The sequence below is a fragment of the Molossus molossus genome, unplaced genomic scaffold, assembly GCF_014108415.1.
Source record: "Molossus molossus isolate mMolMol1 unplaced genomic scaffold, mMolMol1.p scaffold_m16_p_3, whole genome shotgun sequence".
NCBI classification, from domain to species: Eukaryota; Metazoa; Chordata; class Mammalia; order Chiroptera; family Molossidae; genus Molossus; species Molossus molossus.
In genome coordinates this window covers 8,108,308-8,223,902 of record NW_023425366.1, presented here as the reverse complement: position 1 = coordinate 8,223,902, position 115,595 = coordinate 8,108,308, and the positions used below count along the sequence as shown (strand labels likewise).

At 43.3% G+C, this 115,595-nt stretch overlaps 2 protein-coding genes across 2 annotated transcripts; one reads left to right on the top strand and one right to left on the bottom strand.

Moving 5' to 3' along the window:
* The first annotated feature begins 19,747 nt into the window (after window positions 1-19,747).
* On the top strand, window positions 19,748-53,228 carry CCDC152 (coiled-coil domain containing 152). Its single transcript, XM_036280113.1, has 8 exons — window positions 19,748-20,344; window positions 22,357-22,462; window positions 24,767-24,835; window positions 37,290-37,354; window positions 40,069-40,171; window positions 42,871-42,998; window positions 44,811-44,894; window positions 53,102-53,228. Exons 1-8 carry the CDS (start codon window positions 20,186-20,188, stop codon window positions 53,222-53,224), a joined length of 837 nt encoding a protein of 278 aa, XP_036136006.1. The 5' UTR covers window positions 19,748-20,185; the 3' UTR covers window positions 53,225-53,228.
* Window positions 53,229-53,340: 112 nt separating this feature from the next.
* LOC118642688 (selenoprotein P) lies at window positions 53,341-63,776 on the bottom strand. Its single transcript, XM_036280593.1, has 5 exons — window positions 63,585-63,776; window positions 60,457-60,672; window positions 59,258-59,470; window positions 57,749-57,866; window positions 53,341-54,849 (listed from the first exon to the last, which is right to left on the bottom strand). The coding sequence occupies exons 2-5, from the start codon at window positions 60,657-60,659 to the stop codon at window positions 54,193-54,195; spliced, it is 1,191 nt and encodes a 396-aa protein (XP_036136486.1). The 5' UTR covers window positions 60,660-60,672; window positions 63,585-63,776; the 3' UTR covers window positions 53,341-54,192.
* Window positions 63,777-115,595: the final 51,819 nt, after the last annotated feature.

Below are 115,595 nucleotides of genomic sequence, written 5' to 3'. Positions count from 1 at the left end.
GACATTTTCTACGAACTTGGAGGTCATACAGCACTCTTCGTCTTCTCTACGACGGTGACTCTCTCTCTTTGCTGAGACAGATTTTGAATGTCCCCCTTCTTGGGTTGGAAGACTGGAGGAGAATGATTAACACACAGGATTTAACCAACAGTGGACACGCTCAGTCTCAATCAGTGCACCATGTGTTTTCTAACATCGGAGGCTACGACACTGAGAAATGCTTACTCACTCTTCATGATGAGGAGGAGATTTTTCTGGGAAGCTACAGAATATGTATCTGTTTCACCTGAATAAAAATAATTCCCTCCTTACTGCTGTCTGCTGAGTTTAAAAAAAAAAATCACCCAGACAGATCTTCAAACATAATAGATTTTTGCACAGTACTCCCAGGAAGGAGTCTTTGGAGGGATATATAGAAAAACAATTTTCTATTGATTTAAAGAAAAATAATCTCTACGTGATTGCTCTGTGAGCAGTAAGAGATGCTACCAGCATTTTCTGTAAGTATAACATAATTTATCAGGAAATTGTATGCACTTTGACTTTCCCAATAGTACCACAGTCAAAAATCCAAAGTGAAAAGATTTTTATTGTTAGCTTTCCATTAGGTGGTACCATATGGTAAAAATAATTTGCATAGGATTTTGATTTTATAAAGCACTTTTGTGTGTATTTTTTAAACATAACAAATCTGTGTTATAAGCAAGACAGACATTACTTTTAACATTTTGCAGGAGAGAAAATCATGGCTCAGAAAACCTAAGAGATTTTCCCAGAGTTCATTAACTAGTGAATGATGAGTCCAGTAGTCTAAGACCAATGTAAACTCTAGCATTACTTGATGAAAGGGAAGCTTCTGATCCTAGTCACAGTGTGGAGAAAATGGAGAATTGATTGTTTTATAATACCATGGAACCAAAGATTCACCTGCTAAAGATAAAAGGTCCTCTTTCTGTAAAACATAACCAGTGGTGTCCTAGTGAATGCTTAACAACCAATAGTCCAAGAGGGGTTTGTGTCCAGATTTGTAACATTTGCCAATTCCCATGGTGTAAATACTCCCAAAGGGGCTGATTTTAAGCTATCAGTGTTTCATCACTGAAAACAAAGTTCAAAATGATTGTGCATCAGCTCCCATAGGACTATATAAATGGCTCCAGCATACCACTGAGTCTATACAACCTTATAATGCCATCAATGGATGACATTTTTATAATGGCTAAATAGCATTTCCACCTAACATTTATTAAGCGCTTACCATGTGTCAGACACTATTCTCAGGACTTTGTATACATGGACTTATTTTATCTGTGCCTCTCCCCTTTGCTGCAAGTTTGCGGCTGGCCACTAGACAGAACTGGACCATAGACCTCCTTGAACCAGTGATGCAGTGAATTGGGGTAGGTCAAACTTCTTGGTACTCTCTGCTCCCCTTATTCACCAAAACATCTCCAAACCAGGATATGCAGAGAGGTGGTGACTCATGGTTTCATTCCAGCCTCTCAGTGTAGGAACTGTAAGAGAAGAGGCAGACCTGAGTATTCCCTCTGTGCCAGTGAACACAGTGCTTGCAGCTGACCTCACTCAGAAGATGATCATGGGCCAGTAAAATAAGTAGGTAAAATGAAAGGCTGTGTAGACCTCAAGCCTGATCTGTGTGTGGGCAACATCTCCCTTAGTAGCCTGGGGATGGAACTGTGCTGGAGGTCACTCCTCGGGCAGTGGGGGACCTAGGCTACTTTACACAGTTAGGTGATGTGGGATAAAGCCAACAGCCTGCATTCCCAGGAGCCAGCCAGTGCCTGTCACTGGGCTTCAGTTTCCCCATTTCTTAAATGAGGGTTCTAGGCAGATAATCTAGAAGCAAGCTGTTCAGTATAGTAGCCACTAACCACATGTGTCTTGTAGGTATAGCATAAACAACAGATTTCTAAGACTTAGTACAAAAACAAGAATGTACAATATTTCATTAATACATTTTTGTTTTGATTATACGTTGAGATGATAATATTTTGGATATATACTGGGTTAAGTACTACATTGTATTGAAATTCTTTTATTACTTTTTTATTAATTTTTATTTTGTTGTTACAGATGTTTCTCCTTTTTTACCCCATTGACACCCTCCTCCCCATCTCCCCCCTGCCCCGTCCCCGGCTTTGTTGTCCATGTCCATTGGTTATGCATACATGCATATAAGTTCTGTGGTTTATCTCTTCTAACCCCCCCAACCCCTCTTCTGAGGGATGTCAGTCTGTGCTCTACTTTCATGTTTCTGGGTCTACCATGTTCCTCAGACTGTTATGTTCATTATATTCCGTATATAAGTGAGATCATGTGGTATTTGTCCTTTTCTGCTTGGCTTATTTCACTTAGGATAATACTTTCCAGGTCCCTCCATGTGATCTCAAAGGATAAGAGATCTTTCTTTCTTACAGCTGCATAGTACTCCATTGTGTATATGTACTACAGCTTTTTTTATCCATTCGTCTACTGATGGACACTTGGGCTGTTTCCAGATCTTAGCTATTGTAAATAGTGCTGCTATGAACATGGGGGTACATATATTCTTTCTGATTGGGGTTTCAGGCTTCTTAGGGTATATTCCTAGAAGTGGGATCACTGGGTCAAATGGAAGTTCAATTTTTAATTTTTTGAAGTAACATCATATTGTTTTCCATAGTGGCTGCACCAGTCTGCATTCCCACCAGCAGTGTACTAGAGTCCCCTTTTCTCCACACCCTCGCCAACACTTGTTGTTTGATGATTTGTTGATGGCGGCCATTCTGACAGGTGTGAGGTGATATCTCATTGTTGTTTTAATTTGCATCTCTCTGATGATTAGTGATGTTGAGCATTTCTTCATATGTCTCTTAGACATTTGTGTGTCCTTTTTGGAGAGGTGTCTATTTAGATCCTCTGCCCATTTTTTAATTGGGTTCTTTGTCTTCCTTTTGTTGAGTTGTATGAGCACTCTATATATATTGGAAATTACCCCTTTTCTGATATATCATTGGCAATGATGTTCTCCCATACAGTGGGTTGCCTTTCCATTTTGATGATTGTTTCTTTTGCTGTGCAGAAGCTTTTTAGTTTGATGTAGTCCCATGTGTTCATTTTTTCCTTTGTTTCTGTTGCCTTAGGTGATGTATCAGTGAAAATTCTGCTGCGTATGATGTCCGAAATTTTGATGCCTACATTTTCTTCTAGAGTTTTTATGAATTCACGGGTCACATTTAAGTCTTTTATCCATTTTGAGTTTATTCTTGTGTATGGTGTAAGTTGATGGTCTAGTTTCATTTTTTTGCATGTAGCTGTCCAATTTTCCCAACACCATTTATTAAAGAGACTGTCTTTACTCCACTGTATGCTCTTGCCACCTTTGTCAAATATTAATTGAGCATATTGTCTTGGGTCCATTTCTGGGTTGGCAGTTCTGTTCCACTGGTCTATCTGCCTGTTCTTGTGCCAGTACCAGGCTGTTTTGATTACAGTCGCTTTGTAGTATAACCTGATATCTGGTATTGTGATCCCACCTACTTTGTCCTTCTTTTTCAACATTGCTGTGGCTATTTGAGGTCTTTATTGGTTCCGTATGAACTTTTGAAGTATTTGTTCTAGTTCTGTGAAGTATGGCCTTGGTATTTTGATGGGGATTGCATTGAATCTATAGATTGCTTTGGGTAGTATGGAAATTTTAATGATGGTAATTCTTCTAATCCATGAACAAGGTATGTGCTTCCACTTTTTTATATCTTTCTCCATTTCTTTTTTCAATGTCCTGTAGTTTTCTGCAAATAGGTCCTTTACTTCCTTGGTTAAGTTTATTTCTAGGTATCTTAATTTTATTGCCGCGATGGTAAATGGGATTGTTTTTTCAGTTTCTCTTTCTGTGAGTTCATCATTGGTGTATACGAATGCCGTCGATTTCTTGACGTTAATTTTGTGTCCTACTACTTTGCCAAATTCATTTATTAAGTCTACTAGATTTTTTATGGAGTCTTTAGGGTTTTCTATGTATAATATCCTGTCATCTGCAAATAATGACAGTTTTACTTCCTCCTTTCCAATTTGGATCCCTTTTATTTTTTCTTTATGTCTGATGGCTGTGGCTAAGACTTCCAGTACTATGTTAAATAAGAGTGGCAAAAGTGGACATCCCTGTCTTGTTCCTGTCCTTAATGGAAATGTTTTCAGTTTCTTCCCATTGAGTATGATGTTGCCTGTAGGTCTTTCATATATGGCCTTTATTATGTTGAGATATGATCCCTCTATTCCCACATTGCTGAGCGTTTTTATCAGAAATGGATGCTGGATTTTGTCGAAAGCTTTTTCAGCATCTATTGATATGATCATGTGGTTTTTAGTCTTTATTTTGTTTATGTGGTGTATCACATTTATTGATTTGCAAATATTGTACCAGTCTTGCATTCCTGGAATGAATCCCACTTGATCATGGTGAATAATTTTTTTGGTGTATTGCTTGATCTGATTTGCTAGTATTTTGTTCAGGATTTTGCATCTATGTTCATCAGGGATATTGGCCTGTTGTTTTCTTTCTTTGTAGTGTCTTTTTCTGGTTTTGGAATTAGAATTATGCTGGCCTCATAGAATGAGTTTGGAAGTCTTCCTTCTTCTTGGATTTTTTGAAATAGTTTGAAGAGAATGGGTGTTAGTTTTTTGTTGTTGTTTGTTTTTTTAATGTTCGGTAAAACTCCCCCGTGAAGCCATCCGGGCCTGGGCTTTTGTTTGCTGGGAGAATCTTGATTACCTCTTCAATTTTCTTAGTTGTTATTGGTCTGTTCAAGTTTTCTTTCTCTTCTCGGTCCAGTTTTGGGAGACTGTGTGTTTCTAGAAATTTGTCCATTTCACTTAGATTGTCAAATTTGTTGCCATATAATTGTTCATAGTAGTTGTTAACAATCTTTTGTATTTCTGTGGTGTCAGTTGTTACTTCTCCTCTTTCATTTCTGATTTTGTGTATTTGGGTTCTCTCTCTCTGTTTCTCAGTGAGTCTAGCTAAAGGTCCATCAATCTTGTTTACATTTTCAAAAAACCAGCTCTTTGTTTCATTGATCCTTTGAATTGTTTTTTTTTTTTTTTTTTTTTTATCTCTATGTCATTTATTTCTGCTCTGATCTTTACTATTTCCTTCCTTCTACTTGCTCTGGGGTTTTCTTTTTGTTTGCTTTCTAATTCTTTAAGTTGTGTGCTATGAACTTCCCTCTCAGAACTGCTTTTGCTTCATCCCATAGATTTTGTGTTGTTGTGTGTTCATATTCATTGGTTTCCAGGAAGCTTTTAATTTCTTCCTTGATTTTCCCGGTAACCCATTCATTGTTTAATAACATGCTATTTAGCCTCCATGTGTTCAAATGTCTTTGCATATTCTTGTTACAATTGATTTCTGGTTTCATGCCATTGTGTCTGAGAAGATGCTTGATATGATTTCAATCTTCTTGAATTTGTAGAGATTTAGTTTGTGTCCTATCATGTGGTCTATCTTTGAGAATGTCCCATGTGCACTTGAGAAGAATGTGAATTCTGTGGTTTGGGGGTGTAATTCTCTGTAGATATCTATTAAATCCATTTGGTGTAGTGCTTCATTTAGAGGCTCTGTTTCCTTGCTAATTTTTTGTCTAGAGGATCTATCCAGTGCTATCAATGGGGTGTTGAAGTCCCCTGCTATGATTGTATTGCTGTTAATTTCTCCTTTGAAGTCCTCCAAAAGAGTTTTAATATATTTTGGTGCTTCTGTATTGGGTGCATATATGTTTATCAAGGTTATATCTTCTTGTTGGATAGATCCTTTCAATATTATGTAGTGGCCTTTTTTTGTCTCTAGTTATGGCCTTCATTTTGAAATCTATTTTATCAGATATGAGTAGTGCTACCCCAGCTTTTTTTTCTTTTCCGTTTGCTTGGAAAATTTTTTTCCATCCCTTCACTTTCAACCTATGTGACTCTTTTGTTGTGAGGTGGGTCTCTTGTAAACAACATATAGAAGAGTCATGCTTTCTTATCCAATCAGCAACTCTGTGTCTTTTTTTTTTTTTTTTTTATCCTCACCTGAGGACATTTTTCCATTGTTTGTTCAGGTAGAGTTGGAGGGGGAGAGAGGAAGAGAGAGAGAAACATCGATGTGAAAGGGACACATCGAGTGGCTGCCACCCGCACGACCGACCAGGGCCGGGGACAAACTGCAACCGAGGTACATGCCCTTAGCGGGAACCGAACCCGGGTCTCTCGGGACCGCAGGCCGACGCTCTAACCGCTGAGCCAAACCGGCCAGGGCATCCAATCAGCTACTCTGTGTCTTTTTATTGGAGCATTCAGCCCATTTACATTTAAGATGATTATTGATATGTACTTGTTTATTGCCATTTTTGTTTAGTGTGGTTATATTTTTCTTCCTTTTTCTTCTACTAATTACAGTAGTTCTTTTAACATTTCTTGCAGTGCTGGTTTGGTGCTAATGTATTCCCTTAGCCTTTTTTTTTGTCTGGGAAGCTCTTTATTTGACCTTCTATTTTGAATGATAGCCTTGCTAGGTAGATTCGTCTTGGATTCAGATCCTTGTTTTTCATGACCTTGATTACTTCATGCTATTCCCTTATGGCCTGTAGTGTTTCTTGTGAGAAGTCAGCTAAGAGCCTCATGGGTTTTCCTTTGGAGGTAACCTGTTGCTTATCTCTTGCTGCTTTTAGGATTCTCTCTTTGTCTTTCATTTTTGGCATTTTAATTACTATGTGTCTTGGTGTGGGCCTGTTTGGGTTCTTCTTACTTGAGGCTCTCTGTGCTTCTTGAACTTGAATGCCTTCTTCTTTCACCAAATTAGGGAAGTTTTCTGTGACTATTTCTTTGAACATATTCTCTAACCCTTGCTCATTTTCTTCTTCTTCGGGGACTCCTATGATGCGAATATTATTATGTTTCCAGTTGTCCCACAGTTCTCTTACGCTGTCTTCCTGTTTTTTCATTGTTTTTTCCTTTTGGTTTTCTGATTGATTGATTGATTGTTTGATTTTTTTCTACCCTGTCTTCTAATTCACTGATCCAGTCCTCAGCTTCCTCTACTCTGTTTTTTAGACCTTCCAATGTGTTTTTCATTTCTGATATGTCATTTTTTATCTCTTCTTGGTGGTTTTTAATTTCCATCTGGTTTATTTTCAGCATCTCTATGTCCTTACCCATGCTGTTGAGCTTCCTCAAGATCATGGCTCTGAATTCTAGCTCTGTTAACTTGCCTAATTGCTCCACATTGATCTCATCTTCGGTGGAGGTTTCTCGTTCTTTCATTTGGCTTCTGTTTCTGTGTTTCACCATTTTGGCTATCACAGTGGGCTTTGGAGCCTATCAAGTTTTCCCTGTGGGTGTTGGTGTTCTGCTATTTGTGGCTCTCTCTCCTGGGTTTAGATGAGCAAGGGAGGACCCACGTTAAACACAACTGACAAGTCTTACTTTCCTGTTTAAAGTTGCTAACCCAGGAAAGGTACTGTTATCCTCTAGCTTTTTGCCTGGAGGCTAGCAGTCGTGGTTACTTGAAGAGTTTTGGGTTGTAAGTTGATTGAAAAACTCCCTCAGGTGCTCAGCATAAGGGGATTTCCCGAGGGTGGGGCAGATGCTGGTTGTTAATGAGCCTCAATTAGCACTTCAATGGCCCACAGGGTGGGGTTGGATCTCTGAGGGAGGGGGTCACTGCCTCTCCCCAGAGCCCTGGGAAGGAGCAATATGGCCACAGTTCTGCGTGGCCACAACTCAGCAAAAGCTCTGAGCGCCCTCCAGATCCCGAGTGTCCCCACACAGTTCCAGTCGAGTCTGCCCTCCCTCCGCTGGAGCCCAAGGTGAGTGGCTGTGGCTGTTTCAGCCTCTGTCCGGGCTGCGCTGTGGAGCCGCCTGGGAGTGTGACCCAAGGGCGCTGCTCCCAGCTGAGGCCGCTGCCGAGCTGCCGACCGCGGGCTCCCAGTCCCCGTCTCGCGCCTTCGCAAGCCTACCGGGATGGAGTCAGTGTCCCTCGTTGTATGGTCCTCCAGGCTGCTTTTCTGTTGCTTTTTCCCGTCGATTTGTCTGTGTTATAGTTGTAATTCCAGTTTGGTTCTGGGAGACGGTCTGTGTAGCTCCGATCACTTTGCCGTCGTTTTGGATCTCCCTGAAATTCTTTTAAGATTATGATTAACTAGAGAGAATTACAACACTATCGGGGAAATATTTTTTTATCTGTAGAAGCTTGTGAACACACATGAAAAGCGTAAACTCTCTTTTAAAAAAAATATTATTTTAAATTATCTTTATTGTTGAGAGTATTACAGATTTCCCCTTTTTCTCCCCCACCCAGGCCTTCAGTGCACTGTTGTCTGTGTACATTGTTTGTGCATATATGCATATAACTTCTTTGGTTAATCTCTTCCTGTCCCCCACCCCTTTCCTTTATTGATTTTAGAGAGAGGAAGGGAGTGTGTGGGGGGGTGTGTGTGCGTGAGAGAGAGAAACATCAATGGGCTGCCTCCTGCACACACCCCGATTGTGTATGTATATGTGTTATACAAGAGATTTATGGTATATACATCAAAATGTTAATAATGGTTACCTCTGGCAGGTAAGAATATGGGTGTTTAATTGTCTTATTTCTTGTTTGATTTAATTTCCTGCATTTTTCTATAATCAAGGTTCATTATTTTAGGGTTATAAAATAATATGTAACATATGTTTAGATTTCTATTGAAATATATTCCTATCATATATCTCTTCTTCACAAAAGTCAAAATGCAGGGAAATGAACTTGAGAGTTCTGGTTGGTGAGGTTTCTTTTCCTCAGTCCAGGGTTTCATATTTTCTTGTTCCTATGATTTTGTTGAACTTTCTTTGAAATTGTGGATATGCAAACATATTTGAATTGTTGTCTTCAGTAGGATGAGTCGTGCTTTGAGGGGTTAAACCCAGGGAATTGCAGAATTTAGGATTTTGCCAGCAGCTTCAAGTCTTGGGATTATTCTGGACAGTCCTTGGCACACAAATCTGTGATTATTCATGATAGAGGGAAACTTTGTCCAATGAAAATGCCATCAGTAGCCCTGCTCAGACTTGTGACTTGGAAGTTTCTGAAAAACCCATGAGCCCATCCTCTTGTTAACATCCCCACTTCCACCCTCCAGTCCAGGTCCTGATTATTTCATGCCTCAGTCTCCTAAACTGCCCATCTGTTTGCTTCAGATGTGGAAAGCTATCTTTTACGTCATTTGAGAGTATTATTTCTAAAAGATGGCAATGCATTTTTTTTACGTCAATCTTCTTTTCCATGGCAGTGTATTGTGCTCTATCATGTTTCAAATAACAGCAATTACTCAGCCTTTGCTGCCTAAAATACTACTCCAAAAGTTAGTGGCTTAAAACAACCATCACTTATTAGCTCACAGGTTGGTGGGTTGACTATTGGATAAGACCCAGCTGGGCAGTTTTTCTGCCTGTCTCAGCTCGGCTCACTCACTCATCTGTAGACTGTCAGCTGGTGGCTTGGCTGGCACTGGTTGACCTAGAATGGACATGCTTACCTATCGGGCATTTGGCAGGCTGTTGGCCTCTGCAGTAGAGCAACTCGGGCTTGTTCACATGGTGGGAGTGAACAAAGATGTCAGTGAAATGTGCAAAGCCTCCTGAAGCTGAGGCTGGAAAACCTCGTGACACCCCTTCTTCTGCAATGTAACAAGGGCAATGTAACAAGGAATGGAGAAAGAGACCCACCTCCTGAGGACAGGAGCTCCAGTGAATTTTTTTGGCCATTTTTTAATCTACTACATTATGTGATGGGTCTTAATACAGACATTAAAAAGTAAGGAAGTGTCCAATGACAAAACTGAAACAAATTGGTAGCGAGTTTAATGTTTTTTATTCAAGGGAAAACAATCCATGGGTTGGAGATATACAGTGCCTCCCAAGCAGTGGGGCGCTCTGCCAGAGGGATTTGGGGCAAGAGTGAGTTTTACAGAGTGTTAGAGGGGCAGAATTGGCTAGGGGGTCAGGGATTTCCTTACAAGGCCAGCAGGTCCTAATTTCTAGGGTCAGGTGAGCTCGCTGGTACTGCGTTGGAGGATGATTAGTGGTCTCTGTTAGCTTTCCTTTTGGGTGTTTCCTTTAAGTACAGGCTGACTTAGGTTTAGATTTATGACCTGTATCGAGCCACTGGGGTGACATCCATTTAGTTGTTCCCAATATGCAAATTACCTTTATCAGAAGCAAAGGAAGTTCCTTTAGTAGTTTCACAGCCAGGCTCTAAGTGTGACTCCGCAGTAACTAACTCCTAGTGATCCTCAGAGACATTCATCTGGTGATTCTTGCCTCTAGTCATCCTGCCTTGCGCCTGTGGCTCTGACTCTTTTGCAACATCCCCCTTTTACCTCCTGACTCCACCTAAGAGAGAGGCTCTGATTGGGTTGGTAGTCTCAATCCATGGAGCGGTCCCTGTCAGGCAGCTGTCACACTGACCCCTCCCAGAAGGCTGGCCTGTATGAAGACTTCTGCTTCTCAAGAGGAGAGCAGTGTCAGCAAGACCTCCCTGCAAAGCAGCAAGCCAGAGTCACCTGCTGACATTACCTCTCCACTTACTCAGCTTGAACAACTCTCACCCATGTTTGTAGAATAGGCTCGAACCTACAGGAATTACCTCTGCTGTAAAAGCTTCCCCAGCATCCATAGGCAGAACTAGCAGCTTGCTCCTCTGTGGTATTGTGTTTTCTCCATTTCCGGACTAGTTACATTTTGTAGTAGTATAGTGAATGAACACTGGGAACAGGGGCAAGGGTATAGAAATATTTCTGCTGGGCAAAATGGGCTCAGGCTAAAGTGTCCTAGAAGGTGCCTCTTGTATTTACCTCTAAAGGCTTTGATGTAGTCATTCACCAAGCCTCTTAGTCTCGGAATGCTGGCAAAAGTCCTCTTACACTGTTACATTAATTAAACAAGGAAGCCATTAGACTAAGGCGGCTCTCATGCTATGTGCTACCCTGTGTAATCAAACCAAAACCTAAGTCTGTAAATGCCTCAAGGTTAAGAAAGCAAACTCTAAGGATAACCAATCACAGTCAACTAGGCTTTGAGGTCAATGATCTCCTTGCTCTGCCTTTGCCTTTTCTCTGTAAAAGTCTCTCCCCAGTTCCCACTGGTAGAGCCCTCCTAACACTTCTGGTTTGGCACTGCCCATGGAATTGATTTTTGCTCAAATTAACTCTTAATTTTTTTAATACGCTTCCATTTATCTTTCAACACCAAAGTAGCCTAAAAATTTAATTGATTGCCTAAAATCACTTGTATCCCAGTAAGATATATTTCTGAGTGGTTCTGAAATGGGTTCAACTGTAAGATGACATTCAGTAATCCTCAGTTCCATTGTGCTACTGTTCTCTGACTAACATTCCTACTGCATCTAAATAATGGGCTATTTCCTTTTAGATCAGTATCGGCAAAATAATTCATCAACTTGCAGATGAATCATTATAATGAATTTTAGTATTTATAGATAAGGTACCTTTGCTAGAGTCAGAAAATCAGTTTTTAGGCCATGAATATTGTAGAAGAGGAACATTTTTTTCTCCTACTCCTCTAGGTTCTGCAGCTTGTCTAAGAATTAAGTTGACATAAAACAAATTGACAGAGACTAAAGCGATTTTAATTATGATTTTAGGAACCCCTCTTAAGGAGGCCAGAAGGTTTAGGCTTATATACCATCCTGGGCTAAGGAAGGGGATAGGGCTCTAGGGTAACAAAGGGGAGGAAGGCGAGGTTAGGAAAGTTACAAAGAGAAAATGGAATGTTTGGTGAACAAATGTTGCCTGACCAGGTAGTAACCTGGGCCCCGAGGCTAAGGCGACCAAATGACTCCATTTTTATCAATGGACCTTCCTCGATATTTTTCCAATAATAGATTAATTACCCCTGGAAGTAAAGAAATTTTGCCTAAGATTATAGTTGCCCACGTGTTGGGAGGCATTTGCAGTTTTGAGTATCAGTAACTGCAGGCATTTGCAGGTACTCATGAGTCCGGTGAATAATGCTAATTCTGACTTCTGTAATCACTGTCACACCCACTATTGTACCGGTCCTTGGGAGGGGGGGTAGCAAAAGGAGGATGGGGCTTCTGTCTTTAAAATCTGATGAGCAAGAAGAATCGTGGCTGCTGATCTGAGAGGAGACTATGTCCCCTGCAGCCCGCAGGCGAGAATAAAGCACTCCTTTACAACTTGGCTGTGTGTCTCTGGTAACTCGCTGACACATTACAACAGCAGGTAAGTCTGCCAGGTGAAATTATCTCTGATATAGCTCTCTTCCTGGTCTAGGACCCCTTTCTAATGAAAATGACCCTTACAAAAAGGTAACTTGTACTATTTCCAGAGCTTTTTACTGTGTCTGCAGATTCTCAAAATAATCAGTTCAAAATAATCCTTATGCCAAAGAGGTGAATTTTGGAGTGGCATATTCTGCTACTCTTGAGTGTTTTACTTCCTTTGATAAAGCTGCAGGGAAGAAGTAACTAATTTTTTAAAATAGAGAAAGAGGAACGAAATGAAGAACAGCATGTATTTTCCTAAAAACAACCATTTCAATAGTGCAACAAAGTTAGGTGATCTTCTCGTGGGCATGCTGTATCCATTTATTGAGATCAAACATTCCAATAATTTAACCATCTAATTGTATTAAGTTATGTGTGTTTTAAAATTTGGTTGAAAAGCAGCATGGAGTCTCAGGTTGAGTTCCCTTGGAAGCAGCATTCAGCATGCAGAATATTTATTAGGGTGTGCCCTTGGGACAGCATCTGTGCCAAGAAGAAGGAAGCAGAAGTGGGCAGAGCAAATGTCAAGATGCAAGGCAGGCCCAAGAAAGCCTTGGCTGACCCCACAGAGAATTATGGATTTGGAATGGCCCTTCAGCATGGTCCTGAATCATCCCACGATGTCCAGGCCTTCATTACCCGCCTCAATGAGGTGGGAGTAAAAACTGCTACAGCCCTTCTAGAGAGCAATTTAGCATCATCTAGTGGAACTGAGTAAGAACATACCCTATGACTTGCCAGCATTACTTGTTTGTGTGTGCTTCCGAGAAACTCTTGCAAAGGTTTATAAGGAGAAATGGTGTGGTAGGGAATGGGAGTCTGTGTGTTGTCGATTATCAAGGGACTGCATAAACAGAAAGGGTGAATTCATATGACTGTCCTGTTCAGTGGTCAGAAACAATGGACTAGATGATGATGATAACAAAATACCAACATTCAATGAACTACTAGGTAGTGATAACAACACTAGCAAACAGTTACTGAACACTTACTATTAGCCAGGCCCTATATTTACCGGCATCATCTTTATTCAGCCCTCTGTTATCTCCATTATAGTTTCCCTAAATGTGGAAACTGGGGTATGGGAGTGAAATAATTTGCTCAAAAGTAGCAAAACCAGAACTAAAAGGCAGGAATTCTAGCTTTGGAGGTCATGCTTTCACTGCCCCACGCATAGATCTTTGACATGGAATGTTGAGTGGGAAAGAACAAAGTAATTAGTGATCTTAACCCTGCCTTGTGTCCTGACTTCTCCTGGCTCCATCAAATCTGACCATAAGAAAGAGCCAAGCCTCCCCCATGACCCTAACATTGACCTGTACACTTTTGACTAGTCCATTGACACATTATTCTCTAGACTCTTTTTTAAAGAATTGTTTACACCAGTTCACAAACTGACTACTGGTGACCAAGTACAAGAAGGGTTCTAACTGATGCCCACATTCCTCCCAGGAGGTGTGCAATGCTTGGTGCCGTCAACACGGGGTGCTACACCTCCCTTCACCTCTGCATCTCAAGCATTCCCATCACACATTAAAGCCCCTAAACTGCCCTGGCCAGTTTGGCTCAGTGGTTAGAGCGTTGGCCTGCAGTCTCAAGAGACCTGGGTTCGGTTCCCGCTAAGGGCACATACCTCGGTTGCAGTTTGTCCCTGGCCTGGTTGGTCGTGCAGGTGGCAACCACTCGACGTGTCCCTTTCACGTCAATGTTTCTCTCTCTCTCTCCCCCTTCCACTCTGTCTGAACAATAAAATGGAAAAATGTCCTCAGGTGAGGATAAAAAAAAAAAAAGCCCCTAAACTTCAAGCCACACAAATGAACAACAGGGGAGCAAGAGGAGGATAAAGAACGGTGGGGTGGGGATGCAGGGTCAGACTGGGCCAGCTTCATGGGTGTGGGGCCCGTGTAGTAACACAGAGCCCTGCACATAGAATGGCCCACACTTGGTTTAATGTTCTGCTGTTCTGTCCTGAAATTCTTATATTTTTTCACAGGAGTCCCACATTTCATGTTGTACATAAACTCCTCAGTCAGTTCTGCTCAGGTTTGGAGCCTGGCACTGCCAGACACATTTAGCCTTCCCTGAGGACAGATTTGATGTTGGGTTTTCTTTATCAACTATCTTCACTGTCCAGGTCCAACCATAACATCTGTCTATCAAACCCCCTCTAAGATTACTTAGAAGATATTTTGCCAGTATTCAACTAGGCTTTACGCTACAGCCAATCAAATACTTCTTTTGTGTCCAAATTCCACTCTCCATATGGGGAAGGATGGGAGTGAGTTCAACCAACATAGTTCCATAGAGTTACAGACCCGGGGTCGGGGGCGACTTTTACCTAATGACTGCAAGGGACGCTGAGAGCCAGGCAGCCGCAGAAGTGGGACCTGAAGTTGCAGGTGAAGCCAAGACAACATGGCTCAGAAGCAGATACTAAGTATGGGAATCAGATCGACAGAAATTAATTGGAGCAGGGAGAAGTATGTCAAGAGAGCAAGCAGGTGAAAAGGGCAACCTGGCAATTGTCCACTGCCCACAGCTAACTTTATTACGTACCTTTCAGGTCTCACTTGCAGCTTACTTGCTCAGGGATAAGATAAGATGACCACTATATCTAGAGCAACTTCCATTCACTTTTAAAATCAATAGCATAGATTTCTTTCTTTCTTTGCACTTAGTACAATTTTTACTTATCTGTCATTTACTTGTTTATTAATTATTTTCCTCTGTCAATTGTAAGTCCTCTGGGGTCAGGAGCCATGTCTATTTGTTTATTCCCAGAGTTCTCACAGATCACAGAATAGTTGGTGGTCAAGAAGTATTTCTTGAAAAAGCAGATGGGTAGGTGCTGATGGTCTTTAAAAGGCAATCTTATGAGACTGTCACTCCAAAGCAGGAGATCTTATTTGTCTTGCTCTCCTTAGTGTCTAGATGCTTAGTAGCTGGAACCTTGCAAGAATTTAATAAGTACTTTAGATTCACCTTAAAATCCTTGCATACATAAACCAGGAGCTTCTGATTTTTTTCCATTTTGTAGGTGCATATGCGTTTATTTTCCAAATCAAGGTACATTTTAATGGATTCTAAGATTATTTTCTTTATACTCCCTTTGTTAGTATAGCATAATAATGTAAGTTATTTCTCTCTTATGACTTTCCAGGCAGTTTCTGAGCAAATATTCAATGAATCCTTTGTTTCTCAATCAGATGGTATTTGGTGAATAAAACTGTGAGTACCACTGTGAGAGGCATTCCCTTTTTAAAGATGAAATTATGGGGAGTTCACATAGTTTCTCATTGACAGACATATTTTAAACTCACCAGGATTCTTAAAAAAATAAAAGCTAACATTTGTAAACTGGAAAAGAAGCCTGTGATTCATTTCAAACTAGAAAAATCAAATTAAATTTTCCTGGTTTTGTTCCTGGTGTGTTGGTTCATTTCTGGGTATTCTGACTATATTATATTATTCTCCATAATATACATATAGATAAGTGTGTGTGTGTGTGTGTATTAGAGTTTTCTCTTCCCGCAAGAAGCTGATAATATAGCAGGAGAGAGATCAATCAAACAGCCCTAACAAATACCACAAGAGGCCAGCATGTAAGTGAAATAAGCCAGTCAGAGAAAGACAAATAATCTCAATTATTTGTGGAATATAATGAACAAAATAAACTGATGAACAAAACAGATCCAGGGACACTGAAGAAGGGAACAGACCTCAGAGGAGGGGGGTGGGGATTAGGGGATGGAAGAGATAAACCAAAGAACTTATATGAATATATGCATAACCAATGGACACAGACAACAGTGAGGGGAAGGTGGGAACAGGGAGGAGGGTGTCAATAGGGAATAAAAAGAAGGGCCATCTGTAATACTTTCAACAATAAAGAAAAAAATGGTAACAATAAATAAATAAAATAGGGGAAAAAGAGGCCAGCATGGTCCAAAATGTGATAGAAACAGAGAACAAGGAAAGGTTGATCACTGCTCATTGATATGATTAGTGAATGCCTCATGGAGAAGGTAGCATTTTAGGTGGGTCTTAAAATGGGTTTGTTTCAGTAGCTATTATGATATGAATGATATGGAACATTTTATATATATGCTGATTGGACAGAACCAGAAATTCAAAAAGCCATTTTCAATATCCCTATGTGTTGTTACTAATGTCAAGGAAAGCTTACTTGGGAAGTCAGAAGTTTCAAGTTTCAGTTCTTAAAAGATCAATATAGAGATGGAGATGGAGATAAGTCTTAAAAGATCTTTAAAAATTAAAATGTATTTGTGAATTTTGTGTAATTAATGAGGTACTAATGTCAAGGAACGCTTAGTTGGGAAGTCAGAAGTTTCAAGTTTCAGTTCTTAAAAGATCGATATATATAGATGATATAGATATAAATATAGATATAGATAGGTCTTAAAAGATCTTTAAATATTAAAATGTGTTTGTAAATTTTGCGTAAAGAATTTGACAAAACAGCATTTTCAAAACATTTTGATAAGCATTGTTTTCACTTATTTTAAAAGTGAAAAAAGGTTAATCAACCATCCCAATTTTCTAACTGGTAGGCAGCAGAGAGGGGACTCCACCCCACATTTCCCACTTTGGTCTCGTTTTCTTGCCACCATACATATAAAATAGTATGGATTATCCTATTACAGTTTACATATTTCTGCTTGCCAAACTTTGAATTTCATTTAAAAAAAATTAATAAAAATAAATCTCCCATCTCCCACTCCAAAAAAAAAAAAAAAAGATGGGGCAAAGTTCGCAGTGGGTACACTTTCAAACTGTTATTGAGAAAAAATTTTAATGATAACAATTCATATTTTTGAACACTTACTTTACACCAGGAACTTTTAAAAGGGGTCATTTCATTTAATCGGCCCTATGAGGCAGGCATTATTAGTAATGTGTCTTTTACAAATAAAGAAGCTGAGGCGAGTTTCATTAAAAACTCGGTCACAATCACCCAGCTGGTGCAGTGGGGCCTGGAATCAACAGAGCTCGCGTCCTCGCCCACTGAGCCAGGACCACACTGCAGACGAAGACCACGTCCACCAAGCGCGGGCTGCGCGGGCTCCATCCCACCGTATCCGTGCTTAGTCTCCATCCCGCCACTGCCACCGCCCAGGCCTCTGGGAGCCTACTTACAAGTTACTTGAATACATAAGGGTTATTGCTCGTTCAGTGGTGCTCACTGCTCAAAACTAGAACCACTGTGACGTGTTCTCCGGTGGGGGTGGTTATCGACCTGGCAGAGGGACACTGGGTGGAAACCAGATGGAAATCCCGAAGGCGCAGTCGATGCCAGGAGAGCCGGGGTCAAGGGGGCAGGGGGCAGGGGGGCCCGGGGCCAGAGGAGGGCGGACCCTTCGTCGGGGGCCCTGCTTCCGGGCGGACAGCAATCGCGGTGGGACCGGCCCCCGCGGAGGAGACCCCCGCCGGCAGGAACCGGAGCCGCTGCAGCGACACTGGGGGCCCCTGTGCTGCGAACTCGAGTTCCCGCTCTCCCCGCGGGCAGTCCCGTTCCCCCGCCTCACAGCCTCCGCGGTCGCAGGCGGGTTTGGCCCGGGCGCTTCTGTCCGGCCTGCGGTGCTCGGTGCGCCTTCGAGTTGGCTCCTGAGGGCGCGGGTGGAGGGGCCGGGCGCCCGGTTCAGGGCCGAGCGCGGCGGCGGGGGGCGCCGTGGGGGGAAAGAGGCGCCGCTGGCCCGACTGTCCTCCAGGCCGAGGGCCTGGCTGAGGACGGACGGAAGCAGCAGGCAGGTGGAGGCCCAGGAGGGGAGTGGGACGGCCGCCGCCCGTGGGAGGGCTGACGACGGTCTTGTGGGGCACGGGCCCTCTCTGCGCCTCGCCAGGGGGCGCACGAGCACCAAGCAGTCACCTCGCGGCTGGAGAGGCCGGCGTCCTCGCGAGGGCGGGGCGGGGCGGGGCGGGGCGGGGCGGGGCCGGCCGGGGGCGGGGCGGACGCTCCAGGGTCCCGTCTGGGGAAAGCAACCGGAAGAAGACAGTTAGGCTCCAGTGAAAGTGAGTTTAGTTCAGGAGCCACGGTCCGAGACAAAACCCTTGTAGACATCATTATTGTTCTAATTGTTAGGAGCCAACAAGAAAAAAAAAAAAAAAGGAGGGAGGATTTTGCATAAACTATTTCAGATGATCATATAGTTCTATTAATAACAGCATATCAAATAGTGATGATTTTTACATTTTATACCAAGAGGAATTTTACTGTATTTATCTTGGGATGATGATCCGATCATTGTCCTCCCTTAAGGGTCAAGTTTTAACTATTTAGGGGTTTTATATGGAGTTTTACTTGTATATGTGATACACAGAATAATAATGCAATAAACTAAATATCCAGCTGAAATTCTCTCAGATTTAAAAACTACTAACAGTTGTTCATGGAATATAGTATTTAAAAGAGGAAAGAAATGGGGTATTTTGATGAAGAAAATTATCAAGCACTGTTTTGAGTTTTGGCGTGCCTCATTTTAAACAATAATGTGCTCCTAAAATTACATTGATTAATTACTTAAGAGATTTTACTCACCTTTGACTTGGGCCTAGTTGCCACTGCCGTGTTCAGACGTCATGCCGTGGCACAGGCTCTTGTCTCAATCCAGAACGCCTACGGTTCAAACTTGCATTTTTTCCTTCCTCTTTGCTAGCGAGAAGTCTAAACACAAGTGTCTAATACAATACTTTTAGATTGTATTATTCTTGATTTTTCTAGACACTCTGCCACCCCCAAATGTAAGTGCTGGCTGGTTTGCAAAAGTCAATTTCTCCATCCTTACTGGATTTCTTATGATTGGTTTCATAGGACTAAAACTGAAACTTATTCTTCGCTGCAGCAGTCGGCTGGCTATACCCAAATGTTATTTTTACACAAAATAACAGGAGAGTAGAAATGCTGAGTGATTGCTTTGAATGTATTAATTTCCATATGTCTTGTTTACCAAGCAGGTTACCAAACAAAATATGAAGAGTATTTATCTACTCTATAGTACTATAACAAAATGCTACACACTGTGGCTTAAACAACAGAAGTTTATTTTTTCATGGTTCTAAAGGCTGGGAAGTCCAAAATTAAGGTGAAGACCAAAATTAAGGTGCCAGCAGGATTGGTATGTGGTGAGGGCTCTCTCCTTGAGGTGCAGATGGCCACCTTATCACCATGACCTTTCCTCTGTGTGAGCACATGGAGAACTTTCTCTCTTACTCTTTCTATGATCTTTTTTCTCTTCCTCTTCTTCTTTTTAATGGATGATAAAGACAGGGCTGCAGAGCTAGTCCTTAGTGTGTTAAGCAATGCCTCGTCTTCTTCTCATAAGGCCACAGTCCTATCAGATAAGGGCCCCACCCATATGACCTCATTTAACTTTAATTATTTACCAAAAACCTAATCTCCAAATACAGTCACTTTAATATTTCAACATATGAATTTGGGGGTGGCTCATAATTCGGTCCATAGCAATAAGCACAGTACCAAGAAATACAGCAAAACATATCTGTGGCCTGCTAGTTAAACAAATATTTTAGATACGTTAAATTGAAAATACTTATATTTAAAGGTCATTCATCAGATTTAGTAATGCATCAGATTTAAAGTCCAGCCATACTGGTGAGAAGGAGATGAGTGTTGAGCAGTGGCATAATTAATTTATATATGGCAGAGACACATAATTTTTACATATGTATATATCAGTGCACTAATGTTAGATTTATTTAGAGAAAACTCAGCTAGGGTTGAGCTGGAAAGGAGTGGAGAAGCCTTAATGCCTTGACTGTTGTTAATGGGTATAACAAAAATTCTCTGAGTGGGGTGGAGTGCTCTGTGAGTGGGGTACAGAGACATTAATGTGCGAGTCATTATTTTGTAGTGCTTTAGACTTTGTTGTTTGTTTTAACACTATTTGCATTAGTTTGGACATGAGTCAAAGCAGCAATGGATGTGTGAAGAAGGTTAGCAGTGTGAATCTCGACAAACTTATAAATGACTTCTCACAGATAGAAAAGGTAGGTAGCCCGGCTCATGTGGCTCACTGGTTGAGCATCAACCCCTGCACCAAGAGGTTGCCGGTTCGATTCCTGGTCAGGGCACATGCCCAAGTTGTGGGCCTGATCCCCAGTGGGGGACATGCAGGAGGTGGCCAATAGATGTTCCCTCTCATCGATATTTCTCTCTATCTCTCCCTCTCCCTTCTTCTCTCTCTAAAATCAGTAAAGAAAAAAAAGTATGTAAAAATACCAAACAGTTTGTCTAGGGAAACATGGAACAGATTTTGCCACTGGAAGGAGGTGGGAAGAAAGAAAAATGGACAGCCCCAAAATGAGCAGGGGAAAGACCCTGGAAATGTACTTCGCTAAATACTCTCATTTTAAAAACCATATTTAAATACATGGTTTTGGCTCATTTGTACTAATGCATCAAAATATTTCTGGGGCAAGGGAGTAAGTAATTGATATACTTTTGTTAAAGGGCAAATGCATACTTAAATGCTCAAGATATCCATAAATTTAGGAATGATTTAGTAAAAGTCCCTCACTCTCTTACCGTTATGACTAATTCTAAAAAAATTTTTTTTAGTCTTTCCTATTCTATCTGTTCTTTTTCCTTCTCTTTTGCCTAACCGCAGACCTAGCGGAAGTCCTCCCTCCCCAGCTCTGGACAAGTTATGTGGTAGACCAAACCCACAAGCTATGTTAGGGTTTTCTCCCTCCTCTGCCTGGGTGAGGAGCAGGAAGAGCTGGGAGAAATGTAGATATAAATTAAAGATTTGAAGGGTGGGTTTGTGAAGCAGAAAGAGGAGGGGAAACAGTACCTCTATTTTCTCTCCTTATCAGTCTTCTCTATTCTTTCTTTTCATCTGCACAGTGTGGTAATAAAAGAAATTTCATTATGATGGGTATTTTGAGGTACCATTGTGAAATTTTTAAAACAATGAGCATGGGTTTTCTTAACCAAGTGATCCTTACCAAAATAAGAGAGAGAGATTTAGCACTGTATGAGAATGGACTTGGTGCACAGTTTTTGGAGCTCATTCTATAAATATCATATTCTTAAACATCTAAAATAAGAAGTTCATTTTTTATGTGATCATGGTATTGTGACTGTGTTTTTAAGAGTATTATCTCTTAGAGATGTATGTAGATGGTAATTTTTATGGATGAAATAATATAATATCAGGGAGTTGCTTTGAGATAAAGTCAAAAGTGATGACAATAGAGAAGTGGGTATAGATGATATGAGCCTGGTCATGAATTGATAATTTCTGAAGGTGTTCAGTGGGTGCATGACAGCTATTATACTATTCACAAAGATACCAAAGACACATTCAAGAATGTTTATTTATTGTCTGCCTAGAGCAAAAAGGTAGAAACAATGCAAATTTTTCTTAATAGGGAACTAATTAAATACACTGCAGAATATGTGTAAACAAAACTCAGTGCAGCTATTAAAAAAGTGGGGTAGACCTATGTGTGCTCATATGACATCATCTCCAAGACAGTAGTACTAAGTACCACATCCAAAATACAGAACAGTTTAATATGATCCTTCCCGCCTGGCTGGTGTGGCTCACTGTTTGAGCATCGACCCATGCACCAAGAGGTCGCCAGTTTGATTCTCAGTCAGGGCACGTGCCCAGGTTGTGGGCCTGATCCTCAGTGGGGGGCATGCAGGAGGTGGCCAATTGATGTTCTCTCTCATCGATGTTTCTATCTCTCTCTCTCTCTCCCTCTCCCTTCCTCTCTCTAAAATCAATAAAGAAAAATATTTTTTTAAAAATATGATCCTTCCCAACAGTTGTATAATCATAAAATATTGTGGAAAAACATATAAGGATTTGTAACCAAAGGACTGAGGGTTGAATAGTTGGAAAGAAGGGGTTCAGGTTATATAAGAGTTAATTATTAGATATTCAGATAGTAAGTGGTTTTGTATTTTCATTAGTCTTTATATGCTTAGGTAAGAAAATCAAACTAACATTGATTTGGTAATGATTATATATATATTGTTTCTTCTACAGAAAATGATGGAAACCATTGGAAAGAACAATATACTGGATATGCAGTTAGAGAAAACGAACTGTTTATTAAAGGGAATGCAAACAAAGGAAGTCTCACTTAGAGAAGGTCAGTCCGTGGCTGCCTGAAGAAATACTAATTTGAATGAGAGTGCCTTTTTTGGGTACAATAGTGATTAATGTTGCCCCTTACATTTGTAAAATACATTAAATTCACATAGCACTTCTTAGACTATTTTATCCTTGCTATATCCCTGAAAGACAGCTAGGACTGATTATTACTCTACCTCAGTAATGAAGAAAAATAAAAGTAGTTAAATAATTTGTCTGAGGCCACTCAGCTAAGAAATAGCAAATCCAAGCATCAACTCAGGCCTTCAAAGCCATGCAAAAAATACAGTTGAATTTCTGCCTCACAATAACTCCAAAAGAAATTTCAGATGGGTCAAAATTTTTAGTGTTAAAAACGGACTGTCGCAGTCTGACGCTTTCCCTGTCTTCTGAAACCCCCACCTGCCACCTGTCGCTCCCCCATGGCCGCCCTCTTAGCTGCACCCGCACTCATTCTGTGCCTGGTGGGTGCCTGGTGGGCGCCTGGGCTCCCGGGGGAAGGCTGGGCACTGAGGATGTGGTGAAACTTTAGTTTGGGGGCAAGATTGCAAAGATAGTCACTTTTCATTATACTTGTGTTTCATGTGTATTTTATATTTGAAAAAAATAAATACTTTCAAAACATTTAATTCTGCCTCCTTTAAATCTAATGACCTTTTTGCTGGATAATACACAGCAGAAGTAAATGAACAAATAAGAATGACAATTTATAGAGTCAAGTGTGTGCTAATGCACCTAGAGAAGAACAAACTATACATATATATAATACTACTATTGAGAACCAAGTACTGTAAAAGTTATTTTCATGCAGAATTGTATTTAACATTTTCCAACTGCTTTATGAAATAGGTGTTAATATGGAAATTGCTAGTTAATGGTAGAACCTAAATTTGAGCTCAAAATAGTCATTGATTTACTTAATTATATGGTATAAGAAGTAGCTTAATAGTCTGAACTCTAGTTTTTTAAAATTGAATAGAACAGTAGTATTGTTCAAATTACATTATAAAGTTCAATGGAAATGATAATTGGATGCATGTTTACAAAGAGACGTAAAAGCCATTATGCTAAAATAATGAGCGGTGTTGTACCTTAGGAACAGTTCCTTATTGAGCCAGTTTCTTTTTAAGAAAAAGTGTGTGTGTGTGTGTGTGTGTGTGTGTCTGTGTGTGTGTGTGTGTGTGTGTGTGTGTGTGTGTTGGGAGAGCCACCTTGTGTTCAAATTGTGAAATGCACATTATCTAAATGTATACTTTCAGCTTCAGGGCTGTTTTCAATTTGCTGATGACTGAGGTGCCATATTTCATGAATTAATGTACAATGTGCCTCTAAAAGACACAAAGACAAGTGATAGCTGAGCCTGTGCCTCCTTAACTTTTTAATTATAGCAGCTAACATGCTAACATACATGAAGTAGGTATTGTCAAATGTAATTGAACAATCTACTACTGGGAAATAGCAAGAGAGAAAAAAATGGAGGATGGTGGGAACTTGGGATAGATGGTGGTAATGATGGAGGGGGTGGGGAGAAGTGTAAAACCACAAGAGTAGAATTTTTTAACTGCATAAAGTTTTTAACTTCTGCAAAAGTTACGTGGAGACTGAATGCAGGACCTCTCACTGAAAGTGAAGTTTTGATTCTTTCATTGAGTCAGTAAGTAAAAAACTATTGAACGCCTGTGAAGTAGTCACCATGTTAGATAGAAGGAATATAAAAATAAGAATGTCATCTTTACCTGAAAGAGTTTACTATCTGGTGGGAGAAACCACAAATACCTAATATGTATTGTGATGAATGAAGAAAATAGATATATACAAATTGTTCTGGGATATAAAGGGAAGAAATGATACCAACAGCAATAACAATGTTAAATATTTGTGAATGAATTTAGAAAGTATATTTTCTCATTTGGTTGTCAGAACAGTCATACATGAGAATAGCCTTTTGTATGAGGTAGGATGGGTGTTACCTAAACTTTTATTTTGCAGATGAAGAATATAAGCTTAAGTAGGGTAAGTAGCTACCCAGGATGTTATAGCTTGAAAGTGCAGAAGGGGAGACTAACCCAGTTCCTCTGACTCCGTGTTTCATGGTTGCATCAGCATGTCCTGCAGTTCCTGAGGAAGTATTAGATAAACAGATTAAGAGCACAGATTTGAAATGAGAAAAACTGGTGTTCATGTTTATACCTTCCATTTACTGACTGTGGAATCTTTTTACTTTATGTATTTCAACTTTGAGAGAATAATTCCACAATGAAAGCAAATAATCTTCAAATAAATTTATCTCTTTATGTTTTAGAATGTGCTACTCTTCATAATATGATAAAGGGGCTACAACAGACCATCGAATATCAACATAATTTGAAAGGTAAATTAGACAAAAGATAAATCTAAAACAAGACGATGTATTTGAGCACATTTAGAGATAGAGAGTTTTTACATTGTTGACAATAAGTTCTTTTTAATTTGGTCTTATTAAATGTATCAGCTAAGGGAAGGACTCCTTACTACTGAATAATATCTTCCTCAATTATTATGAAACAAATGTCATGCTGAACAGAACAATCCAGTCAAAATCTGACACAAACATCAGGGTTTTATAGTCTGTAATAATTCTCTTTATTACTTTCAGAAGTTTCAAAGCTTATTTCTTTTCAGCAGTACTCTTGGTCTTCCATAACCCATGTTCAGTTTCGAATGGGTAGATGTTTACCAGTAGTTACACAATGAACACTCTACTCAAACTGCAGTGATGTTTCCTGTTCAATTTCTCATCGTAGTCTAAGGCTGTGTGTGTAGATGAAGCTGTCATGTTCAGCTTGCCTTAATTCTGCTGGGCATGCTCCCCAGTAGGCCTGCCACTGGCCAAACGGACAGACACCAAGGGTGTTGTCATGTTCCCATGTAGCTACAGAGCAGTGTTTGTGGGTTTCCTCCACAAGACTGGAGATCAAACTAAACTGTCTTCAGGGTCCCTTCCAACATAAAACCTACACCAAACAAGAATTTCTCATCTTTGTCTTCTGCTTTTATCACAAAATACTTTACATATGTAGGTAAGATATAATAGTGATCTTATATGCTATTTATCTGATTTGGCATGTTACTCCTTATTATCTTTACACTGTTCTAATTGAGATTTATCTTTTTTTAAGAATTAATATTAATTCTTACTTTTCATTGCTTCCCCTTAAAATATTTCCTCAAGTGTTAATGAAACAAATATAGAAATTGTATTAGAAGACTTTGCACTGACATTGTCAAAAAGCAACTGCAGTATAGAAGGGTTTACTTCCATGTCAATATACCCCTGAAAGCTGTTCTGGAGACTGAGAAGGGTAATAGATCGGGAACCGTCGCTAATGCTTTTTCTGTGGACTAGTTTCTGCAGGCTTCTGGTCCCCATATATCCCGTAGATTTTCACTTTACTTGGCACTAGCATTCTGCTCATTTTTCCCAGCGTTTTTTTTTTTTTTTTTTTGGTACATGCCCTGAGTGGGAACCGAACCCAGGACTCTCTGGCCCACAGGCCGACGCTCCAACCGCTGAGCCAAACCGGCCAGGGCTTTCCCAGTGTTTTATTCCCACCCCACATTTGGTTTGGCTTTCATTTTCCAATCTCAGTGCTGATGGCTCAGAACAAACCTTCCCTTCTCTGTGACTATATACAATACTTAGCTGCATTTTAAGAGTATGTGAATGTTCATAATTATTTATAGGCTTCTTATTTTAGGATTTAGAATGGTATTTAACTATTTTCAGGATTTTGTTTAAATAAAACATCTAGCAGAAATTAAAGTCAATGTTTTGAATTTCCAGAGAGTCAGTTATAATTTAATAATGAATATATTATTTCTTTGTAAAAAGATATCAGATACTGACCAGTAGTCAAGGAGACCATCTTTGTACAGATATGGTAGTATACATTTTTAAGTAGCTCTTTCTGAAGATGGATATTCCATGGTACCTCTTTGGAAGAAATGGTGATCCACTGATTTCATGTTTCCAATGTTCTACAGGCCTTGCTGTGGGCAAAGTGATAGATGTGAACTACCTGTCTTTCCCTTCTTTCATTTCATCCATTTGACTGTCAAGATTGTAAGATTAATTTGCTTGTTTGGGCTGTGGAGTGCTTACAAATGATTACCTCCCCAGAAATAATTTCCTCTTTTTCTTCATAGAAGCCTGATTTTTCCCTGATATTCATTCTTCAATCACATAATCAGGGGAAGCTGATAACACCCCAGCTTTAAGCAAAAGCTTCTGAAATAAATCTCTCTCTCTCCCAAAAGATGGACTCAAGATGGACTATATTTTTCTGGTTGTTGACAGGCCTGCATATAATGCCCGAAATTGTTGCAGACTTCTAGCTTCCAGCCTGAGAAGTATGACAGCGTGGAGGGTAGCAGAAGAAGAGACTGAAAGGGCGTGGATTTTTAACATTATTGAGCTAGTGAATCAGTTACCCCTAGGCTTAAGTTCTTTCAGCTGCTGTGAGAGACCTGCACCTCCCTTTACTCTCATCCTTCAGTCTTTCCAGCAGGAGCTTATGGGTTGTGTAAACGATGATTCATTGAGACACAAAAAGAAAGCATGGGAATGTCTAGTAACATTTATTTTCATCTAAAAATCAAAGCAAATAATCTGATGACAGTTTAATAATAGAATATTGTCCCTCACTCTCTTTGAATGCCAGTTATACATCATTCAGGATACACAGATCTCTCCCAAGGAGAGGGGCAGTTCTAACACTGAACAGTTGCACCTTTAGTTTTCCTCTAGTCTCAGTGGATTGACATTGGTACAGCTTACAGGTGCCTGGTTTAGAGGGTTCACGGTGAACAAGCAGCTTTAAGAACTAGAACACAGACTAACAATAATGCGAGCACAAGTCAGCAAGAAGCAGGGCTGTCCCTCCACCCCTTCTTTTTTTTTTAATCCTCACCAGAGGACATTTTTTTGTTAAGATAGAGTGGGAGGGAGAGAGAGAAACATCGATGTGAAAGGGACACATCGAGTGGCTGCCACCCACACGACCCAACCAGGGCCCGGGACAAACTGCAATCGAGGTACGTGCCCTTAGCGGGAACCGAACGCAGGTCTCTCTGGACTGCAGGCCAACGCTCTAACCGCTGAGCCAGACCCGCCAGGGCCCTCCACCCCTTTTTTATTAGACATGCTAAAATGTTAAGAGTAATGAAAATCTATCACACCTGAGGGAATGTCAGCCAGTAGAGACCAAGTAAATGCTTCTGGGAGAAAACGAATCCATAGCAAAATTATTTTCAAATGGATATGTAGAAATGGTTCAATCATTATTGATTTGGAAGCTTAAAACACATCAACTTAAGTATTCTCACCTGCACGTTAAACTGGGCAACAAAATACTACAATCAAAACAGATTCTTCAGTGATCAAACAATGATTCTCAGTGATTTTGAACCTGTTTGTTAAATGTTTGCTTTAAAAAAAAAAACACAAAACATTTTGAGACTCTTAGAAGAACAAGTAAGATCAGGAAGATGGATATTTGACTTAATTTAAAAAACAATCACCTCTTCATAATTGGTGTTTGAGACTGAAAAATGAGTATCATGCTTTAGTAAGTGCAGCCAAGGATGCATTTGTGCCATTAAAACCATCTGAATGTTGAAACCAGCCCTCAAATTTCTGTATCAAAGAGTTAGGTCAACATTGTAAAAATTGTTGATGCATTTCAGTTCTATTGTCTCACTAACATTATTAGTAATAATTCAACATTTTTAGTTTTATAACAATACTTTAAATAATATTAAAATAATCTAACATTTTTCTCCTTAGTTAATCTTTTTAATGTCTACTTTTATCTGTTTTAAGAATAATATACAATATTATATATAATTTATATAATATATAAGGAGATATATTTAATGTATATATAACTTATAGATAAATAGGCATGAATTGGGGAGTACATGCTCATTATTTTTATTAAGAGGGTATGCAGTTATAAAAGTTTGGAGACTGTATTAGGTTAGAACACCACATCTGTGTGTCACAACTTTTTAGGTATTGTTACTTATGTTGGCCAGTCTATCCCCTCCTACCTTCCTACTAGTTACATATGAAAAAGTGGTTGGTCCCTCTTGCCAAGGTATTAAACAGTTTGGGGCAACAGCATTGGGGTTTCATACCTTAAGGGAAAACAAGACTTTCTCATTCTAATCAGTGATTGGATGACCAAGTTAAGTATAGTTTCCGAGATGTTGTCATTGCCAAGGACCAAAGAAGCTCTTTCTACCATTACTGCTAACCTGACACTCAAGCAATATTAATAAATAGCATCTGATATGCTGTTTATCAGGCTGGAGAGATGCAAGGGACCAGCATGCAGCTTATATAAAAGTGTTTGGTAGCCACCTGGCTGGTGTGGTTTAGTGGACTCAGCATTGGCCCCTGGACTGAGAGGTCCTGGTTCAATTCCCAGTCAGGGCACATGCCTGGGTTGTGGGCTCAATCCCCAGAAGGGGGTGTGCAGTAGCAGCCAATTGATGTTTCCCTCTCACATTGATGTTTCTCTCTCTCCCTCTTTCTCTAAAAAAAATTAAAAATATATTTTTTAAAAAGCGTTTGGTAGCCTTTGATAATATGGGCTTTTTCTTCTTGTTGCTTGATTGTCTTATTCTTTTCTCTCCTATCCTTCCCCTAAATTTGGACCTTATAACTCAAGGAATGGATCCATCCTATCTTTGAAAGAATGTGTTGAGAGTTTAGGATATGGACATGCGTCCTTAAAAATAGAGTGTGATTCATCACAATATATCAAATGATAGAAATTTTTCCTGTATTATGCCATTATATATTATTCTATATGCTAATTTAAGAGAACCCCAGTAATTCACTGTATGAAAGATAGTGATGTCATACCCTCTAACTTATGACCAGTGATTAGTACCAGGGCAAAGAAAACACGATTCAGAGGTTTTTCTTCATTAGAGAAGAATTATCACGATATAACCAGTCCCTGATTAAATGAATTTCAGGAATTTAATTTAGGAATTTAAACACACATGCAATCATGTGGAGAAAAAAGAGACCCATGAAATCAGCTAAAAATACAGAGCACTTCCAAAATCAATAGCATTTATACTTACTTTTGGCAAACTTACTTTTGACTCTAGATTATTTATTGCAAATTAATATTGCTTTTTTCCTGTCTAAACTGAATCTGAATAACTTGAATTTATCTAGGCCCTTATATTCTAATAGGGTAGGTTTTAAGGAAGACATTGTTATGTATATAGTACAACTCTACTGTACAAAATTGTACTAAGCCAAAAGATTTCATCAAAATTGATCATTGGTCAGATGTTTAAGGAAGGGCAATGGCATGCAGTTCACTGCTATTCTGTAGGAATAATCTGAGACTAGGCTAAGCCATGATCAGTTACTTAGGAAGAAGGTATTACTTAAATTAAAAGTAGTTGGAAATTGTTTAAATACTTCTTTAAACATAATTGTAAAAAAGATTTCCTTATAATAATTTGACATTTAGCTTCCAGTATATCCTTGAAACAATGCTAAGTTTATATAATCATTTTTTTGTATGGGGAAGTTATCTGGTATATATTTCAGAATTTTCATTATTTTATAATTGCCTTCTTTCAAAAGAGATTTGTGAAAAGAAATTAAAATTGATAAGAAACTTAGAGGACTTGATTGGAGCAGAAGAAAAACAGTAGTTTCCAGGCTCTAGGTCTTGAATACTTGTAGCAAGTCTCATTAGAGTACTGACGATGGAAAACAGTGAACTTCAACTTTTTAAGTCTTTGTTCTATAAGAGTTGTTTTGAGTGGGCTAATTAGCTGAGCTCAATAAGCTAATACTTCGAGGAGGCTCTTTGCTTAGTTTTCCTTCAAGCCTGCAGGGCATGGAGATGATTCTTTAAAACAAAACTGGGTTCTGTTCCAGTGCAAGAAGGGGTGCCGGTTGCTAGGAATGAACAATGTCCCGCAAGAAAGGAAAATTACTGTAAACATTTAAACAGTAAAGTGGCGTAATCACATTTGGGGGAAAAAAGGAAATTAAAGAACAAAATCTGTGAACAAGACCAGCTACATGATTTATAGGGCCAGTGCAAAATAAAATTGTGGGGCCCTGTGTTCAAAGAGCAGGAAAAAAGTATCATTAAAGGTTCTAAAATATAAAGCTTTTTCTGTCTTCCGTGGTCTCGCTCAACTTGTCAGGGTTTTTATTTGTTATTTAATGTTGCTCTAAGTAAAAAAATAAACATTCTAATTATGAGCATGAATTTTAACATTCATCTTTATACTGTATTGTGCAAATCAAGTTTAAATATAAGAATAAGAGCATTTCACTCTTATGTGGAATCACAAAGGTACACAATTAATACTTGATAGGTTGCACATGCATGTTTATTTCATTCTTACCAGAAAAGTGGAAATGTTACACAAAGCTACCTCAACCAATTTTTATTTGTTTTACTTCTTGATATGTGCCCAAACCAGCATTCTCCCTGCAGCCCACTAGTCAGTAAACAGGACCGAAAGGAAAGGGAACCGTGGATTTCCCTCTTTCCCTTCCCTTTTATGTCGTTTTCAGTGTAATTGGTTGGCTACTTGAGGGAAGAACAGAAGTTTAAAAAGGATGTGATAGAGTTGCTTGGTCATTTATGTTTCTTAGACTGTGTTTGCTTTCATTTTGCATTTGAATTAGGTTCTAGCGCACAAGAAAAGTGTGGCCTCCCAGACCTGTCAGTCCCTTGCTTAGTGGTAGACGAACATGCTTACCTTGTACTTGTACTTGTATCTTTGAGCTGGGCTCCCAAGTACCATGAGTCTACCAGAACGCTGTGCTCATGAGCCTTGCAGATGCAGTGCATGAATGTGTGGCGGAGAAGATTGTGTAAATTAATGAGTGTTGCTCACACAGCCTCTACTCACGTGCATGATCCATTGACCCACTGGAATTTACTTACAGACATAAGTTCAAAGACAGAAGTATTAAGAATTTCAAGAAGTTAATGGCAGAGTATTAAACCAAGCATGGCGCCCTCTGAGGGCAGGGCCCTGTGCATCTGCCCCAGTTGCACACCCATAAAGCTGGCCCTGCTGGTAAATGGGTAGGGAGGGAGTTGGGTAGACACTTTGATCAGAAGCCTAAAGTAAGGGATAGTTGCTTCAATATTGCACAAAAATTAACTTAAATTTTCTAGAAAACAAGGCAAAACAAAATAAGACCAGAAAATTGGTCAGTTATCTAACTATCAATATCTGATTTTTTAAAAATAAAATAAAAACTCTCAGTTTACTACAAGACAAAAACTTTTACAGGATCTGAGTAAATTGTGGATGATCTCAGTTGAAATCAACACAGCCTTTATTCAGGTAATCTTTAATGTAAAAATATTTAGATTGTGGAATGAACTTTTTACAAAGCTAAGCAGTTTTAGTTATCAATGATACCATAGAAAGCCAACTCACTATGAGAATGTAATGAATTTAAAAACAATGCTTACTTAAGAATTTTCCTCCCAGTCTGATACCAAAGGAGAATAACCAATTTTAGAAAAATATATTGCAAAATTATTAGAATCCAAGAGATCAAAGTGGATTTTGCCTTGGTCAGAGAAAATGTAGTTGTCAAATATCAGGATCAGGTGAATTCTACAGTGATACAAAATGCTATTTGAATTTATAACCACCCTAGCTAGAGTAGCAAAAACCTTACACTTTAAGGAAGTAGCTATATGTGTTTGAAAACAGTCTGGCCTGGCCAGTGTGGCTCAGTGGTTAAGCATCGACCCATGCACCAAGAGGTCACCAGTTCGATTCCCAGTTGAGGCACATGCCCGGGTTGTGGGCCCAATCCCCAGTGGGGCACATGCAGGAGGTGGCCAATCGATGTTTCTTTCTCTCCCTCTCCCTTCCTCTCTCTCTAAAATCAATAAAGAAAAAATTTTTTAAAAGAAAACAGTCTGGTAGGATTATGGAAAAAAAACCATTGCTAACAATAATTATGTCGATTGTACTACAGGTGAAAGCCAACACAGAGCCAACCGAAGTATAATATAGAGTATTAGGAGGTTCTCTGTTTCTTCAGCAGATGGCTTTAGTTCACAGATAAATCATGTGGTTCTGCTTAGCCTACTTATAGACATGCCAGAGCCAGATGATATGCAAGTACTAAAACATTTAGATGGGTTGATCAACCCTCCTTGCAGAGGGATGACAATATTATTAAAATGTCTGTTTTCCTGAAGTTAATAAACTCATTTAATGGAATTTTAATGAAAATACTAAATTTGGGGTGGGGGAGAAGATTGTGTAAAATAAAGTCCATTTGACAAAAGAAACAAGAAAATCTAGTGTAAACAAGAAAACTATGAAAAATAAGAATATGGGGAAGGGAGACTTCCATGACCAGACAACAACATGCTCTGAAGCTGTTAGAGTGAAATTAATATGGTCTCGGCATAGAAATTGAAAAATACATCCACGGAAAGAAGAGAACTAGATTCTAGAAAAGGTCCCAATATTTGTTAATGTAATATATGGCACAAGGAATATTTCACTTTATTGGAAAAAAGAATGGCATTTTAACATGGTACTGGCACAACTAGCTTTCCATCTGGAAGCAAAGGAAGTTGGACTGTTTCCCACCACATCAAAAATAAATTCCAGATGGATAAAAGAATTTAGTGTAAAAAAGAATACAAACTTCAAAGGAAATCTAGGATGCACATGTACAGCCTAGCACAGAAAGATACCTTCTTAACCAACCTGGGAGCCTCAGGTGCTGTGTAAGAGAAACATACTAGTGGGCTTTCCTGTGCAACAGAGCACCAACAATGACAGCAGTGAAAAAGAACTTGTCATTTTGTCACGCAAAAGGCAAACAACAAATAATTTATATGAAAACGTGTTTTCAAATACCAACGTAGTTTAATATCTACAACATACAAAGAGCTCTACAAATTGACCAGCGAAGAAAAAATGAAAAATGTTAATGGGCCAAAGATATGACTAAAACTATGAGAATGTCTCTGTGTGTCTGCATGTGTATGGTCCAGAGGTCAAGAGTACAGAGAAAACAGAAACACACAGGTATACCAGGGGTGTGGAGGCAGAGGGCGGAGGAGGAGAGAGAGGAGGGGGAGGGAAAAACAGGAGAGGAGGAAGGCTCCTAGAATTATCAGCACATATGCTATGATCCTATTTATGTAAAATTATAAAAATGTATGCATAGAAAAATGACAGACTTGAAGGAATGTTCATTTTTAAGAAATAAGTTCTTTGCAAAGTAATATGTATAGCAGAATTTTTATTGGTAAAAACAAATAAAACCAGTAGAAATGTGTGATGTTTACATACAATTGTATAAGCTGGGGGGAAAGTAGGGAAGGAATACAGAGCAGGCTGTAAACATCGATGACTTCAGTGAGGAGAGTGGGTGGAGAAGAAATGATTACTTCCCTTTACAGATTCTTGTCTTAATCGAACAAGCAAGTAGCCCTGGCCGGCTCCGCGGTTAGAGCGTCGGCCTGCATATACAGAGACCCGGGTTTGGTTCCCACTAAGGGCACGTACCTCGGTTGCAGTTTGTCCCCGGCCCTGGTTGGGTTATGCAGGAGGCAGCCACTCTATGTGTCCCTTTCACATCAAAGTTTCTCTCTCTGTCTCTCTCCTTCCCACTCTGTCTGAACAAAAAAAATGGAAAAATGTCCTCGGGTAAGTATAAAAAAAAAAAAAAAAAAACAAGCCAAGTATACATTTATAAATTGGAAAACATCTTTTCTTTCATCTTTTAATGATGGATGCTTTAGCATTTGCAATAGACATAAAGAGGTATTTGTTACCTTCTTAGGACAGTCCCCCAGCCCTTAATTACTGTGACTAAAAAAAAAAAAAAAAAAAAAAAACTTAGAATTTAAAGCTGAATGATAAAAGAAAGTAAAGCTAATTTATTATTAGAGAGATGAAAATCATCTAGAATCTCCAGTTTCCTAATTCTAGAATACACACATTCCACTAACAAGACACATTTCCTCTTGAATACTCGGAGGTTACATGACTATTAATGTATTGTGCCCCCAAGGCTTGAAAATCCTGTTAGAATGGGGGCAGAAAACATATCTTTTGTCCTAAAGGGAGTCAGCTATTTTATAGACAGTGTTCCTGGTTGAAAATAGTTCAAATTTTTGGAGCTTTCCATTCAAGGAAACATCAAATTTTCCAACAAAATTTTTGTGAAACTGAAGCCACCATCAGGACTGAACTCTGCATTTTAAAATACAACCCCTTTAAAATATAACACTTTCCTATCTGTTTGATTATAATCTTTGAAAACAAATTGATTTTATACTTTTGCTTTCATTTTAATGCTGTATTATTTATTTATTTATTTTAATGTCGTATTTTTTAAATTTATTTTTTATTGTTGACTGGATATTTGTGTTACTTATCATCTTCCCCTGTAGATATAGTACTGGCTTTTCTCTTTCTGCCTCAAATACCTTTATTCTCCTGATTACTGGGACTCCAAACTTTACAGTAACAATTTACTCTTCCTCCCCAACATTATCAATTTTTTTTCTCCACAAGACTCATAATCATTACTTCTTAGCCATGCTTCTGCAATAGTTTCACAAGTGGACTCCCATTTCCAAGGTCTCCTCTCAACATTACTGTACTGTAAGATAAACCTGAAAACATTGTTCAGATAATGTCAAAAATCTTTACTGATTTGTTGTTGTTACTAGTTCATGGTTATGTTCTGTTCTGTTCTGTTCTGTTATGTTATGTTATGTTATGTTATGTTGTGTTTGCTATGTTATGTTTTATGTTACGGTTGTTGGAGAAGGGGGTGAAATAGGCTGCTAAGTAGGACTTTTCCTATTAAACTTAAACTGGTAAATAAGGCCCAAGATTTTTATTTTAATTTTTAAATGAAATAGTCTCACGTTCTAAAGCAAACTGCTAACATATTACCAAAACTTGGGAGTGGATTCAGACTCCTGATTATGTTAACCCACAGAAGCAATTCACAACCATCAGAAAGTACTAGAACCCCAGAAGTTATCTAGAGACCCTCTCCTCATTCCCTATCCCCAACCCCGAAGGGCTAGACAGAGAAAGACAATTAGAGAGAAAGCTAATTCTCCTTCCCCACGTCCATTGAGTCCTGTAAGCCACAGATCTGGACAGTGAGACGGGTTATGAAAACTTTCACATTTGAAATAGAAAATTAGACTTTTAAACTGACCTGGATGTTTCGTAATGGGGATCATTGCAGACTTTTTTAATTTTCCCAAAATATCATTAAGGCAGTGGCAATGCAGAGATGAAGGGAAATTCACCCCAGTACTGTTGATCACACTGATGAGACAGGGGTATGGAGGGAAGCTTTTCATTTTATATCACCTGATAAAAAACAGTTTAAATTTAAATGTAGACTGTATAAGTGCAGAGTAAAAGCCCTCAGGATAAATAAATGCTAATCTATCATATAACAATTCAATAATGCACAGACTAAAAAAACCCTGCCCTATTTGTGGTCAGCCCCCTCAGCCCCCACACCAAAGATAAAACAGAATGACTGACCTAGTGTATTGTGCCCTTTTTCTGTGAATTACAAAGTCCTGAAATTACTAGCTTTAACAATCTGGTGGAATTTTTGGAAATGATTTTTAAAATGAAGAGCAATTAACATACTGTGAACTGCACAGATCTCAAGTGTACAGTACATTCAGTGAATTTTGACCATGTCAAATACTTCTCTCTTCTGGGACACTGCATCTTCAATTACTCCTCCTTTTCTCTGTCTTTCATCTCCCTCTTTCTACTGACCATTTCTTTCAGCATTTAAACAACTCAGATCTCTTTCAAATTTTAAACAAACGACAACAAAGTGCCATTGACTTTGGGTTTATTGCCTTCAATTGCCCTCACTCTTTTCTTTTCCAATCAAACCTCAAGGGAATAGTAGCCTGCACTCAATACCTTCATTCCTTCACCTTCACTTAGTCTTTAACTTAGAACAGTTGGGCATCTCCCAAAATTTCATTCAAAGTTCTTTCACTTGACCTTATTTATTGCATTTATTACCAGTGATTATAACCTGTTTAACCACTTTTCTTAGGACACTGCCTCCTGCATCTCTGGACACTTCTCAATCTTCTTATAGGATGCTCTTCTTTGGCCTCTCCTGAATGTTTCTCAGCCCACCAGAAACATTCTCCTGGAGAGCTCAAACATTTCAAATTCAGCATGGTGAAGATTCAGATTCATTATTTCACTCCTAAAATTCCCCTTTTAATTTTTCTCAAACTGTTGGATGTTTTTCACATTCCCAAACCAGAAACCTAAAAGGCAGAGGTTCCCCTTTCCCTTTGCCTCTGCTATGCAATCACTAAGGCTCCTGGTAATTCTATCGTGTAAATAGTTATCTGCCCCTGATGCAACTAAAATAACCTCCTTCCACGTGGGTAAGCCCAGTCTCGGCTCAGAGGGCTCCTTCTCTGTGTACCCTTTCCTGACCAAGCTGACTCCGGCTTTTCTTGCACAGGTCCCCATAGTGTTTCAGACACACTGCCATTACAGAACAGTCATGACCACTTACACATCTGTCTCACCCCTAGGCTGCACATTCTGTGAAGAACAGTGACCTTTTGTTTCAGCATCCAGGCTCAGCCCTCCGTGCTCCTGCACTGGATGCTGTCGCATGTTGCGTGCATTCACGAATGGAGACTTAAAGGTTAACGTATTCCCACAGTAGCTGAGAGGTGCTGTATATCAGGGTGCTCTTTGATGATTTTACACAGGTGAAAATGAACAACTAAAAAGAAATGCTGATCTTATGAAAGAAAAGTTAAAATCTCATGAACAGGTGAGTTTATGTATCTTTATATCAGTCAAATCCTTGTAGAGCATTTGTCTTCTTGAATTAGAAAAAAAAAGTCATTGTTCTGATTAATAAAAACAGCAAAATTTATAGAGTAAATATCTATGTGTGTGCCAGAATTTTTAATAAAAATTTTTTAAGAAATAGAAATTTTGAGGACCCCAGTCTTCTTGCAGACTGTAATGCACTAACATATCACTTGTACTTTTTCTTTCTACCAAAAAGAAAGGCATTTGTTTTGCTACATATTTTTAAATTATGTTAATAAAGTTTTTGCTCTGGAGTATACTCTATTAGCACTTTTAAACTTTTTTACCATAAAGTAAATGAGTCTTTAATCTTTATAATTTGAGTAATATATTACAATTTTATTGTGCCATGTAAATGAAGGGAGCAATGAATCACCAATTAATTATCTCCCAGGGGCCACCATACCCTCTGTTACTTTTTCTTTTTTCCTATAAAAACAGCATAGTGATAGCAGCTACAGAACCCACAGCACAGTGACTAGAACATGAAAGGTGCTCAGTAAATGCCAGTTCCCACACCTCTGCCCTTCGGGAGGTTTGTCACACTAACTATTCTCATCTCCCAAGAGCCAGAATGTCAAACTCTGACCTAAGATTTCCAAAATTCTAGTTGGATCTGTATCAAACTTAGAACTTCAGTTTGAAGGACCATCTCTAAATTCAGTCTGGGTCCTCACTTGAGCGCCTCTGAAGAAATACAGTCCAGTTGTAAGAGCCTGCAGGGCTCCTGGGCATCGCTCAGGTGTAAGGACCAGCATCTGCTGTGCTCCTAGAAGATGCAGCCTTTCCCCACCAGTTCTGAGACAACTTAAGTATCTTCGAAATGTATCCCACCATTTTTTCCCTTTCCTTATCCTTTTCCTGTATACTTTCCTGTCCTGTCCATATCTTGCCTTTAAAACTCAACCATAGATGGTGAAGTCAAAGTGCAACTGGGGCAGAGAGAAGGGCCAGAAGTATTTGCCTCTTTCCTCTTCTAAAATGTCAATCCATAGAATACTATAGGGATTTTCAGAGGGGTGCAAATTAATGAGAAAACACCACAACTCAAGATTCTGAACTTCTAAATTAGCTACTGTCCAAAGCAAACTAAAGATTACCTCAATCCAAGGAGAATTTTCTAGTACAAAACCTCCAGGCATGTCCAAAACATGAAATATTACTACCCAGAAACAAACTCTGGAGGTACTTGGTTGCCATTTTATGGGACTGGGAGAGGTTTTATAAATTGTAGACAGAGAATCTTTAAGTATATATACATATATACATACATATGTATGTGTGTGTGTATATAGAGATGATAGATAGATAGATAGATAGATAGATAGATAGATAGATAGATAGATGATAGATAGATAGATAGATAGATGATAGATAGATAGATCTCCATAGGCTATTCCTTGGCATTTAAGGTTCCCACAGGGCAACCAAGAATAACTTGTTGGGACTTGGTCCCCTTAGAGAATGGAAGGGCTGGCCCAGCTAAAGTGGGGGAGAAGAATCCAGTGCGATGCAGTCCCAGCCTAGACATTCGGATAGTCTCCATGCCTGGAGGTTAGGGTGAAAATACTGGGTCTCAGGAATTAACTGAAGCATTCCACTTTAGCAGTGGCATCTTTAAGCGGCAAAGTCAATGGGGAATGAACAGATACATAGATTCATCTCTTGTCTCTCAGAGCAGTAATCGCTTAGTGCCACTCAGTTGTTACCCATCTAGGAATCTAGATGCATGCATATGAAGAATGGCAGTTTATGAGAGTAACCCCAAATTCACCTGCAAAGCTTTAATCAAAGTCAATGGTCGGATAGGTTTGACCATTCCTGCAAGCTGTCTGGCAGGTAAGTATCACAGCATAAATCTAGACTATATCCCTTTGAACTCATGTAACTGGACAAGTGTACCGCTATGTTTAATTATAGCCATCTTAACCAGGATATCTGGACTTTTTTACCTCTAATAGCACTGAATATCTATTAAAGTTGTGTACCCTCTCTGAGAAAAGTGTTCAACAGCACATACACACACATGTATGTGTATGATTTTACATACAATTTCAGGGAGTTAATGGATCCTCGAAAGCCCATTTACTGGATCTAAGCTCAGAACCCTTCCACGGCCTTCTCATTGCCCCCTCTCCATATCAGCATATAAGTCACCTCTCTACTTCAACAACCTAAGAAGCAAATCTCAGGCCCATCCTTTTCTAGCCTCCCTCATAAGGCTAATCCTTACGATGGCAATGCTTAACCTCCTTCTGGGAATTAGGGGTGTTTGCATGATTTTCAGAAACAGAAGTTTAGCTCGGATTCAAATGGATTCATCCTACTTTAGGGTAAGCTGGCTGGCTTTTGAACAGCTTTGGCTTTTGATGAACATATTTTAATGCTGTCATGGCATTTATTTATACAATTGAACAAAATGTAAGCATCTATAATAGGCTAAACATTAGTCATGAGTATTCAGAAAACAAAAATAAAAAGACATTGTCTCTAGATGGTCTTTATCTCCTTGGACCAGATATTGGTCCTTCTCAAAGCTGATCATTCAAACAATGAACAATATGATTACATATAAAAAATTAATATAACATTTTAAAATTTCACCTTTTCAATTAATCAAAAGTAGTGCACACTTATTTAAATTGAATGAATGTATATTTTAATCATTAGGAATATAAGAATAATATTGCCAAAATTATGAATGAAATGAAAATCAAAGAAGAAGGACATAAGATAGAAATAAGAAAACTTTGTCAGGATATGCAGAATAAAAGTAAGTTCTTATTTTTTTACCTACTGAATTCTAAGATTTCATAAAACAGTTCAAATACATATATAAACTTTTTCAGTAACAGCCAGTATTCTTGAATGAACATTGCCTTGATGTATTTTAATTTAGGTTTTGTGCCTAAATCATGTGATATAAATTACAACATGTCTAAATTGGATTCTTGATGTTTGCACTTAATATTATTCATTATGAAACAATGTCTTTGTAAAATGTATAATTCATAGCTTTCATATTTATATACTTAGCATATTGAATATAATTTCACTGATGAAATTTTCTTCCCTCAGTAAAGGAGATCTCATTAACTTATGTTGAGAGTTAACTAGTTTCATAAGGGTATTTAAAATCTTTCTTTATGAGACCATATTTGTGCACATCATATGCAAAAATCAACATGCAATGAATGACTGGTCTAAACGTTAACCTCCGTCTATAAAACTGAACAGGGTGCATACAAGATAATCTTTGCGACTCTGAGTTAGGCACAACTTATTGGAAAGAAACAAAAAGCACAAATAATAAAGAAAAATCAGTCCAGCTGGTGTGGCTCAAGGGTTGAGCGCCGATCCATGTACCAAGAGGTCACCAGTTCAATCCCCGGTCAAGGCACATGCCCAGGTTATGGGCCCAATCCCCAGTGAGGGGCATGCCAATCGATGTTCTCTCATCAAAATTTCCATCTCCCTCTCCCTTCCTCTCTCGCTCAAACCAATAAAAAAAAAAACAAAAGTGTTGATGAGGATGTGGAGCGACTGGAACTCTGACACCTTACTGGTGGGACTCTAACATTACACAGCCACTTTAGAAAAAGTTTTGCCTGGCCAGTGTGGCTCACTGGTTGAATGTTAACCCATGCACCCAAGAGGTCACTGGTTCAATTCCTAGTCAGGGCACATGCCCAGGTTGTGGACCCAATTCCCAGTGGGGAGCATGCAGGAGGTGGCCAATTGATGTTCTCTTTCATCTATGTTTCTATCTCTCTCTCTCTTCTCCCTTACTCTCTCTCTAAAATCAATAAAGGAAAAATATTTTTTAAAAAGAAATCATTTTGCTATTTCTTCTGTTCTCCAAGAAACAGATCATTAGAAGATCCCTATATGTTTGTAAATTTTTTCTGAATAACCTGTGGATCAAAGTTGAAATCCTAAAGGATTTTTAACTGAAACAGAAAATTTGAGTTGTTCTATCTCTATTAAAGAAATTAAATCCAGCCCTGGCCAGTTTGGCTCAGCAGTTGAAGTGTCAGCCTGCGGACCAGAGTGTCCCGGGTTCAGTTTTTGATAGGGGCACATACCAAAAAAAAAAAAGAAAGAAATTAAATCTATAATAAATATGTTCTCCCCAGAGAAAACTCCAGGCTCAGATGGCTTTCCCAGTGAATTACTACCAAACATTCCAGGAAAACTAGTGCCAGTCTTAACATGAACTCTCTCAGAAGATTAACAAACAAAAGAGGAAAATTTTTCCAGTTGATTTCATAAGGCCAACATAATCTTGATGACAAAAGCTCTCGGGGGAATTATGATAAAGGAGGTCACACAGCTCTAACATAGTGTCTGTAGATGGACCCGTTTCATGTTTTAATCACGACTTCTTCAACAGTGCTGCCTCCAGGCACATAATGGGTACAGACTGGGGCCAGATGAAGTCCATTTCTCCAAGTTTTAGGTAGCTAAATATATTCTTCTGGATTTGCCTCAGCCCAGGCTAAGATGAGGCCTTAGTACTGGGCCCTGCTCCTAAACCTGAGTATGGGTTAGTTTGATTGGTGAAGACAGGGAAAAGGGCCTCAAGACAACAAGAAAATAAAAGCTTATACACAGAGAGGGGGAGACATGGGACATACTAGGGAACAGTAGTCCATTTCCTACCTTTTCTTGGCACTACACAGAAAGGTTCAGCAAGAAAAAGGCCGAAAACTGTGAGTAGTCTGGATTCTTTGACCTCTTGAGTTGTCCAGCTGAGGAAGTGGGAAGTGACTGAAGGTTTCTGAGAGTGATGGCCATGCTTTAGGAGGAGTAGCCTCGCAGCCGCGCTTAGGGGGCAGACTGGTGGCAGAGGGTCTAGACACAGGGTCCAACTGGGGAAAAGAAGGCCTGAAACTAAATAGGTAGTAGATTAGCTGTGGATGGAGCTTACAGGGGGCCTTGCAAACTAATTGACTCTCCTTTCTTCCTAAAACCAATCCTTGAGGCTCCGATCTTGCCTAGACGTGTTATTTATAGAAATATGAAAATTGAGAGAAGAGAAAATTTAATGAAGCATAAAAACATGGAGTGAACATCAGAGAGGCCCAGTTATATGGAAGGGAAGACGGCAGGTGCTTGATGTTACTCTAGTGTCACCCAGGAATCTGGGGACCTCTGACGCTAGGAACCCAGGCTCTGTATCCCTCTTTAACCACTAGATGGCCTACTTATTCTCTAGGCCACTGATATTGAAGAGTGAACATTAGTTTATTTGTTTAAAAGCATTCAATTGGTGACTTTTGTATTTCAAGCATTTTTTAAGGGTTTGTCAAAAAAATCTGAAAGGTATGATGCACATAAGCAGTTTCTAAAATACTGTATGTTTTTATTAATAAAATCTTTCTTGTGAATCAGATAAAATATTAAAGAACTATAAGCTTATAAGATTTTTGAAATGTTAAGGTGAATTAATTTTGTTTTTGTTTTATTCAGTTGAATTAAATGAAGAAAAGAAAAAAGAGCTGATAGAGAAAATGGAGGTGGAAATTTCAGAGTTAAATACAAAATTACGAATTCAAGAGAAGGAAAAACAAAATGAAATAATCAAACTACAGCTAGAAGTAAATATTTAAGACTGCTAAGTTTGAGGATGAGTCTTAGTGTAGATCATACTCTGGGTATTTTTCATCACAGTGAGATAAATTCAGGAGTAGAAACACCTCTGTGTGAGGGCTTTGCACACTTATTCTCCATATGTGTAGTGCTCACACCCCTACAACCAATGCTCAGACCCCCACAACCAATGCTTAGATCCCCCCACAACCAATGGTTAGACCCCCACAGCCAATGCCCAAACCCCCACCACGGTCAGCTACACTGCCATTCAGCACTTGGCCTGAAGGTGGCGATCTTCAGTCATTCAAAAGGTCCTGGTTTCCAGAGAAAGAATTGTTTCCTCTGAGGGGAGTCCGGTAACTCAGGGACTACTTGTGTTTTACAGCTGAGCCCACGCAGGCTTCGTATGGCCACCATCCAGCAGTGGGGAGAGTGTTTCTATCCCTTAACGTTACTCTCTCCTCAGCAGAATTGTGGGACCCTGGTGAGCCAACTAGAAATACCTTTCTCTTTCCTTGGGATAAAGAGACAAATGTCCCCTAATAAATGTGTAGAATATCATAGGGGCAGACAAATCACATTTTTTTAAATTAAAGGGACTTCAAATAGGCCATCTCAAAGGCAGAGGTTCCAGTTCTTGACTGGAAAGCCTTTTCAGTAGGTTGTTTAGCCACATGTCAAAAAAAGAGATTGGTATTTGACAATATATTCATTCCTTAATTTTTTTCTAGAGTTTACCAATCAACCTTCCCGTCATATTGTATCACATTCTTCCAGCCTGACTCCCGCTTGCCCTTATGTCGTCATAATTCACCATAGTTAAGATAACTTACTTTTCATGTTCCAGCTAGCTTGGTATTTCTGGGGTTCTTGGTGAGCTACAGTGTTGAAAAGTGTATAATCATTGAGCAAAGGGGGCTATGTTGAGTTTAGAGGCTCTCCGTGGCTGCCACTGCCTTCAGGCCAAACACACGCACCCTCCACAGAAAGGGCTGGGTGGGCAGCTGCAGTGCAGAGACCATGTTTCAGGACCTACCAACGTCCAGTCCCTTGTTGGGACGTGCGTTTCATTTGCTGTCCAGGCCGTTAGCTCAAGTCTGCCGTGGGGCTGACATACAGAACTTTCTGCTATTTATTTTCATTGTCACAATCCACTGCTCTCCCGAAACAAGAACACAGTTCAGGGAGTTTATTCTCAGTCCCAGGGAGGCTACCCTGAACTCAACCTGAAGGGAAGAATTTTAATGGAAGGTTTTGCCAAAAATATGACCTGTAAGAATGGCCTTACGAGAATTTTTGTAAACCTGATTCAGTTTAACGTCAAGCTAGCAAGAGTTCAAACTGAATCAACAAAAGCATATCCAAATTCCAGTATTTAGACTCCAAGTCTGTGCAGAAGGGTATATAAGTTTTTCTCTCATGACTGTTAATTACACTACATTTTCTTTACAAAAGCACACTCAGAGCAATATGAAAATATCTCTTTTTAAGTTAACTAGATTCTTAACCCTGCATGATAGAAACACCTGATGTCCTGGGAAAAAGATGATGCTAACCCACCCAGAATCTCTAAGATAGTGTCAGTGCTGGGTACTTTCATGACGCTCCCCAGGTAATCTTACCATGCAGCCAGGGCTAATCTTCTCCGGGTGTTCTTTGCTCTTAACGAACGACTTTTCCATCTTCTGTTGTACAGAGAATATGCTTAATTACAGATTAAATGTCAAAAGATATCATGAACTATATATTTATGGAGACAATTGTTTCTAATTGTTTAATTACTGTTCTCAATAACTTTCTTTTTAAACTTGATTCAGTTTGATGCCAAACTAGCAAGAGTTCAAACTAAATCAAAATCGTATCCGGATTCTACTGTTTTACCACAGAGTATCTACAGAAGGGTATGTAAGTTTTTCTTCCATGTTGGTTGCTTAAGAAAATAAAAATTTTAGTGTGTTTTCTTCCATAAAAATTATCTAATATTTACTAGCAATAAACTTAATAATTTTTCTTAAAATATATCACACAACCAGAAAGATACTAGATTTTATATAATCTTTAAAGGTTACTTTAAGTTTAAACCAGTAAATCTTAGTAGTTAATTAAAATACTAGAAAAGTCATTTGACTCTTTGGATCACCTAAGGAATTCCATAATGTATTTTTGGTTTTTTTATCCTCACCCAAGGACAATTTTCCATTTTTTGTTCAAATAGAGTAGGAGGAGAGAGAAGAAGAGAGAGAGAGAGAGAAATATCGACATGAAAGGGACACATTGAGTGGCTGCCTCTCACATGGCCCTCCTGCACTGCCTGACCCAACCAGGGCCGGGGACAAACTGCAACCGAGGTACATGCCCTTAGCGGGAACTAAACCCAGGTCTCTCTGGACAGCAGGCAGATACTCTACAGCTGAGCCAAGCCGTCCAGGGCCCATAACGTATTTTGAATTAACGTTGACTTCCTCCTGCAGCTGTTTAGGCACATGGTAGATTTTCTTTTGTTCAACTCTTTTTTTAATTTATGCTTTACCCTTCAAGCTCTATAGGGAGAAAGGGACAAACTAAAACAAATAGTGCTAATGAGTGTTTTTGCATCCTTATACCAGTTTTACCCCAATAAGTCCCACACAAATAAAATTCTACTTTATATTTTTTAAAATATTTATTTATTTATTTTAATTAATTTATTAATTTTTGTTACAGATGTTTCTCCCACTGACTTCCCCCTTCCTCACCCTCCCTGCCCTGTCCCCAGCTTTGTTGTCCATGTCCATCGTTCATGCATACCTGCATATAAGTTCTGCTTATCTCTCCCCCACCACCCCCTCTCCTGGGGATTGTCAGTCTGTACCCCACTTCCACGTCTCTGGGACTACCCCATTACTCAGACTATTATGTTCATTATATTCCACAAATAAGTGAGATCATATGATACTTGTCTTTCTCTGTTTGGCTTGTTTCGCTTAGGATAATACTTTCCAGTCCCCTCCATGTCATCTCAAAGGATAAGAGATCTTTCTTTCTTACAGCTGCATAGTACTCCATTGTGTATATGTACCACAGCTTTTTTTAATCTATTCGTCTACTGATGGACGTTTGGGCTGTTTCCAGATCTTAGCTATTGTAAATAGTGCTGCTACAAACATGGGGGTACATATATTCTTTCTGATTGGTGTTTCAGGCTTCTTAGACTATATTCCTAGAAGTGGGATCACTGGGTCAAATGGCAGTTGAATTTGTAAATTTTTGAAGTAACACCACATTGTTTTCTACAGTGGCTGCACCAGTCTGCATTCCTACCAGCAGTATACTAGAGTCCCCTTTTCTCCACACCCTCACCAACACTTGTTTGATGATTTGTTGATGGCGGCCAATCTGACAGGTGTGAGGTTATACTTCATTGTTGTTTTAATTTGCATCTCTCTGATGATTAGTGATGTTGAGCATTTCTTCATATGTCTCTTGGCCATTTGTATGTCCTGTTTGGAGAGGTGTCTATTCAGTTCCTCTGCCCATTTTTTAATTGGGTTCTTTGTCTTCCTTTTGTTGAGTTGTATGAGCATTCTGTATATTTTGGAAATTAACCCCTTATCTGATGCATCAGTAGCAATTATGGTCTTCCATACAGTGGGTTCCCTTTCCATTTTGATGGTTGTTTCTTTTGCTGTGCAGAAGCTTTTGAGGTTGATGTTGTCCCATGTGTTCATTTTCTCCTTTGTTTCTGTTGCCTTAGGTGATGTATCAGTGAAAATTCTGTTGCATATGATGTCTGAAATTTTGTTGCCTACAGTTTCTTCTAGGATTTTTATGGATTTATGAGTCACATATAAGTCTTTTATCCATTTTGAGTTTATTCTTGTGTATGGTGTAAGTTGATGGTCTAGTTTCATTTTTTTTGCATGTTGCTGTCCAATTTTCCCAACACCACTTATTAAAGAGGCTGTCTTTACTCCACTGTATGCTCTTGCCACCTTTGTCAAATATTAATAGAGCATATTGTCTTGGGTCCATTTCTGGGTTCTCAGTTCTGTTCCACTGGTCTATCTGCCTGTTCTTGTGCCAGTACCAGGCTGTTTTGATTATAATGACTTTGTAGTATAACCTGAAATCTGGAATTGTGATCCCACCTACTTTGTCCTTCTTTTTCAAGATTGCTGTAGCTATTCGAGGTCTTTTTTGGTTCCATATGAACTTTTGAAGTATTTGTTCTAGTTCTGTGAAGTATGTCGTTGGTATTTTGATGGAGATTGCATTGAACCTATAGATTGCTTTGGGTAGTATGAACATTTTAATGATGGTAATTCTTTCCATCCATGAACAAGGTATGTGCTTCCACTTTTTTATATCTTCCTCTATTTCTTTTTTCAATGACCTGTAGTTTTCTGCAAATAGGTCCTTTACTTCCTTGGTTAAGTTTATTCCTAGGTATTTTAATTTTTTTTGCCATGATGGTAAATGGGATTGTTTTTTCAGTTTCTCTTTCTGTGAGTTCATCATTGGTGTATAGGAATGCCATCGATTTCTTGACGTTAATTTTGTATCCTGCTACTTTGCCAAATGCATTTATTAAGTCTACTAAATTTTTGATGGAGTCTTTGGGGTTTTCTACATATAGTATCATGTCATCTGCAAATAATGAAAGTTTCACTTCCTCCTTTCCCGTTTGGATCCCTTTTATTTTTTTCTTCCTGTCTGATTGCTGTGGCTAAGACTTCCAGTACTATGTTAAATAAGAGTGGTGAAAGTGGGCATCTTTGTCTTGTTCCTGTTCTTAAGGGAAATGCTTTTAGTTTTTGCCCATATGAGTATGATGTTGGCTGTAGGTCTTTCATATACAATCTTTATTATGTTGAGATATGATCCCTCTATTCCCAGATTGCTGAGCATTTTTATCAGAAATGGATGCTGGATTTTGTCGAATGCTTTTTCAGCGTCTATTGATATGATCATATGATTTGTATCTTTCATTTTGTTTATGTGGTGTAGCACATTTATTGATTTGTGAATATTGTGCCTTGCATCCCTGGGATGAATCCCACTTGGTCATGGTGAATAATTTTTTTGATGTATTGCTGGATTTGAATTGCTAGTATTTTGTTCAGGATTTTGGCATCTTTGTTCATCAGGGATATTGGCCTGTAGTTTTCTTTCTGTGTAGTGTCTTTATCTGGTTTTGGAATTAGAATTATGCTGGCCTCATAAAACAAGTTTGGAAGTCTTCCTTCTTGAATTTTTTGAAATAGTTTGAGAAGAATGGGTATTAGTTCTTCTTTGAATGTTCGGTAAAATCCCCCCATGAAGCCGTCCGGGCCTGGGCTTTTGTTTGCTGGGAGAGTCTTGATTACATCTTCAATTTTTTTTGTTGTTATTGGTCTGTTCAAGTTTTCTGTCTCTTCCCAGTTCAGATTTAGGAAACTATGTATTTCTAGAAATTTGTCCATTTCACTTAGATTGTCGAATTTGTTGCCATATAATTGTTCATAATATTCGTTAACAATTCTTTGTATTTCTGTGGTGTCAGCTATTATTTCTCCTCTTTCATTTCTGATTTTGTGTACTTGGGTTCTCTCTCTTTATTTCTTGGTGAGTCTAGCTAAGGGTCCATCAATCTTGTGTGTCTTTTCAAAGAACCAGCTCTTTGTTTCATTGATCATTTGGATTGTTATTTTGGTCTTCATGTCATTTATTTCTGCTCTGATCTTTACTATTTCCTTCCTTCTACTTGCTCTGGGGTTTTCTTTCTGTTTGCTTTCTAGTTCTTTAAGTTGTGAGATTAGATAGTGTATTAGAAATTTTTCTTGCTTCTTGAGGTAGGCCTATAGTGCTATGAACTTCCCTCTCAGAACTGCTTTTGCTGCATCACATAGATTTTGTGCTGATGTGTGTTCATTTTCTTTGTTTTCCAGGAACATGTTTGGTTTTTGTTTTTTTTTATCCTCACCCGAGGACATTTTTCCATTTTTGTACAGACAGAGTGGGAGGGAGAGAGAGGAACAGAGAGAGAGGGAAACATCGATGTGAAAGGGACACATCGAGTGGCTGCCACCCGCACGACCAGCCAGGGCCGGGGACAAACTGCAACCGAGGTACGTGCCCTTAGCGGGAACCGAACCCGGGTCTCTCCGGACCGCAGGCGGACGCTCTAACCGCTGAGCCAAACAGGCCAGGGCTGTTTTCCAGGAACTTTTTAATTTCTTCCTTGTTCTCCATGGTAACCCATTCATTGTTCAATAACATGCTATTTAGCCTCCATGTTTTTAAATGTCTTTGCATGTTCTTGTTGCAATTGATTTCTAGTTTCATGCCATTGTGATCTGAGAAGATGCTTGATATGATTTTAGTCTTCTTGAACTTTTAGAGACTTAGTTTGTATCCTAACATGTGGTCTATCTTTGAGAATGTCCCATGTGCACTTGAGAAGAATGTGAATTCTGCAGTTTTGGGATGTAATTCTCTGTAGATATCTATTAAATCCGTTTGGTCTACCACTTCATTTAGAGTCTGTGTTTCCTTGTTAATTTTTTGTCTAGAAGATCTATCCAGTGATGTCCGCGGGGTGTTGAAGTCCCCTGCTATGATTGTATTGCTGTTAATTTCTCTTTTGAAGTCCTCCAGAAGATTTTCAATATATGTCAGTGCTCCTATATTGGGTGCATGTATGTTTACCAAAGTTATATCTTCCTTTTGGATAGGTCCTTTCTATATTATGTAGTGGCCTTCTTTGTCTCTAGTTATGGCCTTCATTTTGAAATCTACTTTGTCAGATAGGAATATTGCTACCCCAGCTTTTTTTGCTTTCCGTTTCCTTGAAAGATTTTTTTCCATCCCTTTATTTTCAACCTATGTGACTCTTTTGTTGTGAAGTGGGTCTCTTGTAAACAACATATATGTGAGTCATGCTTTCTTATCCAGTCAACTACTCTGTGTCTTTTTATCACAGCATTCAAACCATTCACATTTGAGGTGATAATTGATATGTACTTATTTATTGCCATTTTTGTTTAGTGTGGTTATATTTCTCTTTCACTAATTACAGCAGTCCTTTTAGCATATCTTTCCAGTGCTGGTTTGGTGTTAATATATTCCCTTAGTCTTTTTTTGTCTGGAAAGCTCTTTATTTGACCTTCTATTTTGAATGATAGCCTTGCTGGGTAGAGTAGTCTTGGATTCAGATCCTTGTTTTTCATGACCTTGAGTACTTCATGCCATTCCCTTCTGGCCTGTAGTGTTTCTGTTGAGAAGTCAGCTGAGAGCCCTATGGGGTTTCCTTTGTAGGTAACCTGTTGCTTCTCTCTTGCTGACTTTAGGATTCTCTCTTTGTCTTTAATTTTTGGCATTTTAATTACTATGTGTCTTTGTGTGGGCCTGTTTGGGTTCTTCTTACTTGGGGCTCTCTGTGCTTCTTGAACTTGAATGCCGCCTTCCTTCACCAAGTTAGGAAAGTTTTCTTCAAATACATTCTCTAACTCTTGCCCATTTTCTTCCTCTTCGGGGACTCCTATGATGCGAATGTTATTACATTTCCAGTTGTCTCACAGTCCTCTTGAGCTATCTTCCTGTTTTTTAATTGTTTTTTTCCTTTTGGTTTTCTGATTGGTTGATTTTTTCTACCGTGTCTTCTAATTCACTGATCTGGTTCTCAGCTTCCTCTACTCTGCTGGTTAGTCCTTTTTTTTATCCTCACCCGAGGACATTTTTCCATTTTTTGTTCAGATAGAGTGGGAGGGAGAGAGAGGAACAGAGAGAGAGAGAGAGAGAAACATCGACGTGAAAGGGACACATTGAGTGGCCGCCACCCACACGACCAACCAGGGCCGGGGACAAACTGCAACCGAGGCACATGCCCTCAGCGGGAACCGAACCCGGGTCCCTCTGGACCGCAGGCCACGCTCTCACCGCTGAGCCAAACCGGCCAGGGCTGGTTAGTCCTTTCAATGTGTGTTTTTTCTTTATCCTCACCTGAGGACATTTTCCCATTTTTTGTTAAGATAGAGCAGGATTGGGGGAGAGAGAGAGAGAGAGAGAGAGAGAGGTAAAAGGGACACATCAAGTGGCCACCACCCGCATGACCCAACCAGGGCCAGGGACAAACTGCAACCGAGGTACATGCCCTTAGCGGGAACCACACCTGGTTCTCCCTGGACTATAGGCCAATGCTCCAGCTGCTGAGCCAAACCAGCCAGGGCCCAATGTGTTCTTAATTTCTGCTATGTCATTTTTCATTTCCACTTGGTTGGTTTTCAATGTTTCTATATCTTTACTCATGGTGCTGATGTCCTTACTCATGCTGTTGAGCTTTCTCAAGATCATGGCTCTGAACTCTACCTCTGATAATTTGCTTAACTGCATTTAATTTATCTCATCTTCCATAGAGTTCTCTTGTTCTTTCATTTGGGATTTGTTGCTCTGTTTCACCATTTTAGCTATCTCAGTGGGTTTTGGAGCCTGCCAAATTTTCCCTGTGGGTGTTGGTGTTCTGCTGTTTGTGGTTCCCTCTACTGGGTTTGGAGGAGCCTGGGTGGACCCACATTAAACACCACTGTCAAGTCTTACTTTCCTGGGTAGATTTGCAAGCTCGGGAAAGGTCCAGTTATTCTCTAGCTTTTTCCTGGAGGCTAGTAGTCTCAGCTACTCAGTGCCTTGCAATGTAGCCCTGGTGTTCTGCATAAGAGGATTTCCAGAGGGTGGGATAGATGCTGGTTGTTAATGAGCCTCAATTTGCATTTCTTTGCCTCACCTGGGAAAGGCTGAATCTCCAAGGGGGGGGAGGGGCTGCTGCTTTTTCCCACAGCTCTGGGAAGGAGCACACTGGCCACTGTCCTTTGTGGCCGCAACTCAGCAAAAACTCTGAGTGCCCTCCAAATCCCGGGTGTCCCCACAGAGTTCCACCCCAGTCTGCCCTCCCTCTGTGGTAGCCCCCAGGTGAGTGGCTGTGGCTGTTTTAGTGCTCTGTCCTGGCTCTCTGCACTGTGGAATGGGCTTGGTCTTTATTCTCCAAGGGCTGAGCTCCCAGCCCGCCATGCTCTCATACCTCTGCAGATCCTACCAGTGTCCCTGGTTATATGATCCTATCCTGCTGCTTTTCTGTTGCTTTTTTTCCGAGAATTTGCCTTTATTTTAGTTGTAATTCCCATTTGGTCCTGGGAAATCGTCTGTGTAGCTTCCATTCACTCCGCCTCCATTTTCACATCCTCTACACCTATCTTATGCACGACTGGGTGGCACAGGCCTCTCTGGTGCCCCCTGTACCCTGCAGGTCCCGCGAGCTGGCAGCTGGATCACACCAGCCCCTCTCGGGCTCTGGCTTCCCACTGCTCTTGTGAGCTGCTGGACCACACAGGCTTCTGTGGAGCCCCAGGTCCCGCCGCTGGGGGCTGGGGAGTGCTGCTGCCCCGTGGGGCTCAACTCCTGCTCAGCTTTTGCTGTAGATTTTGGGGATGGGTCTCTGCTGCTGGTCTGTGCTCCTGTTGCCTGGGGATGGATGTCTGCTCCCCAGCCTCTGTTGCTGGGGGTATGTCTTCACTCTGATCAGGCTGCTACTCTGGGGGATGGTGCTGGGCTCTGGGCTGTCCCCAGCTTCCGCGACCGGCACCTTGGGAGCTCCGCTACTGTGCACTGGTCTGTGTTGACACAGAGTGTCCACTGGTCCAATGGTGCCAGGTGTGCTGGTGGGCTCAGGTTGCTGGGCCCCAGCCGCTCCCACTGCCTCCTCCCAGGGAAGACCTGGGGTCTTCCAAAATGGCGAGACCTCCCCGTAGTGTAGGACAAAGTGCCCTGAAGGGCTGCTCACCACGGTAGCCGGCTGCTCCGTCCACAGCACAGGGACCTTCTGCTCTGCGGCTCTGCACTGCTCGGGTTTGGTCGTCCACCTTCACGTCCACTCACACTCTCTCACACACTCGCACACTCTCTCACACACTCACCCTCCCTCCGATCCTGCCTGCTGCCATATTCTAAAATAACCCCCAAATTCTACTTTTTAAAATAAAGTTTTTTAAATACCTACTTCTACTTAAACTAGAAGTTTTGTTTTTGTTGTTGTTTTGTTGTACCCTTTGCTTAATTTTATTTCTGGATTGCAATAACAAAACTTTTCTGCTTCATTTAGAAACTTCAACATCTTCAAGAAGAAAAAAACAAGGAGATTGCAATTCTTCGTGACACCATTCGCGATTTAGAGCAACGCCTCTCTGTTGGCAAAGATCCTCATCTAAAACGAAGACGTTTTTAAGCATAGCAGTAAATTCATTTGTGGCTATTTAATTTCTTTAAAAGCAGTCGAAAAATTCACTTCTGTTCTCAATACAACATACTGCCTAAATAATAACAATGAAAGAGACAGCTTTGAACTTTTAAAATTGAGTTTATTGAAATAAATCCATCCTTTGGCCAACTGTGTATTGAATTCTTGCTTAATAGTATTAACCATAAAGGAGTTCAGGTTTATAGGACTTAGTTTACCTATTGAACCATCATTGACTATGGAAATACGTTCTAAGCAATCAAGAGATAGACAGCTTTTTTTAAATGTTCCCCTTTTATCTTTCTAGACAGGCATTCTCGAGTTTTAAAGAGTTTGATACAACAACAGGTAAAGAAAACAATAGATAAAAGGTTCTTTCACAGGCAATCGTAAAGTCAAGCTTTGAGTCTTAGATATAAACAAGTATAAATGAATATTTTAAATGTAGTCATAGCAAAATACTCAGATGTTAAGTATTTCTGGATCTTAAAAGACAGAATTCACATCTTCCTTTAAGGGTTTAATCAGTTAGTAAGTTAAAAAAGACAAAGATAATATTGTTTTGAGAATTAAGAAAAATGGAAAATATGTCTTTGTTGTTCTTCCTCCATTCTAAATTGCTGACTATCCAACAGAAACCCCTAGGTCATAGTTTACGTTCCTGTTCTCATTAACGCAAGTAGAACACTGGAGGAAGGAGAAGAAAGACAGATGAACCAAGTGCTGCAATCACCTTTCAGTTGCCCTTTAATAAAAAATAAAAAAATATTTTTTGAATGGTTTGGGTCAAAATTTTCTTTGGGATAAATCTTAAAATTTGGAAACCAATATAGATTATTTTTATGTTTGCACAAATCCAATTCCTAATTTGTAATCATCCTGAATTAGGTGGCTTGTGAAAATGCTAAGTGAAATTGCATCTCTACTGACTTGGGAGTATATCCTATTTTAAATATTTAGTTTGAAGGTCATTTTCACCTTTCTGCCTTATTTTTTCAGCTTCAGTTGGTGCTGGCTTCCGTGGGCTTGGGCTGTGGACCTTCCTGTCAGGCAGCTGGAAGCAAACGTCACTGTCAAGACTCGGTGACATTCTCCTCTGCCCAAAGTCCCTGTCAGCTACATAGAGAGGGGAGGGTTTCTTGGCACTGTCAGGTGATTGCAGACCCTGTTTTTGCAAATATCAGATGTCGACAATGTCAGCATCAGCTATTAGGAGCTACCTCTGGATCTGTGGGCAACTTTCAGAGTAACTGATTTATGCACCTCTTTCCTCAGAGTTTCTTTTGTGAAGAAGAGAGTGGTAGAGTTTCACTTCCTGGCACATCTCAGTGCACTGGGTGACCCTGTCTCTGGGGGCCCGCGAGCTTATGATGGGTGTGAAGGGTTGGAGGCGGGGCGAGCTCAGACGAGGTTGGTGCTGCCGGTTGCTGGTTCTCTGAAAGCCGGCTGTTCCCGGGGTGCTGATGCCCATGTGTGTGGTGATGGTGACGGTGACGGTGATGGTGATGGTGATGGTGATGGTAATGGTGATGATGCAGTGACTCGGGAGCCTCTGTTTCTTTTCTCATGGTAGCCAAAGACACATTTCTACAGAAGTCTTCATCTTTCAGAGTCTGAAACAAATTTATCAGTCACTTATCTACACATTTATAGAACATTTATAGCGGGAACACATGAAGAATAATCTGTAAAGCTAACATATATGAAATTCCAACTAGTTCATTAGGATGGAACCGGCTTTGTGGTTCTAGCATCATACTAATGAGAAAGGAATCTAATGTTAATCTTAACACCCAGACTTCATTAAAGTTTGGTTCCCACCTATATCTAATTATAAAGTGCCGTTTGTGCAAAGTTTGCAAGTAAAGAATCCTCAAGTATCTTACAAATGAATTAACATTAACGTTTTGAAAATAGATAAAATAGAGAGTAATAAAATTAAAGTTCAGCAGTTCACGTCAGCTTTATACTCGTTAAATCAACAACAGAATTAAAATTGTTCTTTTCTTATCAAGAGCATTTTCTAAGTTTTCAAGAACTTTGAAGAAGAATGTGAGAGATACACAAGGCTTAAGAAGAAAGTCTAACCACTGTATTCGTGTCGGCAGAAGCAAAACTAAGTAAACTGGTTGAAAGAAGTTAAATCGAAGGCAGTCAAGTCCACCAAATATCAAATCCTTCCATCAGTTGCCCTACATGGAACTTTTACACCCGTGTCAATGGTGCCTCAAATCTAATATTCTATTCTAAGGCAAACCAGTTTCTACCCGATCATTCAAAAATGCCAAGAACTACTCAAGATCAGTAGCTTTTTTACCTCAGCTCACACCAGGAAACGTTTTGAACTTCACCAAAGCTTTGCTCCTGTGCCCTCACCATGGGGCTGGCAGCTGAGGAGGGCGAATCGGTGCCCACTTCCCACTGAGCACAACAGTTCACTCTGCGTTATCTAGCTCTTCGATTCGCTGGAAGTCTGTATCGTTTGTGTGCCCACAGCCATAGGCTCGAAGCTCATAGACATCACAGTGAAATATGGGACCTCAACCTAAGTTACAAAATCAACTGAGAGACTGAAGGCCTACTGAGTGGTCTGGTCTGATGTTTTAAAGGTTTTGAACAGTTATAAATTCCACTGGATTTTAGCACGTGACTACTAAGTGGTACGGTTTTTTTGTTGTTGTTGGTTTTTCTGAATTACTGTTGAGAAGTTAATAGTATTTACTTAAAAACTTAAACACAATTTGATAAATGTTTAAAATATATTGTGTAATGTTCTGAATGTTCACATGAGTAAACAAATACAAACAACTATAGTAGTACTCTAATTAGGCTCCAGAAGCCAATCACCATATTTCATGGATTCTATAATGTATTTTTTTACATTTTAATATCTTTCGAACCAGACTGTATCCTGGTGTGTATCCTGTGTCCTACCTGAACTGGCAGCATTTTTTAATAGTACATAAAATTACATGTCATAAAATTGACCCTCCCATCTTAGATATGATGAAGTAGAAAAACTCCAATTTGATTTGGTATATCAGATTCATATGCTGTGTTATTCCTTTTTACAGATGATTTGTAAAGTTTGAGCATGTTGTAAGTGTTTCTGCCTTGCCCTGGCTGGTTTGGCTCAGCGGTGTGTCAGCCCGTGGACCTAAGGGTTGTGGGTTTGATTCCTTGTCAAGGGCATGTACCTGGGTTGCAGATTCAATCTCTGGCCCCAATCACGGTCGTGAGGGAGGCAACCAATCAATATGTCTTTCTCACATCAATGTTCCTCTTTCTATCTCTCTTTCTCTCCCTCCCCCCCTCCCTTTCACTCTACCTAAGAATCAGTAGAAAAATATCCTCTGGTGAGGATTAACAAAAAAACATTTTTTTTAAAGAATGCTTCTGCCTTTGTTTCAATATAACTAGGTAAAATTATAACCCTCAGTATTTTCAAACATGCCAAATGATGAAATAATCCCAGAATATGAGGAATCAATATAGCTAGCATTTAAGCAGTTCGTATACATTAGACATTGGGTTAATCATTTATTTGCATTATATCAGTCTTCCCATCTTTAAAAGCAGAAAATAAGCCTTATTAGATTATTATGAAGATTAACATGTGACAAATGATGTAAACTAGAGTAATTAACCTGTTGTGCCCCTTAGCAACTAAATTAATTAAATGGTGCATTTAAATCTGAGATGACTTTTTAGAGCTGGGGAAAATCTGAAGGAAGTACAGCTTACAAATAAAATTCAGAATTGTTTTTAAACCTGAGTTTAAAGTTTGCCAATTTGCCCTATCAAGCACAAACATTGTTTGGAGTTATTTCCCTTCCAATACGAGAATGGGGTTGGAGATGGGAGTCTAATTGATACAAATTAAAATCCCTTCAGTATCTTTTTTATAAACAATATTTAACAACAATACTTCTTATTACAAGGAAGAAATATCCTCATGCTTGTTAGGAAAGAAATCTCAGTAACAAGTAGAACACGTATCCCGTTTCGATGTAAACGTGGTCATCCAGCTGCAGGTGGGGTAGACCGCGTGAGGGCTTCTGGGAAGAGCTGCCCGCCCTGTGTCCTTGATACACTGGGTGGTTCTCTGGCCCAGGCTCCAGTTGAGCTGATGCTATGGTCAGCTCTGCTATGACTGTGCTCTTGTGTGAACCGTGCTGAGCATATTACACTAGTGTGACTTTATGTGGGCTTTCTGTGAGCACTTTGCTCTCGCAACATCCCTTGGCAGTAGCTGAAATATGTGATCCATGTTGTTTTTTTATTTTCTAAAACACTTCCAGATAAAAGCAGCTACATGGATCTTGAAAAGATGTTTTGAAGTATATGTTACATGACAGGAAGTGTGTGTAATTATAAAAATTACTGTTGTGGTTTATTTTTAGTACATCAACAGAAACACTGATTAGTTCATTGGTCATGAAACATTAACTTCTTTAGATAACTCTTAAAAGATTTCCTCTTTTCTCCCAGTAAAAATAATTGAGCAAATACCGTGAGAGAGCAGTTTCCACATTTCTCTTCACAGTAAGCGATCTTAATGGCCTCCTCCACATACGAGAAGCTCAGGATGGAGAAAGGCATGCCGAGGTGATGTACAAGGCGGCCACATCTGCAAAGAAGGACAGAGACGACGTCACTTCAGTGTTCTCTGGGCACGGCTGGGAGAGCGCGGGCAGGGGCAGTGGTCTCAGAACCAAGTCACAGCCATGCTCGGGAATGAGCTCCCTGCCACTGCAGGCCAGGTCTCGGCAAGACTACAGCGCGTCTACTGCCAGCCTCTGGAAAAGTCAGAGATACATCGCTGTAAAGAACATCCACGCCGCGGTACAGTCACTGTGACTTGGTCAAATACAATTTCCTAATTGCCCTGAAAATTCCACCAATGCCCAAACCACTGACGTCATAAATTAAGCAAATCACATGAGATGTTCATGACCACCGAGGCAGCACAAAGTCCACACAACAGGTCACCACATGACAAAAATCCCAGAGTCTTGGTCGTAGCCCATTTACAAATAAATCTGGTACGACAGACATTTCAGCACATGGAGGTAACAGAGTGACAGCGCTGGGCACTCCCAGAGTGGTAGGGTTCAAATGTCCTTCTTGCCCACATTTACCCAGCATATACGACTTTATGTGAATGTCAAAGGTTTAGACTTTGCAGTTGACTAAATTAGAACTTTGCGGTCCTAAAAGAATGCCATGTAATATTAAAAATATTTACAGTAAGACCAATAAGGTCTTAGGCCTAGGCTGAGCCTGGCTCACCATCTCTGAAGAACCGAAAGAAAACAGAGCACCCACTAGGAATGTTAATAATATCAAATAATATATGCATTTAGGTTTCCTGAAAATACAAGTGTTTTATTTGTTCATGGACTCACAAGCAAATTCATGCTGGTGATCCCGACATAATTAACCCAGTTTATAGTTCAGAAATTCAGGTATGTAGCTTTAAAATGATTAATTAGATTAGAGAGAAGCAAGTGGTCTGCAAAGTGTGGTTATTTTTTATTTTTGGTGTTTTCTTTATTTTTGTTGTTGACACTATTACAGATCCCCATTCCCTACCCCTTTGCCCACCTCCAGCCAGCCCCTGCCCCCCTTCCCGCGGGCCATGACTACACGGTGGTCTGTGTCTAAATGTTCTTCAGCTAATCCCTTTACCTTCTTTCATCCAGTACCCCCAAAGTGTGGCTATTCACCTGCAAAATTCTCAGTTTAAAATCGTATGTGATGTAAAAGTCAACCCTTGTTTGTGTTTAACCAGAACACCAATTTACAGGGGGAAAACATATAGTCAGTCCTACTGGAATGCTGAATTCTTTATGTAAAACTCATTTCAAAAATATTAAAACCAAACATTTTAATGGGCTGACTTTGAAACTAAGATCTGGTAATACAGTACAAGCAGGTGTCTTATCTTAAATCACTCTCTATTAAGTGCAAAGCAGGTATTTGTCAACTTCTGGCGTGGGCGTGCATGTGTGTACACACCTGTCATATATGAGGAAGTCATCTTTGTTCCCATTTAAGAGAGTCCAGACGTCTGTTTGGTTTTCTTCTTGTTGATAAACAGGAATATGCTCTGAAACCTCATTTTTAAGATACATATAGTTTAATCGAGAAGCGAGCCCTTGATGATTAACAACAACATAGGAGATGTTAGAAAAACCTTCTTTCTCCAGTTTTACTCGCAGGTCTTCCAATCTAAAATATTTGGAAAAAATACCAAAAAAAGAAAGCATAATCTCATTGAATTGTATTAGTAACTTCTCTCTTTCTCTTCTGTTTTCTACACGAAACTCTCTTACTACATTTTATTTACTCACACCGCTTCTTTATATTGTTGTAAAGGACTAAAATTTTCATTTTTTAAATGATTTATTAAGCACTTGTGCGCAGTTAAAACCGTATGCTAAATGCTTGCATGCGTTCATTTCATTCTCAGATTAATCCCATGAAGTGCATATTTTTAATTCATCTTACAGAGAATTCTGCTCAGTAAATATCTGGCAAGTAACCCAATTTTTTTGTAAATATGATTTTATTGATTTTTTTTTTTTTTAGAGAGAGATATAAAGATCGATGTGAGAAACATTGATCTGCTGCCTCCTGCACGCCCCCTACTGGCGATCAAGCCCACAACCAGGGCATGTGCCCTGATGTGGACTCGAACCCGGACCTCTCAGTCCATGGAACGATGCTCAATCCACTGAACCACCCAGCTGGGCCCAACAAATGTTTGTACACATATTTGTTATATACATTTAACAAATCTATATAAATATATATGTTTGTTAAATGACCCAAGACCTCTGTGGCCAGTGTTCCTCCTACTGTGACAAAGTCTTCATCTTTGCTGGCAACATTGAAATAACTAACGCATTTGCAGGAGTACATTTTAGGCCATTTTCAATACACAAGTAATACATACTTAATAGGACAGTATAACATATAGGTCCACAAAAAGAAGAAAAAATGTACATAGTCCCAGGAAAACCACTGCAAACATTTTGTTGTATCTCTTCCTAGTCTGTTTCCTTCTAGCATGTTCTATGCAAGGGTGGATAGTTTTTCCAAAAATATGATTTCATAAATATATCTTTTCTGTTTTTGTTTTGTTTTCTGTATGTGCATGCATGCGTTTCATAGCGTCTCCCCAAAGGCCCTAGGCCACAGCAAGGCTGTCTTACCTAGAAGCCTGCACAATGCAAAAGGATCAGCTGGCTTGAAGAAGAGCTATCACGGTCACCGACCCACTGGAATTCAGCATTGGGTCGTGATCCCCTATGCTCCAGGCTGGAGGTCGCTTGCAAAAGGAGCTTTGCCCCTGGCTCTCTGTTCCTCCCCAGGGGAGGAGACAGAGAGCCAGGGCAAACCCCAGGCTTCTCCACATCGCTGGGGTTGTCCTGTAAAAGAGAAAAAGCATTCCGTCATCTTCTTTTTTTCTTTTTTTTTGGGGGGGGGGGGTACGTGCCCATAGTGGGAACCGAACCCGGGACTCTCTGGTCCGCAGGCCAATGCTCCAACCACTGAGCCAAATCGGCCAGGGCCATTCTGTCATCTTCACAGATGGTTTTAGTCATAAGTGGGAATTCTGTAAATCCAGCAGATATAATTCTCTTTCCTATAATATCTAGCTGTGGATTCTGCCTCCATGTTGTTGGGCTCATTATGTTGGACCTCCATGCACCAACTTCTTCAAAGGTGGAAAGATCAGCCAGAGGCAAGGTAGTTGTCAAAGCTCCTCTGAACTGTCCGGCTCTGCAAGATACTTCCGTGAGCACTGTAGGGAGGTCTGCCTGAACAGGGGCCGACACTTCTCCAGGAGATGCTACTTAGAAACAGCCTGAGACTCTGGCCACCATAACTAAGCAACATTCTGCAAACACGGTTTAACTTTTGAGATACACAAGTTCTGATCGCTTCTTTCCACCTTTGAACAATTTGGGAAAGGAACGGGCAAGTCGGGGATTCTGCATGGAAATAAGAAGAGCCCGCACGGAAAGAGAACCCAGGAAAAAAGCTGGCAGGAAGGGCAGCCCACCGACAGGAAGGTGGCTCAGCTCTCAGCTCTTCAGGTTCAAACAGGCACACTCTTGGGTAAAAGATGCCTGCTCTGTAAGAAAGAGATCCCTTACCCTTTGAGACGACATGGAGGGACCTGGAGAGCATTATGCTCAGCGAAATAAGCCAGTCAGAAAGACAAGTATAACATTATCTTATTTATGGAATATAATGAACAAAATAAGGTGATGAACAAAATAGACCCAGAGACACAGAAGTAGAGTTCAGACTGACAAACCTGGGGGGGGGGGGGGGAGATAAACCAGAGAATGTATTTGCATATATGTGTAACTCATGGACATAGACCATAGACGACAATGCTGTGAGGGGTGGTGGGCGGGATCGAGAGGAAGGTGTCAATGGGGTAAAAAGGAGAAACATCTGTAACAAAAATTAATTAATTAATAAAATGAAAAAGATGCCTGCTCTTGGTAGGAAAGTTAAATATCTGGCCAGAAATAGTCCCAAAACTAGGGCTAGCTCTCTCAACGGACAGCTACAGATCAATGGGTGACTTGGAGAGAGGTGGTGAGGAAAGGCACGGATTCACGGTATTTTCTCAATTATCCTTGGTATAGCTACCACTGATTGAGCATTTATTACACTACATGCAGGGGGTGCTAAGCCATTTTTAATATCATGTCAATTAATCCCAACCATTACGTGAACATGTACCCCCTTGCAGTTGAGGAAACTATGGCTGAGGTTAGGCACCTGGCCCCAGTCCACCCCAGCAGCAAGTCCCCAGGGAGGCTGGATTCAAACCAGTGCTGCTGACTTCCAACACGACCTCTCGGCTGCTGTCATGTAGCAGTAGTTTCAGGTCGGTTACCTGTAACAACTACAGCCAGGACTTTCTGTTCGCTTGTTTATGCCTCACCATGGCAGAGAGAACGTTAAAATCATTCAGGCTGTTTGGTCTGGTATTGGAATGGCTAAGTTTATCCCTTTTCTAGACTGTCAATTCAGTGACTACACAGCCTTCAGCATAACTTCAGCACTTGGAACGCTCACTTTGCCATGCAGCATAACGTTCCAAATGGCTGGGTAATGACTTTTGATTTAAAAAAACGGACTCAAGCCATCGGCAAAGGGTAGTGAATTAGAGTTCACACTTTAAGATTTTCCTCTGTTATTATAACCGACAGGCTGTTCAACTGTGTTTATTTAAGATCATTTTTTTTACATAATAGACTTTTGACTATAATTACAGCTGTCAGACAGCTACATAGAAGTAAAGAAGATAAATAACAAACTTGGATTTACTGGTAGCTGATCCAACAACAACTAGAAAGTATTTACAAATTCACTCATCTCACCACTTTTTAATCACAAAGCTGAGGTTTGTTGGCCACATACAAACCTATATTTGTTTAAAAGTCCCCTTTAAAAGGCAGGGTACGCCGAATTTCTCCATCCTCCTCCCCTGAACTTCAGATGGGCGCCGAGGGTCCTCCTCACTGGCCCGCAAGCACCCACTGCGCACCGAGACCGCAAAGCTCTGCCCCTTAGTCCCAGAGCACCGACTTTGAACCGGGTTGTACCTCTTCCAGGGGTGACCATTTCTGCACAGCGTGCCAAACCTGCTGTCCCCCGACTCTGCCCCTGAAACTACTCACAATATCCCCAGACATGTCTACATCACTGCAGAATGGCCATCTTTCATCTCTGAGTCCTCACGCTGCGTGTCAGTGGGAAGTATTAAGCTTGCACAAGCAGTGTTGCATGAGCAGTATTGCCTGGACACCACCACAGCTTTCTGCAGGGTCAGTGTCCAGTTTCTCCCGACTCCCCCGCTCCCGATTCGAGCTCAGCTGCGCAGAAGGGCAGAGCCACCCGCCCGTGGACGTGTCCACCCGCCTGTGGATGTGCCCTGTGGATGTGTCCGCCGCCTGTGGATGTGCCCGCCGCCTGGGGACGTGCCCACCCGCCTGGGGACGTGCCCGCCGCCTGGGGACGTGCCCACCCGCCTGGGGACGTGCCCGCCGCCTGGGGACGTGCCCACCGCCTGGGGACGTGCCCGCCCGCCTGGGGACATGCCCGCTGTCTGGGGACGTGCCCGCTGCCGCGCTGCCCCCACTACGCCCCGTGGCACAGGGCTGCGCTCTTTCCTCAGTACCACTTTTATTTTCTTTACCCACCTCTTCTAAAATCTATTCCGAAAGGAAAGAAACGCGTTATCAGCCTCAAAACCACCCTATTTAATCAAACGCTTGGGAGAATCAAGTGTTGGGAAAGCAAAGCCCCTACTTACAGAAACAAGCCCCGGGCCGGGCGCCTCCTCTGCGCGCGGGGCCGAGGCCGCCCGGGTATTTCTAGCCCCGCTGCTTGCCTCGCCCCCGGGCTCGCGGCCAAAGTGCGGCGCCCGCCCTGCCGTGACCCGGTGCGGAGCGGACCCTGACCCCTCCGCCGTCGGCCCGCAACACCGGAGCGGGTCCTGCCCGGCGCAGGCGGGGGCAACGTTCCGGCGGTGACGGGCTGAGTCCTTGTCCCGTGCAGTCCCCCGTCTGCGCTCAGTGGTAGAGTCGGCGGGGGAGGGCGGGGGAAAGGGCGGCCCAGGCACGTTGTTTTCCGAATGGTAATGGGGACATGCATTTGCTGAGCCAGCAAGTTGAGCTGCAGCTTTTGTTTTTTAAAGAAAAAAATAACCTTTTTTTTTCCCCCTTTTGCTTTGTGGTGGCCACGCCCAACCCCAACTGTGTGCACTCGGTCGGAAGAGTCCCCGCCGGAGAAGCCGCCGCGAAGCTCGGCCCCTTCGTCCAGGGAGTGAGGACGCTCGGAGGCCGCCGTCCAGCAGCACCGGCCTCGCTCACGTCCCGCGAGTCCTGCTCCCTGGGGGACCCGTGCAGCCACGGGATGCCGGGCCTAGTGTAAATCGTGAGACGCATCAGTACCAAACACATTCAAGTTACTAGTGGCAGAGGTTGGACATGGAATCGGGCGCGGGCACCTCAGGGCATACACATCAAACGGGGGCTCCTCCCCTTGCAGAAAGGGGCGAATGCCCACACTGCCTGCCAGCCAGCACTCGGGTGGGCAGGCAGGAGCCAGGACGAAGGTGGCGTCCCGGGGTGGGATCCTCTTCAGGTCAGCCTTGCTGGTCACTCCCGTGAACTTGAGCCAGGCAGACCCCTGTGGATTGCGATGCTGGGGGAGCAGCAGGAAGTGAAACAGGCTCCATAGTACATTCCCCTAGCAGGGCTCTCACCCTGGGGGTCGCAACCCCTTTGAGGGTCCAACGACCCTTTCACAGGGGTCACCTAAGGCTTAACAGTAGCAAAATTACAGCTATGAAGTAGCATTGAAAATAATTTTATGGTTGGGGGTCACCACAACATGAGGACCTGTATTAAAGAGTCGCAGCATTGGGAAGGTTGAGAACCACTGCAAGAGACATCATCCCCAGCAGAAGCTTGACCTTTGAAACCCTGTAAAGTGTGCTGACGTCCGGGATGACTGTGATGCGGATTCTGGGGGGACCTTGCACATGACAACGGGAATGTTCTAACCAGCCTGGAGACAGGGCCAGCACGCCAGACACTGATCTTTGGGTTCGCCCTCTAGCTCCCTGCAGATCTGACCACAGCGCTGTCTAGAAAGCTGTCTTGTTTCCATTTCACGAATGATCACAATCTCAGGTTGCTCTAGCCACCAGCACACAATCTAACCTTACTAGTGTGACTACTGAAGTTGAACCTCATCCTAATGACCTCATCTTTTACAACTTCCAATCCTGGAGCCAAGAATCTCTTTCTTCATGCTGTCGAATGCTTCCACACCCTTATCACTTGTCCTCAGAATGTGTGTGCATGTATTTAATCCATTTTTAATAGGTGTTCTCACCTTTTTAGGGGTCTAAAGTGGCTTCCATGGAGAATAGGCCCCTATAAATCTCTGCGTTTATGATATACTTAAAAGAAAGAAGGGCTATGAACTATGATTTTTCAAGTCAGATTATTAGCTCTAGCAGGTGATAACTCAGCATCAATCCATTAGCACTTGTAAAACACTGATATTAGAGGTGGAAGAGTGTTACTGCTAAATGAAGGGCATACATAATATATCACACACACACACACACACACACACACACACACCGGAGCCTGATTGCTAGGTGGTGTTTTACATGCAAGAGGACATGGAGGCTTTCCTAGTACCTTGGGAAATAGAGCCTTTTGACCTGACTTATTCTTCCTTTTCCTTGGATGTGTACAAGAAGGTGCCCTAGACCTCATCCTACGCATTGTACCCAGTACAGTATTGTGTGGGCATCCATGTTGAACGATATGCAAGGGCTGCCTAGGAAAAAGCAAGATGTTTTCAAAGCAAAGGAGATAAATAAGAACCATGGCCAAGAGGAAGGCATGGGACGAGCAGCTTGGATTAGATAAGGACTAATTTGATCCTCTGAGAGTCATATGAAACTGAAACATGCTTTGAAGGGAGCTTTTCTTCAAGCTCACAGTTGACAGATCTGAGGACTGTTGCTAGATCGAACGTAACTATGGATAAGGAGGTAGCTACATCCAGTGCCAAACTTCACGTGGGGCTGAGCACAGTCCGAGAGTAACAAACATTAGAGGAATTTTTGCTCGAAATAGGATGTTATTTATTTTTGGTTTTTATCCTTACCCGAGAACATTTTTCCATTTATGCTCAGATAGAGTAGGAGGGAGAAAGAGGAAGAGAGAGAGAGAGAGAGAGAGAGAGAGAGAGAGAGAGAGAGAGAAAGAAACATGGGCATAAAATGGACATATCAAGAGGCTGCCTCCCGCACGACCCCAACCAGGGCCGGGGACAAACCACAACCGAGGTACGTGCGCTTGATCAGAATTGAACCAGGACCCATTGGACTGCTGAGCCAAACCGGCCAGGGCTTTATTATTTTTTTAAACAGGACCATGTCCAAAGCTAGTGCCTGCAGCTTCTCATGTTGGTACAGTGTTGGCATCAACATGCAAGAAGCATGGAGGGGCATCAAATGCCCCAAATGCCATCTGTGCCTGAATTGCTGAGACACCTGCATCAACAGAGTGTGCCGTTTGTGTGACCCTCAGCAAAACCAGGTGCGCATGTATGTTAACAACTCGCTAATTGGTAGAAGAATTTTGACAATATTTTTTCTATAAACACAGTTTTTTGAAACAATGATATTAATATTAATGACCTTTAAAACATTCATCATTTGCAAAAAAATAAAGAAAATATTTCAGGCAATGTTTATAAAGTATTTTAATTAACAGTGAATTGTTAACATTATGACAGTTTAAGAATTGCATACTCTTCAACTTATTTGTAACCTGTCTTTAAAAGTATCAGTACCATAGTTGCGTTAGTCTTTTAAGCCTTGAAGAAGTATTTTTGCACGTTTTAGAGCCGTGTCCACCTGACACTCTCTAGCTGCATTGGAGCTCGAACACAAACAGCTGTTGAGGTTAGAGAGCGGCTAAGGGGCTTGTTCAGTCAAGTGCAGCCGCGTGAGACAGACCATGTGGAAAAGCGGCGCCCTGACTCGTACACCTGCCCTGCACTCCAGGTGGGTTGGATCTTCAGTCTTCATGGGAGAAAAAGCAAATTAATGCTGTGGTTAACCAACACTCAAATTTAGTGTGTGGCTTTGATCAAGGGTTCCTTATGTGGGTTTACAGATTTTTAGAAAACTGTTTTCCTAGAAAGACTATTTCTGGCAAATCTTACACCGTTGTTCAGGTATTCGAAGTAGATTTTATAGCATTTCTTCCTAAGTGTTTTCCCAAAACCTAAAATGAAATGCATCTTGCTCCTAATCTTGTATTTGCTAATAAATGACCGTTGCCCATTATAGTTTTCATGTCCTAGTGAATTGGCTAGCCCGGCAGGCAGTTCAGGGTTCCTGTAGGGAGGGCTCAGCAGATTGTCCCCGGCTCAAAGTTTCAGGAGACACTGAAGTCAAAGGCCCCTATGAAGCTAAAATCTGAGTCATAAATGGGGGTTTGTAAAAGCTCAAATAATTCAAGAAACTAAGGGGAGCCATTGGTGGGATTCAAAAAAACAAGTATGGAACTGGGGGGAAGGAGCCGAGAGAGATTAGGGAGTTTGAGATCAAAAGAATAATCTGGAAGCCATGCCTGGCTGGACATGGGCAGGCCTTGTTGTCAGTAACTGGCTCTTACATACCTAACGGCAGTGTGAGAAGGCACAGACAGGTGCCTGAGAAGCCTTGGGGACATGCTCCAGCTGTTCTCCAGGCCCGCGAGTATTCCGAGTCACAAGAGTAGAGACTCACTGGACAGTTTGATACAAATTACTGATTCTTGGTAAGTATTTGCAAGAAAATGTAAATGAATGATAAAATTTTCCGTGAGACTTATGAAAATTCTGCAGTTATACAATTCCACTGAAATCCCTGTGAAATTCCTTGTAGTCCAAAGAGTGATCTTAACCTAATAAAGCAAATCATTTCCTTGAAGTTATTTTTATCTTGGCCATTTCTCATGGTTTGAACAGCCATACTGTTGAGGAAGCTCAGGTGGATATTCATTTCCTCACATATCCTGGACACAGAAAACACAGGTCTGCCCAGTGGATTCCTTCTCACCTAGACACGGAAAACCTAGGTCTGTCCAGTGAATTCCTTCTCACCTGGACACGGAAAACACAGATCTGTCCAGTGGATTCCTTCTCACCCAGACATGGAAAACCTAGGTCTGTCCAATGAATTCCCTCTCAAAACAGATAATGCCTTAGACTAGCTGCTAAAAACATTTAAACTCATTTCCTTAAAACGTAGAGAGCTTTCAGTTGTGTCTCTAACATGCTCTAGAGAGGCAAGGTTTCTGTGGCTGAAACATTTTATCCAGAACTCCTCCTCTCATTCAGGTAAACGAATATTTCAAGACAACCCACAGTAATTTTCGGGCATTCTGGATTTGCCACTTTGTTTCACATACATAGATACCACCAAAAGTCTTTTAGGACTTGTGTTGATTTTTCAAAACTGAAGTGTTTTCTGATAGAATTTTAAGGAAAGTGATTTTTTTTTTTTTTTTTTTTTGGTACGTGCCCCTAGCAGGAACCGAACCCGGGCCTCTCTGGTCCGCAGGCCAAAGCTCCAACTGCTGAGCCAAACCGGCCAGGGCTCAAGGGAAGTGTTTTGAGTTCTCTGATGGGATGACCGATGAAATGTAGAAAGTTTAGACCAGGTGGGAACCGGGGAGAAATCGCTCCTTCTGGAGGGCAGAAAGGAAACGGGACACACCACGCCACAGTTCTCCCTGGAAACTTCCAGGTTTCTAACTTACAGAACAGTACCTATGGTTTTTTAACCACAAAAACCAAGCCGACAATCTCATAAGGGAGAGAGATCACGCTAGGCCAGCAGTTTTCAATCTTTTTCATCCCGTGGCACACACATACACTAATTACTAAAATTCTGCGGCACACCAAAAAAAACCTATATTTTTTGCTGATCTGACAAAAAAATAGGTGTAATTTTGATGCATTCACACCAGACGACTATTGTGTTGGTGTTTGGCTGTTGTCATTTTTTTATTTGGCAATCTAAGAGAAAAGAGGTCAGTGGCCCTGACTAAATAGTCAGGTATTGCATGTTTTAAAAATTCTTGTGGCACCCCAGTTGAAAAATCCTTGCGCTAGGCCAAGGCACCCCCATCATTGACAAACAAGGAGCAGAGAGAGGTCCACATGAGATGAAATGACTGCTCCACAAGGGGGAGGAAGGACAGGAGGGCAGGAGCAGACCAAGGTGGTAAAGGGACCTGGCAGCGACCCAAAACACTGTTGGCAATCACCAGTAATGTGCAGTTAGAGCTAGTTCTATGGTACGTCCTCATTTTCCTGTTTGAAATAAAACACAGGATTTAGAAATAAGGCAGCTGTACCCTGGCCAGTTTGCTCAGTGGTTAGAGCATCGACCTGCAGACTGGATGGTCTCAGGTTCGAGTCCCAGTCAAGGGCACATACCTGGGCTGCAGGTTCAATCCGCAGCCCTGGTCCGGATCGTTCGAGAAGCAACCAATCAATGTGTCTCTCTCACATCAATGTTTCTCTCTCTCTCCCTCCCTCCCTTCCACTCTATCTAAAAATAATCAATGGAAAAATATCCTTAGGTGAGGATAAACAAAAAAAAATTTTTTAAATAAATAAATAAGGCAGATGTTTCAGTTCTATGATTGTCCATGTTGATATAACTGAAAAATATAAATATTTAAGCAAAACAACCAATAAAGGAATACAGTATTCTTTCCTTGGAATTCATGGAAAAAATGAATATTTTTCTTTTTAAAATATTTATTCTTTTTAAAAAATGACTGCATGATAATTATTAAAGCAAGCTTTGACATTTAAATGCATAGTTTAATCCTGAATACATATTTGTGCAGGATTATCTAATCATTAAGACCCATATTCTTACCTTTACAAGAAGTATAAAAACTGTGTGTGTGCGCGCACACATGCACCGAAACAATAGACGGCGGAGCAGACCCCAGTGAGAGAGTAATCGGAAGACAACACATGACTAAAGAGTAGAGGGACACTCTCAGAATCAACCACGGGTCTCCTTCGGTGTAAGGGTGATGTTTAGTTCTTCCCTGTACTCAGGTCTTTCTGAAATGTCTGCGACACAGTGGCTGCCATTTATCATGTGCCCGTCGTGATCCTGTCTCTTGTAGGTGATAGCGGACCTGATCCTCACCACAACCTATCACTCTCGCTTCGTGGAGGAGAAAGTAGAAGCAGAGAGAAGTTTGGTAGCTTACCTAGATTCGGATCTAGAAAGCGGAGACTCTGGGCTTCACACTCAGCAGTTCCAGAGTTCGAGTTTACGTGCTGTCATAGACATGATTTCACTTTCCCTCACCAGTATGTGAGCACATATGAATGACGGTGTGTAGGTTTTGTTTTTATTTTTAAGACTAAGGCACAGGCATGCTGAGGCTTGGGACATTGAAATAAATGCATAGCACTTTATTTGAATTCCATTTCCTTGGTTGGTGGACAATTGTCATTATAACTCTTTTCCAAAATACTTTAACTGCTAGGCTCTTTCAATTGAAGAAAGAAGACCTTCTACAAAGTCTCTCCTACTGTTCAGCCAGCTGAGGACAGAAGGTCTCAGATTACTGTTTGGAGCCTAAAACTCAGACTGACTTCAGATGAACATGCTAAACAATTATAAAATGTAGACTCAAGTCCTCAAACTCCGTACGGAAAACAGTTCTGAAACTTCGCTCCTCCACAGTCTTCCAGGCTAATGTTTGAAAGTAATAAGTTTCCGTGGGAAACCTCTCTCTACGTGACTGCGGTGCTCTGACAGTCTGGGGTCATCATGTCCTCTTTAATGTTAAGTCGTTGACTATAAGGCTAAGGGACCTGCCAATAATATTCCCAAGGTGCTGTAGGAACAACTACAGAATCGCTCTGAAACCCATCAGGCTGTAGGGATATGATATTCCGGGTTCCAGTTACTCAACTCTCTGACCCCAAACCTCAGGCCCAGACCCTGGCTTCCAGCTCCTGTGTCTTTAAGACTCTTGTTGGAGAACATGCCTGGGCCTAGCCTTGGCTCCTCTGGCTTTAACCTTTGGACTTGCCACAAATTGTGGGTTCTGGCTCTACTCACTTTTGGCATCTCCTAATGTACTAACCCTGGTCCTATTATTAGCTGACTTGGCTTTGGCCTTCTGGACAAGGTTTTCAGTTCTTGACCACGTGTGCCTAGTTATGTCATCATTATTTCAGTCTCAGGACTGACAAGTTCATGACCCTGAAGGCGGGACCAGGCAGATGGAATGAACCCACATGACTTTTCCCACCTTATTTTCCATTGTTCTGCGCTTCCGGGTGGCTGCCTCCCTGCCCCCACTGTTGTCCGCACCATCCCCCGCCCCCAGAGTGCTTTTCCTCTGCTCCCCAGTTGAAATCCAAGCACAGGGTTAGAAGTTCAGGCTCTGGAATCAGATTGCTTGTGTTTGTGTCCAGCTTCTCTACTTATTAACTACATGACCTTGGGCAAGTTACACAACTCTCACTGCGCAGTCTTCTCTCCTGTGGGAAAAGAGAACAGCAGCCCTTGGCGGTGGGCCTGCTGACGGCCCTCCGGCCTCCTCCTTCCTAGGCCTCCACTCCACAGCTGTGAGGCTTCTAGGCCGCTCTGTGCTCAGTTAAAAAATTAAAACAAAAAAGCCTCCAGTGCTCAGCAGTCCTGCAGCTGGGTGTCCACATGACACAGTCCTAACCAATGGGATGGAGTGGGGGTCGGAGCTTTGCCGGGAACCCTAGGGAAGTTTTTCTTTTTATTTGTCAGCACCGTGGCTCTGCCTTTCTGCTGGGACACCGGTGCAATGCCTGCGGTGACTCAGCCTGTTGTAGAAGAGAGAACCCCCTGGGCTCAGTGCAGCGGGACCCAGAACCTGGACACAGCCCCTGAATCAGTCCAGACTGCCCATCCTGGGTGGTTTGGTTTTTTTTTTAATGTTTTTATTAATTGTTTTAGAGAGAGATAGAAACATTGATGTGAGAGAGAAACATCCATCAGCTGCCTCCCACATGCCCCCCACTGGGGATCAAGCCCGAAACCCAGGCACGTGTCCTGTCCAGGAATCAAACAGTCTACGGGAAGACACTCAATCCACTGAGTCACACCAGCCGGGCCTGGATTCTTCCGTGAGAAAAAATAAGCCTCTGCTAGCTGACGCCACGTGGCCAGGTTTCTGTTACTTAACAGCTTTGTGGTGGTTGTAAGGACCGAAAAAGAAAATAAGTGTAGCCCTGGCCAGTTTGGCTCAGCGGTTAGAGCGTTGGACCGGTCCAGAAAGACCCGGGTTCGAATCTCGCTAAGGGCACCTACCCCGGTTGCGGTTTGTCCCCGGCCCCAGCTAGGGTCGTGCAGGGGGGCAGCCTCTCGATGCGTCTCTCTCACATTGATGTTTCTCTCTCTCTCTCTTCCTCCCTCTCTCCCTCCCGCTCTATCTGAAGATAAATGCAAAAAAAAAAAAAAAAAAAATTAACAAGCATGTGGAAACTCCCAGGGAATCCCAAGAAGGGATGTTTCTAGTGTCTTGGTCACTATCCTTAGGATGTCTTTTTTCTTAATTCAACAAACAGTTATTGAACATCTAAGTGCTGACATTGTTCTAAGCGTTGCATACACACTAGCAAGCAAACAAGAAAAACAGCCGTCCCCACGCTTGCGGGCTCCCAGTCTAACCGTGGACAGACGTCAAGGACGCAGCGAGGGGGAAGGGGCGCGGAGCTGGTTCGGTTGGCGAAGGCCTCCCCACGGCGGGCGCGGAGCAGTTTGCCGAGGGCAGGAGTTAACCCGGTGGAGTGGGGGGACCTCTGTGCGGAGACCTGCGGCGGGGGGCGCGCAGGCTGCGGCACGGAACCGTGTGCTGGAGCGCAGTGTCCGCGCGCGATGCGATGACATCCGAGGCGTGTCCGGCCGTGCAGACCTGCCGGGGCTCGTGTGTGACGTGATCACTCCAGGGCACGGTGAGGAACGGACTGGCAACTGCAGGAGGGGTGCTGTGTCACCAGAGAGCCCAGAGAAACTTCTCCAAAGGCCAGTCTCTGCCTTTGCAGCCGTCAGCCTCTCCCTCGCTGGTGTCCACGGGTCTCAACAAGGAGCTCGGAGGGGCGGTTCGTGGACTTGCCCAGAACAGCCTGGGCCCAAGGAGGAGCCGAACAATTGCAAGTGCTGTTCTAAGGTATGTCAGACCCGCATCTACCCTCCTGGCTTTCGGGGAGACTCCCAGCTCAGGCCTTGCTCTCTTGGTGACCACCAGTTGCACATGATGTGTGGTCTGTTGTCCCGAGAAAAGGAAGTCCTTTTTTCCCCCTGAAGTTATGCAATTCACTGGGCAAAGTGAAGAAGTGGCCGATAAGGAGGAGTCGGGAGTCTTGGGAGGCTCTGTGTTTGGTTGGGGAAGGATGGAGCGGAGCCCACACAGCTGCGTGGCTGGCGGGGCAGATCCCAGCAGGCCCCCACTCCCCGGGTTGGCCCTGGCAGGGCCCGGCCGCAGCCCCAGGTGCGGGGAAACGCAAAAATCTTGTTTGCATTTACTCTGAGAAACAGCCTGGAATTTTGTTTTCTTGATCTTCTTCCAAGGGTGAGGTTTCTGGAAAGTCTGAGACAAAATTTATGCCTCGCAGTTAGAGGCCAAGAGGGAGGGAAAACAATATGTTTTTCTTTTCCTTTCTTTGCTGCAGAAAGCTCTGGGAAGTAGCCTTGCGACCCACCTCTCTGGCATTCCTGAGCCCCGGGAGGTGTCCAGTGGCCATTTTGTCCTCACACAGAAAGTATCATTTAGTCCCATACTGAGGCCACATGAGCTGGCCCCCGAGACGGTAACAATTGCTTAGCAACAAGCTGGCTGGATTTCTTCCTTCATTTATTGGTTTATAAATAATTGAGTATCAGTTAGACAACCACACTCAGCTAGATGTTGGAGATTACAGTGCCATGCCCAAGGTGCCACCTGGGTAAACGTCACATGAATGCTCAGAGCTGGGTCAAGGAGGACATGACCTTGGCCTGAGCAATCACGTTAGACTTGCCGTAGACCAAGTTCTCGCAGTAGTTTGAGAGGGAGGTCTTCCCTGGGTCTCCATGGTCTTTCCATCCTGCAAACTCCTGAGAAATATGCTTTGTGGGCAACAACAACGTGAATATACTTACCATTACTACACTGTAAACTTAAAACTGGTTAAAATGGTAAATTTTATATTACAACTTTCTGACCAAAATAATGTGTCAAGGTCCCACAGCTAGTACATGGGAACAGTGGCTCAAAGTCCCTGCTCTTAACCTCTACACTGTCCTGTAAGTCAGACTTCCGTTTACAAGTCACCTGCTCACAGAGACTTGACTTGCTTCTAAAATAGTTGTCCAGCTACTCTGCTACTTTAATCCAAGGCACAGCTCATGTCGTAATTGGATTTTCTGGGCCCTTACTCATGTACGCATTTGTTTCTTATCTCTCTCCCTCACTAATACCAGCGATTGCGCCTGTCTCATTTACTTCTGTAGCCTCAGTATTTGGGGAAGTGCCTGGCACAGAGCAGACATTCAATAATTATTTGTTAATTAATATTGCTAAATTGCATTGTTATAGAAGGCAATGTAGCAAATGTATTAAAAGCACCCAATTTGAGCCCAAATCTGTATTTGGAATCAAATCTATCGAAACCCCCCATAATGTTACTGTGTGATCTTTGGCAAAATAACCTAACCTCCTCAAGTCTCCATTTCTACATCCTGGAGTGGGCATAGAAACTATTTCATAAGATTGGCATGTGAATTAGGTAATGTTTATAAAGCTCCCAGCTTTATATAGCATTTAGTATGTGCTAGCTATTAGTATTTCAGAAACTAAAAAAGAACGAATGACATGTAGCCTAACTATACCCCTCCAAATTTACTTCCATTCTTGGCCTAAAGGCTTGCACTCATATATTGTTGTAATTCGTGAGCAAATGAGAACATTAATTTTATTGAGGACTTACTATGTATCAGTTACCATTGTAAGCATGTTTATACCTATTGACTTATTTAATCTCTGTTGCTCATATGACAAAGATACTGTTACACCCATTTTACATGACTTATTTAATCTCTGTTGCTCATATGACAAAGGTACTGTTACACCCATTTTACAGATGAGAATGATTGAGGCATAGAAGGGTTGAGCAATTTGCCCCAAGTCATACAAGGATTAAATTCTCCCAAACTTGACAGTTGTGCTCTACAGACTTTGTTCTCAACCACTGCTATAATGGGCCTCTCCACGTTGTGATTAACTTTTTAAAAAACTTAACATTATTTCATGCTATTATTTTTTTATATCTCCTAAACGTCTGCATGATTGTCAGGTGTTTTTTGTTGTTGTTGTTGTTGTTTTGTTTTGTTTTTCTTTCCTTTTTTTTTTTTTTTTTGGCTAATCCTCACCCGAGCATATTTTTCCATTGACTTTTAGAGAGGGTAGAAGGAAAGGAAGGAGAAAGAGAGAGAAGCATCTATGTGAGAGAGACACATGGATTCATTGCCTCCTGCACAACCCCAACTGGGGCTGGGGATCAAACCTGCAACCCAGGTAGGTGACCTTGACTGGCATCGAACCCTCAACCCTTTGGTCCTAACTGCTGAGCCAAACAGGCCAGGGCTGATTGTCAATTTTAAAAAGTACATTTTCCGGCCCTGGCTGGTTTGGCTCAGTGGTAAGAACATTGACCCTTGGACCAGAAAGTCTCGGGTTTGATTCCGGTCAAGGGCATGTACCTCATTTGCGGTTCGTCCTGCTTTGGTCGGGGTCATGCGGGAGGCGACCACTTGATGTGTCTCTCTCGCATCGATGTTTCTCTCTCTCTCCCTCCCTGTCTATCTGAAGATAAATAGAAAACTATCTTCTGGTGAGGATTAAAAACAACAACTGTTAACAAGAGATATTCATTGGAGATAAATTAGAAAATATACATAAGCAAAATGAAGAAAATGGAAGTCACTCATTATCCTTCATCAGCTAACATGGTTTATCAGCAGTGCCTCCTCCCTGCAGATGAATACAGTAAGGGCTCCACATATTCCCACGAATCATGGACTTTCCCCACGTAGCTTCAATGTAACTTTCCTCAAATTGGAAGTCCCACGAGCTTCCCTTTTCCCATCTGTAAGATGGGGATCATGAGAACTGCCTTTCCTCATTTTTAGTAGTTATCTATAATCAAATACTATAGATAAGCACTCAACATGCCTGGAACATGGTAAGCAAAGAATAAGTGGTCTAGATATTTTTACATAGCTTGTATTTTACTAAAACGGGGTCATTCTGTACATGTTATTTTTGCAATCCATTTTTTGTTCACGTTTGCTACAGTTCTATTTCTAGCTATTTATCAAGTTCTGTTTCTGGTCCTGGCCGTGCCCCTGCCCCCACACACACGTGCACACACAGAGACACACATACACAACCCACACATACACACGTGCACACACACACAATGTCTTTTCTGGTCTCCGGGTGTTTTCATCTGAGCAGCCTCTCTGCAGGCCTCCGGGTGCGGAATCTCGAGCCGATTGAAGACTGGTCTGCAGCAGCCTGTGTTTGGAGAACTCCCCAGAGCACAGCTGGGGCAGAGATCGGGTTCAGATGTGCTACGTGTGAGCCTGGCGGCAGAGAACGCGCCCCCTGCCGACTGCGCGTGGGGCTGCCCGCCGCCTCGGCTACCCTGTGCCCGGGAAACACAACGGAAACGCAGTGAAATGCTTTGGGGCCACAGGTTTGCTCCCCTGGGAAAGTCAGCTCCGCCCAAGCCCGCGGGTCTGAGCCGGGCCAGGCCGCCTGGGGCAGGGATCAGCCGCTGGGAGGTGCCTGGGTACAGGACGTCACCCTCTGGTCCCCTCACCAGCACTAGTTCCGAAAAGCAACCCCTTCTCCTGCAGCCCTGTTCCTTGGGCCTTCCTAAATACAAAGACTCCGGACAGTGCTGTTTGTGAACCCGGAGTTCTTAGGCCGAATGAGTTTCAAGGCCTTTCCTAAACCGGGCTTAATGGGGGAGGGAAGAGCTTGAAGGATGCGGGCTTGTGTGGGAAAGAAAGCCACCAACTCCTAACCCCAGGCTGCAGGCTGGATTACCTCCAGCTGTGGGGAGAGGGGGAGGGAGGGTGCGCAGCTGGCTGACAGGCCCTCCGGGTTTCTTACCCAAACCCACAGACCTCCTCACAGGACATCAGGGCACTGCCCAGGACATGAGACCCAGGCTGCGGCTCCACAGAGACAGTGGCTTTGATGAGTGGCACTTTCTGCAGCCTGGGTGCCGCAGAAAACACAAGCAGGGTGGTGGGGAGCTCCTGCGGGTCAGCTGCAGTCCTTGTCCCGGGCTCCATTATCATATCAAGTCAAGTCAAGCATCCTGCCCCCTGCCGGCAGCCTCAGGGCTGTGTGGTTTCCTCTGCTCAGTGAAGGCTGCTGGGGGTGGCCCTTTGTCCTTCAGCTATCAGAGGGTGTGAGGGGGCCAGTGACAGGGAGCCTGGCAGAGACCCCGACCCCACACCCAAAGGTCGGCTACTATGCCCCCTGCACAGGAAGGGAATATGGCCATGACACCAGGGTAGCTCAGGAGGGCTTTCCTGCCAAACAGATTTTTTGAAGACAAAGTAAGACTGTCTCTAATTAGGATAAACAGAATCTTTGACCAACCCTGAGAAACAGATATGACTGTGTATTTCATAAGATGTAGATGTTTGTGGAACAGTATGTTCAGGATGTGCAACAACACCGAAGTGCTGCTGCAGCTGGTTCTATGTGTTTTAGTGCTGTGGGTGGCCTGGGTTGGGATCCTCAGAGATTTGCTGGAAGGACTCATGGGACTCAGCACGTAGTTGGACTCGGGTGAGAGTTGTACCGCGGTGGAGTAAGGAGACGCAGCTGGAGCATCAGGGAAGGAGACGTGGGCACAGTCCAGAGAAGGGCACGCCCAGGCTCTGGGCTGTCTCCTGACACGTGAGCACGCCGCTCTCCCCAGCGGTGAGAAATGCAGTAACTGGGCAAGGTCCCTGCGCAAGAAAGCCCACTGGAGGGGCAGCGTTCAACATCTGTACTGGGGCTGGTCACATCCGCACTCTGCCTAGAACACACCGAAATTCCAGGCTCCCAGGAGAAAAGCAGGTTTTCATCGTAAATCACGTTGTTTGCACAAACGGAGCAGGCAGAGTCGCCCTTGGCAGTTCTGAGAAGGGTGGGAACACCCAGGCACCGGCCAAGGGCTCTTCCGAAGGTAACAGTCTCGGGCCGGCTGTGTTAACTCTTTTCTGCACAGGCCCAAGCGGAGCTGAGTATCAGGGAGCCCACAGACTGTCCCAGGAACACGACTTGGGGAATAAGAAGAGACACAAAGGCAAGCAGAGAGAGGAGCTCGGCTGAGTCCCCAGTGCTTCAGTGGCGAGGACGAGCTTAGTGCTGAGGATTCAACAAGAAACAGCTGACAGAGTTCTCTTGTTCTGCTTCCCCAAACCCGTCCTGTCTTACCGGAAACCCATCGTTTCAGTTTCCAGGAATGTCCTTTGTCCCCGAGAGCCTCATTATTAGTTTATTCTCCCCACATGTGGCTCGTCCTCTCTACAACCCTCAAACAACCGCCAGAGTATGACCGCAGAACCAGCTCAAAACGGTCCTGTCCTGTTGAGCGAGACACTGAGTAGCTTTTCAGAGACCACAGACCCAACCTGCAAGTCGTGCGGCAGAAACATGGGTGGAGGAGAGAACTTCGACCTCCAGCCGCACCTGGAACCAAAGGCGCCCCCTACCCACTGCCCCACCCCCACCGAACCACAGAACCAGGACACATCCGGAACGTGAACAACAGAACACTTTCAGAAGCCAAAGTCTGTTTTCCAGGAAGATCTGGTGTTGACATCCCTTTACCATAAGCGGACGAGCTCCAAGTTACTCCAGTTAAAACTTGTCCCACCAGCAAGCACTTCTACATCCTGTTCCCCAAGCCCCTTAAAAGCCTGCCCCAAATCCTGAATCTGGGAGTTCTGGCCTTTGAGCATTAAATTCCCCTTCTCCTGGGTAGCACCCTTCATAATAAAACAGCCAGTCTTTGCTGCAGTTCTCATGTCTAGTGTTTGCCCTGCTAGGACCCAGTGGACGAACTCTTTCTGTTCTATAACAAGAGTCAGTCTCGATGTCTTTTAAGTAAAAGAGCTAACAGGCCCGCTCACCACATGACACTGACCAGGACCACTTCAGACCTAGGCAGGGAAAGAGCAACCACCAAGGCTGTGAGCCAGTCACCAGGTAAGGCTTCACAAAGCCACAATTTTCATTCTTAGCTACATGCTACCTTCCATAGCAATGGGACTTTGGGCTGAATTAGGTGATATCTTTGCAGAAAGTATTGAAAAGTTTTGGTCATGGACACCATGAAGATTTTGGTCTTCGTGGTCCCAGGATACAAAACAGCTCATTGAGAATGGTGCATGAATCCCTAGTTCTATGAAACTCATTTACTTATATGTTTCTTTTATGGTCTCTTTCAGTGACTGTTTGGCTGGACATATCTATGAACATCTAACTCTTTTTAAGCAATGAAGTAATCACATAAATATTCAGTTCAGTTCAGTTCAGTTCAAATATTCAGCTGTGAAATTCAAGCTTTTAGGTTAAAGGATTCAGTCCTTCCTCTATCAAAAGAACACTAGTTTATCCCTCCTCATCTACACAGCATCTTTCAAGGCTAATCCTTTCTAGCACCATGACATATTCTTTCCATCTTAGTAGCTGTTGACTTAAATAAACAGTAGACTCTTAGAACTGGAAGAGACATCACCGATTATCTGAAATTCCATCATCTGGTTTTAAAGATAAGACATGGTAGGCCCAGAAAGATTTATAGACTTATCCCAGGTCTGCTGGCTTCAACCACAGAAGAACTAGAACCCTGAGCTCCTGACTCCCCAGCTAATGTATTGCCCCTCCAGGCTCTTCATCTTGGTCTTTTCCTGTGTCATAGAATTCAAGGTCCAAAAAATGTAGGTAACTTCTGACTGTTTATGCAGCTTTTATCTTTTTAAAGTCTGTTGGCATTTCCAGAAAATATTAACATTTACAAGGCTGTGGACTTGTGATTGTGCAATAAGTAAATAATGCATCATTTTCAAATGTGCTAATGTTTGCAGATTAGGATCACATGTTCCTGAAAAACAGGAAGCTGACTTCTAAGTTAGTGCTTTTGAGTCTCCAAGAACAAGTCAGCACAATGTGTTATTTGTTACAGATACACTTAAGAATTTAACCCTTAAGAATTTAACCTGTACTCACTCACTTACTTTTTTTATTAAAGTATAGTTGACATACAATATTATATTAGTTTTAGGTATACAACATAGTGATTCTAATTTATATACCTTATGATGTGATCACCATGATAAGTCTGTTAACCATCCATCACCATATAAAGTTATTACAATATTATTGATGATATTCCCTGTGCCATACGTTATATTCCTGTGACTTATTTATTTTATAACTGAAAGTTTGTACTTATTATTCATTCATTAACTTTAAAACTATGTCACCTGACAGTATTCAAGTTAAAGAAGGTAAATGTTACCTGGACAACAGTTTTCCTCAGAAGTTAAGCATCAGTTAATTTATCAGTGATCAATGAAAGGGGGAATTTAATTAACCATTATTAGAATCCCAACATCGTTCCAGGGTGGGTGGGGTGGAGAGAGGCAAAGGGATACAAGTTACTGTGCAGAAGTCAAAAGGCAGAAAGATATTAATAATGTGCAGAAAAATATTTAAAACAATAAGCACTAAATCGTACAGTAAATCTTACAATGTCATGAGAACTCAAGATGAGAGATTGGTTTTGACTTTTTACAGTATGTATTTCTTTTAATGTAAAATTAACCTTAGAGGAATAAAATTAAAACCTCTAATTTCAAAGGGAGAGAACTTCAAAATCATGGTTTTAGAGTGGAATAGGAGTGAGTGTGACTATGTATAATTAATTTCTATAAGAAAGGAAGATCTAAAGGAAATAAGACAATATATTAACATTTGTTAATTCAATAGATGTGTATAGATTTTCTGGATTTTTAAAATATTACAATTAAATTTTTGAAAATAGCTTGTAATGCTTTTAATTGATCACCTACGCCACAATCACTGAAACTTCACTAAGTAGAGAAAATGAACTAGCAGAAGTCTGTTTTGCAAACGTAGGGTCTCACCTACAGAAGCAAAGTAGATATGCCCCTTTCCTTCTCTGTAAGGGATGTCCCTGGAAGCATCTGAACTTTGAACACATGAGCCAGGCTCGTAGGAACTGTCCTGCCTGTCCCACCAGGTCGAAGTCACCTCCAGGTTCCACTTTGAGGTTATCACTTACATTCTCCTGGAAGAACCGTCATCAGTAGACTTTCAAAGTCCCTTCCAAGTCTCTGTCAGTCTGTTTATCATTTTCATGGTCTAACTGGGCAGTTTTCATAAACTGACACTCCTGTGTCAGCATGATCACAGTCCAGCTTTATCGCTGTTGTAAAACTAGGTTATCACACTGTCTGGCCACAGCTCTGTTTGTTTGTTTGTTTGTTTGTTTGGAGGGGCTTTAATAGCAGTCTAACCTCTTCAATTAAAAAAAAAAAAAAGAGTGCCAGACTAGATTTATGTGTTCCTACTACAAAAAATAAAAGATAATTATGTGACATAACAGAGGTATTAGCTAACACTATGGCGGTAATCATATTATAATATACAAATGTATCAAATCAACACCTTAAACTTACGCAATATTATATGTCAATATAAATAAATAAATGTACTTGTATAAACTATGAGCTCTGCAAGTCATACTTTTATTTAAAACATTAAAGTTTCAAGGGAAGAAATAGATAGATCCTAATAATATCTCCACTGAACTTGGGAACGTCAGCGACTCTGCTCTGGAAGACAACCCACATTTCACTCTTTGCAGCGAGTCTGTTAGAGAGAAGCAGGTGGCAGGCTTCTCAGGGCCTCGGCCAAATGCACTGAGGTTCCTCTTCTGTTCCCTGCCAGGTGCTGGTTCTGTGCCTGGGAGAACAGCTATGCTGAGCGAGCACAGTGTGGCACTTATTACAAAATAATGAAGTTCCCCAAATGGTCTTTCACTTCCTTTAAACTTAGCAGGCCCTGTATTCACCATCTACCCTAATCTCAGCCAGAAACAGAGTCTAGTTGTAGATATAACACAACAGAGAACTTAATAATCTCACAAGAAAAACAAATACGTGCAGATTTGATCTACACATACCAGTACACACATCCTAAGTGTACAAGGTTTTACACTTTACATGGGGTCTGTGTATATATACCTAATTGGATTCTCTAATTTATCTGTAACTTGCTTATTATTAGTGCCTAAGGATTACACATTACCCCTAATACATACCCAAAGAATTTATAAATCTACGCTGTTATGAAATATGATGCTTGTATACTACAAGGAACACCATGGTTGCCTCCAGTCCTTAGTAACTACAGCCTGTTTCATTTGGGTATTCACACCCCCTGTGGAGTCTCTATACTTAGAGCAATTCTTCCCCAGGAACTATTTGTCCCCACCGCAGGGACATTTGGCAGGGTCTGGAGACATTTTCCGTTGTCACAACTGGGATAGAGTTGCTTCTGGCAACTCATGAGTCGAAGCCAAGGATGATGCTAAACATCTTACAAAGCACAGGACAGCCCCTCCCATCAGAGAATGATCTGGGGCAAAGGTCACTGTCCTGAAGGGGAGAGACTGACAGAAATGAACTCCACTGCTGTTCCATCTGCGTGATTCGAGCCTGGCTTAAAAACCACAGTCCCATCTCCTTGCAAGAGTTATGGGTTCGGGCCCTGGCCTGTTTGGCTCAGCGGTTAGAGCGTCCGCCTGCCGTCCGGAGAGACCCAGGTTCGGTTCCCGCTAAGGGCACGTACCTCGGTTGCAGTTTGTCCCCGGCCCTGGTTGGTCGTGCGGGTGGCAGCCACTCGATGTGTCCCTTTCACATCAATGTTTCCCTCTCTCTCTCTTCCTCTCTCTCCCTCCCACTCTGTCTGTACAAAAAATGGAAAAATGTCCTCGGATGAGGATAAAGAAAAAAAAAAAAAGAGTTATGGGTTCGGGGTGCACACGTGACCATGAATGACCAATAACCCTAAGGAAGATATGTCCTGAGCGTTTCTGGGAGAGAGAAGCTTTCTTACTCTTTGGAGAGAGGTTTGGAAAGTGACTTTTTTTTTTTTTTTATCCTCAACGCTCCAACCGCTGAGCCAAACCGGCCAGGGCTGGAAAGTCACTCTTGATGGTTCATGTCCAGCCAAGACGGAATAGCCGGAGCCTGTTATACCCTCCGTAATGTCAGTGGTTTGCAAACATTGCACATCGGTTGTACAGGACAGTGAACCCTGAGATGAGGGGGTGGTGGGGAAAAAATAAACAGTATCAGTGAGCTGCCGAGAAACCTCAAGTAATCGATTTCTATGTGTTACTGGATTAACGGGGGTTGGAGTGGGGATAGAAAAAAATTGGAAGAAATAAATTTTTGGCTCAAATTTTTCCAAATTTGATTTAAAAGTAAACAGAAACTCGATTTCCAAAAATCTCAATGAAGAAAAAAGAGGAGAGAGAGAGAGAACTGGCCATTATTGTAAAAGTAATTTGGGTCAATGGTGGAAATCTGTATTTTTCCCTTGCAGCGGGTCTGGATGAGGTTTTGAAGAAGCTGTTCCAAGTGAATTGCTGTTCTCCCCGAAGTCACTATGGCACTTGTGTGATTTCTGCTTCAGCGGCCTCAGAGCTGGCGTGGATGTGCTGATACCTCACTGTTCTGCCGGTGCAGCCTCCGGCCGGTCACACCCTCAGGCTGGACAGCTGCCGAGGAGTCCTGTGCCCTCGAATGAGCGTCTCGCCACAGCCACAAACCTGTGCTCCTTCGAGTATGTGCTCAGGGGCTCCATTCCCATCCCGTTCTTCAGGCTCAAGGCCAAGATAGTTCAGTTTGGGGGGGGGTACTTCCTTGTTCCAAGCTCTGTGTACCCCTCCTGTCCAGAACCTCTTCCCCCTCCTACAATACACACCCCATTGCCCCACAGCGCAAGGAGCTTCCAAGAATCCCATGATGAAGGAGAGAGAACTGGAAGTGTTCACCCAACTAGCCCAGCTCCTGGACCTGCTCCACCCACTCACTGCTGTTCCCTTCCCTGGGCTATGGGTCCAAGGTTTCAGCTCTTTCATTCCAGGCCAGATCCACCCTCTGATGCCCTGTCATCTTTTTTTTTGTTTTTTTCTCCTGAAACTATGCCAGGGTAAGTGCATCATCCAGAGAAGTTCCTACCTTCAACACACTGTCCTCCGGAGAAGGTCTGCTTCAGGGCCGTGCTGTCCTTTGCTGTTAACAGACTCTAGTTCCGCCTCCCCGGGGGCCTCGCCGGGTCGGTACCGGGCAGTACCACTCACTCCTTGCAGCGAGGCCGGGCCTCCCCATGACCCGCCTGCCCTTCTCCGCAGCGCTGCAGCTTCAGCCTGGAACAGGCCCTCTCATCGAACACAGCCGGTCCCCTTCCCGCTCCCTGGAGGGCCCACTCCTCTCTCTCAATGCAGATTACTCTCTTCTTTGATAATTAACAGGAGGCCACTCAAGTGATCTCATTCAGAAAAGTGAAACAAATGTCTTACTCTTCCAACACACAGGGCACTTGCTTACATAATATTTTAAAACCCTTCTTTGGCCGCTCACCCCATCATGGGAAACCTCCATTATCCTAAGAAAGCTGCAAGAATTCCACAGGACGCTTATCTGTAGGTGGGAGAAGTCGCTTTGCTTTTGTTTGTTTTCATACAAAGTGATCATTATTAGACATCCAGACCTCCTAACAAACCTCTGCTCCAAGGAATTCCAAGCTGCCTGCAAGTCCTCCTGGATCCTACTGTACTTCTCTTAACACAAAGGGCCAGCATTCCTCTTACCCATGCTGCTTGGTTGCATCAAGATTCCTTGTTCTCCCCTCCCCCTCCCCAGCCCAGCCCAGGGCCTCTTAGCCAAGGCGTTGTCCCCACTTGAGCCACAGAGGGCGAGTCCAGATGGTCAGAGTTTGGAACTCTTTCCTTGTCCTTTTTGGACGTGACCAAGGAATACAAACAGGGAAGGAGCACCCCAGAAAGCGGAAGTTTCTCATTTAGAGCTAGAAACTCTCCATCCCACTAAGCAAGTCCTTCACAGACTACCTGTCAGAAAAGTTGTCAGAACTTCTAGCATCTAGCCCATTGCTCAGCACACAGTGGCACTCATTCGATACTGAATGAATGAATGACTGAATGAGTGAATGAATGAATGAATCTATGCATTTCCGTGCGACTCTGACTTCAGCAAATGGCATCATGACTGCTGATCATAATGCTAACACATTATACAGTTGCACTTTCACACGAACCTCCCAAAATCTTGAGGCAAAAAAATTTACTATTGCCCTGAAATGCCATGGTTACTCTAATAACAGGACTGGTCATTGGTCATTTTTGCTGTCTGAGGCTCTGCTAGTCAGGGCCATTAGTGCTAGCTTCTACAACAACAACAGCAACAACAGAAACCCTAAATGCTCAGTGGCTTAATACAGCTGTTTTATTTCTAGTCCACTTCACGCTCCGATGCCGGTTGGGTGGCTGTCCCAGGTGTGTTCCTTCTCAGCTTTGACTCGGGGACCCAGGCCCCTTCCTCCTGGGGCTCTCCTCCCAGAAAGGCGAGGGGGGAACAGGAGGTCTAGGAAATGCGGTGACTGTGCCACTCGCCCTGAAGTTCTGTTGGCCAGAACTAGTCCCGTGGTCCCGCCTGGATGCAAGAGCAGTGAAACGTGCCTTCCACGTGTGCTCGGGATCCGTGTGGACACTGCTGGGTGAACGCACCGCCCTGTGTTTACCACAGAGGCCAACGGAGAAGTTCATGTTGGGGGGCCGGGACCTTAACACTAACCTTTCAACCATTTCCCCAGTGCAGATTCTGCACCCATATCCGCTCAAGCAGCCGCTTAGAGGTAAGAGCTTCTGCTATCATCTGAAAAACTGTAGTGAGCACACTCTGCAAGCTGGTTTCAAAGTCCGGGGTGTACTGCTGACGACATAAATGTTGTCTAGAGATTTAGTAAATATTTGCAACTGATGGTCAGCGACATCAACGATTACTCTGCCTGATCTTTGGCCTTAACGTTTTCCATCTCAAAACTCACCTGACCAAGTAAGTCCTGCGGCCCTTCCCAGCTGTGCTCTGCTTGTGCTCCCAGTTCTCCTGGGGGAAGGACAGTCATGTCTACAGCCACAGGTTAAAACAACACGAGCTTCTTCTGCAAGATTCTCAGTGCCAATCCTCACGTTCAGTGGGTATGTCCTCACCTTTTACCCCTGTTCATTATGCCCATTTCTCCTCTCTGTGTCTGGATGAACCGTTTGTCCTTACTGACACCCACTCTGGGTCCACAGGCCTAGGCGCCACCGCCTCTGTGTGGCATGATCACCAGCGTACGTCGAAGCAAGGGGCGATTGTTAGGTCCTCGGGGCTTCAGCGTGGTCTCCCCACAAGCTGGTGCCACTGACCGACCTTCTCACCATCTTCAGAACTTGCCAGAAAGAAGAGGATTTTATTGACAAATTTTCTTTCTCCACTTCTCCGTCAGCTGCTGGTATTCAGGGCCTCTCTCACCCCAAGGCACTGATGGAAGGTCGTGGGGAACCCTCAGGGTATCAGCTGGAGGGGCAGTGACTTGACCAGCCTTTGCTGAGGCTCTGCTGTTTGTACACACAGTTCTAAGGCCTTGAAATGGATCATCTCAAAGAACCCCGAAGTGCCCCAGCATTGCTATCAGCTCCTGCATAGCAGAGGAGACCGGGAGTTGAATGACTCGCCCAGGGCACACACTGGTGAGGCAGACACCCAGGCCCAGCATCACGCGGTGGTGTGTGTGGCCGCTACGGAGGCCGAGAAACAGGAGCAGGAGGAGGATGTTTGGTCCCCGGTTCTAACGGTGGGACAGTTTGGGGACGGTGATTGTAGGCAGGAAGACATCTGAGCTTTGCGTCTCCTCCCCTCCCCCTCCCCCACCTGCCATTCCCAGGGGCTGTGGCTCCTTGCCCCCCTTTCCAATTCCAAGGCCTCCTTTTCCACTCTCAGTAGCTAAACGGGTGAACTCAATTCAAAGGGAAAAGAGAAGGGAGCTGTGTTTCAGCATTCACTCCAAACAGCATCCTTCCATCCAGTTTCTCCATTAATAAAACTGGTACCTTGCCAGGCCGTGTGGCTCAGTGGATGGAGTGTTGTCCCTTGGACTGAGAGGTCTCGGTTTTATTCCGGGTCAGGGCACATGCCTGAGTTTCGAGCTCCATCCCCAGTAGGGGGCGTGCAGGAGGCAGCTGATCCATGTTGTTCTCTCACATCGATGTTTCTCTCTCTCTCTAAAAAACCAAGAAAACTATTACCTTAAACCTCCAGTTAAATATATACACCATATGCACAGTCGTGGAGAGGAAAATCAGCAGGCCTTAAACTGTCGCCATGCTGACTGATTACTAACTAAGGAACCTCAGAAGACACCCTACAGCCCGGTTCATGGACTGTCTCCTCCGGAACATGGTACCTCATCCCCGTCCTGATCCCAGTGACAGCAAGGGCTCCCCCCACACCCAGCACCAGAAGTGGACAGCCCTCGGAACCTCAGCTGCCCCCACGCATTCTCTGGGTACACTGACTTCTTGATTGAACACTGTGCACCTGGATGTATTGCCAGCACTCGGGGACCTCTCCTGGAGCTCTCGGCTGGGGCGCTTCTCTATCACACACACTTAAAAAGCACAGTCTTAAGTGAACGGAAGGGCTTCTGAAAACAAAGTCAGATTTGAACAGTCTGTGTTCCCAACAGACCCTTCTGATCCTTGTTACTTGCTTTTCAGAAAGGAATTTGTGAAACCACCTCCCGCTCTCCCGTGGCCCGGGTGGGGGGAGGCCGCCCAGTGCGTGCGGGCTCCTCACTGCCTTCCCCTGGAAGCCCTGGGCTCCGAGAGGGTCCGTCAACCGCTTCCTCTCTGCCCAAAGGAGGTGCTTTTGTCTCAGGTTCTTAGAAACATCCAGCCAGAACCGGGGGCTCTTGCGATCTTTATCGGGTGTCTTGTGCACACAGTTGCTGGCATTTTAAAAAAATCAACAAATCTTTCATGACCAAAAATAATTCTTTCCACACTTTTATTGGATGAAGAATTATTTTCAGTTTTTTTCTGACAATCCACATGGCATTTCACTTTGAGGATGAACTACAGTGAGGATGAAATTTTTGGTCCACTCTCAATGGGCCAGCACTCTCACCAGGGTCAGAGAACTGGGGAAGTAGGGGTGGGGCGGGGCGGGGCGGGGGTTCCTGGGACCTGCCTCCTGCCTGCCCAGGCCCAGCAGTAGGGGGTGGGTGAGGGCTCCAGCCAGCCCAGGGGGTCTGGGGGCACTGGCAGCATTTACTATACAGAGTATCTTTCAAATACTCCGTCTTTAATATGTAGTGTGTGTGTGTGTGTGTGTGTGTGTGTGTATGTGTGGTGTGTGTATGTGTGTGTGTGTGTGTGTCTATGTGTGGTGTGTATGTGTATCTGAGTATGTGTGTCTGTGTGGTGTGTCTGTGTGTCTGTGTGTGTGGTGTCTATGTGTGGTGTGTATGTGTGTGTGTATCTGTGTGTGGTGTGTATGTGTCTGTGTCTATGTGTGGTGTGTATGTGTGTGTGTCTATGTGTGGTATGTATGTGTGTGTATCTGTGTGTGTGTCTATGTGTGGTGTGTCTGTGTGTATCTTTGTGTGGTATGTATGAGTGTCTGAGTATGTGTGTCTGTGTAGTGTGCCCGTGTGTCTGTGCGGTGTCTATGTGTGGTGTGTATGTGTGTGTATCTGTGTGTGGTGTGTATGTGTGTGTAGGTGTGTGTATCTGTGTGTGGTGTGTATGTGTGTGTATCTGTGTGTGGTGTGTATGTGTGTGTATGTGTGTGTCTATGTGTGGTGCGTATGTGTGTGTGTATCTGTGTGTGTGTGTCTATGTGTGGTGTGTATGAGTGTGTGTATCTGTGTGTGTGTGTCTATGTGTGTATCTGTGTGGGTGTGTATGTGTATGTATGTGTATGTGTGGTGTGTATGTGTGGTGTGTATGTGTGTGTCTATGTGTGTGTGTATCTCTCTGTGTGTGTATGTGTGGTATGTATGTGTGTGTGTGTGTATCTCTCTCTGTGTGTATGTGTGGTATGTATGTGTGTGTGTGTGTATCTGTGTGGTGTGTATGTGTGTGTGTATCTGTGTGTGGTGTTTATGTGTGTGTATGTGTGTGTATCTGCGTGTGGTGTGTATGTGTGTGTATGTGTGTGTCTATGTGTGGTGTGTATGTGTGTGTCTATGTATGGTGTGTCTGTGTGTATCTTTGTGTGGTGTGTCTGAGTGTCTGAGTATGTGTGTCTGTGTAGTGTGTCTGTGTGTGCGGTGTCTATGTGTGGTGTGTATGTGTGTGTATCTGTGTGTGGTGTGTATGTGTGTGTATGTGTGTGTATCTGTGTGTGGTGTGTATGTGTGTGTGTCTATGTATGGTGTGTATGTGTGTGTATCTGTGTGTGTGTGTCTATGTGTGTGTATGTGTGGTGTGTATGTGTGTGTGTATCTGTGTGTGTGTCTATGTGTGTGTGTATCTCTGTGTGTGTGTATGTGTGGTATGTATGTATGTGTGTGTATCTGTGTGTGTGTCTATGTGAGTGTGTGTATCTGTGTGTGGTGTGTATGTGTGTGTCTGTGTGTATCTGTGTGTGGTGTGTATGTGTGTGTATGTGTGTGTCTATGTGTGGTGTGTATGTGTGTGTATCTGTGTGTGTGTGTCTATGTGTGTGTCTATGTGTGGTGTGTGTGTATCTGTGTGTGTGTCTATGTGTGTGTGTATCTCTGTGTGTGTGTATGTGTGGTATGTATGTGTGTGTGTGTGTATCTGTGTGTGTGTCTATGTGAGTGTGTGTATGTGTGGTATGTATGTGTGTGTATCTGTGTGGATGTGGATGTGTGTTTATGTGTATGTGTGTGTCTATGTGTGGTGTGTATGTGTGGTGTGTATGTGTGTGTCTGTGTGTGTGTGTGAAGAAATTTCTTTATGTAGTTTTCACATGGTGCTTCCAAAGCCCATGTGGAAACTGGGGTTGGGACAGTCAAAAAGAACTCTAGTCTCTACTCTTATCACCTTTCTATTCACCTTACATACTGGATTTCCAGGTACAATTATAACTAAACAATGGGTTACCTAATTTTTTTTAAAGACTGAAAACCACTGATGCTTCATGGAGAGTTGGTGGCTGATGTCAAGGTCCTTGTCTATCTTGTTCTGAAGAACAAGAAGCCAGGAGCGGGGCAGAGACTAGGCCTTTGGTAAATATCTGTTGGGAAAAATGAATGGGAATCTATTAACTCAGATCCTCACAACTTTATAGGAAAGAGGAGGCAGGTGTTTCCTCCCACAGTGACGTCGGAGGAAACAACTTCAGAGACGACCAGATGCCGTCACCTGTGCCCCCCGCATATGGGAATGCGCCTGTGTGGGCGCTGTGAGGTGCTCATGGCCTGTCTCCCCACCCATGTGACAAGGTGCCCAGAAATGAAAACAGCAAACAGTGACTTAGAAAATGAGAGTATTTCAGGCACTGAATGATTAACAAACCCCAAGTTAGTAACTTGGTGTAAAAATACGATACCCTCTCGCCCAGCCCGTGTAGCTCAGCGGTGGAGCATCGACCCAGGCACCAGGAGGTTCCCAGTTCACATGCCCAGGCTGTGGCCCCGATCCCCAGTGGGGGGCAGGCAGGAGGCGGCCAACTGATGTTCTCTCTCATCGATGTTGCCATCTCTCTCTCCCTCTCTCTCTAAAATCAGTAAAGAAAAAAATGTTTAAAAAATAAAATAAAATACCCTCTCACCCAACTTCAGGGCACCCTTGTGGACAGAGATGTATGGGAACAGATGTCACCCTGGTCACCGCCCTCAATGGGGCTGGGACACCGGTGCCCTCACTGCAGTACTGAGACCTCTTTACCAGGTCCTGCTGATCTGGTGGGTTCCTATTTTCTGCTGTACCCTTTCTTCTGCCCCCAGATTTCCAGACATCTGAGACCCGGATCTCCCTGACATGCCCACTCCCCCACTCCCTACCCCAGTGAGAAGCAGGAGCCTGCCACCTACGCCCAGCTGGTCTGTGGGGAGTCACCCTCCTACACTTCCTCTTCTTCAGGCCACGAAGAGGAAGCAGAGCCGGGGACGAGCTGTAACAGGAAGTGGGTGAGCACAGATGAATGTGTGCTAGTTGGAAACCAGGAGTCAGACCAGGGAAAACAAGCTTGATGAGAAACCACCAAGCCATTACTTTCAGACCCCTCAGGGGCTGGCTGCCTGCTGGTGTGGAATCCAGAAGATCGCTGAGTGGGCTTTTGTCACCTGCCCCCAGCCTCGGGGAGCTCAGGGGCCTCCTCCACTGGGCAGCTCTGGAGATATCCCGCCCCCCCGCCCCCATTACTCATAGCCCAGAGGTCAGGGGCCTCCTCCACTGGGGAGCTCTGGAGATATTCCGCTCCCCCCCCCCATTACTCATAGCCCAGAGCAGATATGCCCCCCTGCATGTGATTTCAGAGGAATCAGAACACCTCCCAGCCTGAAAGCCCACCAGCTAGAGCCTCCTCTGGGCTCTTCATCTCCCTTTCCAGAGCCTGTGGTGAAAGGGGAGAGGGCACAGGCTACCCCACAGGGGCCCTCGGGGCAGGGCAGAGTCGCCTAGGGTGTGCTGGGCCAGGCAGGCGGGACCATCGGGCCCTCGGGGCCTTGCTCAGGAGGACAGCAAACTGAAGAGGTCCTCAGACTGCAATCACACGTGCTGACATTCCACATGGACACTGTGAGGGAGCAGGACAGCCCTTGAGCAGCCCATGGTCTGAGGTCTTCGTTGCTCACAGCACAGAGGGAAACAAAGCGCAGCGGCCTGGTGGTGGCTTCTCCCTCACACTGCTTCTTCCTCAGGGCTGGCTGAGGCTCCAGGCGGGGGCCTGTGGGAGAGGGCACAGGAGACCCCTGGGAAATACAGGCGCCGGAAACGTGCCTCCCAGGTCAGCTGGGAGGGTCCTGACCTCAAACAGTCTATGAGAGGCCCCACTGCATGCCAGATCAGATCAGAATGTGTGTGTTTACCTTTTAGCTAAGACAGCAAGGTCATGACAAATAGCCTTGGGAAGGTAATGCTTCATCAGCAAAACTGGTTTGCATATTGCCTCTGCCTTTTCCTAGCTGGGCAACTGGGCAACTGGAACTCTCTGAGCAAACTTTTCTCTGGAGACATGGTCAGGCTCTCCCCACCAGCCTCATGCAACATCATTACTCTCTGCATGCAAGGAAGCCTGTTCACCTTCTCAGCACCGCTCACCTTCACCTACCAGGACCTTCCTGAAGGAGCTCCGTCCTCCCTTCCTGTAGATTCAGAGGACCCCAGAACCTTAGCGTGGCAGGGGCCTTGGAGGTGACCAAATCCCTCACTTTGTAGAGAAGGACACGTGGCTCTAGGTCAGGAGACTTTCCCAGCCGCACACCTACGCGCTGGCACAGCCCAGACTTGAACGCTGTACTTTCTTGTACTCCATGATGCTGCACGTGGGCGCTGGCCCTGCCGCCCTGGGGACATGGGATCATTGCCACCGTGTGCTGCAGTGAATGAAGCCTGGGGTCAGACAGGCCCGGGGTCCATCAGGCTCTAATAACCAGTGATCTTGCACAAGCTGCTGGACATCACGGAACCCCAGCCTCATCATCGTGAGTTAACGTCATCATCTTCCCAGGTCACCTTGGGGATGAAATGAGACAGCAGGGAACATGCCTGTGTGTGCCCTGCACCAGAGATACTCAGTGCTCGCTCTCATCATCATTGTCACTCAACCCCAGGTTGCTGCAGGGAGCCGAAGGGTCTAGGGACCTGGGGAACGAGGACCTTGTGAGGGGGAAACCATGAAGGCCATTGACTTCCCGTCTTGGGTCATTCTGTCTGAGGTCACTAAACTCAAGATCACATGAGGAGCGAGGTCAGAGGTCTGAGCAGAACAGAGCTCAGACCTTCAAGTCCCTCTTGCTGTTTTCTCAAGGTTTCTTCAAGCACTTGACCTTCTCACACAGGGGCTCCGGGCCAGCAGGAGCGGACAGTGACTGGCACCGTGCAGCAGAGCCTCCTGCGAGGGAAGCAGAGCCCCGGCTGAGTGTCCTTGCTGGGACAGGAACCCCAAACTTTGAATAGAAATAAAGGAGGAAGAAAGAAAAGAAAAAACAAGCGGGAAAGCAATTAACCCTGAAAATGATCCAATATGGAATTGCAGCAGCTGACCTTTGTCCACAGCCATAGAGTTCGCAGAACAAACTGCAGCTACTGCAGAGCCCATGGTGGAATTCCAGAGGCTGCTCTACTGAGCAAGGTACATGCTCACGCAGGCTTTTGACTTATCAGAATCTTAAATTTAAATACGCAATGTACAACAAGAATCCTTTGTTAGATATTTTCTAAAGAGAGAGATTGGAAGGGGGAAAAACTCATAGAGTTTATTTTGAGGACCAAAGTCAACTACTTATAAATCTGGGTGATAGAGCCAGAAAAAGATAACTTGGCTTCACTATAAAAAAAAATATGTGGCCCGGCCAGTGTGGCTCAGTGGTTGAGCAGCGACCCATGCACCAAGAGGTCACCAGTTCAATTCCCAGTCACAGCACATACCCAGGTTATGGGCCTGATCCCCAGTGAGGGGCATGCAGGAGGCGGCCAATTGATGTTCTCTCTAATCAATGCCTCTATCTCTTTCCCTCTTCCTTCCTCTCTCTCTGAAGTCAATGAAGAAGAAAAAAATGTGAATTCTTGCCTGGCTGGTGTGGCTCAGTGGTTGGGTGTCGACCCGTGCACCAAGAGGTAGCCGGCTCAATACCCAATTACAGCACATGCCCAAGTTGTGGGCCTGATCCCCAGTGGGGGGCATGCAGGAGGCAGCCAGTCGACGTTCTCTCTCATCAATGACTCTATCTCTCTCCCTCTCCCTTCCTTTCTCTCTAAAATCAATAAAGAGAAATTATTATTTTTTTAATGTGAATTTGTCATTTAGTTCTTTCAATGAGAAAGGGGAAGATTAGGAAAGAGACACGAGACTATCTGTCCTCATATTGAGCCCCTCTCGAGGATAACCCACATCTGGAATTATTACATGTCTGTGCTTAGTAAACTGTGCCCTGGGGTCCATTTTTCTGCTCCTAAATATAAAATGTGCATGTGGGTGTTTGTGCGTGTGTGTGTGTGTGTGTGTGTGCATGTGTGCATGCATGTGTGTGTGTGCGTGTGTGTGTGCATGTGTATGTGCACGTGTGTGCAAGCATGTGTGTGTGTGTGCACGTGTGGAGAGAGAGAGAAGCTAAGGACTGTGTCCAGGGTTTCCTGACGTCTTATTCTCCACACTGGGGAGAGACAAGCCTGTGTGTGGTGGGGTGGGGGTGGGGCTGGGGCTGTGGGTGGGAGGGGGGCTGGAGGGGCAGGAATGGCGGAGGGTAGAGAGGAAAGCAGTAAAGACTGACATTTTTCCATCTTAGATCTTGAGGTGACTTAGCTAACGATGCACCACCAGCTTAGACAGAGCCCCGGCACACGCAGGAGCAGCAGACAGGCCAACTCTGACCTCTCGAAGGGAAATTTCAGTCTAGAAATGCTGATCGAAGATTTTCCCTGCAGACTCCCCTGGGAAGAGTTACTTCTGGCAGGGACGTGGCCATAAACTCCTCCCCCAACGGACATGGTCCTGTCTCCAGACTGTTTCGTGACCTCAGGTACCAGGTGGGCAGACACTGGCAGGTGATAAAATTGAAGGACAAGGGCCTGAGGCTTGACTTGCACCAAGTGACCCAGACAGACATCCAAGAAATGAAGAGGGGTCTGAGTGGAGCCTCCTAATCTTGGTCTCCAGGGAGTAAAGTTTCCCTGGAAATGGTTATCAAAGTCTCAGAAGTTTCTTCAAGATTTTGTTTTGCACAAAACTCGAGGTCTTCATGCGTACTCTAATGCTGCAAATACATGCTGGACTCGAGTTGGTGTTTTTGCTGAAGTTACTTTTAGCTGAAATTATGTTGATTCATTTTTATAACACAGGTAATTCGTGATTCACCAGAACATCTAGTTTGTGAAAAAATGCCAACATCAATCAGTGGTTCCTTAAGTGATGGAAGTCTTTTTCGCTTCCCCGAAATGTCTCTCCCACATTTCCCTTGGCCTTTTACAACATATGGAGTCAGAGTAAGTTTCTAGCTCTAGTCCTGCCAAGTCCCTGGGACCTGTGTGTGCAGCTAAGTTCTGACACAAATGGTTCACAGACAGCTGCTCTGGGAGACTGCCGCCATGTTTTGAATGTTGAGAATTTTAATGAGGATAAAATCTAAGTCCAAAACTATCCTGTCTGCGTCACTAAATGGACATTTTCATCCATTGTCATAGGTCTTTTTTTAAAATATGTTTTTATTGATTTTTTAGAGAAAGATAGAAACATTGATGTGAGAAACAGCAATTGGCTGCCTCCTGCACGCCCCCTACTGGGGACCGAGCCTGCCACCGTGGCATGTGCCAGACCAGGAATCTACCTGGCATCTCTCAGTCCATGGACAACTCACAATCCACTGAGCCATACTGGCCGGGCTTTCATAGGGCTTTAAATTTTTTTTTACAAACGTGACCAGCCAGGGGACTGGAAATTGTTCTGAGCGGTAGCTCTGGCCGCTCACCTCTGGGCTCATGACGTCAGCAGTCAGGGTGGACCTGTCTTGTTGAAGCAGCTGCGTTCCGTTCCCTAATGGCCTTGACCTGCCCAAGGAGCTAGAGGCCCTGATTCCCCAGGAGAGAAGATGCTACACGTATGAGGGATCTTAACCACTTTCTTTTTCTTAGAGGAAAAACCCTTCATTTCATTTTTTTAATCCTCACCCAAGAATATTTTTTCATTTATTTTCAGACAGAGTGAGAGCGAGGGAGAGAGACAGAGAGAGAGAAACATCAACATGAGAGGGACACATCAATTGGTTGCCTCCTGCACGACCCAACCAGGGCCCGGGACCAAACTGCAACTGAGGTACATGCCCTTGACTGGAATCGAACTCGTGACTCTTTGGTCCATGGGCTGATGCTCCAACTGCTGAGCCAGACCAGCCATGGCTCATTTCTTTATTTTTTTTTTTAATCATCACCCGAAGATATTTTTCCATTTTTGTTCAGATAGAGTGGGAGGGAGAGAGGAAGTGAGAGAGAGAGAGAGAGAGAAACATCGACGTGAAAGGGACACATCGAGTGGGTTCCTCCCGCACAACCCCAAATAGGGCCGGGGACAAACTGCAACCGAGGTCCGTGCCCTTAGCGGGAACCGAACCCGGGTGTCTGTGGACCACAGGCTGACGCTCTAGCCACTGAGCCAAACCGGCCAGGGCTCATTTCATTTTTTAATCAAAGTAGAAATGTGTAATAATAGACTTCCCTGCCCCCTTAACACTTGAGTTGTGCTTCCCAGATATACCATATTTAAATCTTTCTGCTTTTAGTCCCTCTGGTGTTTCCCTACAAATCTGAACACTAGACGTATAGGAGAGACCTTTGTCATAGACACCTGTTCTAGACTATGCACATTTCCCACTCTAAATTTTTGATAGTTATATAATGACTTTTAGATTTTTTAGTGAGTACCCAGAACTTTACATAATATATCCTAACTATTCCTTATTATTTCAAATACCTAGAGCATCCAGAATCCCAGGATGAAAAATTAGGATATGAGAATTGCCAGAATTTCCCTCAACCTTCCCTTCCTTTCTTCTACCTCTAAAGCTGTTGCCACAAGTATCTTCATTTTTACATTGTATAGTTTAATAGCATTTCAGTTTTGATCCAAAACTTTTATTGTGAGAAAGCAAATGCCCCATTGGTTTGTAGATGAGCAGAAATAAAATGCTCAGACATGTATTCACAGAGATCGCAAGCATTTTCTTACGTCAAGTATAGAATAGGACCCAACTATTGGGGCCAAGGTGTAGCAGAGAGAACCCAGCTCCCTGGGCCTTTCCTCGGTGCAGGGAGGGGCGCAGCCAGCTCAGAGGAGCCTCCTTCCTGGGCAGAGTCCTCCTGTCGTCCGCAGCTGGACATAAAAGGGTCTTCTTGAGTCCTTTGTGTCTTAGAAATCACCAGCTTAAAATAATCAATCCCCAAAAGGCATAGTCTGGGATCGCAAACTCTGCTCCCCCTCACTATGAAAAGGACTAGGTCAGTATGTTTCTTGTATTCACTATTTTTTAAAAACTTTTTTGTTTGTTTTTCAGTTACAGTTTGTACATTCACTATTTACTCTTGAAAAATGGGGGATCATTTTCCAGCCATTCTTCTCTTCAGGGTTCCCAAGGTTGTTCCTTCAGGGATTCGACACCCAGCGGTGACACCTGGCCTTTGGCTCAGACTGAACAAGGCGGTCCAGGGACGGCTCGAGAACGCGCTGTGTCCAGTAGATGGCAGCAGAGCTCCAAAGCAGCCTGGCCGGTTCCCTGGGGATCACCTGGGGGTCCTGTTAACAGGCAGATTCTGATTCAGTGGGTTCCTGAGCCCCAGGAGCTGCCACTGATGCCTGGGCAGGTGGTCAGGAAACACACCTGGAGTAGCAGGGCTCTAAGAAGGGCTGCTGGGCTTTATGTCTGTCTCCCTCCAGCACAAAACCTTTGAAAGTAGGTGCTTTGTTAACAACACTTTACTAATTAGTACACCTTTAATTGGAAACATTTTCCCAAAGGTTTTGTATACCAATCACACACTTGCTGGGTACTGACCATCTTTACTCAGGGCGTGAGGTACCTGACCTGGTCCGATGGCTCCGCCTGGTGGCAGGATGGGGAACTGTTTGCCTTGAGACCACCCACGGAAGCCCAGAGTGGTTCTGGTTTAACTGGTGCCTTCCTCCCCTGAGATAATGATTAGCTGTCTAGACGAAGAACCTGTGGCTGGTTGGATCTGAACCTCCCCTTGGAGTTAAAGAGTGAGGTCGATCTTGTTCCCAAGGGGGAAAAGGAGAAGCCCTCGTTTGGGAGCTGGATATATCGGGAAAGTGTGAGTGGATGAGAGTGGGAAAGGAGGTGAACTGCTTTCAGACAAGTTTATGCATCTTGTTAGACATCCTCAACTACCCCCTCACCTCTCCTTCTTGGGTGGCATGCTGCTTTGGGTCTTGGGTGAAATACTGGCCCACCAGTTACAGAATCTAACTGTTAGCTGCCTGGTGGGGGGTGCTCCCAGGCCCAGGGTGGGGGGTGCTCCCAGGCCCAGGGTGGGGGGTGCTCCCAGGCCCAGGGTGGGGGGTGCGCCTCAGGCCTAGAGGTGGGGGGTGCTCCCAGGCCCCGGGTGGGGGGTGCTCCCAGGCCCAGGGTGGGGGTGCTCCCAGGCCCAGGGTGGGGGGCGCTCCCAGGCCCAGGGTGGGGGGCTCTCTCAGGCCCAGGGTGGGGGGCGCTCCCAGGCCCAGGGTGGGGGGGGGCTCCCAGGCCCAGTGTGGGAGGTTCTCCCAGGGCCCAGGGTGGGAGGTGCCCAGGCCAGGGGTGGGGGGCGCTCTCCGGCCCTAGGGTGGGAGGTGCTCCCAGGCCCAGGGTGGGGGGTGCTCCAAGGCCCAGGGTGGGGGGCGCTCTCAGGCCCAGGGTGGGGGGCTCTTCCAGGCCCAGGGTGGGGGGTGCTCCCAGGCCCAGGGTGGGGGGCGCTCCCAGGCCCAGGGTGGGGGGTGCTCCCAGGCCCAGGGTGGGGGGTGCTCCCAGGCCCAGGGTGGGGGGCGCTCACAGGGCCCGGGTTCAGTGCACAGGGTGGGCACCTGGCAACTGGAGCAGAAACCTTGGGGTGGGTGGGGGTCAGATGCCAAGAGGTCTGCCAGGGCCTGGAAATGTTCCGGGCGATAACCAGTCTCATTTCCCGGGGAGGATAATTGTACTGAGAACTCTGAACTGGAGGCAGTATTTTCTGTGTGCCAGTTATGGACACCACACAGGAAACTATTACACAAAATGTTAAATTCAGAGTTTGATATAAATACAGTAACACAGCCCTGCTGGGTGTGGCTCAGTAGGTTGGGCGTCGTCCTGTGCTGATTTGATTCTCAGTCAGGACTCATACCTGGGTTTTGGGGTAGTTCTCTCTCTCTCCTTCTCCCTTTCTCTCTCTCTCTAAAAATCAAAGTTTAAAAAAAAAAATCTAAAATAAAATAAAAATCTAATCTGTTTTCAAAAATAATATAATCCGGCCGGTGTGGATCAGTGGTTGAGCGTCAACACATGTACCAAGTAGTTGCCGGTTCAATTCCCAGTCAGGGCACATGCCCAGGTTGTGGGCGGAATCCCCAGTGAGGGCATGCAGGAGACAGCCAATCAAATTTCTCTCTCGTCGATGTTTCTCTCTCTCTCCCTGTCCCTTCCTTTCTCTCTAAAATCAATAAAGGACAGTAATAATAATGATAATATTAATTAGCACAGTAACACAATCTAGCTAACACTGAACATACAGGAAGACAGTTTTCAGGACTGTCTGCCATCTTCCCAGGACACAGCCCACAGCAGAAGGATGAGACAGGCTCTCGCAAGCATATCTAGGCTTGCTTTTGCTCGAAGCCCCAGAAAGTGCCCTCCAGTGATGGCGCAGTGTGGGCCTCCTGCCTGACTCCACGCTCTGGGCCGTCCTGAAGCCAGGTCCGCCTCTCACTCGGACCCACCACAGCTCAGCCCTTCCCCCAGCATCCCCAGGGGGACTCCGACCCTGTGGCCTGTTCTCCACACCTCAAGCTGATCTTTGTAAAGAAAAAGCAGTTCTATTTAGGTTACTCTCCTGTTCAAAACAAAATCCTTGAGTGTTTCTCCACTGCTCTTAGACGGAAATCTGAACTCTTTAGTAAAGTGTATGGGTCCCCCAGGGTCTAGCTCTTGAGTGTCTCCAGCCTCTGGTCATGGCTTTAACGCCCAGGCGTGAGATTTACGTTCCTCAACGTAGCAAAACACTTTCCAAGCTTCATGGAATGGGCTGTCCCCCTGCCTTGGGCTCCGTCCCCTTTCTCTCCATTTCTTGACCTGCGAAGCCTCCTGGATGCCTTTATGATCAGGTCACCTTTCTATTCCCCGTGGCACCTGGATGGCTTCTCATGTCTGTGTCTTCTGCTAGACGCCGGGCTGCAAGAGAGCAGGGATTTCATGTGATTTGGTGATCATTCATCTCCAGCACCTGCCATAAGATTCAACCACCTAATGTCAGTGTGAAGTTTGAAATTCATTAAGTTGGCTCTCTAAACTTTGGTATATTAATCATTGCAAAGAGGATGATGGGACAAGATTGAACATTTTGTTTTAAATGTTTGACAACAGCTGCCAATACATATTGAATTATATTTACACTATTGGAGAAAGAATTTACTTTAATGTGAATTTGGAGGAATCAAACAAAATAAAAAAGCATACAAGGAAAAAAACTATCTCTCTCTCCTGATTGCTTTCTCCCAGAAGATTTGTTGAAAAAGAATTAGTCATCTCTTCTGAAAACTCATTCAAACCATCACCACCTCCTGTGGGTCTCCACTGTAGGTTAAGCCCATTATTATTTTATTTCTGATCTTTGCTCAATGATATGCTCCATGAACGGTCTCTCTTGTTCACTGTATTCTTGGGAACTAGCAATGTGTCTGATACACAGTAGGTACCTAATAAATAATAAATGAATGACCGCTGTGATGATATAACTGCATTTAATGGTAGGTATTTGTCAAACGATGCTAGGTGGGCACTAAACACAATCCCAGACAAGAGGCTTCGACCATTGTTAATTCCCCATGAACACCAAAGCTCACGACTGCTGACACTTTTTCTTCCTTCTGGCTCTGCTAGACTTTAGCCTCTGTGCAGGGCGAACCAGGACAGGGGGTTGAGCACGGACCTGCTCGGAGAAGCAGGAACACCGCAGAGCTGCTGAGCTCTGGGGCAAAGCAGATGGCGAGGGAGGAGGGAGCACAGCCCTCTCATCCCTTCCAGGAGCCCGGAGCACAGCTCTCTCCCTTCTTCCTGCTCTCCCGGCTCCCCCAGCCCTGCCTCGCCGAACCAACGCTAACTCTTCTCACCTGGAGGTTTCCAACCTGCTTTGCATAACATGGTGGTGCTGAGGTCTGGGAAACACTCAACCCCGGTAAATTCTTGAGAAAGCAGATCAGATCAGCAGGCTGTGGTATTGTCACCCGCCCCGACTCTCCCAGTAGTCAGGGTGGGTAGTGGTTGATGGCCCCAGGTACAGATTTCAGGGCCAAAAGGAAGCTAAGGAAGAGTGAAAGGCGAGGCAGATGACTGACGAGCCACGACTCAAAACCACGGTACCCGTCACTGCTGAATCTATATGAGTTTCATGAACAATGTCCTTTCCATCATTGTGGGGTGATTTCATTCAGGCACGTACCAGGGAGAGGCCAAGCATGGTTGCAGGTGCCAGGGATAAAGCATTAAGACAGACAAGACATCTGCTTCGTGAAGTAGACCTAGTCGGGGGGAGTCAATAAATATACAAATAAGTAAGAACCAGGTAATAAGTCGATAATGAAAATAAGGTATTGTGTAGGGAGTGATGGGAAACTTTTGAGTGGGTGCTCGGCAAGACCTCTTTGAAGGGTTTATTTTTAAGCGGAGGTAGGCATACAACCCTGCGGAAGGGCTATATATGTCGCTGGGAATATCGTCAGTGGTGCAGTAGGTTATATGGCTGAATGTTGGAAGTTACCACTCTGGAAATAACAAAACATAAATCTAAAAAGACGTTAGTCAGCCTTAGTAATAATGACAAGAAATTATAGGTCATTGGAATAATTGATGAGAAGCCTACTCAAGAAGAAAAGTATTTTCAAATTCCAATTTTATTTTTCTCAGTAAGATAATAGAAAGATTAGAAAATATTTAACCTGGGACCAGAGTTAAAATGAGAAAAAACAATATAGGGCTGTAAACAGGTGGACACAGATTCTTATCTTAAATCAAGGGCAGCCCTCGCTGGTTTGGCTCAGCAGTTAGAGCATCAGCCTGCGGTCCAGAGAGACCTGGGTTGAGTACCCGCTAAGGGCAGGTACCTCGGTTGCAGTGTGTCCCCGGCCCTGGTTAATCGTGCGGGTGGCAGCCACTGAATGCTTCCCTTTCATGTGGATATTTCTCTCTCTCTCTCTCTTTCCTCTCTCTCCCTCCCACTCTATCTGAACAAAAAATGGAAAAATGTCCTCGGGTGAGGATAAAAAAATAAATAAATAAAATAAAAAACTATTTTAAAAATAAATAAAATGAAGGGTATGTGGACTCTCTCTCTCTGTCTCTCTCTCTCTCTCTCTCTGGTTGTATTTAGCAAGAAAGAGCAAGTAGCTTCCAGAACAGTCACTGTTAGCCAAAAAGCTTTCATTTAATCTTCCAGAAATGTAACCTTTAATATCAAAGCATGGGAACTACAGGGCTTATAAAACATTACATTGTTCTCCTACAGATTATATGAGTCAGCAGAAATGGACTCTGTTCAATTGTAATGTAGGTCACAGGTCCACATTAAGTGCCTGTGTGGTGGCTTCCTCCTTCGTTAGGGACTGGAGACTTTGTGTGTCTAGCTTTCTCTTTCCCGGCAGACCTTGAGAACACAAGTTGTCTCCACAGCTCCATATCTAAAAACGCCAGGCCTGGTTTCTGGAATATTATTCTCTAGGTATAATAACGACCTGTTGTATGCCGACTGGTGTGGCTCAGTGGTTGAGCATCGACCCTTGCAGCAAGACGTCGCCTGTTCAATTCCCACTCATGGCATATGCCCAGGTTGTGGGCCTGATCCCCAGTGGGGGGTATGAAGGAGGCAGCCAATCGATGTTCTCTCTCATCGATGTTTCTATCTCTCTCCCCCTTTTCTTCTCCCTTCCTCTTTCTCTAAAATCAATAAAGAAAAATTATTTTAAAAATTAGATAATAGCCTGAATAGCCACAGCAATCTTGAAAAAGAAGAACAAAGTAGGAGGGATCACATTACCAGATATCAGGTTATACTACAAAGCCACTGTAATCAAAACAGCCTGGTACTGGCACAAGAACAGGCAGATAGATCAATGGAATAGAACAGAGAACCCAGAAATTGACCCAAGACAATATACTCAATTAATACTTGACAAAGGTGTCAAGATTATACAATGGAGTCAAGACAGTCTCTTCAATAAATGGTGTTGGGAAAACTGGACAGCTACTTGCAAAAAAATGAAGCTAGAACACCAACTTACACCATACACAAGAATAAACTCAAAATGGATAAAAGACTTAAATGTAAGTCATGAATCCATAAAAATTCTAGAAGAAAATGTAGGCAACAAAATTTCAGACATCATATGCAGCAGAATTTTCACTGATACATCACCTAAGGCAACAGAAACAAAGGAGAAAATGAACACATGGGACTACATCAAACTAAAAAGCTTCTGCACAGCAAAAGAAACAACCATCAAAATGGAAAGGGAACCCACTATATGGGAGACCATAATTGCCAATGATGCATCAAATAAGGGATTAATTTTCAATATATATAGAGTGCTCATACAAGTCAATGAAAGGAAGGCAAAGAACCCAGTTAAAAAATGGACAGAGAACCTAAATAGACACCTCACCAAACAGGACATACAAATAGCCAAGAGACATATGAAGAAATGCTCAACATCACTAATTATCAGAGAGAAACAAATTAAGCCAACTATGAGGTATCACTTCACACCTGTCAGAATATCCGCCATCAACAAAGCATCAAACAACAAGTGTTGGCGAGGGTGTGGAGAAAAGGGGACTCTAGAACACTGCTGATGGGAATGCAGACTGGTGCAGCCACTGTGGAAAACACTATGGTGTTACCTCAAAAAATTAAAAATTGAACTGCCATTTGACCCAGTGATCCCACTTCTAGGAATATACCCTAAGAAACCTGAAACACCAATCAGAAAGTACATATGTACCCCCATGTTCATAGCAGCACTATTTACAATAGCTAAGATCTGGAAACAGCCCAAATGTCTATCAGTAGATGAATGGATAAAAAAGCTGTGGTACATATACACAATGAACTACTATGCAGCTGTAAGAAAGAAAGATCTCTTATCCTTTGAGATGACATGGAGGGACCTGGAAAGTATTATCCTAAGCGAAACAAGCCAAGCAGAAAAAGACAAATACCACATGATCTCACTTATTTGTGGAATATAATGAACATAACAGTCTGAGTAATGGGGTAGTCCCAGAGACGTGGAAGTTGGGTACAGTGTGACAATCCCCAGAAGAGGGGGTGGTGGGAGAGAGATAAACGACAGAACTTATATGCATGTATGCATGAACAGTGGACATGGACAACAAAGCTGGCGACAGGGCAGGAAGGGAGGAGGAGGGGAGAATCAGTTGGAGGAAAAGGAGAAACATCTGTAACAAAAATAAATAAATTAATTAATTTTTTAAAAGCTTTGGTACATGTACACAGTGGAGTACTATGCAGCTGTAAGAAAGACAGATCTCTTATCTTTTGAGATGACATGTAGGGACCTGGAGAGTATTATGCTAAGAAAACAAGCCAAGCAGAGAAAGACAAATATCACATGATCTTATTGATTTGTGGAATATAATGAACTAAACAAACTGATGAACAAAATTGACCCAGAGACATAGAGGTAGGGTACAGACTGACAAACCTCTAAAGAGGGGGTGTTGTAGGGGAAGAGATAAACCACAGAACTTACATGCATGTATGCATAACCAATGGACAGAGACAAAGCTGGGGATGGGGTGGGGGAATAGAGAGGAGGGTGTCAATGGAGGTAAAAGGAGAAACATCTGTAACAAAAACAAATTAATAAAAATAATTTTTAAAAAGATTTTAAATTCTATAAAAAAAATAAAATAAAAGAATTCTAGGAATAAAAATGGAACTGGGCCAATAAGTATATAAAGAGGTGCTCGGATTCATTAGTCAATAGCAAATTACACATTAAAACCACAGTTCTATACCCACCTAAATGCCTAAAATGAAAAAGACTGAAAATGCCCAATATTGGCAAGGACGTGGAGCAACCCACATTCTCATACACTGTTGGTGGGATCCAAGTTGGAGAGCAGAGTGGAAGAAGTCTGTTAGAAACTACTGTGAAAATGGATCGTGGGAAACCTCACTGAAAAGGCGTTGGGGGGCCAGCAGGGGGAGCTCTCACACAGTACTGCTCCCTGCCAATTCCGGACGCCAACAGAAGACTCGAAACTGAAGAATTGCGCAGTGTGGTCCCCGACAGGAAACGGCGCACGTTGCATTTCCTTCGACTAATAGCTACCCCAGAAACTCACCCAGTGAGAAAACTCGTGGCCTGAACTCCCCAAATGACCTTTCCTTCCAGACCAGCCCTCCCCGTGAGCTCCTTTCCCCCTTAAAATAGCAATCCTTGCCTTTGGTGCACTTGCCTACAGCGTGCTTGTGCTGAATCGCAGTTGTTCGCTGTTCTCGAACAAACCCACGTTGGCTGGAAGAATAACCGAGCGTTTGCTTTTTAAGATCAACACTCCTCAAGCTGCGTGACCCCACGATCCTCTCCCTAGACATGTACCCAGCAGAAGTGCCGTCTGTGTTCACCTACAGACACCGTGGCGATGTTCACACAGTACTGCCCCCGATAGCCCCGAACTAAAGCTTTCCTGCAGCTGGGGGGCCGGAACCTCCCCCAAACCGCCCTTCCCTTCCATCCGACAGTAAACGGAAAAGAAGGTAAATTGTTTTAGGTAAAATTTTATTGAAAAGCTTTAAAGTCATCTAGAAGGGGGTGGGGCGGGGTGGGGAGGGACAGAGAGAGATCGGGGCTCTGGAAGACGGGGCGTCGGTGGCGGGCCTCCCCGGCTGCGCCCCTCACAGCGGGAGCCCCAGGGCGGGCGCTGCGGGGCGCGGTGCAGGCAGACTCTCCCGCGGGGTTCCCAGGCCCGCGGTCTCTCTGGTGGCTCCGCTCCGGTCCTCCGCGGCGCCAGCCTCCCCCGCGGCTGCCGGCGGCGCCAGCTGGCTCCAGGCCGTGGGCCGGGGCTCCGGACACTCCGGGCGGAGGTCGCAGCCTCCCCTGAGCAAACGGCCGCACCCGGAGCAGCTCCCACACCACAGCCCGCAGAAGCAGTGCAGGGAGTCGGAGCAGTGGGCGCTGGGCCGGAACGGGTCGCCCAGCCTGGGGTAGAAAGGCAGCGCCCAGGGCCCGGGGGGCTCCTGCAGGAGAAAGAGCTCCCCGGACCCCATCCCCCGGGCTGCAGACCCCCAAGCCTGCTTCCTGCAGGAAAAGCAGGGGTGCGCCATCGCTTCCGGGACCTTCGCTCTGCCCTGTGGGGGGGTCCGAAATCCAAAGGGGGCTGGAGGCTGGGTGTTGGCCTTGACCTTTGGGGAACTGGATGCTGTTTTTCAGAGTTGATTGCAGCGTGGGTTGGAGCAGAAGCAGAGTTCGACAGACTTCAGTAGAGGACCTGGTCAAGAAAAGGTCATTGAGAGGCACTGTCAGCGTCTGACCATGTGGGACATCTGTTCTAGAATGTTCCTGCTGTCTACTTCTCTTGGCCCCTCTTCCAGGTGGCTACTGCCTGGTGTGACAGACGGACGAGGTTTCAGTTCACAGTACTAGTTAGAACTGAAGCGAAAATGGAATTCGGATCTCTAGCAGCCTTGTGCTATGCTGGGGGGGGGGGGGGGAGCCTCATATTTGGGGTGGGCTGTGGGCAGGGGAAGAGAGAGGCAAGTGTAAAAACACCAAGTTCTCTCTCTCTCTGAGATCAGCTTAAATCTACCCATTTTCAATTTCTGCTTTTGACCATCCCAATCAAAGGGCACCGATTTATTTTTAAGTGCGCATGAGCAAAACGTATAAGATTATGCGCTCTGAGAGGCAGACTATCGGGTGCAAATATGGGTCCGACATTTGCCAACTTTGTGTCGCTATCACCTCTAAAACCTCAGGTTTGTCGACTGTAAAGTGAGGCCAGTCGGACCTGCCTCAGAGAGTCGATGTGGGCGACAGGTAAAGTGCTTCCCAAAGTACCTACTACAAAGAAACTGCTTAATTAATGTTTATTACTATTCTTTAGGGCAGAAACGTATCATTAATGAAGAATAAATACAAAAAAGTGACTGTTAAAGAGTTGTAGAGTGTTCTTGCTGTGGAAAGACAAGTTTGACTCTTTAAATCAAACATACTGTGAAATCACTTTATAATTCGTATACCCATAGTCCATGTCTGATCCTCTGTTTTCAGAAACATTGGTAGAAACAAATAGTTTTCCTCCATCTAACACAGAGATTGATCGAACCTTTTTGTGTGTGTTTAGTGGACTGATTCTGTCTGTTAGACACAGTGTAACTCAACTAACAGACACTGAGAGTTCTCTGGGCTCCGGGTGGGATGCTTGGCACCCGAGTGTCCTCACGACACTCAGTCGAAAACACCAGGACCCCATAAGGTTGACTTGAACACCAGCAAGAACATGCTGAATGCTCATAATATTTCTAGAATGGCTCATAAAGTACGATGGTGTACTGAGAAGAAATAATAAAAGGCACTTTTTTAAATCCGGGAATTTAGAAAACGGAGGGAATCAGAGAAGGCGGTTTAAACCCCACTAGGTGGCAGGAATTCGAAGCTTAGGCAATAACAGGAGATGGTGAGCAGTGGAGAACATGAGAAGCACAGGCTGCTCACACAGCTGGGCTGAGGCTCAGAGATTTCTGAGAAGCTGCTGCTGGGGTGGGAGATGACCAGGGAGACCCACGTGCAGGACGACGTGGTCCTGATGACACAGCCATAAAGAGCTTCTCTCCTGGGTAGGTGTGAATATTGCAGGACTAAGTATATCCCAGTTCAGGCATATCACTCCTCTGCATCCAAGGGAGGGGGGAGCTGGGGGTCAGAAAGAGATGGCTAGAAACAGAGCAAGGAGGCACATCTGTCAAAGGGTTCAAAGAACCCAGAAGAGGAATATGAAGAGGAGGGGAAGGTGATGAAGGAAGGAGCTCAAAGGAGTCATTCATGAAAAGGGGACGATGGGCTAGACCTTGAAGGCAAAGCTTACCCAGCACTGTCTCTAGCTCCTTCCCATTTGCCTGCTGCCCATTCCTCTGTGCGGGTATATCAAATTTACTGGGCATGCAGATCACTTAGCGATCTTGTCAAAATGCAGATTATGACCTAGTCGGTCTGGAGCTAAAGGGTCTGCATTTCTAACAAGCTCCAGGTGATGGTGATGCTGTTCGTCCTCACTCTGGCTACACATTAGACCCACCTGTTGAGCTTTGTAGACAAAGCAGTGCGCTCAGGCCTCACACCTACGAATGATTGCACCTTGCAGCATAGTGCCGGGGCATCGGGGTTTCTAAAAGCTCCCGAGATGATTCTAGCCCCAGTGAGGACTGAGAACCACCACTTCGGGGAAATATGATGATTCTCAAGTCTCATTACTTTCAGTATAAATGCTCCGACCTTCTTTCTCTTTCTCTACCATAGTTTTCTATGCTGGGAGGTCATCATCCCCTACAAGGTCATGGGTTTGATTCCTGGTCAGGGCACATACCTAGGTTGTGGGTTTGATCCCTGGTCTGGGTTCATATGGGAGGTGACCAGTTGATGTCTCTCTCTCTCTCTCTCTCTCTCTCTCTCTCCCTCTCCCTCTCTCTCTCTCCCTCTCCCTCTCCCCCTCCCTCTATCTCTCCCCCCTCCCTCTCTAAAATCAATGTTTAAAAATTCTCTCTGTTCTCAAGCCAGCAAGGTTGGAGACAGTCTGGGAGCCAAGACAACCCCTGCCCCTTATTGCTTCCTGCACCCCAGCCCCACCCCATGTGCTGGGTTTAATTAAGGCCCCCTACCTGCGAGGATGACCAGGGATGGGTACCCAGTGCTGACCCAGCTCCCGACTTGCTCTGGCGTCTCTGCTCACTCTCCCACCTGCTCCTTGATGGAGGAAATACGCTGCCGCAGGTTAGTTCCCAATCACTCGAGCCCCAGCCTAACAATCTTATTCCGGTTCCTCACCTAATTCCTAGGCTCCTTCCAGGACTTGACCTGGCTCTCCAAGAGTGAAATAAACACTGAGGAGCCAAGTGGTGTCTTGTATACCAAGAACCTAAGGAACATCATCTTCTTCTCCCAATGGAGCCACCAGAAAACACCTTTGAGAAAGCACCTGGTCCCTTCCCAGAGTGAGATAAATTACAGGAGATGGTGGTTGATGCAAGAGAAAGCAGACTGATGACAGAACCATACCTGGACCATCCTTCAATGTTTCCCACCATGAAAGCAGAGCCTGGTGTGTGGTGTTTGCGTGTGTGTGTGTGTGTGTGTGTGTGTATGGGGATCAATGTTCATGATTAGAGAACTAATTTCTCATCTCCACCCCTCAACTGAATAAAAACACTAAGGGTAGCCAGGTGATGCTGAGCATTTGGTTTTAACATGTTTGTGGCAGAAGTTGTCAAATACAGATAAAGATAATACAAGGTAAGAAAGAGAAATTACTTTTTGGGGCATGAGTGACTAAACACACACACGCACACACACGCACACACACACACACACACACACACACACAAATTATGTCCCTTTGATGCTGGACAAGTTGGAGAAACATGAGAGGTAAACTTTGTTTTTGGTTACTTTCCAAAGACCCTCTCTCCTGTCCTGCTTCTCTACTTCCCGCACACCAGAGACCTCCAACCCCATCTTTGTTGGATGCTGCGGCTTCTGGCCAGCACAGAAAACAGTGTGAGGACAGGAGGGAAGACACCGAAGGGGTGGGGAGTGGGGACAAGACAAGGAAAGGCAGGGCTCATTCATGGAAAAAGGAGTGATTAGGGAAGGAAGGCTCCCCCCCCCCCCTTAAGGTCTTTAAGATGTTTCTAAGAGCTTAAGAACAACAGAAAACCAGTGTCCCAAAAGGACAGGTGTGCCACTCCCCCACGACTCTGCACCTTTTCCTGCCTGATTTACTAAATTCACTGTCTCTGCCTGTTCCGAGCTCCTCCATTTGCAGCCCTGAAGGAGAAGAAGCTGAGACGGCAGGACCTCATTCCTGGTGGTGGGGAGGCTCGCTCAGATGGGATAACCCCGCGCCTGGGGTGCCTCCTGAGCATCCCCGGTGCTCTTAGCTGTCGGGGAATCGTATCTGTGCTGGGTGGGGCTTTCCTTTAGAAACAGCCTCTCCAAGCTCGTTTATGCTGCTGGCTATTCTTTGGTTGTTAAGAAAAATTGCATTGAAGATAGGAGTCCTCTGGCGAAGGGTTGAAAATGTACTGGAGAGGGAGGACCTAGGGCTGAGCAAGAGGGAGTAGAGGAAGCTGGGGATTCCCATGTTCCCTCGGACTTTATCTGAGTTCAGGGGAAATGCTTCAAAGGTGTCTTGATTATTTCAACTACAGTATTCTGTAGGGCTGGAGATCTCAGCACATGGAACCATGGGGGGTGTGGCAACTCAATGGCAGCTGTTGCCTTCTGTGGCTTCTGGCCAGCCAGGAAAGCCTCTTAAACGCATCAACTCCATTATTCTTCAAAATGCTCCCACGGAAAGTGACTTTACGGTGTGTCACCTTGGCAATAGGAAGTCGCCCCTGAAAGCGTCATTGGAGGGCAAGCATTCGTTCTTCCTCCCAGAGAGTCAGTGTTTTCAACAACAAACTGCGATGAATGGGGCTTTCAAAACACCAAACATTTGTTTTCCTAAGTCAGATGCATTACGAGTCTATGAACAGTTTTGGAAAACGTGTACTGTGCACTATAAATATAGTTTGTAATTAAGTTGTGCAATAACTTCAGATGGCCTTCAAGTATTTTCATCTTTTGTGTGAGCCGTGATCTGAAAACATTCCGAAAGGCAGATGAAAACACATGGCATCTAGAATAAAGCCAAGAGGATCGGGGAGATGTTTATATGGCTTGGTTTAAAAAGCATTGATTTTTAATATTATAATTATGACCCCCCAAAAAACACAAAGTATTTAAGAAAACAGTAAATATTGAATTTTATACAATTTCCAGGTACATCTTTGAAATTTTATAAATTTCAGTTTGTCTCTTTATATTAGTAAAATAACATTGTGAGTTATTCTTATTGGTAGAGTAAAAACTTGAGTTCACTGGAAAAGATTTGTATTCAATGTGCAATGATTTTATTTAAGTCACAAAGTATATTTCAAGACCATGGTTCTTAATGTTTCATGACTTTACAGAATTAGCCATGTGACTATCCATGGTTCAGAATGTCCCCACTTCCACCTTGTCTACCAAGACTGATGGCTTCAATATCATCCCTCTGGGAAGCCAGCTTCTTAAAGGAAGAAATAATTCTATGCTTGCACAAACTCCCAAAGAATGGAGAAAGAGAACATTTTTCAGCTCATTTTGTGAGGCCAGAATACCCCTGCAACAAAATCTGAAAAGGATATTGCAAGAAAGAAAAACCGCTGAACTGAAAACCCAGAAATGGACCCAAGGCAATACGCTCAATTAATATTTGACAAAGGTGGCAAGACCATACAGTGGAGTAAAGACAGCCTCTTTAATAAATGGTGTTGGGAAAACTGGACAGCTACATGCAAAAAAATGAAACTACACCATCAACTTACACCATACACAAAAATAAACTAAAAATGGATAAAAGACTTAAATGTGACCAGTGAATCCATAAAAATTCTAGAAGAAAATGTAGGCAACAAAATTTCGGACATCATACGGAGCAGAATTTTCACTGATACATCACCTAAGGCAACAGAAATAAAGGAGAAAATGAACACATGGGACTACATCAAACTAAAAAGCTTCTGCACAGCAAAAGAAACAATCATCAAAATGGAAAGGCGACCCACTGTATGGGAGAACATCATTGCCAATGATGTATCAGATAAGGGGTTAATTTCCAATATATATAGAGTGCTCATACAACTCCACAAAAGGAAGACAAAGAACCCAATTAAAAAATGGGCAGAGGAGCTGAATAGACACCTCTCCAAACAGGACATACAAATGGCCAAAAGACATATGAAGAATTGCTCAACATCACTAATCATCAGAGAGATGCAAATTAAAACAACAATGAGGTATCACCTCACACCTGTCAGAATGGCTGCCATCAACAAATCATCAAACAACAAGTGTTGGCGAGGGTGTGGAGAAGAGGGGAGTCTAGTACACTGCTGGTGGGAATGCAGACTGGTGCAGCCACTGTGGAAAACAATATGGTGCTACCTCAAAAAATTAAAAATTGAACTCCCATTTGACCCAGTGATCCCACTGCTGGGAATATACCCTAAGAAGTCTGAAACACCAATCAGGAAGAAGATATGTACCCCCATGTTCATAGCAGCACTATTTACAATAGCTAAGATCTGGAAACAGCCCAAGTGTCCACCAGTAGACAAATGGATAAAAAAGCTGTGGTACATATACACAATGGAGTACTATGCAGCGGTAAGAAAGGAAGATCTCTTATCCTTTGAGACGACATGGAGGGACCTGGAAAGTATTATCCTAAGTGAAAGAAGCCAAGCAGAAAAAGACAAATACCACATGATCTCCCTTATATACGGAATATAATGAACATAACAGTCTGAGGAATACATTAGACCCAGACACATGGAAGTAGGGCACAGACTGACATCCCTCAGAAGAGGGGATGGGGGGTGGGGGGGCGGGAAGAGATAAACCACAGAACTTATATGCATGTATGCATCACCAATGGACATGGACAACTAAGCCGGGGACGGGGTGGGGGTGGGGTGGGGGTGCCAATGGGGTAAAAAGTTAAAATATCTGTAACAAAAAAATAAATAAAAATTCATAAAAAAATAAAAAGTAAAAAAAAATAAAAAAAAAAGAAAAACCGCTGGCTGACTTCATTTATAATTGTAATGCAAATGCTGCGAACAACAGATTAGGACATCAAGCCCTGGCCAGCTTGGTTTAGGGGCTAGAGTGCTGGCCCCCAGAGCAGAAGGTCTCAGACCTCAGGTTCCATTTCTGGTCAAGGGCATGTACCTGGGTTGCAGGTTCAATTCCTGACCCTGGTTGGGATCACAGGGGAGGCAACCAATCAATGTATCTCTCTCACATAGATGTTTCTCTCTCTTGTTCCTTCCCTTCCACTCTATCTGCAAATCAATGGGCAAATATCCTGAAGACTAACTAAAAAAATACACACACACACACACACACACACACACACACATATATATATTATATCTCAAAACTAGCAATCTATACAAAGAAGAAATATATCAAGACAATATTGGATGTATCCTAGGGATAAATCAATCAATGTAACTCCATGCATTATAAGAATTCTTAAAAACTTAAAAAATAAATAGATAAATAAATAAATAAAAGAATTCTTTAAAATCTTATCTCAACAGGCCCAGCTGGTGTGGCTCAGAGGTTGAGCATTGACCCATGCACCAGGAGGTCACCGGTTCGATTCTCAGTCAGGATACATGCCCAGGTTGTGGGTCAAATCCCCAGTAGGGGGCATGCAGGAGGCAGCCAATCAATGTTCTCTCTCATCGATGTGTTTCTATCTCTCCCTTTACCTCTCTCTCTCTAACAGCAATAAAGAAAAAAAATTTTAATAAATAAAATCAAATCTTATCTCAACAGATATAGAAAAGTCCTTTGATAAAAATTCAATCTTCATTCATGTTAACATGCCACACACACACACACACACACACACACACAAACTTTTTATTCACTTCTAACAATCTTGCTATCTGCCTCTGGATCCAACCTCTAAGCCAGTCTGTCCAACAAGAATTAAACGATTTTACAGTCTTTTAAAAATATGTTTTTACTAAAAATTTTAGAGCGAGAGGGGAAGGGAGAGAGAAACATCAATGTGAGAGACATTCATCGATTGGCTGACTCCTGCGCGCCCCTGCTGGGGATGAACCAGACACCTGGGCATGTGCTCTGACCGGGAATCCAACCAGGGCTTCTCAGTCTATGGGACAATGCTCAGTCTGCTGAACCACACCCGCCAGGCAGTTAAAGGACTTTATTAGTTTGTGGTACGTACCCCCTAGTGGGAACCGAACTCGGGACTCTCTGGTCCGCAGGCCGACGCTCAACCGCTGAGCCAAACTGGCCAGGGCCAATTAAACGACTTTAGTGTGTGTGTAAAATATGACGGTCTAGCAGTCCCACAATAACAATAACAAAATAACAAGAAGGTAATTATCCTCACATTTGGGGGGGGGGGGGAGACTGTGGTTCTCCAGACCACAGTCTTATGAGGTGTCCCCTCCTCCAGGCAGTGCCCCTGGCTTCATGTAGCTCAGAACCACTCCCGCAGTTCAGCAGCTGTTCGGCAGGAGGCAGCATGACCGCTCCCAGGAACAGTGGTTCTGGGTTGAGCAGTAAGTGCGCGGTCCTCGTTCCAGCTGTGACCGAGGTTCTTGTTCTTCGAATGACCCAGGATGGAGGGTAGGGTGGCTGCGTCCAGCCTCTGCGCCCCGCCTCCCTTACAAGGAGCCCAAACCCCAGAACGAAATCTTGAGAGTACTCCTCCACTCTCAGCTGAACGCGAACGCCTGGCAATGACTTGAAAAGGAGATGCGGAGGCAGTGGGTTTGGGTTCTGCGTGTCTAACAGGCCCAGGTGACGCCCTGCTCCGCCTGCTGACCCCAGCTCAGTAGCCAGGGGGACTCTGCAGCCCCGCCTCCATCGGGCTCCTCTGGAGCCTCTCGCGGGAAGAGGAAACAGGGCTTTTCTGGGTTTTGCTTTATAGTGAAAAGCAAATTTATTAAAAATTTTAGTCAAAATGTTAACACAGAGAAACCCTATTTCTAATTTTTTCTTGGTATGTGCATATATGTGTGCACACACCTGCAAATACATGTATATATGTACATACACACATATGCACAAACACACGTGTAAAACTGTTCAACTGACATGCATGAACCTGGAACATGAAGTTTCATAGAAACTGATTCCAGACCCTTAAGGGTACCCATTTTTAGGTAACTATTTATATATAACTAGAAAATTGAAGATTCCACAATAGCTTCTCAGAAACACTGGGGGTCGCAGCCTGCAGCTGGGGAATAGGGGGTGAGGGGCGGCTCTGGATGGGGGGGGGGTCAGATTTGAGATGAAGACTGAGGACTGACGAGCTGCGGGTATGATACCTGGAGGAGGAGTACCAAGGAATTGTGGTGCTTGGAATAAACAGAGCTCATGTCACAGATTCATTCAGTTAAAACTTGTTAAAATGCTCTCAAAAGCTGTGGATGCTTTAAAATCTGAAAAGAAAGCGTAGACCCTAATAGTCAGAAGTGAATCCCAGGGATACTCTGTGCTAGGTCTTCCGAAGAACAGAAAATTTACTTTAAAAGGAAGATTAAAGTTTATTTTTCTTTTGTAATTACTACATGGGTCTATGGGACCTTTATATGAATCTAAGATGCATTCTGGATTCTTATCTCATATCTCTTCACATTGATAATTTTATCATCCTAGGAATGATGTTTATTATTACTCATCAATTATTCTCAACTATGTTAAGAAAAATTTTTTAAAATGGAAAAATGATTAAGTTGTTTAGAAGATACAATGATACAATAGTCAAGTTGTTATTGC

Bases quoted from the DNA above. Each gene is read 5' to 3' on its own strand.
- CCDC152 (XM_036280113.1), top strand. From the start codon at position 20,186: ATGTGCGAGTCATTATTTTGTAGTGCTTTAGACTTTGTTGTTTGTTTT. The intron at 22,463-24,766 runs GTCAGTCCGTGG...TTTATGTTTTAG, and splicing joins GGAAGTCTCACTTAGAGAAG to AATGTGCTACTCTTCATAAT. The intron at 37,355-40,068 runs GTGAGTTTATGT...TTTAATCATTAG, and splicing joins AGTTAAAATCTCATGAACAG to GAATATAAGAATAATATTGC.